The 144,179-nt window shown below is 35.8% G+C and overlaps 2 protein-coding genes across 8 annotated transcripts in view; one reads left to right on the top strand and one right to left on the bottom strand.

Annotated features, from left to right (window-relative positions):
- The first annotated feature begins 18,977 nt into the window (after positions 1–18,977).
- Positions 18,978–96,114, top strand: PHF3 (PHD finger protein 3). Of its 7 annotated transcripts, none has more exons than XM_038554429.1 (16): positions 18,978–19,303; positions 29,992–30,258; positions 61,749–61,910; positions 66,849–68,631; positions 74,124–74,433; positions 76,700–76,883; positions 79,507–79,654; positions 79,737–79,893; positions 81,551–81,667; positions 83,386–83,517; positions 84,519–84,654; positions 87,081–87,276; positions 87,784–87,931; positions 89,794–89,883; positions 91,995–92,190; positions 92,410–96,114. In XM_038554429.1, exons 2-16 carry the CDS (start codon positions 30,015–30,017, stop codon positions 94,536–94,538), a joined length of 6,132 nt encoding a protein of 2,043 aa, XP_038410357.1. In that variant the 5' UTR covers positions 18,978–19,303; positions 29,992–30,014; the 3' UTR covers positions 94,539–96,114. The 7 variants fall into 7 exon arrangements, with proteins under 7 accessions (XP_038410357.1, XP_038410362.1, XP_038410359.1 ...); XM_038554431.1 differs by lacking the exon at positions 18,978–19,303 and adding an exon at positions 19,600–19,618; XM_038554430.1 differs by lacking the exon at positions 18,978–19,303 and adding an exon at positions 20,140–20,289.
- Positions 96,115–99,599: 3,485 nt separating this feature from the next.
- Positions 99,600–144,179, bottom strand: part of EYS (eyes shut homolog) — a 1,532,152-nt gene continuing 1,487,572 nt past the window's right edge. Inside the window, exons 38-40 of the mRNA XM_038554428.1 lie at positions 130,271–130,443; positions 106,641–106,802; positions 99,600–101,548 (exon numbers count right to left, since the gene is read on the bottom strand). Coding sequence (XP_038410356.1) covers positions 100,362–101,548; positions 106,641–106,802; positions 130,271–130,443 — 1,522 coding nt within the window. The 3' untranslated portion in view covers positions 99,600–100,361. The remainder of the gene's footprint in view (positions 101,549–106,640; positions 106,803–130,270; positions 130,444–144,179) is intronic.

A 144,179-nucleotide genomic window follows, 5' to 3' on the forward strand; every position in this document is an offset into this window, starting at 1 on the left:
TTTCAAATAGAGAGCAAGAGGACAGTTTGGAGAAACACCAAAGAGTCAGAGTAGGGATGGGGGCACTTTGTTATGAGATATAACCCTTGTACTTTGCAGGAAGTTCTCTAAATTTCTTTAGAAAACAGCCTCGACTCAGCCCTACTGATAAATGTAAGGCTTTTAGTTGCTTTGCTCCTACACAGAGAGTAAAATCAGAAGGACAAACTGAACAGTTATTCTAGAAGTGGACTAATAACTATCCTGTTACAAATGCCAATTTCACAACTAGAGCCTCTCTAGGTTCTACCAGAAAGTTCAGATCCTATGACACTACAGCTTTTTCCTCCTTGTAAAGCGTTTCCATGTGTCATTTGTCAACAAACTACCATCCATTTTCCATCTTTCAGAAATTCATTGAAAACTCTATTTGAGTAATCAACCACTTTCCCATTTTATTTACTATTATGGGTTTATTCTCTTTTGTATTTCTTTACTGTCACTTAGATGATATTTGGGGAGAAAGTAGTATTAAATAAGTGTACTCATGCTATTAGCTTTATTTACTCATTTTACAAATATTTACTAAGTACATATCAGGTGTCAATATTAACATGAAATTGGTTTGTTGGGCTATAGATTTTTCTCATTCTCAGAAGGCTGTTTTGGGAGAGCAAATAATTTTTAATTTTTTTAAAACAAATATGCCAAGAGGGATGCCTGGGCAGCTCAGCGGTTGAGAGTCTGCCTTTGGCTCAGGATGTGATCCTGGGATCTGGGATCAAGTCCCACATCAGGCTCTTCGCAGGAAGCCTGCTTCTCCCTCTGCCTAAGGTCTCTGCCTCTCTCTGTGTTTCTTTCATGAATAAATAAATAAAATCTTTAAAAATATATATACCAAAGAATCATGCAATGCTGCTAGCATTGGATGCAATTCTGCGTCACAAGTCTGCACACTCCTTTGCAACTGGTCCTGTGATAGCAGAACCTTTCATTTTACATTTATTACTTACTATGACTCCCACATTTTCTTCAAAGGGCACTGACATAAAGGCCTACCCCCTAACCATAGCTCCACTGAAGGAAAACTAGATGGAGCTGATTAACTCTCTGCCTGAACCAGCAGCCAAACTCCCTCCCTCTGCCTTCCACTTTTCCTTTAGGTGCTTTTTACCTTTCTGGAACACTGCCCTTTCGTAACAGTCTGCCTTCTACATATTCTTAACAGTACAGAATAAATAGCAAGCTCTTAAAAAAATTATTAGGCCAAATTTGAAGGAAAAAACCCGAGAACCTAGGGAATTACTTTTAAAAAGGAAGCATTAATGGCATTTCCCCAAGATCAAGGGTGAGAGTAGAATTTGACACTGATATGGACCGCAAGGCAGATAAATCCATCCACATCTGGAACAAGGGTTGGGGGTCGGAGTATGCTTTAAAGGATCATCCCTGCACCAAACAGGGACTCTTCTTTCAAACTGAGAAAGCGCCTACGTAGAGTTATAGCCCACTCAAATTCCCTGGGACATCCGGGAAAACTCAAGACATGAATTTGGTTTTCTATGGTCCAGGACTTACAACACGCCCAGACAAAAGTGCTAACTTTTTTTGGAGAAAAGTAACTTCAAAGTGTTTTATTTTCAAATATCATGTCCAGGAAACTGACATAGCCAGGCACCTCAAAAAAAAACAAAAAACAAAAAACAAAAACAAAAAACAAAAAAAAAACACCTAGCTACTCTGAGCAGGGAACAGATCTTCAGAGACGTCAGGTGTTGGGATACCACATGGAGACTCTAAAAACACGATGCTGACCATTTAGAGGAATGCATACAGCATCGAGGATGTCTTCAGAGAAGAGAAAACCATATAAAGTGATACCTGCAGGTAGGAACACGTGGAAGATAGATCAGCCTTTTAGTCTTGAGAACCTGACAGGAGAGGTGCTAGACCCCTTAATGGGCTTGGGAAATAATAGACATTAACGCGAGTCACAGAATCTGAACATTCCCTATGGATCGATTCTTGTAGTCCGCTAGGGCTGCCAAAGCGAAATACCGCAGGCTGCAGAGTTTAAACACCGGCGATTTATTTCCCACAGTTCTGGAGGCTGCGTGCCTAAGCTCAAGGGGCCAACTGGGTTGGTTTCTCCAGGGGCCTTACCCCTTGGCTTGCAGTGCTCTGCCCCCGCTGTGCGTCTGCATGTGCCTTTTCCTTGTGCACTGGCATCCCTTGGGGCTCCTCCTCTCCTTCTTATAAAGGCTCACTCAGGCTGGATGACAGTCGCATCTTTATCACTTCGTTTAACCTTAAGTATCTCTTTAAGGACCTTAATCAAATACAGTCACACTGAAGGTTAAGGTTTCAACATATGAATTGTGTCAAGAGAAAATACTTGCTAGAAAACTTTAAGAGTGGGTTATATCCATTTTGAGCTCACAGATATGTATAAAAGCTTAAGTAATAACAAAAGAACAATAGAGATTGATAAATCTCTAATAGAGATTAGATTTTATCATCATCATAGTTATAATCTCATAGAACTTTGGTAGAACCATTTGACAGGCTGAATTCATAGCATCAAACAAAACAATCTTCAAGAATTGTATTTTATAAAAAAAAGAATTGTATTTTATACTTAACTATTTAATTTCATATATATATTTTTATATTTTTTGAAGATTTTATTTCTTTAATCACGAGAGACACAGAGAGGCAGAGACATAGGCAGAGGGAGAAGCAGGCTCCATGCAGAGAGCCTGATGTGGGACTCGATCCCAGAACTCTGGGATCATGCCCTGAGCTGAAGGCAAATGCTTAACCACTGCCACCCAGGAATTCCTAATTTCATTTATATTAAAAAGTCTTTGGGGATCCCTGGGTGGCACAGAAGTTTAGCGCCTGCCTTTGGCCCAGGGCGCGATCCTGGAGACCCGGGATCGAGTCCCACGTCAAGCTCCCAGTGCATGGAGCTTGCTTGCTTCTCCCTCTGCCTATGTCTCTGCCTCTTTCTCTCTCTCTCTCTGTGTATGACTATCATAAATAAATAAAAAAAATTTTTTTAAAAAGTCTTTGAAGAAAAATATCCCATTTGGGATTTTTTTACTTCTGTGAGGTGGAACTAAAAAGAATATTAATTTTGTCGACTCAGATTTTGGAGTTGCTCATTTACAAACTATCCAAGCAAGATGGAAATCTATTATCACATGTATAAAAAGCTGAAGGAATCAAAGATAGCCTTTTTTACTGTCCTTTGCAGATGATAGTACTAGCATAGCAGGACTGACTAACAACCACTGATTACCTGCAAAAGAAGTTCATTTGCTGCTGAGGAAATACAATGATGTGCCTGGAGAAGGTAAGCCTTTCTCACATGATACCTAGTGTGAAGATCCCCCTGACATTTAACTCTAAGAAGATGCTGGAATTGGTATGCTTGTAATGAATGCTGAGAAGGACATGGAAATTCAGTGGTGATTCTATTTTCCTTAAAGCCAAATCTACTTCCACTGCCACATTTTTAATCCAAAGTGTAAGCACAAAATGTTTGGGTAGAGGAAATAGTTGATGCAAAGATATTTTTTTAAATGTGTATATGTAAAAGCAAATTTTTAAAATTTACTTCTTATCATAAAACTTTTCAAATATACACAGGAAAGAACAGTATAATAAACCCTTTTGGCCTTTTCACCTAGCATCTACAATTAACAGTATTTTATCACTCTTCTGTTATCTAATCTCCATTAACTTTTTTTTATTTTTTTCAATTTCCCTGTATTTATTTATTTATTTTTTAAATAAATTTATTTTTTATTGGTGTTCAATTTGCCAACATACAGAATAACACTCATCACCCATTCACCCCCACCCCCCGCCCTCCTCCCCTTCCACCACCCCTAGTTCGTTTCCCAGAGTTAGCAGTCTTTACGTTCTGTCTCCCTTTCTGATATTTCCCACACATTTCTTCTCCCTTCCCTTATATTCCCTTTCACTATTATTTATATTCCCCAAATGAATGAGAACATGTAATGTTTGTCCTTCTCCGATTGACTTACTTCACTCAGCTCCATTAACTTTTAAATTTATTTATATTTTCTGGAGTCATTTAGGTAAAATTTCAGATATCATATGGTTTCACCCCATATGAATTTCCATGTGTCTCTAAAAGATAGAGGATTCTTTAAAAATACTGTTAACACACTTAATGAAGTTTTTTAAATTTCATAAACACCCAGTCTGTGTTCAACTTTCACCAATTACATTGAAAGTCTTCTTGTGGTTTAGTTATTTGTCCAGTTGTTTATTAGCTTGTTAAAATAGAATCTAAATAAGATTTACATATTGTATTTGTTTCACATGTCTTTAAGTTTCTTTTTTCATTTTCTTTTATTTTTTAAGTAGGTTCCATGCCCAATGTGGGGCTTGAACATAAGATCCTGAGATAAAGAGTTGGATGCTCTGTTTACTGAGCCGGCCAAGCATCCCTAAGTTCCTTTTAATTATATTTCTCCCTTCTCTTTGTTCTTCTTCTTATTATTATTATTATGTTAATTTGCTCAAGAAACTGGGTAACTTGACTTGTAGCATTTCCATGTTCTGAATTTGCCAGATTGTATCTTCATAGTCAAGGGAACAACAATCTTAAGATTGTGTATTTTAAAAATAAGTAAATAAATAATAAAAATAAATAGTAAATTAAAAAGACTGCTTCTAAAAATAATTAGGAACATCCCCGCCCCCCAGTTTTTATTTTTCATTTATTATTTATTTTTTTAAATATTTATTTATTTATTATTTATGATAGACATAGAGAGAGTGAGAGAGGCAGAGACACAGGAAGAGGGAGAAGCAGGCTCCATGCCAGGACCCTGATATGGGATTTGATCCCGGGTCTCCAGGATCGCGCCCTGGGCCAAAGGCAGGCGCTAAACCACTGAGCCACCCAGGGATCCCCCGCCCCCCAGTTTTTAAATTGAGAAATAACTGACATATGTCATCATGTAAGTTTAAGGAGTACAGCATGATGGTTTGATTTTAATCACTTTATGTGTTTGAAAGTGATTACTACAATAGATTGAACTAATATCCATCTCTCATATAGAAAAATTTAAAAAAGAAAAAGTAAATTTCTCCTTGACAAGAACTCCTAGGAACATCTTTTTGAGGAAGAACAGAATGTTTTATATCATAGGATTGTCTATATTTATATCAAAAGTATCAATCAAATCTTCGATCCAGAAATAAAAATAAATCTTTACTTTAGTCAATTATTCTGAGAAGAGAGAAAGCTTAATCCTCTTAATAGCAACATCACCATCAGCAGTACCTACAGACTTACTCAGAAAAGTAGCTTCTCTAAAGATCCCAGTTGAAAGTAAATTAAAAACTTCAATATGATACTTAGTCTCACAAACGCTCATAGAGTGATCATAAGGGCAACATAGTTGCTGTGTGTTGAACAATGGTTTTTCATGCGCTGTAAGATCAAACTGTCGGGGCACCTGGCTGGCTCAGTCAGTAGAGCAAGTGACTCTTGATCTCAGGGTTGTGAATACGAGCCCCGTGTTGGGTGTGGAGACTACTTAAAAATAAAATATTTTTAAAAATCAAACTTAAAACTGAACTGCTAATACTTTTTAATAATAAACTTAAAATAACAATGATTTTTTTTTAAGTTTTAGATTCATTATTGTTTTCTAGAGGTTTCTCCTTTTAATATACCATTTGGTTTGGCATCAGTTTTTGCTGCATATTCACTTTACCATTCAGCTCTTTGTCATTTGCCTAAAATGTTAACCTCTGTATGACTAAATACTTATTTCATTTCATTGTAATGTGAAAGAGATGCCCGCTTCCTCCTACCCCAGCTGGAATTGGGGTTTTCCAATCCATCTTTAGTGTAATTTGAATTCCTCTTATTCTAACTAGTACTCACATATTTGAACCAAACATCCGTCCTATTTTTTAAGATATTTATTTATTTATTTATTTATTTATTTATTTATTTATTTATGAGAGAGAGAGAGGCAGAGACACAGGCAGAGGGAGAAGCAGGCTCCATGCAGGGAGCCCGACGCAGGACTCGATCCTGAGTCCCCAGGATCACATCCTGGGCGGAACGTGGTGCTAAACCACTAAGCCACCCGGGCTGCCCGCTCCTACTACTTTTATTGGGGGAAAGGGAGAGACACAGACAAGAGTCTAGTGATCCCATAAGGAGTATCAATGGCTAGCATTTTTTTTTTTAAGGTTTATATATTCATTTGAGAGAGAGAGAGAGAGAGAGAGAAAGAGAGAGCGCAGGGGAAGGGCAGAAAGAAAGGGAGAGAGAAAGTCCCAAGCAGAGGCCACACCAAGTACAGAACCTGACTCTGGGCTTGATCTCAATATCCTGAGATCATGACCTGAGCCGAAACCAAAAGTGGGATGTCCAGCTGACTGTGCCACCCAGGTGCCCCTAAAATTTTTGGTTTAGATGTATTTGCCTTAATCTGAAGATTAGTGGGTTTCATATAAGCTCACAGGCTCCTGTTACCATCCCCCACCTTTCCTCATGTTCATTGTCTACTAAGTCACTACAACTAAGTTTGGTTAGGAGGAAGCACTGTATAAATAGTGGTGGCGGGGGTGAAGGTCACGTCTCTCAGAGCCATAAACTTAACACTTAAGGTGCCAACAAAGCAGCACATTCCCTGAAGGTAGGTGACAAAGCTGTCTATGTTCTACTCCAGGCCTGGAGAAATGACCCCCCCTCCCTTCTATACCACACTCAGTCTTCCGGATACCAAAGAAGTGGTGCTTTGTATTTTCACATTTTATGAGCTCCTTCATCGAAAACAACTCCTTTGGCTTCTACCCGCGGAAGCATTAGGACAAAATTATACTCTCCTTGGCTCATGAACCAATATGCTGTCCAGACCCCATTGTCTTTGATCCCTGGCCTGGCGGATGCAGAAGCAGGGTGATTGGGGCATTGATGGGATAAAGACAGAGGAAAAGATGACAATGAGATAATAAAAATCCTTCCCACAAATCCATTCTTGGCAGATTGAAGCCATCAAGCCATGGAATGTTTATCAAATTACTACCATGAGCCAAATATTGTGCTAAAGGCTAGAGATCAAGATGTGGGCTATATATGGTCTCTGTTCTTTTGAAGCCTACAATCCAGAAGAGAGAAGGATCATTATACAATTAATGTACACATGCTTAATAAAATAGTTACAAGTGGGCAAGGTTAAGAAAAAGTTGAGGGGTAACCAAGAGAATATAATGGAGAAACTGTGGTATAGGGAGTTAGAGAAGGTGTCCTGAAAGAAGCAATGTTTGAGCTAAGACCAAAAAAATTATACAGTTTCTTCATTCCATTTTAATAAAACATCCAGAATAGACAAATCTACAGAGACAGAAATTAGATTAGTCAAAGTGATTATTGGTGGCTTAGGGCTGGCAGGAGGATGGGAGTTGGATGATGATAGCTAAAAGATTTGAGATTACTTTTTGAAGTGATTTAAATCTCCTACAATTGATTGTGGTGATGGTGTGCAACTGTGAGTGTATTAAAATCATTTTGAACATTTTAAGTCAGAACATTTTAAGTCAGTGAATTGTATGGTATGTGAATTATGTCTCCCTAAAGCTGTTACCAAAAAAAAAAAAAAAAAAAAAAAAGAAAGAAAGAAAAGAAAAGAAAAGAAAAAATCAGATTATGTCATTCCTTGCTTAACACATTCCCCAGTGGCTTTCAATTTTGTTTGTAATAGATTCTAAATTCCTTTTTTTAGCCTACTAGGTTCTTGCCAATCTCTCAGCTTTCTAACTTGCACCATATGCTCCAGTCACACTAGCCTTTTCTGTTTCTAGAGCATCCCAAATTCATTACCATCATAGTCTTGAATTAGCTTTTTCATTCCCTGGAGTACTCTTCCTTTGTGACCTCCCTGGTTGTCTATTGTCACACAGTCTCATCACTACTTCCTCTTGTCTGATGAAATCTTTTCCCTGGTCCTCCCTTCAAAATTTCCAGTATGTGTTCTAAATTCCAACTTGGGATCAGGAAAGTTTCCTACCTACTTTTTTCTGAATGTTTAAAAAAGATTGTTTTTCTTAAGTATTCTCTGCACCCAACAAACTCACAATCTGAGATCAAAAGTTGCATGCTCTACCTACTGAGTCAGCATGTTTTTACCCTCACTTTTTAAGTTTCCTTCACATTTCTTTTTTTTTTTTTTTTCCTTTTAGTTTCCTACAGATTTTTATTGAATGGACTACCTGAGAGAACTTTTCTTATAAAGCCTGGACCCTTCTGGAGGATCCCTGGGTGGCTCAACGGTTTAGCACCTGCCATTGGCTCAGGGCGTGACCCTGGAGTCCTGGGATCAAGTCCTGTATGGGGCTCCCTGCAGGGAGCCTGCTTCTCCCTCTGCCTGTGTCTCTGCCTCTCTCTCTCTCTCTCTCTCTCTCTCTCTCTCTCTCTCTGTGTCCCTCATGAATAAATAAATAAATCTTTAAAAAAAGAAAAAGCCTGGACCCTTATAGCAAATGCTACATTTTCTTGAGGCTCTGTATCCATAAACATTAAGTTGTACATAATATTTTGTAGCTTATTTTCCTCAACAATAGTTTGAATTCAAACAAGAGTTATAAACAAGTTATTCAGTTTCAGTGACATAATTTGAAAAGGTTATAAATGGTCAGCCTAGCCTAGGAATGCCAGATTGGTCCCTTTTGAACAAAGTCATGACTACATTTAGTACCATAAAAAAAGAGGTCCCTCATACCTTGTTCCAAGGAGTCTTGCCTCATGGGTCTAGGCTCTGTTGTAACTTGCCAAGCTTCCTGTTGAAGTTGCTTCTCCACCTCTGGACTGTGTGACATAGACTCAGTGCATCTTGGGAAACTGCAAGCTTCACGAATGACTACTATCCCCTTCTTTATCTTCTGCGTGGTACGAAGAGAGTTGTAATCCTTCTATGCCTTTGGGCTAAGGACCTACCCTTTCGCCTTCCCACTGTGACTGGGCCTAGTGCAGGCAGCATAAAACTTATCTTAATCATATCTGATGAATCTGGTTGTCTATAGTCAGAGTACAAATAACAGCTCTAGCAAATAGGACATCAGACTTTAACTAGTTGACAGTTATATTTAACTGACTCTCAGCAGATACCCTTCATGTCCTTGACTTAATCGAAATCTGGTTATTCCTTGAGGACCTTATTTGCTCTGCAATCCTCTCAAGTAGAGGCTACATATTTTTCACACCCCTCTTACCTTGGGCTAGGCTTTCCATTTCTCCATGGCAGCTTCTTCTAGATCACTTATTTCTCTCCCTTCTGGGGGAAAAAACCCTGCTACCTCTCTATCGCCCTCTTCATTTGCCATCATCTATCTGTTAATGGTCTTTTCATCTTGCCTTTAGCTTCTAGCTCAGCCATCAGCACTCCTACCATTATGCAATTTTTACAATATCCAGTTTTCATGTAAAGGACTCATTTAATACACCGAACTCTCATATCCTTGACACTCACTTCACTTCACCTTAAGTATTCATTCCCAGAGTCATATCAGAAAACTTGTCATCACCTGAAATTATACTACTTCCAATTTCAGAAATCTTCAGTTTCATCACCAGCCTGGCCTTCCTTGCTTTACTATCCATAGTAGTGTAATTTTCTTCCTCATTCAGATGTCAACCTACTGAGCCTTGCTACCTTCTCATTATCTATTATCTTTTTCTCGTCTTTACTTCCTGTGTCCCTCTGCTTATAGTCCAAGATCTGACTCATTGTTCATTGTTACTACTCCCTAAAAATTATCTACAACTTATTGCTTCTCTCTTCTTCCACTACACTTGCCTGGCAAAATCTCAACTCTAATTGAATCCAATTATCCACATTCTCAATGCCTATTGCTGAGCAGTAGACTGTTGCTGAGGTAAATCATACAACTAAGCTAGCTGGCTTCATTTTAGATTCTTTTAAAAAAAAAAGATTTTATTTATTTATTCATGAGAGACACACAGAGAGAGAATGGCAGAGACAGGCCGAGGGAGAAGCAGGCTTTCTGCGGGAGCCCGATGCAAGGACTCAATCCCAGGACCCTGGAATCACCACCTATGCCAAAGGCAGATGCTCAACCACTGAGCCACCTAAATGCCCCCATTTTGGATTAAAAAAAAAATCTTATTGTTTATTTGACAAAGTGACCACAAACAAGGGGAGAAGGAGAGGGAGAGGGAGAAGCAGACTGCCTGTTGAGCTGGGAGCCTAATGTGGAGCTCCATCCCAGGATGCTGGGATCATGACCCAAGCTGATGGCAGACGTTTAATTGATTATAGCTTCATTTTATCATCCCAAACCTTAAACAGACGCCCAACACTACTAAAACATCTTTTCCATTTTCCTTGGTAAGCTTGCTTTTCTACTCCTAGAGACATCAACTTCATTGCTTCTCCTTTCTCCTCATATATTCCAATATGCCTCCTTTGCTTACTGTCAGTCATTAGGAAGAACTTCTTCATCCTCTCACAATAACAAAAACAACAGTTTTAACTGTAGCTTGACCCACTCGTCCCTCCTTTCAAATGGTGAGAGTATCCTTATGCCTACATAATGCTAACCTCCAAAGGTTTAGTGTTAGCATATAAACCAGCAAACTACTCACAAACACACAACTCTCCTTTAAGTAGACCTCTGTTGCCTCTTGCTGTTGCTCCATTTCTATGCTTCCCTTAACAATAAAACTTCAAGTCAGCTGCTATGCACGTTGTCTCTGTCTCAATATCTACTGTTTCTTCTTCTGTTTCTACAGAGGGAGCTTTAGCTGCAAATCAACAAGTTTTTTTTTTTTTTTTAACTTCAATCTTGATATTATTTCTTGGTTTCTTATGTGGCAAAGCCATCACTATGAATTGCACATCTTTTATTAGACACTATGAGTAAAAAACTGTTCTCAATTAACATAAAATAAATTACAGAAAGAAAATTCCGGCAAAGCAAAGCATACCCTTTGTAGAACATAATTATGAGAACAGCAGCAGAACCTACAGCGCCCAAGAGAGGGTTCAGCATGATTTGTGCTAATGCACATCAACTAAAGGTTTACTTTTCCATCTACCCAAAGTTAGCTCTCAATGTCTTAGTATGTGCAATAGCACTCAGAATATGCATACAAACATAAATATATCAGTGTCTATTAATGGCTGCTTTAAATATACATATCTTTAAAGAAAAATATTTCAGAATCAAGTGACATAAAGATCAGTGCTGTGTGGAGCAACATTAACCAAATAAGCTAGGCTATAAATGTGCTTACTGCTGGGGACACAGAAATGAAATGTCTTGGTCCTCTAAGAGCTCAAATTCTTTCCTTTTTTTTTTTCTTTCTAGATTTATTCATTTATTTGAGAGACAGAGACAGTGAATGCACAAGGGGGAGGGGAAGAAGGAAAGGAAAAGAATCTTAAGCAGATTCCCTGCAGAGCACAGAGCCTGACTCAGGGCTCCATCTCACGACCCTGAGACCATGACCTGGGCCAAAAGCAAGAGGTAGACACTTGGACACTTAACCGACTCGGCCACCCAGGTGCCCCTCAGAGCTCAGATTCAAATGGAAAAGACAGCAGCCTAATAAGTTCTACAACAGAAATGTGTACAGGGTGCAAAGTGAATAATGAAGTATTATGCTTTGGGAGGGAGACAATTAGAAAAGATTTTATGAAAGAGACATGTGAGTAAGAGTTTGCCAAACAGAATTTTCCAGTAGAGAAAGAAGCATGTACAAAGGAAGGGAAGAGTGAGATAGCACCACAGAATTATGAGGAGTTTGGTGGCTGGACCATGAGAAGCAAGTCAAAGATATTTGTGAGTTGATATCGGATCATGCCTGATCTTACAAATCATGCTAAGAAATTAAACATAGGATTATATTTTAGTCAGGGTGGAACTTTGAAAGGTCATAGCAGAGAAGTAACATTATTTTTTTTAAAAAATGTATTTATTTATGATTGAGAGAGAGAGAGAGAGAGAGAGGCAGAGACACAGGAGGAGGGAGAAGCAGGATATAAATATATCCTTTAAGTAGGCTCCGCACCCAGCTTGGAGCCCAACATGGGCTCTATGTGGCACATGACCCTGAGATCAAATCCTGAGTGGAGATCAAGAGCAGGATGCTCAACCACCTGAGCCACCCAGGCACTCCAAGTTTTATATTTCCTTTAAAAATGTTATTACAAAAATAAATGTTATTACAGAGTTGTATGATTAAGTGGGAAGAATCTTTACTGTATATTACTGATTTTTTTAAAAGCAAACAAAGCAATACAGATAGTAAATCCCATTTTGTATACAAATCTTTGCATAATCAACTTCTATTTCCTTTTTAAAAATTTTTATTTAAATTTAATTTGCCAACCTATAGTATAATACCCAATGCTCATCTAATCAAGTGCCCTCCTTAATGCCCATCACTGTTACTCCATCCCCCCACCTACCTCCCCTTCTTCAACTCTTCGTTTCCCAGAGTTAGGAGTCTCTCATGTTTTGTCTTTCTCTCTAATTTTTCTCCACTCAGTTTCCCCTCCTTTTCCATATGGTCCCTTTCACTATTTCTTATGTTTCACATATGAGTGAAACCAATTGACTTATTTCACTTAGCATAATACCCTCCAATCCTATCCACGGCAATGTAAATGATAGGTATTAATCCTTTATGATGGCTGAGTAATATTCCATTTGTAGATATACCACAACTTCTTTATGCATTCATCTGTCGAAAGACTCTTTTTATTTTTTTTTTTGTTAAAGATTTATTTTATTTATTCATGAGAGACACACAGAGAGAGGCAGAGACATAGGCAGAGGGAGAAACAAGCTCTCTGCAGGGATCCCAATGCGGGACTTGATTCCAGATCCCAGGATCACTCAAAGGACTCTTCTTTAAAAGATATTTTATTTATTTATTAGAGAGAGAGAAAGAGATAGCAAGCGAAAGAGTCCTAAGAATGTAAATTCTGTATCAAAAAGTGTGTACATTTAAGGGCTTTTGAGGGACGCCTGGGTGGCTCAGTTGGTTAAGTGGCTGACTTCAGCTCAGGTCATGATCTTGGTGTCCTGGGGTTGAGCCCCACAGGCTTCCTGCTCAGTGGGGAGTCTGCTTCTCTCTCTCTCTCTCTCAAATAAATAAATAAATAAATAAATAAATAAATAATCTTTAAAAAATAAAGGCTTTTGGTACACTTTCCCAAAATTTTCTCTAGAAAATTATCAATTTGTATTCCATCCTTAGTATATGACAGTTTATCCATTCCACATCAACACTGAATTGTGACTTTTTAAAATATTTTACCTATCTGCCTGATGATATTTAATATGAAGTTGATCATCTTCTGATACATTTGTTAAAGATTTATTTTCTTCTGGAGTCTTAAACATATCTGGAAATAATATTAGCATAAAATGTGAGATTGGGATCCAACTTTAACTTTTCCCCCAATTGTTGCCATGAAGCAAATAATCCTTTCCCTACAGACTTGAGATGGCATCTTTATTAGAGACAAAGATTTTATGGGGTGCCTGGGTGGCTCAGTCAGTTGAGTGTCTGCCTTCGGCTCAGGTGATGATCCCAGGGTCCTGGGATGGAGCCCTGCATCAGAATCCCTGTTCAGGGGCGAGCCTGCTTCTCTCTTTCTGCTGCTCCCCTTGCTTGTGCTCTCTCTGTCACATAAATAAATAAAATCTTTAAAATTTTTCATTTTATTTATGTTTATTTTTCTGCTTCCGGACTTTCTTTTCAACATCTTTACTGAGATGTAAATTCACATACCACACAACTAACCCATCTAAACTGTACAATTTAATGGTTTTTGGTATACTATATGATTAATTTTTGAAGAATGTGGTAAAACATATATAAAAGTTGCCATTTTAACCATGTTTCAATGTACAACTTAGTGGCATTAATTACATCCAGAATGTCCCATTATTTCTAAACTTTTTCATCATCCAAATGGAAACTCTGTAACCATTACAGCAAATCCTCATTCCCCCTGTTCCTAGCCTTCTTATTCTGTTAACTGACCATGTCTCTGTTCCCTAGAAGGTTTCATGCCATTTTTACTATAAGTTTATATATTCTTATGCTCAAATTGAATCCCCATATCCCACCCCTGCAGGTTACTTTTTTTTTTTTTTTTAACTTTGATGACTATATTAGCTCTGCCATTCTCTTAGATTAAAATTCTCTTGCCGGGGCATGTGGGTGGCTCAGTTGGTTGAGCCTTAGGCTCAGGTCCTGATCCCAAAATCCTGGGATTGGGTCCCACATTGGGCTCCTTGCTCAGCAGGGAGCCTGCTTCTCCCTCTCCTGCTCCCTCCGCTTTGCTCTCTCTCTCTCTCTCTCTGTCAAATAAATAAATAAAATCTTTAAAAAGGACTTGCCAAATTAAAAAACGAATGGCAAAACATTCATGGTTATTTTGAGGAGAACTGACATCTTCATTATATTGTTTTTCTCTACATAGAACATAGTAGTATGTCCTTATTTAGGTTTCTGTTTAAAAAAAATAACAGTTTCACTGAGATAAAATTTACATACCAGACAATTCATCCATTTGAAGTGTACAATTCAATTGTTCTTAGGAAATTGACAGATAGGTGTAACTATTATGACAGTAAATTTTAGGACATTGTTACCATTTTGAAAAGAAACTCTATACTTTTATTTATTTTTTTTTTAGATTTATTTATTTATTTATGAGAGAGAGAGAGAGGCAGAGACACAGGTAGAGGGAGAAGCAGGCCCCATGCAGGGAGCCCGATGTGGGACTCGATCCTGGGACTCCAGGATCGTGCCCTGGGCCAAAGGCAGGCGCCAAACCACTGAGCTACCCAGGGATCCCTGAAACTCTATACTTTTAGCCATCACTTCGCTATTACCCCTTCAACCACAGTCCTAAGCAACCACTAACCTGCTTTCTGGAAGAGGGCATTCCTGTCAGAAGTAACAGTATGAGCAGACTTTAGGTTGAGAGACAGCATGGATGTGTATAGGAAACAGTAAGAAGTTATATCCTGTTGTATCATAAATTTAAAAAACAGGTAATAGAAAAGAGGCTGAAGAGCTGGACAAGTGCCAATCCTAAAGTCACTGAGGAACATTATCACATTTATTTTATTTATTTATTTATTTTTAGAGAAAGAGAGAGAGAGATAGGAGGGAGGGACAGAGGGAGAGGGAGAGGGAGAGAGAGAATCTTAAGGAGGCCCCATGGTCAGAGCAGCAGGTAATAGTGAGAAAAGAGGCTGAAGAGATAGACAAGGGCCAATCTTAAAGTGTCTTAATGGTCATATTAAGAAGTTTGGATTTTATTCTTTTTATTTTGGAGAACCATGGAAGGATTTCAAGTAGGGAGGTGACATTGTCACCGAGGGACATTATCACACTTATTTATTTATTTATTTATTTATTTATTTATTTATTTATTTAAGAAGGAGAAAGAGATAGGAAGGAAGGGCAAAAAGAGATGGAGAGAGAGAATCTTAAGCAGACCCCATGGTCAGTGCAGAGCCCGGCAGGGGGGCTTGATCTCACAACCCTGAGATCATGACCTGAGCCAAAACTGAGAGTTGCATGTATCTGACTGAGCCAAGGTGTTCCTCATTATCACACTTTCTTTGTTAAAATATTTTCATTATTTTCACTCACAATATGTTAACCAGATAATGAATTATTTGTAGCTCCAGAACCACTCAGATTTTCTGGAACTTTCTTGCCCTTGTAGGCATCAGTATGTCAGAAATACCTTTTTCCCTCTCCACGCCAGGTAAAGCATGAATACATGTCCTCTGTGCCAAGCACTGTCAAAGCACTTAATGGCAGAATTGATCCTTCCCTGTACCTTATAGTTGCTGAAGTCTGCAAAGGTGTTTTATGCCTTGTGCAGACCTGGTGCGTGGAGAAATTTTATTTTATTGTTTGACCCAGCCTCTCTAGGCCCCCCTGATCTTTGGTACACCATGCAAATTATCTACCCTGGGTCGGGGCAGACACTTCCTTTTCACCTATTGTTTCCTGCTGAAAGCATGAGTAGCTAGCTGGGAGCTATCTTTCTGGAGAAAGTAGGCAAAAAAAAAAAAAAAAAAAAATGTGTAGGAAGGGAGCAAGTGTGACAGAAGGACCAATGTATTCTGGATGAAGCCCCTAAATTCCACAATGACCTTAGTAAAATGAATTCAGAATATTTTGGTTCCACTGCTTTGATCCCATGTTTAAGAATAAAAACATTTCAATCTATCTAAACTAACATGAAAGTGTGTCTGTGTACGCAGAAAGTGTTTTCCAGAAAAAAAAACCCATTAAATATACTTGATAGTTTTATCGATTTTCCGTTTGCTGAGGTTAACTCTTCCCATTTTTTTTCATCTTTAGTGAACTGATACGTAGGGACCGATGTTTCAGTGATGACAAGCATTTTTCATATCAGACTCAACTTGCATACCAGCACTGTGAGCTGCCTTCCTTGGCCTCACTCTCTACCAGGCTCAGTTTTCCTGGGTAATGTTTTGCAAGATCCAAACTTTGTCAATTTTCATTTTTCCATCATTTTTTAGTCAAACAAGTATTAGCTGTTGTTACTTGTCCTGTTTTCTACCAAATTTAATTTTCCTGAGTTAATTTGGAGTTTTCAATGTTATCAATGCAATCTGATTTTCCAATAGGTCCTTTAACTAAAACAGAGTCCTTCATGCTGTTAAAGCCATTCTGAGTTTGTTTATTTATTTATTTATTTATTTATTTATTTATTTATTTATTTATTTATGAAGGAGAAAGAGATAGGAGGGAGGGGGAAAAGGAGATGGAGAGAGAGAATCTTAAGCAGATCCCATGGTCAGTGCAGAGCCCGGCAGGGGGGCTTGATCTCACAACCCTGAGATCATGACCTGAGCCAAAATTGAGAGTTGCATGTATCTGACTGAGCCACCCAAGGTGTTCCTCATTATCACACTTTCTTTGTTCCTCTTCTAGTAACGTTTTTATAGACTGATGATTCCCTCTAGTAACCTTTTTATAGACTGGGCAAAAGACATCGTGTTTATATCTGGAAGCGAAAAGCAAAGATGATTAATAAACAAATGTGAGCCTTGGTGCTTGACTGGTTCAAAATAATAGTCAAAACATCATACTTTGTGGTAAGCTTGTTGGCTTTTTTAGGATTAAAATCTTTATTTTGTGAATGTGACAGGCTTATCATTCTTGTATTTTCTTTTGAACTCCATTGTGGGTTTTTTTTCATAAATTTACTAAAATTTCTTTAACAAGATAAATTTTCCCCAGTTCTTTCGAGGAAATTTTCCATCTCATGATTTTCCCTTTGAGTTCTAGTCTATTAAATCCCTTAGGATTGGATTTTGTTTATAATTTTATTCTTTCCTAACACCTTTTTCAAATTTCACATTGACGTCCAGAAGAGTAAAAATAAATTTAAGACTTATTTGTGCAATTCATCCCAGACATTCTAAGTGAAAAAAAAATTTGATCACTCATTTCTAGTTTCCTTTCTAAAAAAAAACAAAAACAAAAACAAAAAACCTCATAAAAAAACAAACAACAAAGATTGTAAAACCAAGTTTTTAGGGATTGATGAGTCAAGGCAGGGGATGGAATTCTAGGATTCTAGTAGAATTAGGACAATCTAAACCTTGTGGAAGATCATTTGGTATTGGAAGTGCTTGAAATACCAAAAGACTGGAGAGAGTAAAGAAAAGCTCTTCACCACATGCCTGTGAGTTATTATCCTACTCTGCACAAATCTCACAAGGTGGACTACAGTTGGCCTGAGGCTTAAATCAACAAGTAAAGGTTTCTGAGGAGCCCAGCAGGTGCTGGCTATCATTCCTTAGTGGGTACTGTTATGGTCCTTGCAAAAAGGAGGCACAATCCCAGTGCTTAAAGGGACTCATTTTGGTCATGGGGATGACCAGCAACAATTACCTCACAGTGTCTATAGTGGGCTGAGACAGAGGTCAGCCCAAGCTGTGGGAGCTGTGGAAGCACATAACCCAGACCAGTGGTCTTCAAACTTTTCGGTCTCAGGACCCTTACACGCTCTTAAAAATTACTAAGGGACTTCCGAGAGCTTTTGTTTCTATGGGTTATTTACCATCGCAGGAGTTCAACCTAAGAGTCACAAAACATTAACAAAGTAACAATTTATTACACGTTACCGTAAATAATCTATTATGAAAAATACATTCTCCAACAGAACTGAATGAGAAGATGTGGCATTGCTTCAGGTGTTTGCACATTTCTTCAACGTCCGCGGATAGCTAGACTCTCCCATCCGCTTTTGCATTTAACCAGCTGCTACATGTTTTGGTTGAAGAAGATGAAGGAAATTCGGCCTTCTACATATGTCACTGTCCAAGGACTGAAGCTCCTCTGAAAGGTGCCGGGAACCCTTCCTTCGGAGGATCCTCTTGATGCATTTTGAGAACTGCTGGCTTCGACCAGGAACGACCGTCGTCGGGGAAGGCCGCCGCCTGCGTCCCGAACAGCAGCTCTTTAGAGCCAAGGTGAGAATGGAGGCGGCGGATGGCGGATGGCGGCTCCGTGGTGCACGCCCAGCGGGGACTCCCGGGCAGGGGTCATCTGGTCTCCACTCTTGAAAGCGCACCCCGGTAAAGACGCGGATCGGTCGGACAGGCAAATCTGATCAGCCGTATCACATAAACTGCGAAGGCTGCGTGCTTCTCGCAATCGAGAAAAGCCGACCCGCGCCTGCCGCCTCCGCTGCCGGCCGCCGGGGAGCCGAGAGCTTCGGGCCCGCGGGTGTGCCGCGCCCTCGGCACCCTGGGAGGGGCGCGGAAGCGCGGCGGAGAGCCGCTGCCCGGGCCCCGCGGAGGCGCGGCCGGGAGGGCCCACAGCGCGCAGGCGCAGCGCGCAGGCCGCGGTCCCCGGAACGGTAAACAGTGGGGTCACGTGACGCGGCCCGGCTCCTGCCCCCGCGCCGCCGCCGCACGCCGATGGCTGCGGGGTCTCGCGCCGCCGCACGGTCCCCACGAGGCGAGCGACCCTCGGTCCCTGGGCGGCGGCGGCTGCTAAGACGCTACAGAGGGCGGCGCGGAAGCCAGGCTAGTGTCGTCAGCAGCAGCCGCTCGGCCCGGTGAGGAAAAGAGGCAGTGGCAGCGACGCCGACGTCCTGCGCGTACCCCCTCTCCCCGGCACCCACCGGGCCCCCTCCTCCTCCTCGCGGCGGCGGCGGCGGCGGCGGCGGCGGCCACCATCTTCCTCTTGCTGCCAGTGGTAGCGCTCGTCTGGCGGAGCTGGGTGAGTTGCGGCTCCGGCCGCGGCCAGGGAGACGGGCAATCCTCCCCTCCCCCATCCCCTTCCACACGCACGGCGCCTCCGCGGGCCTCCCCGCCCCGCCCCTCCCCTCCCGCGGCGGACACTCCGCGCCTTTCTCCCGCGCAGCCGGGAAGCCTCGCCGGCCTCTTGCGCAACGTCCTCGGCCTGCCCGGGCCGCGCCTCTGTCGCCCGGGACCGTTTGGACCGCGGGCTGGGAGGGAGCCGCGGCGGCGAGGGCGCCTGGCGGAGGTTCGGGACCGCGGCCTCTCCCCGCCTCCTGCTCCCGGGCCTCGGGTGGTGAGTGTGCCCCGCCGCCGCCGCCGCCGCCGCCGCCGCCGCCGCCGCGCGGGCGGGCGGGCGGGCGGGCGCGCAGGCCCGGAGGCACCGCGGGCGCTGCCAGGAAGGCCTGGCCTGCAAGGGCCCCGGCCCCGGCCTGTCGGACCTCTTCCCTCCAGGGCAGCCCGGCCTTGAGCCCTGGGCCCGAGGTCTGGGCAGCCGGGATTGGCCTTTGCCGGCGAGGCCGAGCCCAGTCCTAGCTTTTGGGAGCGGGGGGAGTTGGCGCTCTGTGCATCCTCCCGCTTACCGCGCGCTTTTGTGCTCGGGACCCAAACTGTCGACTCCTTTTCATTAGTTTGAAATGGGAAGCCTAGAATCTGGCCTTCGGATAATACGAGTAATTTAATGAACCACTTGTCGATACGTGCGTGTTAATGGTGCTAAATAACTGATCACCTGACACGGGGGGGGGGGCGGGGAGGAGGGAGAAAGGGAGAGAATGTTGGTACCGCGCACAGCCCTGTTTCCCTTCTTCCCCCCAGCAGTGTGTTGCCGGGTCCGATGACCTTTTCCCACCTTTGGATTTTTAAATGCCATTTCCTAGAGACTAGGATTCAAGGTAGTTTGAATGCATGATTATTGGTGCTATTCAGGAATCATTTCGCAGATTATGATCATGGATAATCATTAATGTAAGTGGCAACAACGCTTTGATATCTGCCTCTGTAAAGTCTTCATTAAGTGTAGAGATACTTAATTTAACCTGAGACTTGGTTACTGAGCCTTTCCCAAACAAATGCTTACTACCGTTTTTTTTTTTTTTTTTTAAGCTTAAAAAAATAAAAAAGAAAGATACAGTAAACTATTTAGGGAGTACCTAGTACATTGTTCTATTTAGTTACTATTTCGAGGTCGAACTTGTCTTCCTTTTTACAAACTGGTGGTTTGAGATCTTCCAAAACTACGCCTCCATTACTCATTCATTTCCTACCATTTTTTGATTCTTCAATGAAGTGTTTGGGATTGTGAAAATGTTTGTAGTTGTGTTTGTGGTTGGAAGGAGACATGAGTCGAAGAACCAAGAAATCTTTGCAGCGTTCTTCTGTTTTTGAATTTATGTATTCATTCCAGAACACAAGAGCTATGTAAAGATTATTATTTCGGATAGTTTTTATCTCCACTAGTACTCGACTTTTTCTTAATTATCTGTCCGATTCTTCTGTTTACTGGCCCCGTATTACAATAATGGATTTTTTTCTCCATCATCATTATCACTATTAATGTTTTAAAATACAAACTTCATTTCCTCACCATAGAAATATAATTTAAGAAGGGACATAGGAGCTATATTATTGCTCTGATTAAGCCACGCACGGTTCAGTCAATTCTTGAGCTGCAGAAAGACGTCTCAGCTGACGTGGGCCACTTTTTAAGTGTTCAGAATTACAACAATAGATTTTAAGCTTTATTTGGTAGCTGTACTCATGATTTTTCAGAAAGGATAACAGATGAGCTACTGGTGGGACCAGTTCCCCCTGTTTCTTTAATGGTTTATAGGTCCGTTTATTGAAGAGCATGAAAATGTAATTTATTATTACTACTTTTGCATCCTTTGGGAGGGTAGTGAACTTCCTTATCTATCACACTGCGTTAGTTTTGCATTCCATCCTATTGGGATAGACCTCGCAGAACTTCAGTTGATCCTTTGGTATGTATGCTCATCTGTTGCATATTCAAAGAAGTCAAATCTAAGAGAAAGTCGTCTGTGTAAATAAATAGAGGTGAAAATTAGTGTTGATTAAATGCAAATTTCAGGATAGAAAAGTGGAAAGGAAATTGTCTTTATGTCAAAATCCTTTAAAACCATACTATTAAAATTTGTATTGAGATTGGAATTCGTTAAGGTTGATAATCTTTGATTTATGTAATAGAATATTAATAAGACTATTATTGATAAAAGTTTGGGAGGCAGCAGTCAGCAATTTGGATTACTGTAAAATTATCCAGAGTTTAGTTTTTTTTTTTATGGAGTATGGATTATATTTGGAAAAAACTGGTGAATGTAAATTATCACACTGTTCTTGTTTTTTTTTGAGTACTAAAACATAATAATGGTTATCTTCCTCGGTAATATGGTGTTTCACTTTTTGATACATTTTGCTTTTAAATGTGCACTTTTTCCCATATTGTTTGTTTTTTTACACAGATTTCTCATGAAATCTGTTTTGCCTAATTTTTTTGTCTGAAGATAAGATCTTTTCTATTTTTTAATGAGATAATGAGATTTATTGATCAACATCTTAGGTTTGTGGATTACCCATAACTACTTCACCAGTGTCATGAAGTATCAGTGTTCTTGGAGGGTTGACTTCTAAATATTTTCATTCATTGATGTTTTAGGAAATCTTTCTGACAAGTGGCTGCTGGGTTTCTTTCTTGTGTGGAGTAGTACATCTTGTGCTCGGTTTCTCTCTTATTTCTTCTTGGAGCACCTCTGAGAATCCTGGAGTATCTTTTCAGAAGCATAAACATTTTTTAACTACAAAAATGACTTGGCAGATTGTTAGACACAGTATAGTTGCATGCTGAACAGCAGAAGATACTCCTTTTTTTTTTTTTTTTTTTTTAGTTGCTGCTCTTTGATTACTGGGAAAAGATACTGAGAGTATTGGTTTGGTTCAAAATATCTGAGACCTAGGTGCTGCTTGTACCCTCAAGAAGCCTAGGTTGAGAAACAATATTCAAAGACATGAGATGTTAAATCATTGTATTAGAGTTAAAAGAAGAAATTTCAAGACTTAAAAAAGGAATTGTGTGAGGAATTGCCATATGTATAGATGGGACACTTACTCCTATGCATTTTGTGCTTAGTTTAGATCATTTTTTAATGGTCAGGGGATTTTGGTTTCTATGATTATTTGTAACATGAAGAGAGGGAATGGATGAAGAGAAATAGTTTAATAAAAATTTCAAAATATTATCCAGAAATTGTAATCTGCACAATGTAACTTTATTAGATGAAGTTTTAAATGGCATAGTAGATTGTACAGAAAGGCTAAACTTTAATAATTTTGGTTCATTCATAATTTGTGTGAGTTGGCCACATGAAAACATTCTAAAATTGTAGACTGTGATAATAAATTGCAGAGTTTAGTTGATAACTTCTAAAATGATGTTTATACATAGAATAGCCACTGTAGTTTTATGTGTAGGGAGTTGCTAAGTGTGTATATTCTGACTTATTTTGGAGGAAGTGTGTGTCCCTTTGTTTTTAGTATTTGTAGGATTTCATTAGTGATACATTAAGAACAGAAACATAAGTAGGTGTTAATGTAAGTAGAGTGCATAAAATATAGTAGTTTAAACGTGTAGTCTCAGGAATCACACTGCCTGGGTTTCAGTTTGGGTATACTGGATATGTAATTCTGGGCAAATTACATAATGGTCTGGGTCTCAATTTGCTCATCTGCAAAATAGGTATAATAATTGCACCTGCCTCACAGGGTTGTTGGGAGGAACTAAAGAGAAAATGCATTACAATACACTGAGCGTATGGCCTGGCGGCACATAGTATATATACTATAGTACATGTTAGCTTGGTCTGTTACTACCTAGGCTATAGTTTTAGTGATGAACTGCTTCCACTCTTTCTATGGTTAATCCACACTGTTAATGCTTCCCATAATATGAATAGGGTATAGTTGTAAATATTGAAGTTTTAATTCAGTACAGTTGGCTAGTGTAATTCTGCTTTTGCCAGTTTCAGCTTGTACTTGATGGTTCTTTTTCTGGATTCTTAGGTTGGCTTTAGTTTTAGTATGGCAGATACTTTTTGGATTCTTTTATATTGATATAAGAATAATATACCTGGTAAATTCAGAAAAGTTATGAACCTTGCTGCTGCTTACAGATTTTAACCAATGAAACTAGAATAGAATTTGGTGTGTGTCTTTAGAGCAGTTGATTAGGTTGCATTGCTCTACAGAATTGTACTTTGTAGAATTGGATCATACTATCATGGTTTAACTGTTCAGTGATTTTCCTTTATCCTGGAGGCATAACCTATTTAATGTTGTTATATTATGGTGGTTAAGAACTGACCTTTATGTCAGAGCAGAATTGAGTCCCAGCTTTGTCACTTACTTATTCTGTAATATAGGGTGTAACTTTGCTAAACTTTATCCCCACTTTTACAATTTGAGAATAATAATAGTACCTTCCTAGTTGTGTGGGTGTGAAGATTAAATGACATACATTTAGATTTAGCATAGTGCGTGGCACATAATAAATATTTAATGCAGTTTACTTTATAAACAGATAATATGGGGTAATGGTAAGTGTATTGATTCTTGAATGAAATTTTCTGGGTTCAGATTTCAGCCCCACCACTTACTATAGCAAGTAATTTAATCTCTTTAATCCTAATTAATTTCTTCCTTCATTTGTGTTTTTCTTCCTTTGTTTAATGGATTATACTATAGCATGATTGTGAGGATTAAATTAATTAATAAATGTAGAGCAGAGTTTCTTAATGTTAGCAGTTTTCTAGCTGGGTAATTCTTTGTTGTGGGGCTTTCCTAGTGCATTGTAGTATATTTACTAGATGCCAGTAGCCTGCCCTCCCGTTTTGATGGCCAAGTGTCCTCTGGAGGGGGCATAATCACCTCTGATTGAGAATTACTGATGTGAAGCGTGTAGAACATTGCCTGGTGTGAAATTAGAAAACCTCATTTCACATTTTTCATCACTGTTAGTGGTGGTACTTTTATTTTTCTACTACTACTACTTATTAGAAATTTGTTCATGGTATCGTGCCTGATGAATTGATGCTTAATTTAAACTGTAATGTTGGGGCTAGAAAGCACCAAGTTTCCATTCCCAGGGGCCTGCATTTAGGTCTTGGCCTGGATTGCTTTTCCCCATTTTTGCATGGACCACTCTCTCTTTCCAGGTTTTGGCTTATATGTTGATTTATAATAAACAAGAGCTTAATTTACCGTTGTATGTAAAAACCCTCCTCCCCCCCATCACTATCACCTTGTTTAATTTTTTGTCATAGATTTTATAATATCCTGAATATATTTGTACCCCCCCCCCCATGCACATAAATCAGAGCATAGACTGCCTGAGAGAGCTTCATCGTGGAATAACTTCTTATGGCCTTTGATAGCTTTAATAATTTATTGTTAGGTTTAGATCTGTTTTTTTTTTAAGGTGATAATATGATAAAACATAGTTTTACTTTGAAGATGAGTCAAGATAGTTTTAATGTACTCTTGATGTAAAGGGGATTTTTGAAGAGGTGTAATTTGTGTGTGTGTGTGTGTGTGTGTGTGTGTGCTGTTGGTGCTTTCCAAATCTTTTTGCTTTCTATTCATACATGGAACAATACGTGCTGGTTTTTTCAGTGTAGACCAAATTTGGTTGCAGTATAATTTTTTGTGAATCAAGATAAAACAAGCATTTTAAAGCAGTAAATATCTTCAACTCAGCTTAAATTTTACTCAGAATGTTGGTAGTAATACTTATTTTTAAATTGCATTTTGAGTCTTTCTAAATGGTCTGTTAGGACCAAATTCTATCATTCATAATTAGCACATACTATTCCTTTTGCCTGGAGTATCCTCTGGATCTTGAAGATCCAGCTCATATATTACTTGCTTAGATTTTCTTGGCCTCATAAATTTCACCTTCCTCTCTGATACTGTCTGCAGTCCTTCAGTATGACACTTTCATATTTTGTTGTGATGTTTACATGTTGTTATATTTGTTTATATGTTTATACTCTTTTATATTGTGAGTTCCTTGAGTTTTGAAAATGGCATTTGTTTCACTGGTACCTATGATAACTAATTAAATGAAATATCCCATTCTCTGACTTAGCTGGATATATTTTATCATCTGTAAACGTGAGATGTGACTGTGAACTGAGAAATAATTTCTGGTTTTAGCATATATATTCCCAAAATATTTGTATTGATTTAATTGTATATATACATATCATTAGCCACTTAGCACACACCTTAGATAGGCTTATTATGTTATTTATTTATTGCCAATTTTATTTTATTATTTTTTTGTTAGGGAGGAGGGGTGGGAGGGGAGAGGGACTGAGAGAATATCAAGAAGTCTCCACGCTCAGCATGGCGTACAATTTGGGCTTGATCTCATAACCTTGAAGTCATGACCTGAGCTGAAATCAAGAGTTGGACACCTAACTGAGCCACTCGGGTGCTCCTTGAAGATTTTATTTTTAAATAATCTTGCTACACTCAGTTTTGGGCTTGAACTCAGAACCCTGAGATCAAGAGTCGGATGCTCCATGCAGCCAGGTGCCCCTGTTTTTTTTTTAATTTAAAGATTTTATTGATGAGAGACAGAGAAAGAGAGGCAGAGACACAGGCAGAGGGCAAAGCAGGCTCCATGCAGGGAGCTTAACGTGGGACTCCTTCCCCAGTCTCCAGGATCATGCCCTGGGCTGAAGGCGGCGCTAAACTTCTGAGCCACCTGGGCTGCCCCCCTGTTTTAATTATTACATTTATAATGCCAAATATAAGGAAGCATTTAAGTATAATTTCATTGTAAGAGATAGGAATTTGACTCAAGCAGTCTGCTTAATTAACATACTGAATCAACTCAGTTTTTCTCCTTAATTAGATCTGATTGTTTTTGTTTATCCACGTTATTAGATATCTCCCCACATTTTAGCTTTTAAAATATGGTTTTCAACAATATCATTTTTTAAAAGTTTATTTATTTACATAATCTCTACACTCAATGTTGGGCTTGAACTCATGACCTGAGATCAAGAGTCACCTGCTCTTCTGACTGAGCCAGCCAGCTGCCCCTTCTCTAAATGTAGATTAGTGTTTTAAAAAGGACTTATTTTAGAATAATTATAGATTTATAGAAGAATTGCTGATGTAGTATAGAGTTCCTATTATATGCTCTCATTCCAGTTTCTTGGTTGTTACATCTGACATAATGCTAGTGCCTTTGTCAGAACTAGAGATTAACATTAGTACATCGCTACTAACTTCCAGATTTTATTCTGTTTTTATTGGTTTTTCTACTGTCCTTTTTCTTTTCCATGATCCAATCAAGTTTACCACTTCGAGTTAGTAGATGAGTGTGTTCATGTTAAGTGAGTTAATATTTTTACAATCAGCTTATATTTGTTTTTCAGTTTAGCATGGGAAATGTTATTTTGGATACTGAACACTTGAAACTGATTTTTAAAAATAAATTACTTAATTCTTCCATTAAATGTTACTTTCAAGATAGTCTTGTGGGATGACTGTATACCATCATTTTTGAAATTCTTCCTTGGAATTACCCCCAGAGCCAGTTGCAACTGCTTAAGAAAAGTTAGTCTTACTAATTTATAACAATTTTACAAGAGAACTCATCTTGTGATGTGTCCTGTAGAAATCATTTCTTGGGACCCTAAAGTTTGGAATGCTTTATACCCTATTCTGTATTGGCATATTAAAAATATCTCAGTGGCAGTTATTTAGTAAACATTTGAATGAATTAAAGATATTATTAAAGAAATGTAACTTTGTTATGCCAAGTCCTCCTCCTCATTTGACTATGGAAGCTTTTTCCCTGATTTGCTTATTTAAGTTCAGATAAAACACACTTTGTATGTTATATACCAGTTTGGCCACAAAGCTGTACTGGAAAGTTTGGTTCACCTATGTTGTTTACAATATGCTTTACCTTTTTTTTTTTTTTTTTTTCTTTTCTTCTTTAAAGACTGAATATTGTGTACCATTGAGATAAAAAAATATGCCACAGGCTCTTAAGGTACCTTTTATAAAGGAGTTATTGGGATGATTCACCGATAGCAGTGTTACTGAAAAAAAGGTTGCTTAATTAGGTCACTATTTAGAATGGGGTGGTCTTTCCTATAGCTTTGTGATTTGGGGCTGTGTGATCGTAATTTCTGAATGTTCTGATTGTCTCTGTCACTTGAAAGCACGTAGTAACAGACTGACTCCAGATGAAGTTGTAGAATTTACTTTTGAGACTCTGGGAATGAGTGCATTTTTAGTAGAATCAGCATATTTTTTTGTAGAAGGAAAGTTAACTATTTGCCTTTAGAACTGGAGTTGTCCTTTTTTTCTTTTTGATTTATCTGAGGAAAAAAAGATTACTATTTGGGATGCAACTTTGAAAAGGAGGTAGTCTTGGCCTGTAGCTTTTGGATGCCAACAGATTCAGACAAACTAATTTATCTGTAGGTCCAGCCACTTGGTTTTGTTAAACATTTAGTAAAATTTTTATAAATTATTTTTAATCACCAGAAATTTATTACACTAAAATTTTTTGGTCCCTAAAAACATATGAGTAGAAGTATTGGTGATGTATGATAGTTGAGCCTTTCCTAGGTAATGAGAATCAGATAACATTAGGGAATTAAAACTTTTCCTGACTTTTCACCTGCATTGTAAGTTATAATTTTCTTTTAATGTTATAATTAGAAGAATGTGTGTAAAATAACCAGCAAATCAATCAAATAATTATTTCAGTTTTTAAAATATTTTAATATAAGTTGCAAAATTTGAGGAGAGATGCTAAAATCCTTCTGTTAAGAAGGGGATTGACTTTTGTGAGAATGAGGAAATTTTCTTTCCTTTTTTTAGGATTTTAAATTGAGTGGCATTAAACTTTGCACTTAAAATGAGCTGGTTGATGAATTTCAGTGGGTGTATATACTATACATTCAGGATTTAGGACATTTTCATCATCCCCTAAAGTATCTTCCTGTCCCTTTGCAATCTAGCCTTCTGTTATCCAAGGACCCAGGCAACTACTCATTTGTTAGAAAATTATGGAAAATTATTTTTTTTAAATATTTTATTCATGAGAGAGAGAGAGAGAGAGAGGCGCACAGAGACACAGGCAGAGGGAGAAGCAGGCTTGTGCAAGGAGCCAGACGTGGGACTGGATCACACCCTGGGCTGAAGGCAGGCAGGCAGGCACCAAACCGCCTAACCACCCAGGGATCCCTGGAAAATTATTTTTAAAGAAGATCCTTTAATGAGTCAGATCTAGTCAACTTCTAGCTCTGTAGCTCGGTGTGAAAAAGGAGGAGATACGGCGAGGGCTGTGGAGTTTTGGAACCTGGGATTGAGTCTTGGCTATTTTATGATTTGGAGGGAAAACATTTAAGTTGTTTAAATTAATTTTGTTTCATAAAGGAAATTATTTACATGTACTTTTTATATAGAGTCTATTATTATTGGAAATACATGGGTTAAATTTAGGTAAAATGGTTAGCAGCATATAATATATAACCAGTAAATTGTTGGATGTCTTTGGACTTACCCTTCCTTTATCATTTTTATTGGGGAAAGAATCAGAGACAGTTTGGGGAAATTTGGGTAGATTTGGAGCCAAGCAAAAAAATTGGAATTTTGGAACCCAAGATGTTTCTCTGTTAGTCAATTTTCTAGCCAACTGAATATTAGATATTTTTTTGTTGATGCCTCCCCTTCCCCCATCATCTAGAATACATTGGTTCATTTTTTTCTGAAACTAGTATTGCAAGTAATTAAACTTTTGATTGATTGAGGCTCTTGTAGAGCATTAGATGACCTTTCTGAGCACTATCTAGTATCAGTAGGAAACTAGCTTGACATCTGTATATACCTCACATGACTCACTAAAATAAATTTAAATCTCTGATGTATTGTTTTCTTATCATTTATCTCATTTTATAATACATTTTATAATAAAGGAAATAATTTCCTCCACTAAAATGCGTGTATGTGCACATCTCTCTGCCTGTGTATGTGTAGTTTTTTGAGTTTTGGTTTGTTGGGTTTAATTAAGTTTCTTTCCATTTTTTCCTCCTATCCCTACAAACAACCTTTTCTCTATATATTACCTTTCTTTAAATGATTTAAATGCTTTGTAAATAAAACAAGGCTATTTTACAGTTTTAATAGTTATGGAACAGTAATTTAAATGATTTAATTTTGATTCTTTTATATGGATTATTGTAAAAGCAGCATCATTCTTCATTTATGAAAAGATTATGGTTAAAAAACGGTTTTTGTGGTTTAAGCCATGTCATTCTTTCAACTGTATCAAATTAATGGATTATATACATAGGGTTTTTTTTCCCCCTCAAAATAATGAATTGAGTAAAACATTTAATAGGATTTCTGGTAAAATGATATTCTACATGTGTGATGAAGAAACATTTAGTAAAGATTCGTTCTACATGTCCAAATGTTTATTCTAAAAACAGTGAGGATTTTTTTTAAACAATTCAGAAATACCTGAGTGTGTTCTTAGACTCAAAATTATTAAAATAATTTGGTTTTAGGTGATTATCAATTGATAGCTTTATTTCTTATGGTATTTTTTTTGTCTTTCTATAGGGCTGAAAGACACAGAAGTCTTCATGGATATAGTTGATACATTTAATCATTTAATTCCTACTGAACACTTAGATGATGCCCTATTTCTAGGATCCAACCTGGAGAATGAAGTCTGTGAGGATTTTAGTACAAGTCAAAATGTCTTAGAGGACTCGCTGAAGAACATGCTCAGCGATAAGGATCCTATGCTAGGATCTGCAAGTAACCAGTTCTGTTTGCCTGTTTTGGATAGCAATGATCCCAATTTCCAGATGCCTTGTTCAACAGGTAATTCTTACTTTTTTTTTTTTTTTTTTTTTTTAGTCTGCAATTTAAAATAAAAAATTTTCAGCAGCATCTTTTTTTTTTCTTTTTCTTTTTTTTTTTTTTGGTGAGGGTAGTGAATTTAGGGTTCTTTAATATGAATTTAGAGCTTCTTTTCTAGAAATCAGAATTAGACTTTAAATTTTCTTCCAAAGAGTGTGGAATTAATTATCTTCAAGGATATTATGGATATAGATAGGATGATCATATAATTTATTATCCATAGGAGGATACTTTTTTAGAATTACAGGGGTGCTGTTAATAGTTAGTTACATCATGACAGAAAGTATAAATTGGGACTCTCCCTAGAAAAAGGGGTTTCCCTAAGAAATTGGGACATTCATTATGTCATCCTAGGCCTGCTGGAGTCAAGGGGAACTGCCGAATTGTCCTTTTTCAGTGCCCCTCCCAGCCCTTCAAATTTAATATATTGTGTGCTTCCATTTCAGATATTTTGGCATTTTGTACATGTATCTTAAAATCAGAGAAAGAACTCTAGATTTGTGCTGTCCAACTTAGTAACCACTAGTCACATAATAACTGTTAATCACTTGAGAGGAGTCCAGTCTTAACTGAAATGTGCTGTAAAGTGCACATTAGATTTTAAAGACTCAATATTGAAAAAGAATGTGAAATATATTTTATCAGTTTTTTAATGTTAATTATATTTGTGATATTTTAGATACTTTTGGTTAAAACATGAATAGAATTAATTTCACCTTATTTAAACCTTTTTTTTAAAAGTGACTACTTGAAAATATAAAATTACGTATGTGGCTTGCATTATATTTCTATTGGATAGCACTGCTCTGGGTTCTGTAGTGGAAGTAACTGAAAGATTGAGGATAGTAACTTTCTGGAAGGCTAGTCTAATTCTTAAGAAATTACTTCAGAGATGTTAATATATGGAAGAAGTAGGTTTTCTTTTATTAAGCAAAGCAAATATTACAACAAACTTTGGGGCAATTAGCTATTCTGTAAGCTAAAATTAAATAAAGGAAAATCAGCCTCAAGTGGAGAAGTTAGGCTTTCCTTCACTGTTCCCTAGAGTAATTCACAGGTTTATGTAATGTTGATCTGTCTTTCAATGCCTCTTGACTTCTGCACTAGTTTTTCAGTATAGTTTTTGTTTCCTTTTAATATTTTCTACCTAATATTTTAATAATATTTAAAGTTTGGATTAGGCTGGCCTGCTATTCATCCATAAATTTGTCAGATTATTCTGCTTGAAGACCTCAACACTGACTATTAGGAATCTTTTCATTTTAACAACTCTTTAATGCTGAGGTCTTTTGAATTGCTTGCTAATGGTTTATCTCGAATTATATACATTGTATTGTGTTATTTCATAGGTTTACATTGTTTTTGTTGTATTCTAAATGTTATAAAGCTTTTAAAATTTTGTTTTATGTATGCATTGTTCAAGTTTTTTTACTTTGGTTCCTATGTCAGTACAGTGTACCTAATTATCTTTATTGTCAAGTGCTTTTGACAGTTCTTGGTTGCATACATAGTTTCACAGTTCATTCCAAATTCAGGAAAAACATTTATTGAGTACTTATGTGTTTGTTACTGGAAATGTAGTTACTCTTAAGTATGTTATGATAGGTCTGAAATTGGCAAATGTGTCATCTTGTTAGACTTCTTCATTTATAAAAATTACAGCCTTTTTATGGGACCAGTATTCCTACTTTCTCTTCCCCTTATTAAAAAAAAATTGTTTTCTGTTGATATGAAAAGATTTTAATGATGTTCTTGAGTTTGAACATTTCTTTTGTTAATAGAAGACTTAGAACATCTTTATTGAAATATTTGATTTTTTTGAGGTATTACTAATTATTTGTGATTCTATTATGTTACAAACTAACTTTTTTGAGAAGTTAAGTAGAATTATTATCTAAATTTTTGAATTTTAAAATGCTACAATTTATCTTGGTTCTGAAGCAGAACTGTTTGTATTACTATGTATGTAGTATATGTGTTTTTAAGTTATGTAGAGTATTTGTGGAGGATAAACTAAATAATAAAGTTCTTCTGTCTAGGATTGTTTAGATTTATTTGTGCCACCAGGTAGGGCATTTATCTCGATTGCTTCAAAGTTCCTTTTGCCTTTTGGGATATTTGGTTGAGTAAAAGACCTGTGTATATCCTAATGATAGCAAAATGGAAATCATTTAAATTAAAAAAAAAATTTTTTTGACGTAATTTTAGATTTAAAAGAAAGTTGGAAAGAAGACATAAACTAGTGAAAACCTTATATGGACAACTTTTATAAGTTTTAGCTATTCACATATTACTTCGCTTTTAGTTATACAATAAAAAAGGATATCGTTTTTATCCAGATGTTTTGTATGTGGGTCCATAGTTTTACTAATTATCTAGACTTACCTTTAGCAAGGAAATGATTCTGGCAATATTCATGTCAGTAAAAGCTATAGATTATGGTTATTTTGTAACCTTGGTTTTGACAGTGTTAAAACTAGAAAACAATGTAAGTGTTGGTTTTGTTCTCTGCTATGCTAAACAGAGTTGATTTGCTGTAGTTGTTAAAGACCAGTTTTTTGTTGACATAGTTGAGTGGCTTGTGTATATTTCAGTTGTCTCCAGAAATCATAGAGTAGCTTTAAAAATTACAAAAATAGGAAAGAAACATGGAAGATTACTTTTAGGGCTCTGTTCAAGGGAAAGAAGTTAGGATGCTAATTGTTTCATTTTGGGAGCTAACCAGTAGATTTCTCATCCCCCCCCTTTTTAAAAAAAGATTTTATTTATTTATTCGTGAGACACACATACACACACACACACAGAGGCAGAGACATAGGCAGAGAGAGAAACAGGCTCCATGCAGGGAGCCTGATGTGGGACTTGATCCCAGGACTTTATGATCACGCCCAGGGCCGAAGGCAGATGCTTAACCACTGAGCTACCCAGGTGTCCCTCTTATCCCTTTTTTTTTAATGCATTTGACTCCAAATTATTTCTTTATGTATATAATTGCAGTGTTTACATAATGGTTTTTAGATTTGCCCAGTAAACATTTTTTTTTTTTTTAACTCCAGTAAGGAAAATCATTAAGTATTGGGGAAATGTTTGGTCTTGATGTTCAAGCCAGTTATTGTTTTTTTTTGTTTTGTTTTTAAGATTTTATGTATTTATTCATGAGAGACACAGAGAGGCAGAGACACACAGGCAGAGGGAGAAGCAGGCTCCCCTCAAGGAGTCCGATGTGGGACTCGATCCTGGATCCTGGGATCATGCCCTGAGCCGAAGGCAAACGCTCAACTTCTGAGCCTACCCAGGCGACCCAGTTATTGGTATTCTTTTAAAATCCTGTTAGCCTTAAAATAAAAATATTTGCCCAAATAATAGGTTCAAAATGCCAAATATATTATTTATATATACCACTTAAAGAATGTATATAAAATAATCAAAATGGTATTTGAAAACCTGGTAGTATAGAGTGTCATGAAGAAATATTTTCTCTCTCATTTTAAAACATGTTCCCAGGCAGCCCTGGTGGCTCAATGGTTTAGTGCCGCCTTTGGCCCAGAGCGTGATCCTGGAGACCCGGGATCGAGTCCCACGTCGGGCTCCCTGCATGGAGCCCGGTCCTCTCTCTGCCTGTGTCTCTGCGCTTCTCTCTCTCTCTCATGAATACATAAATAAAATCTTAAAAAAAAAACAAAACCATGTTCCCCTTTTACATAGATGCCTGTGATTCATAAATGTGAAGCAGATCTCGATTTGACCATTTCTTTACATGGTATATAGAAAAGAAAAGTTCAGTGACTGTAATTTGATTTATTTTCTTAAGACTAGGAAGATAGATACATTGTAGATATATGGGTATTCAGAGTAGCCCTTCATTCAAGTAGCACTCATAGCTACTGTACCCTGCAGTGATAATCAAGGTGTCCTTTCCAGGCTACATTATGGCTAACAAAATCTTCATTCACTAAATTAAAAAAAAAAAAAAAAAAAAAAAAAAGTCCCTCCTGTTGCATGGTTTTTAGAGATTAAACAACTTAAAAAGTCATTACATTTTTACAGGTATCTAGCATATTGACTAATAGTTGATTCATATTGTTCACTTAAATATTTTTTTTCAACTATAAAGGAAAATTTCTCTTAACATGCACATGTGATAGTTACTTTCCTATCATGAATGACATTGGTAATACATGACATCAAGCAGTTTTGTTTAATAAGAATTTTAGCTTGTATTGCTTTCCTCTCAGCAAAGTATTGTAATACTTAAGACTGGTTTTATAAGCCTTGTAGCTAGTATGATTTGGTTCCTTTTTTGGCACACGGGTTTTTAATAAATCATAGCTCTGTAGTTGGGGCTTCATTAGAGGCAGAATTCATTTAGGTAATATTAGAAAAATGTGTACTTGTTTTGAAAAAATAATGGGTGTTTTAGTGCATCACTTGAGATGTGTTTAAAAGGTCTGCAAGTTTTTATGGCTTCATGTTTCTCTTGGACATTTCTAATTAAACAGTACATTGAACTAAACACAGTGGACCTTTGGTCCAATAAAATCCTGTTTTCAGATTTTAATTATTGTTCTTGTCCATACTTTATTTGTGGGAGTGGCAAACTCTTTGTGTAAATTATTTAGATATGTGGGTCCAACTATACATATAAATCCATTCCATATTTTCACTGGGTCCTTTTTCACTGTTTCTGTTTATTATTCTGAGTGGTAGTGTTTTTTTGTTTTTGTTTTTTTCTTGTGCCATTGCAAGAAGTCAATGAACCTCTTGTGTGGTTGATCTTTTTGAGAATTACATTTGAACAAGAAAATACAAACTTAATACATGTAAGTAAAGTAGTTATACGAATAAGATGAAATATATTGGTGTATACTGTCAATTTTAGAGTAACTGATCAGTCCTGTCAGAACATGCATAGCCTTATAACTTGATTTCTTAAGATTGATTATTAATATTAAATATCATATTGAGTTCTTAGGGGTTTTGTCAAAAGTGGGTATGTTTAGAAGAAAGCAAACAGAAAAGAGTAGAAAGGTTTGTAGAGTTAGAGATGTAATTTAGTGGAGGAGAGAATGCTGGAAGGTGGAAAGAGTAGAGTATATTAACAGCCATAAATCCTTGAAAGTTTGTCACATTGGCTAGAGATTTGACCTTTTAATGAATAATGGGAAAGAGCTAGACCCATTTGATAGCAGTTAGAGCTACAGTTTGGCTAAAAGAAAGAACTTGGGGTTCTCCAAATATCAAGTAATAGTTTCCTGAGGATATCAATTTATCCTTTTTTTTATAGTTGACTTTTGCTCACCTTACTTTGCTTGATGTAATATAAAGTCATGTATGTATTAATTTTTCTTTGCATTGACTGAGCATTTAATTTTCTGTCCTCCTAATTTAAAATCTGAAATCATGTCTTCATCACTATATCCGTAATTAATGTCTTTCATTTTTTCATTTTTATCACTTAAAATTTATTTCATTATTATTCCTGTAGCCCGTTGCTTATTTCACTTAAAATACAAACCTTGGATCAAGAGTAGAACAGTTTTTATTCTTTGGGTTGCTGACTCAATCTTTTATTTAACTTGCACATCTATGCTGCTACAACAGGCTGCTTTTTTCAAGGCCTTGAACATTTGGTTCTGTGGAATCTACCTTTTTTCGGGATGTGTGCCTCACAGGGCCCTCTGTCATTGTATTGCTCTTGTCTAGGTATGCCATTCTCCAGGCCTGTGTTGAATATCTGTCATCCTTGAGCTTTATTGCGCTCCTTGAGTAGAGAGCTGTTGTTTTCCTGTATTTCATTTTCTTTATCTGTGCCCTCTTACTGACATTCTTAGTAACTTTCTTTCTAATAGCATCATATTTGAGTAATAATTTGCTTTTATATACAAAACAAAGTTGAACATCACCTTTTCTTAAAATTTTAAAAACCTTGCTTCTTAGCCTTCCTGCATCTGGTATTGTGGATGGGTTGTCTGATTTCTTGTATGAGAGTTTTGCTTTGTTAGGTGGCCATCCCTGACCCCTGCTTTGGGATCTTTTCTTTATCTTTTGGTGTTTAGTATTTCATTTTTGTTGGACACTTGGTGGGCCTTTTCCATTTTTGTGTGTGTGTGTGTGTGTGTGTGTGTTTAAGATTTTATTTATTTATTCATGAGAGACACAGAGAGAGACAGAAACCTAGGCAGAGGGAGAAGCAGGCTCTATGCAGGGAGCCCGATGTGGGACTCGATCCCCAAACTGGGATCATGCCCTGAGCCAAAGGCAGATGCTCAACCACTGAGCCACCCAGGCATCCGGGCCTTTTCAATTTGAAGAGTGTTTGAAGAATGATCCCTTCGGCTTTGTGAAATTTTCTTCTTCTTCTTTCTTCTTCTTCTTCTTTCTTCTTTCTCTTTCTTCTTCTTCTTCTTCCTCCTTCCTTCTTCTTCTTCTCTGCTAGTAGACCAATTTTGGCTTTTTTTAGAGCCAATTCTTTAAATCTCTTTCTTGCATCTTTACCATCTTCTGTTTTATGTCTTTTTAACGTTCACTGCCATATTTTTGTCTCTTTGAATATTTAATTTTGACAATTATATTATTGTTTCTAAGAACTCTTGTGTTTATTCATACCATTTAAAGAAATATTTCAAGAACATTTTTTTATTAAGTTCTATACCCAGTGTGAGGCTTGAACTCAACCCTAAGAGTCACATGCTGTACCTACTGAGCCAGCCAGGAGCCCCTATTCATACCATTTTAAAATAGTTTTCTTTTGTCATAGGGATATATTTTATAGTCTAAATTGTTTTTTGTATTTGTATATTTTGATCTTTCTCAGGTGTTGCAAGCTTTTTCCAAATGTCTAATTATTTTTGGTTGCTTGTTGATGTTTAAACTGGGAGAATTGGAAATTTATGTCAGGTTTGCTGTGGGATAAATGAATGTTTGCTAAATAGCCTACGGTTATTTGGGGGGAATCTTTGAATAACAGAGTGAAAAGCGCTTTATCATTAGGTGTTACCTGCTCTAGTCTCTCCAGCTTGTTCATTTAGTTAGTTTCAGTTTAGGGTTAAGAAAAGACTGTCTTGCTTGGAATTCAGTGCTTGGCTTCAGGCCTTGCTGGGTATATTAAAGTCAGTAGAAGGGATGAGGTTGTCTTCTCAGGATGTTCGTCCCTAAGTTAATTCTATATTTCTAGCCCAGTCATTACCAATGCCCTTTGCCAGGTGGAGTTGTTCCCTTTTGTCTCTAGGCCGTGACTTTTTCATTCTTTGTTTCACTAATCTTTTCTGTTTCATTTTCTTTTCATTTTTCAAAAATGTGTTAAATCTTTCATTTGCTTTTGGGCTTCCTCTTATACTTTGTTATTATAGGCTTTTGCCTTTTATTCCTTTATTCTTATTTTAGTGGGATTTAGTGAAAAAGGGGAGATAAAAGTTTGCCCTTGGAGCCAATGACTCTTAATTAAATCAGATAAAATGTCTAATGGCTAGTAATTCCTGCCTAAGAATTTTGGAGCCCTGTCCATTATTATCTTGCCTTTATCAGTGTAGAATTTTATCCTCCTCTTGATTTCTTCCATGGTCAGTTTGCAATTGTTCCCTTCCTTTTAAGATTTCTTAAACTGTTAGTAGTATTAATTGCTAGTTTTTTTGTTAGTAATAAAGCTGTTAACAAACTTCTCAGACTTTGCAGGTATATTAGTTTTCCAAAGAAAGAGAAATCAGTAGGGTTTGTGTTTATGTATGTTTGTGTATTACATAGGGAGAGAGAGATATTAAAATTAAGATTGTTTTATTATAAGAAATTAGTTTATGTGATTGTGGAGGCTAGCAAGCCTAAAATCTTCAGGATAGTTTGGTAGGCTGGAATCTGAGGGAAGAATTAATGTTGTATCTTGAGTCTGAAGACAGAATTCCCTCTTATTTGGGGGACCTCCATCTTTTTCGTAAGACCTTCAGTTGATTTAATGGGGGCCCATCCATGTTATGTAGGATAATCTGCTTTTTTTTTTTTAAATTTTTATTTATTCATGATAGTCACACAGAGAGAGAGAGAGAGAGAGAGAGGCAGAGACATAGGCAGAGGGAGAAGCAGGCTCCATGCACCGGGAGCCCGACGTGGGATTCGATCCCGGGTCTCCAGGATTGCGCCCTGGGCCAAAGGCAGGCGCCAAAACGCTGCGCCACCCAGGGATCCCGATAATCTGCTTTATTCAAAGTCTACTAGTGTAAATGTTAATCTCCCATCAAAAATATATTCACAGTAACATTTAGATAGGCATTTCTGTAAGTAACTGGGTTCTGTGGCATAATGAAGTTAACCATCAGAGCAAGGTACCAGACTGTCAGAACATGATAGATTATTCTTTGAACTATTAGTACTAGTTTATGTATGTTGTCACGAAACTAATCTCAGGATTTTTGAGAAAGTGGTTTCTTGGGGAGTTTGCAGGCAGAGGTAGGTTATAAAGCTCCTAGGTCTTTTCTCTTGTAAGTGATTATATATAAAGGAAGTTGATAGAATAGCTAGTATGTGTGAATGTTAATGTAACAAGTACTGTACAAAAGTACTTGGCCAGCATTGTCTCATTAACTCTTCACAAAAACCTTGAAAGCTGTAAATATTATTAATCTTACAGCTAAATAAACAGATTTTGAGTCTCATTAAGTAATTTTCCAAGTTCACTAGATAAGATTTCTCAGTCTTTCTGCCTCCAAGTACATGAGTGCTCTTGAGATCAAGGCTCTAAACTGTACCCCAAATTTCATTTGGCTTCATAATTCAAAAGTAGAATAAGGAGCTTTTTTTTTTTAAGCTTCATTTTTAAAAGAAAAAGGAGATTTTCTTTCAAAGAATATGGGATTTGTAAGAAAGATTTATGAATGCCTGATATAGCTCTTTCCTATTAAAGACCAGATGTTTTAGAGAGAGATAGTCCTTAACCAGTGATTTTAGTCAATTGTAAATCCTAGAAAGTTGCTCTAAGGATGTGATTTTACTCTGTGTCAACAGATAGAAGTGTACTACAAGCTACATCAAACCTTTAACAGGTAGAGTATTGTTTTAGGATAGTATTCAGTTAGTATTCAGTAGACATAAGAAAAAAATCTAAACGCTCCTCATTTTACAGTTGAAGAAATTGAGACTTAAAAGTAAATATTTACTTAAAGAAATTTTGTTAAAAGTGGGTTGTTTTTGGCTTTAGTCACTTATTGTGTATTTCGTATCAGGTAGTGTGTCAGACAGTAGAAATATATATATATATATAACGTTAAGTAAAACAAAACTCAGTTTCTCTTTTAATGGAATTTAAGGTTTAGTATAGAAGTATTTTTTCTGATGTTTTGAGGATACTTAATAAGTCTAGTTATTAATTTAACATGCACTTACTGGGAGAGGTAGTCTACCATGGGTCTTGTGTGTTCCTGAATGTTCCTGCTGAGTGTGCCAAGAATGCAAGGTCTTAACCACTCTGAAACTGGGCCATTTTTTAGAGTTGTGTTTGAAGCAAGCAACCTTGAAGAATAAGATAACATTTATTCCTTCCACCCCACTCCCCCCTTATCCCAGACAAATTGCAGGCTTGCTTACTGCTTACTATGAAAACAAATTCCCCACAATGTTCTTCTCCTGTATCTCAGCCCACTGTGTAGGCTCACCTGTTGCCCCTGTGGACTTGGGGGGGTGGGGGAGGGGGCAAAGAGAACTGACAGCATCTTGGTCTTGCTGCTTGCTCTGCTATGATGACAGAATTCTTTGTCTCTGACCTAGTAGTCTTTTGTCAACACCATGTATCAATAATAGGCTAGTTTTTTAGTTTTGCAAGTAGGGTAAAATCCCAGACCCTTCATGTTCTCAGAATGTTGAACTCTGTTCAGAAATGATAATATGAGGGCTTACCAAGCACTTTAATTATTAAAGATGGAAAACTAATTTACTTACATGAAGGCAGGGATAGCTCTATCTCTATATACGTTGTGGTGTTCATACAGGTATTAGAATAGTACCTAGCCTAGCACAGAGCAGGTGTTCAGTAAATTTTAATGGAGGGGGGGTGGGAGAAGGGACATACAAGGAAAGGAAGAAAGTGGGGCTAGGTACTGGGACCAGAAGTTAGGGTAGCAAATAGAATGTTTGCTGCAGGTGTGGCACAGCTTTGGCTCTCAGGTTTCTAGCAGTCACTGTGGAATAGGAAAACCTTTCAAGGTGAAAAATTAGTCTTAAAGTAAAAACAAATCCAATATCCAGGAAAAGGAAAATTTCTGACACTAAAACTAGAAAGAAATTTTATCCAAAGTTTTTTTTTTTTTTTTTTTTTTAAGGTTTTATTTATTTATTCATGAGAGACACAAAGAAAAAGGCAGAGTTCTAGGGAGAGGGAGAAGCAGGCTACCTCTGGGGAGCCTGATGTAGGACTCGATCCCAGGACCCCAGGATCATGACCTGAGCCAAAGGCAGATGCTCAACTACTGAGCCACTCAGGTGTCCCATTATCCAAAGTTTTGTCCTAATGTGTGATACAACTTAAAAATTCCTTAGCAACATACATTCAGTGAACATGGGGGTTTATTCTTATAATATCCCTCAATATGTAACCTCAGTATGAGTTGTATCACAAGGACTAGAATAATGGTCTGACATAATCCTATGTTAGATGTTACACTACTTTCAAACAGCGTATTCCTTGGATATCATTTCTTACACTAGATTTTTAAATGTATTCATGTGAAGGTGAGTTGTATAATACTGTCTGAGAACTGATGGGAATGCAATTACCTTTTTTTTTTTTTTTTGCCAGCCTAAATGCATAGACATAAACTTTATAAATAAACAGGGCTGTGTATGGGATTGTGTAAATTTAAGAGCTCTGATGGGAGTATTTGTTTGAATAAGAGGCTTCTCTCCCTCCCTAGCAGAGGAGGTCAGAGCCATTATTTTCCTCAGAAAATGATTTTTGGATACTCTGTGAGGTGTAAATGAACAGGAGAGGCCTCATAATTTCAGACATAAATGAAGATCATATAGCACAATTTTTGTTTTATAGCCCTTGTTTTAAGTAGCAACTTGAGTAAAAATAATAGATTCTACCCTCTTTCATTGCAATCGATTAGATTATTCTTGGTGTTCTCTTCTAGTCATGGGAGGATTGTATAATCTCTTGTGGCTATTTTCACTATTATTACTGCCTCGATTCCTATGGAACTCTTTAGGCTTGTTCTTTCTACTTCTACCCTAGCACAGAAGTAGGGTACTTTTCTCTCCTCTGTATGTATTACCTTAGTCGGATAATGTTTTGAAAAGATTTCTTAACTGGAGCTGCTAGTGTTACTATTGTCCTCTGCCATCTCTTCTCTAAAATGCTGCCTTTCTTTAATTTTGATATTTTTTCACAGTGCATTTTGAATGGTAATTAGTTACGAAACGTATAAAGAGGTAAATTGTTACGGGATGATTAACTAGAAGTTTATTTACTAAAGCAGAGAGCTATCCAAAATTGTTCTAAGCTAATTGATCTAATTCCCTTTTTCCTGGTAAAGGTATTTCCTGAAATCAGACCCTCAGATTAGGGTGAAAGCATTAGTTGACTTGCACAACTTTAGTAGGTACCAATCCAGGAATACAGTGTGAATAATGCCCCCTTAAGTTGAGTGGACAGCTGACTGGGATAGTTTACATTTATATTTAAATGTTTTTACTTAAAATTACGCCTGATAATTATTTAATTACATTGTGGTTATGTTAATAATTTTTGATTAAATAGGAGGAATGTGTCATATTATCAAATCTCATTGGAAGACTACTAGCTTGAAAAACTAAAACTAGACTTCAGAAACAAAAAACAAAAATCTAGACTTCTGTCTGAGATGATTGGACTACCATCACCTAGTGGTGGTGTACTCTCATAGCAAGAGAAGAGAAAAATACCTCCTGTACTTTGAGTCACAAAGGCAAGGTATTTTTTTTTTCTTCCTGGAGCTAAGTATAGTCTTAATTTTAAAATATTTATCACAGGAAATAACTTTTGTTATTTAAAAAAATGTAAAATTTATAAGATTTGGATGGCACAGTATTTTGAAGAGAATAATGTCAGATATTAATGATATCCTAATTATGTTAAAGTGTAGTTAAAATGAAGAACTTAAAAAGGAGTCTGTTCTGATGTACAAATTTGAATTTACCTTCCTCATTTAATAGGGTTTGGAATGGTCAGATTTTCATATTAACTTTCACATGCTTTTTAAATGTATACTCTGTTGAATTAAAATAATAAAGTGAGCCTGATCTCTGAGGCCTGGTTTTGTGGAGAAGTATGAAAGAGAAGTGTTGTTTGCACCCCTATCCTGGTGCATTTTGAAAATACGTGATATGCTTGTTTTTGACTCTTATATTTTATTATCTGAATTCTCTTACCTTTCTGCCTCTTCCCAGCTGACTTCCTTTTAGCCTTTATCTGTGAGTTTTTCTCTAGAATTAACTGCTTACTCTATTATCAAAATTTATTTTTACACCTTGTCTGTGATTTCAGCTCATAATTTAAGCAAAGTAAGCTTATCACATTAGTATCTGCCTGATTTAGGTGTGATTGGTTACAGTTCCAGGACTGTTTATATTATTAAAAATAATGGTTTTTTTTTTTTGCATATAAGACCTTGTTATTTTTAATATGTTAAAATATAATTTTTTCTGTTAATCTTTAAAGCACTTTTCTTAGTTTCCAAGGGATAACATTACAACATACCACAGACTTACTAGTTTAAACAACAGAAATTACTTTTCTCACAGTTATGGAAAGTAGGAGTCCAAGATAAAGATGCCACCAAGGTTTTTTTCCTTCTAAAACCAAAAGAGAAAAAAAAAAAAAAAAAACCCAAAAAGAGGATGTTTTCTAATGTAAATGATTTTATAGTTATTGGATTTTTGTGCATTCTAATGTAGTGGGCAAAAAAGTTTAACTGTGTGGATGATGAATAGTATTCTTTGGGCAGAAATGCTAATATTCTGTGATTTTGCAGTTTAAAAGACTAGAGTCTTAAATTGATAGTTTAAAGTGGTAGCAGTTGGATTAAATATACTTATTTCTCATAATCATAGAATATTTGATATATGCTAGATGTGTGAACATTCATATTTAGCTTATTAATAACATGAGATGGTTTATGAGAAGCTCTTAAATCTTTAAGGTAATGAATTCTACTTTGTAATTTAACAGTAATTTTGGTATAAAGAAAATTAAGGATCCTTGAGCAAAGGTTTCTTGGCTTTGGTTTTGATCTTTTGTTCCTTTGTCTAATTAATCCTATAATTTTAAATCTTACTGATTTTTCCATCTGTAAGAAAAATGAATAATGAGCTCTCATTTTGCTGTCTCTTGATTTTGCTATCTCTTGAGGATGTTGACCAAAAGGAATTCTGATACAAGAGTGAGAGCTGCATCTGCAGTTCTTAACGAGATCTCAATGTTGAGACAGTTTGGCTGACTTTTAGTGACCCTGGAGAGAGATTACCTTGTTTTAAGGCCCTATCCTGGCTTACCTTCCCTGTCCTAGTGATTAGTGTACCTGCCAGCCAGAGGAGTTGAGTTTCATAATTCTTTGGTAGTGGCAGATTTCAGTTTTTAGAGAATTAGGAAAGCCTAATTACCTAGATTCCCCAAATCATAGACCTAGGCATCCTAGGCCTACTTACTGATCATAGAAATATTTTCCATATTCTAGGCTCTGTTCCTTCCCTAGTCTGTTGCTGTGATAGATTTGGTTCTCATGAGTTGTGATTTACTGGGTTATCTTGATAAAAATTTTTGGCTTTTTGGCCTAGGATTAAGTTCATTTTGGGAGTGACAGAAAATTGGTGTGAGGTGGTATCTCACTGTGGTTTTGATTTGTATTTCCCTGATGGCAAGTGATGCGGAGCATTTTCTCATGTGCTTCTTGGCCATGTGTAGGTCTTTGGTGAAATTCTGCTCATGTCTTTTGCCCATTTCATGATTGGATTGTTTGTTTCTTGGGTGTTGAGTTTAATAAGTTCTTTATAGATCTTGGATACTAGCCTTTATCTGATATGTCATTTGCAATCTTCTCCCATTCTGTAGGTTGTCTTTTAGTTTTGTTGACTGTTTCTTTTGCAGTGTAGAAGTGTTTTATTGTGATTTCAAGTCCCAATGATTCATTTTTGCTTTTGTTTTCTTGCCTTCATAGATGTATCTAACAAGAGATTGCTGTGGCCAAATTCAGAAAGGGTGTTGCCTATGTTCTCCTCCAGGATTTTGATTGATTCTTGTCTCACATTTAGATCTTTCATCCATTTTGAGTTTATCTTTGTATATGGTGTAAGAGAAAGGCCTAGTTTCATTCTTCTGCAGATGGCTGTCCAATTTTCCAAGCAAGGTTTTTTTTTTTTTTTTTAATAACAAAAAACTGTTGATGACATTCTGTAACTGTAAAATGTTGAAGGCAAACAAGTGGTTTAAGAGTGCTGACTCCATCACTTATGGAATTCTCACTCTTCTCTCAGGATATCTCTAGATAAATTGTGACTGACATGACAAGGATGCTAGTGTCAGCTTGATTAAATATTGGTGAAGTTTAATTTCTTTTTAGTTTTTAGGTAAGTTAATATACGTAATAGCACTTCATTCCCAGAGAGAGATTGATTGTTTATATGTCTTTAGATCTGTATGCCTCCTTAAGAGACCATTTGTTTAGTATATACTTGAAGTCTGATGAAGGTTGTTATAAGGATATCTGTTGAAATGGTATTTTATTTAGAGGCAGTATCTTTTTAATGAATACTGACCATTTTTTCATATTTTTAAAGAGTTTTTGATAAATACCTGACAAACTTTGACTTCTAGCTTCATAAAATGTAAATATTTGTAACTCATTCTGGGTACTTATATCATCCTTGACTTCATCTTAGTTTCTTACCCATATTTTTCTTTTGTTTAGTTTTTTTTTTTACTTTTTTCTTTTTAAATATTAGCGTATTTGTATGTCTTTAGGTTGTCATAATTGGTGCACAGATTCAAAAAACACATTGTGTTATACTTTTTTTTGATGCTCATATCGTCCTTTTTGTTTCATATGCTTAAATTGCCCCAGATGTAATCAGTGTATTAGTGTGTATTGATATCCAGTTGTATACATTTTTGTAGATAGAATTTATATACATTGGCTTTGTTACAGAGGTGGAGTGCTTTTTTTTTTTTTTTTTAAGATTTTATTTATTTACTCAGAGAGAGAGAGAGAGAGAGAGGCAGAGACATAGGCAGAGGGAGAAGCAGGCTCCTGATCAGAAGGAGCCTAACACGGGACTTGATTCCCAGGACCCCCGATCAAGACCTGAGCCAAAGAGGGAAAAAACTCAACCATTGAGGCACACCCAGGCATCCCAGAAGTGGAGTAGCTCCTTATTTCTTTTTTTCATTCTGGGATTGAATATTTAAATTTTGGCCTTAGAAGCATATTTTCTTATTTCACGGGTGTAATTACAGTCAATTTCTTGATAAAAGATTTCCTCATAAGCAGATGTCACAAAAGTACATCTAATATGTAAAAAGAGGTCATTTTGGTTAGCTGATCTGTTGATAGGTTTTGGTAGAAAAATTTTCCTAGTTTTAAAGTTTAACATTGATAGAAATGCTTTATTTTTTTTATTTTTTTACTATTTACTTATTTATTGATTGATTGATTGATAGAAATGCTTTAAATCAAATTTGATACACTTTAGTCACAGGAGAATTGTCAGATAAATGACCTTGACTACTGGACAAGCAATATTGGCCTATTTATTTAAGATTTTATTTATTTATTCATGAGAGACACAGAGAGAGAGGCAGAGACACAGGCAGAGGGAGAAGCAGGCTCCATGCAGGGAGCCTGATGCGGGACTCGATCGCGGGCCTCCAGGATCACGCCCTGAGTCAATGGCTCAACCTCTGAGCCACCCAGGTGTCCCAGTATTGGCTTTTTAAAATAGGTATTTTTAAAAGATTTTATTCATTTATTTGAGAGAGAGAACATGAGCAGAGAGAGGGGCTGAGGGAGAAGCAGACACCCTGTTGAGCAGGGAGCCCAACTTGGGGCTCAATGTGGGCCTCTATCTCAGGGCCCCAGGACCTTGGGATCATTACTTGAGCCGAAGGCAGATGCTTAACCAGCTAAGCCACTCAGGTGCCCCCGATATTAGCTTTAAAAAAAGAAACACTGATGATTTAGGAAAGTAATTATCCATATAAGATAGTCCCCAAGAAAGAGGTAGTTTTGAAATGCTTTTTTTATTTTAACTATTTTGGGTGGGTCATTTTCTAATATGTGTTGCAGAACTCTTTTTTTAAACATCAGTACGGTGAACATGAATTTAGTGACTGTTGACTGAATTATCTTAGGAAATAAACTATTACATCATTATTAGTGATATACTTAGATACTGTTTTAGTAGATAGGGCTTTTGGTCTCTACAGTAATTGGACCTGAGGCAATATACTTGGAAAAAAATTATTTTAATGATTTATTTTTCCTTTTAAAAATAATAATGTCTTTGGAATGATTAGCATGTCTTTCCCAAGCTTTGAGTGTATTTTGTTAAATCTCAGGAAAATGAGATTATTAAAAATACATGAAATAAAAGTAAGGGGGTGCATGCTTGTAAACAAAGATACGTGTGTGTATCACAGAAAAAATAAACTTTATTAAAGTAGTTTTTCACTGAGGCCTCTATTTACTTTTCCTTAGGAAGGGCTTTAGATTTAGACTCTTTGCTGAAATGAACTTGGTAAGGAATCACCCAGTCCAAAATTGATCATAAAGGCCTAGAGAGACTCACTGAAATAAGCAAGTATGTACTGACTTCTAAACCTACGTTATGAAATGGAATGAGATATGCTTTATTATATATACAGTTGCTTTAAGGCTAAATACTTAAAGTATTAATTCATGTTTTGCTCATTAAATTGAGACCTTTACCTAGGAATATTTATCAGTATTTTTAAAATTCTTTTGTTGTGTTTTTCAAGTTGTAATAATTCTCATATGTGTTCTAAATTTATTGCAGAGTTGACAATGTTTTTGAGTTACAGCTTTTAAATTTGTGTTATTGAAGCATAATTGGCATATAAAATTGTATGATATTTAGACTGAATATCATGGTGATTTGGTATACATATACTTTGTGAAAGGATTCCCCCATGTAGTTAATTAATACATCATCATCTGACATATTTGTGTTCATATTCATATTTTTTTGATGAGAACATTTCACTTAGCAAGTTTCAGTTTTGCAGTAAAGTGGTGTCAATTATAGACATCATGTTTTACATTAGATCCTCAGATCATACTCCTTTTATAGCTGAAAATTTGTATCTTTTTACCAACCTCAACCTCTATTTCCCCCGCAATTGGCATCTATTATTTTTAGTCTGTCTCTATAAGTTTGATTCCACTTTTTTTTTTTTTGATTCCACATATAAGTCATACCATGTAGTATTTGTCTTTCTCTGTCTTTTCCTGACTTATTTCAGTTGGCATAGTATTCAGGGTCCATCCATGTAATCCCAAATGACAGGATCTCCTTTTCTCATGGCTGGATAATATTCCATTGTGTATGTATGTGTGCGTGTGTATGCGTATGTGTATATCTACCTAGATACACACCACATCTTTATCCACTCATCCATTGATGGACACTTTAGTTTCTTTATTATGGATATTGCAAATAATGCTGCAAATATAGGAGTGCAGATATCTTTTTTTTATTTTTATTTTTATTTATTTATGATAGTCACCCAGAGAGAGAGAGAGAGAGGCAGAGACATAGGCAGAGGGAGAAGCAGGCTCCATGCAGCGAGCCTGACGTGGGATTCGACCCCGGGTCTCCAGGATCGCGCCCTGGGCCAAAGGCAGGCGCCAAACCGCTGCGCCACCCAGGGATCCCCAGATATCTTTTTGATACCCTGTTTTCGTTTGGTTTGGTTAATGTACCTAGAAGTGGGATTGCTGGATCATATGGTAGTTCTATTTTTAGTATTTTGAGGAACTTCTGTAATGTTTTCCATAGTGCCTATACCAGTTGACATTCTTACCAACTGTGAACAAGGGTTCCCTTTTCTCCACATCCTTATTAACATTTGTTATTTTTTGTCTTTTTGAAGATAGCCATTCTAACAGGTGTGAAGTATTATTTCATCTTGTTTTTGATTTGCATTTATTTCCCTGATGATTAGGGATTTTGAATGCCTTTTCATATACCTGTCCATTTATTTGTGTGTCTTTTTTTGAAAAATGTCTATTCATTTCCTCTGCACATGATTTTATTGGATTGTTTTTGGCTATTGAGTATATATATATATATATATATATATATATATATATTTAAAGATTTTATTTATTCATGAGAGACAGAGAGAGAAGCAGAGGGAGAAGCAGAGGGAGAAGCAGGCTCCCTGTGGGAAGCCTGATGCAGGACTCAATCCCAGGACCCCAGGATCATGACCTGAGCCAAAGACAGATATTCCACTGCACAGCCACCCACGGACCCCAGGATCATGACCTGAGCCAAAGACAGATATTCCACTGCACAGCCACCCACGTGCTCTCCGCTCCTATTCGCTCCTATTCGTATGCTTTGGATATATGCTTTGGATATCAACGCCTTTTCAGATACATGATATGCAGATCTTTTCTTCATTCTGTAGGTTGCTGTTTCATTTTGTTGATGGTTTTCTTTGTTGTGCAGAAGCTTTTTAGTTTGATGTAGTTCCCCTTGTTTATTTTTGCTTTTGTTGCCCTTGCATTTGGTGTTAAATCCAAAAAAGTATTGCCAAGGCTAATAAAAGGAGCCTGCCCTTGCAGGAGTTTTATGTTTTCGTGTCTTACATTCCAGTCTTTAATTCATTTTGAGTTGATTTTTTGTATGGTGTGAGATAAAGGTCCATTTTTGTTCTTTTGCATGTAGCTATGCAATTTTTGTAACACTATGGAAGAGAATGTTCTTTCTCCTTTGCATATTCTTGTCTCTGTTGTCATAGATTAATTGATGTAAATGCATGGGTTTATTTCTGAGCTCTCTATTCTGTTCTATTGATCTGTGTGTATTTTATTGTTTTGATTGCTGTAGCTTTTGTAGTGTAGTTTGAAATCGGGGAGTGTGGTGCTTCTAGCTTTGTTCTTCATTTTCAAGATGGCTTTGGCTATTTGAGGTCTTTTGTGGTTCCATAGAAATTTTAGGGTTGTTTGTTATATTTCTGTGGAAAAATGCCATTGTAATTTTGATAGGGATTGCATTGAATCTGTTAATTGCTTTGAGTAATTTGTGGAAATTTTAACATTAATTTTTTTTTTTTTTTTTTTTTTTAATAGGCTCCATTCTTAGCTTGGAGCCCAGCAGGGCTTGAACTCATGACTCTGAGATCAGGAGTTCAGTGTTTAACATTAATTCTTCTAATCTATGATGCAACATCTCTCCATTTATTTGTGTCAACTTCATTTCTTTCATCAGTGTCTTGTAGTTTTCAGTGTACAGATCTTTTACATACTTTGTTAAACTTATTGCTAAGTATTGGTTTTTTTTTTAAGCAATTGTAAATGGAAGGTTATATCTTTAATCTCTGTGTGATAGTATACTTGGCCAAACTTTTAGAGACTTTATCATTTATCAGTTCTACAGAGAATTTAGTTCCTATGCATGTGTCCTGATAAAAAACCCTCCTATTGTGTATCTTTTTGAGTGAGTAGATTTTTGATGTTGTTATTTGGTTGTTCCATGGTAAGATACATCTGATCTTTGTTTTCTAAACTGTTAGCATTCTTTTTTCTGAGTCCTGTAACAGGTTGAAGTGCAAGGTGTCAATCAACACTACTGTTATGGAATAGAGGTGTTTTATTCTGTTTCTTTGCTTGCTAAGGATAATTTCCTGATTAGAGACTAGTTTAAGGTAGAAATTCTAATATCTTGAAATGGAAACTTGGGAACAGTGACATTTTTACGTACTTTCATGCAGTTCATTCAAACTGTGCGCAAAGCTGAGGACTGTGTATTCTAGGTGTGTTCTAGGAACTAGGGATGTATCATAATGACAAATTCCTGCTCTCATGAAGTTTACATTTTATTTACTATTATGTAAAATTAAAAATCTTCTCTTGCGCTGTTACAGATTAGAATATTAAGTCTTACTGAAAAATATGTAATCCTCTAAGAACTTTTTCTCTTGGCTTCATTTGTTTTTGGTTTTCTCTTATATTTGAGTAAAAGTGAACCAAACATCTGGTTATAGAACAAAGTGCATAATTGAGATCTGATTCATTGAAATGGGAAACTGAATAAATAATGGTAAGATCTGTATAACAAGATGGTTAAGTTGCATTTTTTCAAAACAACTTTTGTTTTATGGTGTCATTCTTTTTTTTTTTTTTTTTATGGTGTCATTTTTAATAACATTCTAGGCATCTGCTATCCCACCAAAAAAGAAAAAAACCTAAGAAATAAAGATAAAATTAGATAACCAGAAGCAGTCCTTAAGCAACTAAGTACTCCCCAGTATTCCCTAAACACTCAAGCTCATGTTAACAGTGTTTACCTGGTCACTGTAAGGTTTCCACAGTTAGCCAGTGGGTAGCCAAGTGCTTCTTCTCTGTGCCTGTTTTTAGAACCATGGTACAGAGCTAATTCATGTGAAAATTTGTTAATGTGCATTTTGATCTTCCTTAATTTCATAATAAGTGTTTCCTGGTAGTTTAAAAAAAAAACTTTGGTATGATTTTAGTCCTTATGTCCTATATTTAGATATTTATGAAATTAAATTTTCATGTTTTGAGATTAGGTTTTTATTTTTTTGTTTTCCATAGGCATGATTTGTAATGTTAACACAATGAGACATTTACTCTACTTTTTGTTTTATCTCTGGTAGAATTGAAGTCTGTACACATACACACACACAGACACACACTGTCAGATCTTTACAATTGAATTTCATCGTTCTCATAAATCATGGTTTGGAAGTTCATTTTATATACATTTTTATATGTATTTGTCATATATTTGCATTACTGTATTCTTTTGCTCTTTGCTTACAGCAAAACTCCTGGAAGGAATTTTCTGTGCTCTCTATATCCAGTATCGTTCCTCCAAATTCTGATTTTGCCCTATCTAACTCCACTGGATTATAGTTACTATCACTCTGCCAGATATCAAGGCCATTTTTCTTTTATCAGTGGCATTTAATTCATTTGATCTCTGACCTTGAAATGATTTATTCACTTGATTGGTTTGTAACTCTCTTCCTTATTCTTTCATCTTCCTGCCTTCTTTCTTTCAGTTTCTTTTAATATTCTTCTTCATTTTCCTGACTCCTAAACATCGGAATATCTCAGTTCAGATTTTAGATATCTTTTCTTTTTCTATAACTGTTGTGCTGATTTTATCCAGTTTTATTACTTAAAACCTTTTTATGGGGTGCCTGGCTTGCTCAGCTTAGTAGAGCATGTGACTCCTGATCTCGGGGTTAAGTTTGGGCCTTATGTTGGATGTAGAGATTACGTAAAAATAAGATCTTAAAAAATACTCCTTATGATTAAGTGTGTGTGTGTGTGTGTATATGTGTGTGTGTGTGCATATATATATGTATATATATATATATACTTATATATGTATCTTTAGTCTCAACTTCTTAATTTCTAAACTTGTATGTCTATTGGGTATCTTAATTAATGTCTAAAACTAAACTCAGTGCCTACTTTCCTACCTCCTAGTTCCCCTTGTACCACTTCTTCCTACAGTCTTTCCCATCTGTATAAATGGCAAGTCCTTCTTTTGAGTGGCTTAGCAAAAAAAGTTTGAAGTCATTATTTACTTAATCCTTTTCTTTCACATTTTCATATTCAGTTAGTCAGCAAATCTTGTTGGCTTTATTTTCAGGATATCCAGAATCTGACTAATTGTACTTCTCATTTTTTTCACTACCACTGTGGTCTTAGCCATTACCATCTCTCACCTGGATTATCCCATTAGTCTCTAAGTGACTTCTCAGCTTCTGCCCTTGGAGATTTCTTGTTCTGAAAAGAGCACCAAAAGTAATCCTTTACCAAGTTAGGTTATACCACCCTTGTGTTCACAGTGCTTTTGGTAACTTTTCTATTTCACGCAGAGAAAAAAAGTTAAAGTCTTTGTAGTTTAGACCCTTCTTAGTTTCTCTTTACACCTCTGCAGTTTTACCTGCTATTCTTCCCCTCACTTTCCCTAATCTAGCCACACAGACCTGCCTCCCATTCTGTTCTGACATCCTAGGCTGTTTCTTCTTCAGTCTTAGTGTTTCTAGAAAGCTGTTGCCACAACTGGTGTAGGTTTTTGCTGTGAAGTCATCTCAGCAGTGTCCTCCCCAGTCCCTTCTAGACTATACAGTGCCTTTTTGGGAATTAGAAAAAGACACCGTTTCTTCTGTGCACTGCTTGGAGAGCAGCAGAGGGGGGCCTAGATTTCAGTCTTTGCTTTAACCTTTGGGTCAGAAGCTGTTGTGCAATAACCAGTACAAGTGTCCCTAACTTTCCCTGGGTATTCTTTTTTCTTTCTTTTAAAAAAAGATTTTATTTATTAATCATGAGAGACCCCCACAGGGAGAGGCGGAGACACAGGCAGAGGGAGAAGCAGGTTCCATGCAGGGAGCCCAGTGCCAAACTTGATCCTGGGACTCTGGGACCACGCCCAGAGCCAAAGGCAGATGCTCAACCGTTGAGCCACCCAGGCATCCCAGGCATCCCGTCTGACCTTGGGTATTCTATTTAAAAATCAAACCCATTCTTTGTTCCCCTCTCCACATACTCTTCTTCTTTTTCTTAAGTGTTAAGACTTAGATAATATGGTAAATGCTTGTTTCACTCTTATTAAAATGTAGCTGAAGCTTTATGGAAACCGTTTCTAAAAATTTTGCATTTTATGGAAAACATCAAACAAAGCAGTGAGAATAGTGTAATCAACCTCCATGTACCTGTAACTTAGCTTAAACAGTTAATAGTTGGTTTTATTTCATTTATACCCTACTCCTTACCTACCCCCCTGCCCCAAGATTATTTGAAGCACAGCCCAGAAGTCCTATAATTTCATTTGTAAGTATTTCAGCATGTATCTTTAAAATACAAGGATTGGGGTGCTTGGGTGACTCAGTTGGTTAGCATCTGCCTTCTGCTCAGGTTATGGTCCTGAGATCCTGGGATCGAGCCCCACATTGCATTCCCTCTGCCCTTTACACCCCACTCATGTTTTCTCTACTGCTTACTCTCTCAAATAAATAAAAAATAAATCTTAAAAAAATTCTTTATTTTAGAAAAATAGCCACAATATTATTACCCAGCCTAAAAGTTCTTAATATTGGGCAGCCCAGGTGGCTCAGCGGTTTAGCGCCACCTTCAGCCCAGGGTGCGATCCTGGAGACCCGGGATCGAGTCCCACGTCCAGCTTCCTGCATGGAGCCTGTTTCTCCCTCTGCCTGTGTTTCTGCCTCTCTCTCTCTCTCTCTCTCTCTCTCTCTGTCTCTCATGAGTAAATAAGCAAAATGTTTTTTTAAAAAGTTTTTAATATTTTTAAATTGAACTTTCATTTTTACCCAGTTCCCTAAACATTTTCTTTAAGTTTGAACTGGAATTGAAATAAGATTAATACATCCAATTGGTTAGTATGCAAGTATGTATCAGTCTATATAGGTTCCTTCCCCCCCATCCCCTTTCTCAATATTCATTTGTTGAAGAAACCAGGTCATTTCATCTTAACTATTCTGTATCATTGGTACCTAGAATAATCTAGGCCAACATGTGACATATAATAGGTACTCAGTAAATATTTTTTTTTCTCAGTAAATATTTTTAAAGGAATTGACTGAAAGGTAAGTAATTTATAGTATTCTAGGATGGAATTAAAATGTTAAATTTTTAGGGAATGATTACCATCTCACTTTTACATTAGCTTGATAGAATGATCTTGGCAATAAGAGAAATTATTTAGACAGTTGAGAAGGGGTCAGATGCAGGGCACTTAGGGCTACAGAAAGTTAGTTGAAAAAATCTTCCAAGATACATTAATAATTGCTACCATTTAAGATCTTATTATTTACATACCATGCACTGTCTTAGAAGCTATGTAGTTAATTCAGTTTTTACAGCAATCTTTCAATGAAGAGTTCATGTCTTCATTTTCCCAGTGAGGTAATTGAAGTTTAGTGGGAGAAATGGAGAAGTGGGTCCTGGGCATTAATGTTTTTCCTAATAAATTTTTAGAAACTAGAGACAACTCTTTAAAACCGTGTGCATTTATAACTTTGGTAAAAAAAAAAAAAAAATAAGTGGCACCAATGATACTATTTCCCTGTACATAGAAAGCCTTTGTTTAATGTGTATCTTTCTAGCTTCTTTTTCTAGAACTATTTTATATGAGATGGATTGGAAAATGTGAATAAGAAAAAGGAAAAATCTCTAAAATAACCATTATTAGCATTTTGGTGTATGTTTGGGGTGCGTGTGTGTGTAAGAGAATATACAACTTGGAAAACAATTACATTATACCACTTGCAGTTCTTTCCTTCATACAATGCCTGTTTAGCATACTGAAGACTGAAGATTTGCAGTGGAAAATACTGTTCTAATTTGCTTTAACCCAGTGTCTCTCTTTTATACTTGCTTGATAGAAAATCACCTTTCCAAGACATACTAATAAGTTTTACCCAAAGTATGAAGTTGAGTTTGGCAAAAGTTGAAATATTTGTGCATGTTTAAATATAAGACTTTAGAATGTGTTAAATTATACATTCTAAATTTGATGATTTAGAAAGGATGGATAATTTGATAGTACTAGAGTAACTGAAGACAGCATTCTGAAGAAAAATGAGCTTAGATTGACATCAAATAATACTAAAATAAGGTAAACAAGGGAAAATACTTGCATCAGGTAGGTAACATAGATATTATATAAAGAATTCATAAACATTGGAGAGAAAAGCATCTTTAAACCTGAGTGGGAGAATAGGCAGAGCTAAAGAAATACAAAAAGGCAGTACACATATGTGAAGTGTTCAAGGTTCTTTAGTAACTCTTTCTTTTAAAAATCTGAAACTGCATGCCAGTGAGTTGTTATTAATATGAAGCTCTTTGTACTGTAAATTCTTTATAATCTTTACGGAAAACTATATGATGAGATATATAAAATAGTAAAATATGTATATTTTCATTTTTTGACTCAGTAAACCTATGTTTTTAAAGGTCATTGGTTTTTTTTTTTTTTTTTAGATTTTATTTATTCATGAGAGACACAGGGAAGCAGAGACACAGGCAGAGGGAGAAGAAGGCTCCATGCAGGGAGCCCGATGTGGGACTTGATCTCAGGACCCCTGGATCATACTGAGCCAAAGGCAGACACTCAACCACTGAGTCACTCAGGCGTCCCTATTTTAAAGTTTATTGTAGAGAAGGAATTGAAGAGGAAAAAAAGTTGTATGTGCATAGTAGCAATATTTGTATTTCTCAAGTTAGGAATGTCTAATATCAAAATGATAAATTTACCCCAAATGGTTCATTTTATGTAAACATACAACCTGATATATATCATGCCACAGCTTCTTTTAGGAATGAATAGGTGTATCATCCGTGAAGGAAGTAACTCTCACTGAAAGGAATCTAAATAGTGGCTGGGTGGTATTCTGCAGTATTAGAGGAGAAAGCTGTGGGGCCTCTGTTAGGAGGACATACCCATATAATTTCTTTTTCTACTTCATCAGTCCTGTAAATAGATCCCTAAAGCTTCTTGCTGCAACGGTGCAGCATCATGGTTTTAGGTTTTTCTCAAGTCTGATACTTAATGCCAACTTTTGTAATACAGTAAATGTTGAGGAACTAAAAGTAGTTGAGATTGGCCTTTGTACTGCCAGCATTAATTAAGGCATGTCAAAAATGAAGAATTTCTTAACTGTATTTGTGGTTCTCTCTTTTATATGGTATTAAAGTGATTTAAACTAATTCTAGTTGTTGAGAAATTCAGTAAGTTTAACTCCAAATCATTTGGTTTTATTTTATCTGATTTACCTCCTCTTCCCAAAAAGATAGTTTGGAAATAGTCCGGAATAAAGTAATAGTGTCAGGAGGACTTCACATAGACTTGACTGGCGCCAGAACTCAGCAGATTTAATAAGGGCCATTTGTGGATAAGGATGGGAGGAATTTTAATGTGATCTGAACGCAAACTCAAGGATTTCTGAGTATAACGGTATATTTTATGCCAAAATTTCAAAATGAGAGTGGCATCTAATTCTGGAAATCTGGCAGGGAGGAAAAAACATTGTTTTTTTTTCTGTATGGCATGACCATACACTGTCTCCTAAAGAATGTGGGCCATTGCATTGTTTTGATAACCCACAGTTCCCATTTTAGTGAATTTAAAAGGTGGATATCAAATACTTGTGGCAGGAGGGAGGAGATGTGGGAGGTCCCTGAGAATAGGCAGTGTTGGTAAAACAGCCCAGATTCTCCTTTACTTCTATTCATTTTCTTAGCAGAAGCAGTTGGATTAAACTGTTTAAAACACAAATACCTAATTGGGAGGGTTTTGCCACAGAGTTCATTCTGCAATGTGAATTACTTTAGTCAGATGATTGGATTAGAAGAAAGAAATTTCAGATACTTTTAAAAATTTGATTCGTTCTAGGGAGAATTGAAGAAAAGCAGTGAGGAAGAAGGAATACATAAGTTTTGATAGTGGATATCTAAGGGGGGGAGACTGAAACAAGTTAATAGAGGGCTTCCTAACTTCCAAGCGTTTTATATATATTAATTTAATTATCACAGTAGCCCTCTGACCCACTAGTATTTTCTCTATTTTATTGAAGAATTTGAGGCACAGAGAAGTTAAGTAGGTTCTTTACTTGTTGGGGGCCTTGTTCAGATGAGAGCCCTGGAAATATTAGAGACCATGTAGAACTTGATTTAATGTAAAGATGGGCTTTTCAAGGTGAAGGAAATGTGTTGCCAAGTAGAGCAGAAGTATAAAAAAGGCTATATTAGAAATTTCAACTCTGAAAAATATCCCAAATGAAATCTTAGGTATTCTAATCATAGGTTTTTGATTTAGGGGGTTTTTGTATGATGGGACTGCAAGGCATTACTTACCCTTTAAGTTATTTTCTAGCACATACAAACATGCAGTATCTTTGTTGATTTTTCCCTTCCTCCCCTTTATTTTCTCTATCTCCCACCCCACTCCTCCTGCCCCACTCCTCTTTTTTTTTTTTTTTTCCAAATTCTCTCTCCCTTCCCATTCCCTCATCTCTGTTTCTCGAAAGGTGATTCTCCTTGCCTCACCTCCTTCCATTTCCCTTTCTCATTTGTCATTTACATAGAAAAACCATCTTTTGTCCCTTTAACTTCCTTGTTTGTCCACCTTTGTCTTTTACCATTAAACTTCTTAAAAATAAAAGACTGCAGTTGTCATTCTTTACTTTTTTTTTTTTTTTTTTTTTTTTACCTCTTGTCATTTCATCCTCTGCTTAGGTGTGTCAAATTAGTGGATTTCCTCCTTCCATTGTTTTTCTCTGTAACAATAACCTTCCTGATCTGTACTTCATTGAAATTCTCCTTAGCCTTTTTTTGTGTGTGATGTTGTATTACCTTGATGCTTCTTTTGCCTGCTCTTTTTCTTTGTATCATCAGTATATCCAAAAAGTGAAGTCAGTGCCTCACTTCCATATTTATTCTTTCCAACTTCTTTCTTTTGGTGAGAACCTTTTTTCTTTCACTCATTGACATTTAAAATTTCCTGCCCCCCCCCTTCCCTAATTCTTTTGCTCAGCAAATATTTCTGGAGTGTTTCCTGTATTACCAGGTTATTATTCTAGGTTCTGAAGTTTCAGCAACGAATAAGAGAGTGACTTGTAAGCTTACATCCTAGTGGAGAAGATAGTTAATAAACAAATATTTAGGTAGTGTGAAACATGTTTTAAAGGATAAAGTACACTAATGGTCAGTAGGCAGTGATGGGAGCGTATGCTGTTTTGGCTAAGATTGTTATGAAAAGTTTCTTTGAGAAGACGATATTTGGGTAAAACTTGACGAGAGTGAGTCACATGGATATCTGGAAGAAAAGCACCCTAGGCAGAGGGAATAGCAAGTACAAAGACTCTGAGATGATCTTAGGTTTTCCTGTGTCAGCAAAAGCCAGCGTGACTGGAGTAGAGTGAGTCATAGAGAAGTTGACTGGGGAAAATCTTAAGATCCTGTGGTCTCTGGCTAGGATTTTGGATATAAATCTAAGTGCCGTGGTAAGAGTTTGGAGGGTCTTGAACAGAAGAATGATAACAAGATATGACTTCATGTTTTAGAAGGATCACAGTGTGACTGTGGGAAGTAAGCTGTGTGTGTGTGTGAGAGAGATGAGTGTATGGGGAGTGTTTGTCAGTAGAAGAACCTGAGACACTGTTATCGTATAGTTTTGATAAGAGATAATGGTAATTTGAGTAGAATGTTAGCTGTGGAGGTGGTAAATGGTTAGATGAGTGATAGATTTTATTTATTTATTATTTTTTAAAAAAATTATTTATTTTAAAGTGTGTGTGTGTGTGAGAGAGAGAGAGAGAGAGAGAGAGAAAGAGAGAGTGCACCTGAGGTGGGGGGCGGGCAGGAGAGGGGGGAAGAGAGAATTCTCAAGCAGACTCCCAGCTGAGTGCAGAGCCCAATGCAGGGCTGCATCCCAGGACCCCGAGATCGTAACTTGAGCCGAAATCAAGAGCTGGCCTGCTTAACCCACTGAGCCACCCAAGCATCCTGAGTGATTATGTTTTATAGATAGAACTAGCAGAATATGCTGATCATTTGGATGGTGGTATATGAGGAGAAAGGAGCTAAGTTCTAGAGTTATGGGTTTGAACATCAGGGTAAATGGAGGTTCCAGTACCAGGAATATCTTAAGAGGGGCAGTTTTATTGAAGAGGGATGGGTAGAAGCAGTGTTTATTTTTAGTATGCTAACCTTGAGATACCCATTAGAGCTAGTGGAGATGTCAAATTATATACTCTTCCAGAAGTCAAATGTGAGCTTGGAGCTGGAGAAAATAACTTTGAGTCATCCAAGTGTAGATGGTACTGGATGAGATCACTTAACAGGTTTTGTGTGTAGATAAAGAAGAGAGATGGGGAAGGACTGAACCCTTAAGTCCTCCAGTGTGTAGATCTCTTCCTCAAGAAAAGGAAGCACTATCAAAGGATATTGAGAAGTAGCTAGTGAGATATAGGAAGTTGTTGATGTTCAAAAGCTAAATGAGAAAGGGATTCAGGAAGGGGAGATGGGTCAGCTACACGGGGAGGCTACTAGGAAATGGAGTAGGATAAAACCTAATAATTGACCTTTGGATTTGGCTTTCTAACTCCCTTTGAGTTTTGCTTTGCAATATAGCCCTGAATTTCAGAACATACTTTTTCACTCCCTGTCAACAAACATTATTAATCAGGCTTCAATTGCTCTTCTCCTGGACTATTTTCCTCTTTTGAGTTTTTCCTTTTTCTCTCCTGATTATAATACAAAATACACACTGATTGTAGAAAAGTTGGAAAACACAGAGACAGTAAAACGATATAAAAAACTTAAATTCTTTGTCTACCTTACCACTAGAGATAATCACTAATAACACTCCAGAGCTTTTTTTCCCCTATCCATTTCTATTTATGTATGTTTGTAATGCATATATTGTATATATGCTTTTATATAAAATTGATATGAAAAGTAGTCTTAAATCTATTTATGTATGTTTGTAATGCATATATTGTATATATGCTTTTATATAAAATTGATATGAAAAGTAGTCTTAAATTTTCCATTTTTGAATGAATATTAAAAATTTTTTGAGAATGTGTGTGAATGTGTCACAGCATAAGTATTTCATCATGATGAGCCTTCTGACTGAACTTCCCGGTCATTTCTCCTCTAATTCTATCTTAAGTGAGTCCTGATGCATTTTCCTGAAGTGTATTCTTCTCTAAGCTTTCAGGGTGTAGAATAGTGATTGAAGCATAGACTATTTTTGAGAGTAATACATGCATATAGCAGGAAATACGGAAAACAGGAAAAAAGTATATTATCTTTTATACAATAACATAATTTTCATCTATTTTCTGCTAATCTTTTTTTCTGTTTGTCTAAATGTACATACACATGCATTTGTTTTTTACTAACAAAGATCACAGTGTTTTGTAGCCAGCTTTTTTTTCCCATAATTTATTCTATTTATAATTTATTGGTCAAAGTATATAAGCAGTTTCATTATTCTTGTTTGTTGTCAAAGTGCTCTTCAAAAAGATTGTACCATTTGAAAGTATATTTATAAAGAATTTTGTTCTCTTTAAATTTTAGGATAGACCACTATCTTGTTGAGCTCTTTTAATTGAAGTTCTTCTTGGATACAAAGATGAGGACTAGATAACTTCTTGAGGTTCCTTCTAACCCCTAGGATGAAGATAATAACTAACATTTGTATAGTGCTCTAAAGTTTACAAAGTGAGTTCTCATACATCATCTCACTTGATCCTCACAACAGCCCTGTGAGGTAGGTAGGACAGGTATTGTTATTCTCATTTTAGAGATAAAGAAACTAGTAGAGAGGTTAAGTGACTTGGTCAAGTTTTATTTAAGTGTTTTAGCTGGGATTTGAATCCAGGCCTTCTGATCTAAATAATCACATTCTTTTTACAAGATTTCATATAGCTGCATATTTAGAATTATATATGTCAGCTAGTTAAATAAAATTGTTATATATAGAGATAAACCCAATGACAATGTGAATACAGTGTTTATATTTTCTTTAGTGTCCCCCGATCCTTTCCCATATTTTCTCCCTCCCCATTTAATGAAATGCTCTCTCATTTGAGTAGAAGGTAATTTAATTATATAGCTATGCACCTACCATTTTACTTCTTAGCATTTGGGAGAGGGGAAGTTAGATGATGTTTTTCATTTCTCTCTGTGTATATTTTTTTGCTACCACTTAAAGGTGTACTTATATTACTTTCTGCACATGTAGTATAAAATCTTTAAGTAATAGAATTATACTTAGGACTAGAATCTTTTGGGTCTAGCATCAAATTAGAATCACAGGCTTTTCAGGGCATTAAACTTTTATACTACTCTAACCAAAATTGGGATAATTGAGTATTTCAAGTGTAGTTGTTTATGATGTTCACAGAGGTACAGTGCATAAAAAGTGAGAGTGACAGTGGAGGTCAAATCAAGAACAATCCTAGCTACTCTGACTAGTTACCTCATAAAAGTAATAAAAAGTTTGTAAAGCTGAATTGGGAGCTTGATAGTGGCAATATCACATAATAGAAACAGACCTAGATTTTCAAGACTGTGTAGTGTAGTATTGCATTAAAATGTCTCACAATGTTTTCTGTAACTGCCTTTAAATACTTAAGGTATTCAATATTTTTAAAATTAATTTTCTTGTTTTTGTTTTTTCTCTAGTTGTTGGTCTTGACGATATTATGGACGAAGGAGTCGGTAAAGAAAGTGGCAATGATACCATTGATGAAGAAGAACTGATTTTACCTAACAGGAATTTGAGGGACAAAGTAGAAGAAAATTCAGTGAGGTCACCAAGAAAATCACCTCGTTTAATGGCACAAGGTAATCCTTCTAGGAAGGTTGAGCTAGAAAATCAAAGGTATAGGAACAGATGTGATAGTTTGTAAACTTGCTAAGCAGAGATATTTTCATGATGTTTACTAGTCTGAGCATTTTGATAATCATTTTTGAGATTATATCAATTTGTTGGTTTAATTTTTAAAATTTTTTATTAAAATTATATATTTACAAAATTTAAAGGGTTGACTAATTCTTTAACTTTCTGATGCTTATTTTCCTTCCCCAGAGGAAATCATTATTAACCTACCAGCTGGTTTTACTAATTTTTTGGTATTTACTTTCATGTCTGTAAGTAATAATGTATATTGCTACTTTTTGATTATTCTAATGTGTAGGTATTTATCAACTTGCCACTCTGGATGATGAATTCAGTGTTTGATCTCTTGTCCACATCACACAAAAGTACATTTTCTCATCCTTCTAATACATAGTTTTGTTAGATTAGTAGTTATTATTTATGTTTTCGGACTCTGTATGCTGTTAGAAATCAATTTAATAAACTAAAGTTACTTTTTCCTATACAACCTTTTGTCTTTCTGATTTAATAAATGTTTCTGTTGTTCCTTTGCTTATAGTTTTGTACATTTGTACACAGTTTTCTGTGTACATATCAGTAATAACACCCCAACTACTTTGCTGGTTGTCTAAATCTTTCAAAAAATACTTATGCATATCAGATATTCTGTCATTTTCATTTTATAGAATAAGTCACCTGGAGCTTTCTCATCTGCTCCCATGTGTGCTGGTTTGTTACCCCTGCAAAAAGCCTGATGCATAGCTATTATCCAGGGATCTCCTATAGTATTCTGATGATGATTCTGTTTGGCATTGTAGTTCTTATTTCCTCTTTTTTTGGCTTAGTTCCTTCATTTTGGTGACACTTCTTCTGCCATGAAAAAGGAACATGGAGGCATGTTATTTTAAAACTGTGTGTCTGCAAATGTATTTAATCTGGTCTCACATTGGAATTATAGTTCATAGAATTCAAGGTTGGAGATAATTTTCCCTCAGAAATTTGAAAGTGTTCCTCTACTTTCTTCTGATTTCAGTGTTGTTGAGAAGTTTATGCTGATTCCTTTTATTTCTTTTTTGGTATGTTATTTACTTTTTTGAAGTTTGTGGAGTCTTCCTCTTCAGCTCTGTGTTTTGATTTTTTTTTTTAAAGATTTTATTTATTTATTTGAGAGAAAGCGCAGGCGCAAGTAGAGGGAGGGAGAAAGGGAGAAGCATGCTTCCCACAGATCAAGGAGCCTGATGGCACCCCGATCCCTTGCCTGAGTTGAAGGCAGAAGCTTAACCGAGTCATGCAGGCACCTCTGATATTTTTGATAATGTGTCTTGGTATTAGTGTATTTTAAGTATTGAGCTCTGGGTCCTCCATGGATCCTTTAGCACAAAAAGTATTATTATTCAATTCTGGGGAAATTTTTTGTATTATTTCATTGGTAGTTATTTTCTCAGCTCTTTCTTTCTGGAGCTCATTATTCAAGTGTTAGGAGGGACTGGCCCTTCCATTTTCTTTATTTTGCCAACTTTTTACCTCTGTCTTTTTCCTCTACTTGGTAAAGTTTTTTCATGTTTATCCTCCAGCTTTTCCATCAAATTTTATATTTCTAATTTCTGAATTTTTTTGTTTTGGGAATTGTCCTTTTTGTAGTCTTGTGGTCTTGTTTCATAGACACAATATCCTCTGCTGTCTTTTTTTAATCTCCTTTCATCATTATAGTTTCTTTTTTCTCCATGTTGTCTCCCCCTTGCCCATCTTTCACGTTAGAGACTTTTTTAAACTGTGATCCTTGATTGTTTACTCATGTTCAAGAGTATGGAACTAAAACTGTCTAAAAGGTTAACACTTAAAAGACTAGGGGTGGGTTGGATTTTGTCTACTGTGAGCTTCACTGTTTTATTATCTGGTTACATGGGGTTTTTTTTTTTTTTTTTTTGTTCTTCTTGGGATGGTTTTTTTTTTTTTTTTTAAGGAATCTTTGATGTCAGAATTAGGGTTATTCCCTTAGGCTCATTAGATTGGTAGCATGTTATGGGGACCTTTTAGGGAAGTTGACAGGGTATCTCAGGTTTTGATATATATAAATTCACCTAATGTCACAAATTTCAGCGTACTTTACTGCCACTTTTATCTGTGCCTGATGTTCCTTAGTCTAGAAACCCTGTTTTGTTCTCTTACAGAAGCAAGCTTTCAGTCTTGGATTAGGACCAGGAAAGGGCAGTTGTCTGGCAGATGGAGTGGGAGAGAAGGAGCTAGGGGTCTAACTGCTTCTTAAACAGCTTTCATCTCATCTTCATTTTAACTGCCTGCCTCCATCCACACTTTCGAATCACCTGGGGTCACCAATTCCTAACCCTTTAGAGGTATCAATGATATTGGTTCTTGCTGACACTGTCTTCTTAGAGTTTGTCTTTTTTTTTGGGTCTCCTATATCAGTTACTTCTTGAGCATCTCTTGTTTGGCATCCAAAACTATCACTGTTTTCTCCTCTTCCTTTCATGTTAGAGTTATGCCTTTTGTATAGCTTTAGTGTGGGTTTTCAGAAGTGGATTTTAAAGTTAGATGCATGTATTTATCATCTTTTCCTCAATTTTTATACACACACACCTGTGTATTTGAAGATTTTATTTATTTTAGAGTGAGCGAGGGGAGAAGCAGAGAGGGCAGAAGAGGGAAGGGGAAGGAAACTGAGGCAGACTCTGAGCTGAGCGTGAAGCCTTTTGCATGGGGGCTTGATCTCATGACCCTGAGATCACAACCTGAGCTGAAATCAAGAGTCAGATGCTTAACCGACTTAGCCACCCAGGCTCTCTACCCTCAATTTATATTTTTAATCAGTTTTTAAAATCTGTTATTTGGTAATACTTGTGACTTTGAGTAATGAAAAGAGTAGGATGAATAGTATGGACAAATGATTAATGTTGGCCTATTCAACCAGAATTCAAACTAAGGCAGTTTATATTTAGAGGAGAAAAACAACTTGATCTTTGGCTCAATAAATCAGTTACTATTGGAAAACGTTTTTTTCATTTTAATTACCTTTATAGTTGCATCTGCTATTCGTCATTTTTAGCAGCAACCTAGATAATGGGTGTTACAAGTTCATTTATTTTATTTCAAGGCAGACAAATAAAGTAGAGCTGTAAATTATTACAGGCGACAGCTTCAAAGCTTAAAATATATAAAAAATATATAAAAATATCCAGATGTTAACAAACCATTAAGTTTCTAGTTATTTAGAAATGTTACATATCTGAGCATGTGATAAACAGTTAATAATCCACACTAATTTAAAAAAATTGTTGAGTACGTACCTAATGATGAACTGCTGTGCTGAGTTCTAGGGAAATTAGAAAGGGTCTCTAAAACTAGGATGACTGAATAATTTTTTGTTTAAACTAGTACACTTTTGAGAGAAAAAGACTGTGCTATTGATAATCACATTGGGACCTTGGGTGTCACCTAGAACTGTTAAAGACAAATGAAGACATGTGATACCTTCTTTAAGAATTTAGTGGTATATGACAAATAAGTGAGTGTTTTAGGTATTGGTGCATATTTTTTTTTTTTTTAATAAATTTGATAGTGTTCAGTTTTCATGCAGGGTTTATTTGGAGGCATTGGATGTGCATAGAGTTGGAAATAGCTGATTCTGTATTTTAGTTTGTGGGTTGTTTTTCTAGTTAATGAATCTACTTCAGCTCTCTTTCTTTCTAGTTTCTTTTGACTCCATATGTTCTCCTGGAGGGTGTATCCAGATAGGGAAAAGAGGAAAAACTCACATGGGGATTCTTTGTTAGGAATATTGTTAAAGGTGGGAAGCTTTATTAAATTATTCTCATACTTTCCCCACTTTCTTTCATGATAATATTTTCTTAACTTAAATTTCTTTGTTTGTAATTTCTCTTTCATTTCTTAGGAATAGCTTGTATGCTAAAATGGTGATACAAGTGAAGCATTCATATAAAGGAGTTAAGAGTTCTTGTGAGACTGTTTTGAAATACACAGATCCTGTTTATGATAGGTGGTCTAGTTCATATTTTACTGGAACTTGAACTTGTTCGGTATTAATTTATTTAAAGGTATTTAATGGGGCAGTCCCGGTGGCTCAGTGGTTTAGCGCTGCCTTGGGCCTGGGGCGTGATCCTGAGGACACGGGATCGAGTCTCACATCGGGCTCCCTGCATGGAGCCTGCTTCTCCCTCTGCCTGTGTCTCTGCCTCTCTCTCTCTCTCTCTCTCTCTATCTCTATCTCTCTCGGTATAAATAAACTATTTTGGGATCCCTGGGTGGTGCAGCGGTTTGGCGCCTGCCTTTGGCCCAGGGCGTGATCCTGGAGACCCGGGATCGAGTCCCATGTCGGGCTCCCAGTGCATGGAGCCTGCTTCTCCCTCTGCCTGTGTCTCTGCCTCTCTCTCTCTGTCTGTGTGGGACTATCATAAATAAATAAAAATTAAAAAAAATATATATATATTTTTAAAAGGTATTTAATGTTAGAAAAAAGATATTTAGTGTTTAAAACTGTATGATAGTTTTATGATGAGCATTAATGTAAAGGAAGCTCATTTTACTTATTTTACTCCTAGCTTAGTTACTATAGAAACTTGTTATAAACATTCTTGCTTTCTAGTAAAGTGTATCAGTCTGAATTTTGTAGTTTTTTCTCCTGCCCCAGAATTTATAGAACTTTGATAAATACAAAATTTAACAGGTATGTGTGTGTGTGTGTGTGTGTATGTGTGTATGTATGTATAATATGTGATGATCATCATGTGTAACTATTCAGTACATTTTCATTGAAATATGCAAATTTATAGCTCAGAATAAAGAAGTGATATTCTAAATTGTATTGAAATAAAAACACATGGCAAAATAGCTAAGTTATTTTTATTTATTTTTTTCCCTTGTGATAGAACAAGTAAGAAGTTTGCGACAAAGCACTATTGCCAAGCGTTCAAATGCAGCACCTTTAAATAGCACAAAAAAGGCATCTGGGAAGACTGTATCTGCCCCTAAAGCAGGGGTGAAACATCCAGAAAGGTGTCAGATTAAAGAAGTTTCTGTGTCACCGAAACCTGAGTACCATAAGGAGAGCAGAAGGAGCAGCCGACATATTGGACAAATTGAAGTGGTACCAGAAGTATCCGTGTCTTCAAGTCATTCTTCAGTGTCACCTTGTCTTGAAATGAAGGATGAAGCTGGATTAGATTCTAAGCAGGAGTGTAATAATCAGGGAGAAGCAAATGTGCCATCTCATGAATTAAATTGTTCGCTCATTTCAGAGACTTGTGTTAGTATTGAAGAAAAGAAAAATGAAGCTCTGATGGAATGTAAAGTCAAGACTGTTACTAGCCCACTGTTTAAGTTTTCAGATAAAGAAGAACAGAATGATTCTATTTCTGATAAAATAGATGTCACTGTTGTTGAAGAAGTGAGGGAAAAGGGAAAAGTTGAACAAGAATCAAATGAGACAATAAAATTATCCCATGAAGATGACCAAATTATTGAGGAACCTGCATCTTCTGCTTCTCTTTCTGATGCTGTGGCTTGTACAAATCCAGATAAGACTGAAAAGAACCTTGTAGGTTTGTCTTGTTCTGTGGATGAAGTAAATGAATGTAATTTGGAATTGAAGAATACCATGGAAGTTTCTGATAAAGCTAAGAACTCCTTTCAAAGAAATGAAATAGAACCATTGGGTTATTGTAAAGACACAGAGTCTAATGATAAGCAGTTGGAAAACACAGAATTTAATAACTCAAACTTAGAGATGGTTGATACTAATGCTTTTGAACCAGAGAGTAATATTTTAGAAAATGCTATTTGCGATGCACCTGACCAGAATTCAGAACAGTTGAATATTGTTGAAAGTATTAAAATGGGGCCTCATGAAATAGCAAACCTTCAGGATGACAGAAACAGCCAGTCAAGTAGTGTTTCTTGCTTAGAGTCAAAAACTGTAAAATCCAAACAAACAAAACCTATAATTCATTCTAAGCAAAACATGACCACAGATACTCTGAAAAAAATTGTTGCAGCAAAGCATGAATTAATACATAACAAAACTAAAATTAATGTCAAGAGTGTGAAGCGAAATGTTGATGAACCAGAATCTCAGCAAAATTTTCATAGGCCGGTCAAAGTGAGAAAAAAACAAATTGAGAAAGATTCAAAAATTCAGAGTTGCAATTCTGGTGTTAAATCTGTGAAAAATCAAGCTCATTCTATATTGAAAAAAACATCACAAGATCAAAATTTAGTGCAGGTTTCCAAACCCTTAACTCATTCTTTGAGTGATAAGCCTCATGGTCACCCTGGTTGCTCTAAAGAACCCCCTCATCCTACACAAACTGGACATTTATTACATTCCATCCAGAAGCAATGCCATAAGCCCCAACAGCTGGCTGCAGCAATGAAAACCAATAGTCATGTGAAGGAAGAGCTTGAACATACAGGTGGTGTAGAGCATTTTAAGGAGGAAGATAAACTGAAGCTTAAAAAACCTGAGAAGAACCTACAACCCCGCCAAAGAAGAAGCAGCAAAAGTTTTTCTTTGGATGAGCCACCATTGTTCATTCCAGACAACATAGCTACTATAAAAAGAGAAGGCTCAGATCATAGTTCTTCACTTGAAAGCAAATATATGTGGACTCCCAGCAAGCAGTGTGGGTTTTGCAAAAAACCACATGGCAACAGGTGTGTGTGTGTGTGTGTGTGTGTGTGTGTCTGTGACTGAGAGAGAGAGAGAGAGAGAGAGAGGTACATTAAAGAGAAATTGCTTTTTAGGGTGTGGTTATGTGAGAATTTTTTATAGAAAGAAATTACTTAACATACAAAGACTTACAGAAGCAAAAAAACCCCTCATCAATCCTGGATAAATGATAGAAAGTTGAAGCCACTGAATTTATAAATATATCATCCCAGAACATTTAAAAAAGCATAGCTCGACCAATGGCTGGTATATGGAAATATTTTGTTATTGTAACCAGTTAGAGAGTGTGGTTTAGTTATTGCATCTGAAAGAAGAAAAAGAGCTTGCTGCTAATCAGAAAATTGTTATACTGCTTTGGGTCTGTAAGTTATATATTATTTTATTTGGCATTAGCAGAACTAGTAATAAAGTGTAAAGGTCATAATGGAAATTCTATTTTTCTTTTGAAGATTTTTTTTTCTTTTTTGTAAATGAAGCTTATTTACCATGACTTAAATACCACCACTTCATAACTATCAGACTTGACCTTAGAATGAAGTTTGGTAGCTAAAACAACTGTTAAATTATTCAGGTGAATTGTCTATGTAATGCAGAATAGAGAGAAAACCTGTATTTCTTTTTTGAACGTTTTAGGGATTTGAAGGATTTCTTGTGAATTCTAATCTTGTGATTTTAAGATTCAGTGTTGTATAGCTTTTTGACACTGCCCGACCCTCCCCCATGTATTTTTTATTTGCTAGCTTTTTAAGAAAAGGAAAACAGGAGATGAAGTGGAGTTTGCAGCTACAAGATTATCCTGTTCAAGTGTTGAGATTGCTGTTGGAACTTCTATCAACATTGACATAAAAGAACATTATAACTTGCACATTGTAATATTATCCTTACTCATGAAAGTAAATATTAGGATGACTTTTCCCAGCACTATCAGATTACATAAAAATGAAACTTTTTAGGTAGGGACAATTTAGTAAAGTATGTTGTGTGATTATTTTGGTGTGGGAGGTGGTGGTTGGGGAGAGTGGTTGGGAGTTCCTGGGGGGATTCTGTAAAAAATAAGTTTTATGTCAACTGTTATGTCAAAGACATAACAGAGCTTTATGTCTTCATTTATGATTCAGCCCATGTCCTATTTTTAGTCAGTGGTTACTCCTTATAACAACATATTCCAGTTTTTGTGTTTTATTTGAATATAGTGCTACATTTCTCCTCACATATGTGTTTTTTAAGATTTTTTTTAAGCACCTTATTCAGATATGCTAAAATGGGCGTGTTTAATTTTCAGTATTAAGGGCTGAGTGGTGCTTTTAAGTATTCTTTTAAGTCAGCAGTTTTCTCTCTGCCAGAATATTCTAAAAATCATTACACTGACATATGGAATAGGAGCCTTAACTTGAATTGAGTTTCTAAAATGAAATTTGGACCTAGAGTTGGAAGTCATGTTAAGTATGTTACCGTATAGCTTTGTTGCAGATAAGCTCTTCTGATGGCCTGATCCTCAGGAGTTTGCCCAGGCTTTTTAACAATGGCTCCAAACTTAAGAGCAATCAACAGTTACTTTCCTAAAATGAAGATTGAGTGTTAAGCCATATTGTGGTTCCCCCACTCCCAGGCCACCTTTTGTATCTGCTCTATAAAACCTAGAGTTTATTTTGCCTCAGTGTGGAAAATGATTTAGAATATTAGATACGTAGGGATTTTGAGTTTACCCTATGTGGTTAATATGAATACTATTATAATGACATTGGAAACAATCAATTTGGGAAGCAACATTTCACATTACTTCAATTTTGTGAATAAAGAAGCCTAAGTGATTGTTTTTTCTTTACATATTAACTAGCCTTCACTACTTTTTTGATATATCATGCTTATATACATTGAATTTACTCAAAAAATATACCTGGCATACAGCATGTAAATTTCCTATTTTAATCCATGTGTAAGACTATGAATTTATTAGGAATGGCATATCTGTAAATAATTTTCATCCATTTCATGCACTAGCCATTTGAAAAGCTAGTGTGAATATGACATTTTTCTAACGCTTGTGATAGTTTTGCTTCTGTAGGGACTATTTTAAGAACTTCGGCATTTTACACATACTACAACTGAAGTTAGCGTCCTTGTCTGTGATTCCAGTTGGAAATTATATTTTTAAATATAGATTTGTTGATGGAATCACCAAATGTAATAAATATTTAACCATAGGGAACTTCTATATATATCCTAAAACAGTAGGTATGGACTCTTAATTTACACATCAAGCTGTCGTTTTTGCTTCCATTTATTTTCCTCATTCAGCCTTATAACATAGTATATTTATTATTTAAAAAAACAGGACTACTTAGTACTCATTTTAAAAAAAAAAAGGTCTTTGGATTTATGTTTACATAAGCTAATTGGCATTTTAGAAAGGAAGAAGTGTGTCTTTTTATATTACCTATTGCAGTTTCTGGTATTTCTCCAGGTGTTTATATTTTTAGTTTGTAGTGCAGTTTCTTGCCCAGCTGTAGATATTTAGTGCATTGGATGAAATTTAAAAACAAATCCTCCATAGCAGGGTGGATTCATGGATTTTTATCTGCAGATTAGATTGTTAGTGACAAAAACAGTGAACGTTTATGTGGAATAGAATCCCGTGAATGTATATACATTCACAGTAATAGATTGTCACACACATAACAGAACTGAAGACCCATCTTGTAACAGGTGCATTATTATTGTAACACAAATCTGCTAGGAACAGGAGTTCTCAGATGTTACTTGCCTTTGTGATTTACTTTGAAGGAACTTGAAAATTTCTTTTTGGTTTATGCCAAAAAGATTAGAATTTTAGTTTTTGTCTTAGAGTCTTAGTTTTTTTATTTTTAAATTTTGTGTATGAACACTTAGCAGTAGAAGAACATGACATATTTCTGAACTCTCCCAATTAACTGATTCATGCTTGCCTGGTTTACTTAACTGATCCATTGGTAAACTCCATACAACGTTAGTTTTTTTTGTTTTTTTTTTTAAGTGAAATATTTAACATCCAGCTTATAGTCTTTTCCTTAAGTGATTTTGCCTATTAGTAATCAGAAATTCAAGGCCAGAGTGGGAAATGGGGTAATTCTGTTAGCTATGTGATTCATACTACCCACCACACACATTTTAAAACCATGAGGAGTAATACAAAAAGTGAAGAAAATATTCTTTGTGATAGGCCTTTTTTTATAGTTCGTAAAATTTGTAGTACTTCTAATTTTTAGACCTAGAAATGAACCATATTTACATTTTTGCAAATCAGTTTTACTTTCAAGTTGAATTTTATTTTTCCCTAGGACATGTGGAAATTATTTTTATCAGTGATTTTTCAGAATTTTATTTAACTGCATTATCTTTTTATAAAATCCTAAACTATTAAGATACCTCTGGAGATGGCACAGAGATTTGCTTTTCAGAGCTTCAAGTTTCAGGAAACATTTCCAAAGTAGACTTGAAATAAAGCATGATGAAATACAGTTACCTAGTGAGTTTTGTCATAAAACAACTTTCCTGATTAAGAATTTGTAATTTTTAATACGCGTTTTATAATTTGATATTTAGATTTGAATATGGGTTAAACACATAGCCATGGCCACGATGTATGGGTTTTTAGGTAGTGTCTTACTGAAACTAGTCTAGACTTGCTTTGAAGGAATCAAAATGTAGCTCTGATAGTGGAAATAAAGGGAAACAACTGCTAGCTTTCCTTCAGTATTTCAAAGAAATACATGTACCCACCCGCTCTCAAGAAATAGTTTTTATAACTTTGCAACCTGAAAGAGAAAAACTGTGCACTTGCATTTTTCCAAACTCTGTTGGCTAGAAGATATGTATCATTGGAACATGGACCCATCTAAAATCTCCCCAAGCCTAGATAGACCATTTTTATCTTGCAAATACCATATGGTTTGAGTTTTCCTTCTGGCTTACAAATCCAAAACAATTGTGTTTTTGGTTTTTTTTTTTACATGAGAAAGGAGGTTTTCTTGTTTTGTGTCTTTCGTGCTCCCCCCCCCCCCCCCCCCATCATTTTGGGTAAGTGATTACTTACTGGATAAAGCTAGCACAGGCATTCGTAGTTAGGGTAAAGAATGGTGAATCAAACACAAAGTCAAGTTTCCTTAATGCACAGCAGTAGTTTGATACACAATAGAAGGGTACGTGAGGAAGAGAGAAATGTGCTGTTGAGGAATGAGTATTTGCTGTGACTTTTTTCAAGACCTGGAAGATTTGAAAGTGATTTTTTTAAAAAATAGTTTCAACCTTAAAACCTCTTAATTATTTAGAGAGTTGGCCATTATCACGCATTGTGTTACCGTAAAGCATTTTCCCATTAGGACACAGGTTTTTAAAATGAGTTTTGGCATTGTTGGGTGCCACTGTTAGCAAAATAAGCAGAAAGTCTTTAATTCATTAAAGAATATTCCTGTCCTTTTTATTCTTAATCTTTCAAACATACCATGAATTACCAACCTGAAGATGAAAATTACATGTTTAAGTGAGCTCTCTAGTTTACCTAACAATGGGTTAAGAGCTTTTAAAAAGTAACTTATCTCTGAAGATAAGAGTAACTTATCTCTTTGTACATCTGATTTATCATTTTATTCAAAAGTAATTCCAGATAGTTCTAAGTTAGGAAAACCAGCTTTTTAGACTCCTAAATTTCGTGCCCGTGATTTTTTTTTTTTTCTCCATTGGTTAATGAAGTTATTTAGATAAAATGCAGTAAAGGGAAACCTTTATAAGGGGATAGGAAATTAAAGAAATTTCAGCCTTAATATTAATACCTTCATGTTAAGATATAATGATTTTTGCTCAGAAAAACAAGTTTATTATCTAAACCATGATCAGTAGTAAGGAAATCTGCACTCGGAAGTATGTTAAGAAAAATTCTCCAGCTTAATCACTGTGACACCATGAACCAGAATATTTTGAGCTCAAAGAGTAAATAGTGACATAGTTAAGATGGTTAATAAACAATCTGAGAGTCTCCATTATGTTAGTTGTTGAGTTGGGTTTTAATTCCAATCTTTGGCATTCAAAATTATTCATTGGATAAGTGGTTCTTCAGTTTATATAGGATTTCAGATCTGTGGGATAAATGTAATTCAACTTTCATGCATTATCTGTGATCAGATTATCATAGCTCTTAACCACCCTTTTCAGTGGAGAAATGTTACTTTATACTTTGTTATTCTACATAGTATGCTCACAAAGATCAGTTACCCTTTTTTTCATTTTATGTTTTTTTTGTATTTTCTCATACTACAGGGAATATATTTGACTTCTTAAAAGTTCCTTCTTCATAGAATATTCTTTGAAAACTTGCTCCATGTTGAACCAATAGAATGGGTAAAGATGGAAAACAAATAGAAGATGATTAAAAATTTAGGCTCATTTTTGACATTTTTAAAAAATGTATTGAATCAAAGTTTCCCCCCCCCCCTTTTCCCAGGTTTATGGTTGGCTGTGGGAGATGTGATGACTGGTTTCATGGTGATTGTGTTGGTTTAAGTCTTTGTCAAGCACAACAAATGGGAGAAGAAGACAAAGAATACGTGTGTGTGAAATGTTGTGCTGAGGAAGATAAAAAGACTGAAATAGTAGATTCAGATATTTTGGAAAACCAGGCTAAAGTTGAAGTCCAGAGTGAAGATAGAACAATGGAATATGAAAAGCTTGGATTATCAAAGCACATACCGACAAACGACAAAACCAAATATATAGAAGACACAGTGAAGCACAAGGTCAAAATTTTAAAACGGGTAAGCTCGTTAATGCATTCTTTTTACTTAATTCTGTATAGTCTGGCAACTTGAAATTTCTCTTTGGGTTTCATTGTTTTAAGTGTACATTTTCAAATTTGTTTTACCAAAAATGGATGGATTTTATTTAAAATACTTTGGCAATCTTGGTGAAAAAAACAAGTAGTGAAATCTTCACAAAATGTAGATCTTATTTCTTACAAAGTTTTGTGTAGTTTCTAGTCTCTAGGTTGATATTTGGATTTTTTTTTGATAGCATGTGTGTGATCTTGTGATATTAAAGTGGTACTAAGCTGTACATTGTGTTTGCTGATACACTTTTTAAAACTTTTCAGTCCATAAATATGTACTAATTCATAAGCCACATTCTACATTATTATTTTCAGGTAGAAGAATTACTTTGTCTATTTCAGGAAAAATAGACCTAATTCTTTTGACTTTGTGCCAGTGTTTGCTTAGAACCTTCACTTCATAATTTCTTTCCTAAAAAGGTTGTCAGTTTTCCCTTATCTTATATTTTTAACTAATTTCTAAATGTATTTTTCTAAACAGAAATTTCAAGATAGTCAATTGCAGAAGATTCAGTGCTTTATCTGATTAAACTTTCAAATTTTCATTGTCTACGTTTTTGTTACATTTTTCTATTTTATGATTTTCACTGTCAACATTTTTGTTACGTGATTTTTCTATTTTGATTTGTTATTATAGTACTAGGGAAGAGACAACAGTGGCAACAAAATATATGTGGTTAATCAATATAATAACCCAAAAGACATTGAACATGAATTGGAAAGTTAGAAGGAACTTTGGAAACCTTGTAATCCAGCCATTGAGATTAAAGAATCATAAGCATGTTTTCTCCAAAATCATCTTCATTATTTACAAACTCAGTTCTTTGAGATACTCTATATAGGACAAATCTGGATTAAGTTTCAGTTGGCTAGTCTTGTAGCATCCAGCATTTTCTGACTGCTCAGACTTTTTGAGAATCAGATTATGTTTTTCTGACATTTGCTATTCCTTTTCCTGTTGATTTAATTAGCACCAAAGTAATTGATGATTTAGAATTGAGAGATCCACTGAGAACAGTTCATAGCACATCTTTGGAAGACTTTTAATTATTAACTATTAATCATCATTTCTTGGATGTAATATCTTGGCCAGTCAGGAATATAGCTCATTGTTTTGTTGTTTAGCTAAGTTGTCTCCATCTTGTCTAAAAAGACATAAAACATTAGATGTTTGAGAAACCACTCTATTCATTCTCTATGTCAGAAAAGAAATTAAGTTAGTCTGATTTTGTAAATATATGTGCCACCCAAATGAAATGATTGCTGCTTCCTTTTCTTTTTGATGATGAACTGTTGAATCTTATTTGGATTTTTCTCATTTTAGTTTATGGAATCTGCTTTCCTAAAATACTACTTCTTATTGTTAGGTTTTATGTTGAACCATTTATTGAGTTCTTATTGTGTGCCAAGCATGGTACCAGACTTGGGTATATTGCGCTGATTGAAATATGTTGTTGCTCTCAAGTCTAGTTGGAGAGATAGAAAATAAATTTAAAAAAATTAGAGGATTCCAAGTCTAGAGAAAATCAGGTTTTTTGTATGTACTGTGTCTTTCAACCTATAAAAACCTATGATTATATATCATAGTGTTTTTCTATCTTTCAAACACTACCATGATGTGATTCATTACTTTAAAAAGTCTTAGAATTCTAGTTCACTAGAGTTCGTTGTGGTGGGTTATAGTTAGGATGAGAGTAGCAGGTATTCTGATGGTTTGTTGTACTTTATGGGAGTTAAAATTGCCAATTGATACAATGAGACTAATTGAGACACTTACAGGTGGGTGTGATTTCATACGTTTTAGGAAATAGTGAAAAACATGATACCTATTTCTCCACAATCTCTCCCTCTGTTTTCCATATCCACATAAACTAAAAGAACTCTTGTACATAGTTTTCTAATATCATTACTGGGAAAATGTTATCCACGTTTTTTAGTTTCCCTTTATAGGCTATTATGTGTTCTGCAGAATAGGTGCTTAATGTGGATTTTGAGTGGGAGAATGAGTCTCCTTTTTGCTATTGAGAGTTATTTTTGTACATCTTTTAAAAAAAAACTTAAATAATTATTGGGCTAAACAATATGATATTTGCTATCTTGTAATACTAATTAGGTTTAATTCTTTTCATCCACGTACTCTTAAGCCTTGCTTTAGTAGTTTTCATTCTAATAAGTTAAATACTGTTTTCTTCCAGGAACCTGGTGAAGGCAAAAACTCAGCAGACTGTAGAGACAGTGAAATAAAAAAATGGCAGCTAGCTCCTCTTCGAAAGATGGGACAACCAGTTTTACCTCGGAGATCCTCAGAAGAAAAAAGTGAAAAAATACCAAAAGAGACTACAACTGTTATTTGCACAGGAGAAAAAGGCTCCAAGCCAGGTAGTAAGACCAATAAAGATTAATTATGTACTAATAAAGTTGGATTCCATATACCATCAATTATCATATTTAGGGAAATTTAGCTATTTTAATGTTTTAAAGACAATAAAAATAGCTTAGATGATTGACCTTTCTTGAAATTAAAAACCATTGCTCTAAATTCTAGGAAGTACTAATGAACTTAGTAAGAACCCTCCCTCATGGCACTTACACACTAATAGGAGAAGAAGACAATAAGTAGAAATACAAGAAATACAGCATATAGGCACTGTGAGAAAAAGTAGATGGGGTGAAGAGTAACAGTTGCAGAGAGTAGAGGGAGTTTGTTTTAGATAGAATGGAGAAGGTAACTTGTGAATAGGATTTGAAGGGATGGGAACTTTTTTTTGGAGGACTGGGCAGGGTGCAGTCCAAAGGTTTTGAGGTAGAAATAAACTTGGTATTTGAGGAGCACGAGAGCTATCGTGGAGTGGTTGGATGGTAATAGGAGAGAGAGAACGATGGCCAAGATGAGTTCATAGAAAATTACGTAAAAAGTTTGAGGCCATGGCAAAGAGTTTATATTTTATTCTGAATGTAATGGGAAAGCTTCAGAGTATTTTGTACAAGGGAATGATGAGTTACTCTGGTTTTCCTATGAAGATTAGACTATAGGAGAATAGGAGAGAACAAGGTTAGTTAGGAGTCTGTAGTAGTATCCGAGGAAAGAAATGATGGTAGCTTGGAACAGAGGTACAATAGAGGAATGAGAAGTAGTCAGATTCTAATATGTTATATAGTAGAATTGGCAGAACTTGGTGGTGGATTAGTTATAGGTAGCTGAAAAAGAGAATCTACCAGAGGATTAGATAAATGTTAATGCTATTTATTGAGAAAAACAGATTTGGGGAGGAAAATTTGAAAAATTATGTTTAGGTGTTTTTAGCCTGTTAGATATCCAGGTGAAGGTGTTTAAGTAAATCTTTGGCTGATGAGTCTGGAGTTTAGAGAAGACTTCAGGAGGTGGTATATAAATAAGGGATATATCAGTGCATAGTTATTTAAAATCATAGACTTAGATATAAACAGCTACAAAAAGAGCTTGATAACAAAGAGGCAGAAGCATAGCTCTTAGGGGACATATCGGCATTTAGAAGTTAAGACAAGAAGATCCAGCAAAGGAGACTAAGAGGTGGTCTGTGGGAGACCATGATGAAGTTTCAAGGAGGAGGGGATGATCACTTGTGTCCAGTGTTTGGACATCTAATAACACGGACACAGATCATATGTGATTTAGTGAAGTGGAAATCATTAGTGACCTTGAATAGGATGGTTTTGGTGGAGCACTGGGGATAGAAGCCACTTTACTGGAAGACTGGGAAGGGAGGAACCAGAGATACTGATTACTGTTTTAAGTAATTTTGCTGTTAAAGGGAACAGAAATGGTGTGGTAGCTAGAAAGATCTGTGAGGTCAAGGATTTTTTTTAAGGGAGATATATTCGTAAGACTACAGGAATGATCCAGTAGAGAGAGAATTTGATGATGTAGGAGAAGGAGGTGATAACTGAGGGGTTCAAAGTCCATGAAGAAACAGAAGGGGATGGGAAAAAGACACCAGTGTAATAGTAGGGAAAGATGACTGTGTATGGTAGAAGGGAGGATAAATGCAGGTAGGTTAGATTTGGTGATGGGAAGATGTGAATAGCAGTCATTTTAGTGAAATATGAAGTGAAGAAAATCAAACGAGGTTGAAGTTGTGGAAGGAGGTATTGTTGATTTGAGAAGAAAGGAGAAAAAGTGTAAAATAGATATTTTGGGATGTGTGAGAGGAAACTTACTAGGAAAACAATAGGATTAGAACAGATTGTTGTCTACTTAAGATTTGTGGTTTTAAAATTAAAGTGATCTGTTAGCATCAGTTTTTTTCTCCAGTTGCCCTTGGCTGTTTGTAGGCTATTTGGGTGAAGGATAAAGTTGGCCTTTACTGGTGCTTGTGGTTTTGCAAATGCAGATGTTTAAAGAAGAGCGGATAAAGGTGTTTAGGATGCAAGGATGTAGTAAATAATGTTGGACTGTCTCATCAAAGTTGGTTATGTGGGAAAATAAGAACATCAGTGGTAAAAATGATAGATTTAAGAATTGTTGAAGAGGGGCACCTGGCTGACTCAGTCAGAAGAGCATGCGATTCTTAATCCTCGGGGTTGTGAGTCAGAGCCCCATGTGGGGTATAGAGATTACTTAATTAAAACTTTAAAAAATGTGAAAAAATAAAATGGGAAAAGGGTATGTTTCATAGCTTTAGGGCCACTTTTTAGTCACTTAATTTGTAATTAAAATTCATTTAAGTTAGAATTTTTTAATTGATATAATTAGTATATGACATTATGTTTCAAGTGTGTGACAATGATTGGATATTTGTATATTTTGCAAAATGATCACAAGAAGTCTAGTTAACATCTGTCACCATACATAGATTAGAATTTTAATGCCTGAAATATTTCAGTGTGGAGTATGGGTTCTGATCTTATTTCTGAATAGTAATTTTTAATCAGTCAATTTTGTTTGTAAACTTACATAATGCATTAAAAAGGAAGATGACTTTTTAAAAGCAACTTAATGAGTTTTGATAATTGTTTAATTTAGGGGCTCATGAGAAGCAAGAGATAAAAAAGAAGAAAAGTGAAAAGGGAATACCTAATGTGCATGTTCCTACTACTTCTACTTCTAAGCCTTCTGCAGATCAGATCAGACAAAGTGTCAGACATTCTCTCAAAGACATTCTTATGAGAAGGTAACATGCATTATAATTATACAAAATTGAATAATATATGCTTCACATATTTGAAGAATAATTGAATTATTCTAACTTTAAGACTTACAGAATCAAATTTGAAGGTACCAGAGGAAAAAGCAGCAAAAGTTGCCACAAAAATTGAAAAAGAGCTTTTCTCTTTTTTTCGGGACACCGATGCTAAATATAAGAACAAATACAGAAGTTTGATGTTCAATTTGAAAGATCCTAAAAACAATGTAAGTGTTTTTGTTCATGTTTTTCTTCATGTCTATAGCTACTTATGCTTCAGCTTTCCTAAATACATTGCTTTTTAAGATTATAATAGATCTATAATTTATTTCTTTATATGAGACTGTCATTTTAATAGTCTTTTGCTGCTGAACTGAGTTATGAATTCTGCATAGTGGTGACTAGTGTTATAAAATGAGTCTTTTAAAATGTAAAATACGACGTCTGTCTTAACCTGATTTATGTGAATTTTTCCCCATTGTCTCTTATTTAATCCAATTTATTAAAAATACATTCATATGTATTCTTTAAAAACACTGTTAAGCCAGCATTCATAACAAATACTATATTGGTACTTCTGATCTAAATTTAAAAGCAGAGTAACACTCCTTAAGAAAATAAATACATTTAGTAAAAAAAAGAATACAACTTAAAACATTTTGCTTATTTATTTAAGATTTTATTTATTTATGAGAGACAGAGGCAGAGAGGTAGGCAGAGGGAGAAGCACACTCCCTGTGGGGATCTGATATGGAATTCGACTAGATTCCAGGACCCCGGGATCACAACCTGAGCCAGAGGCAGATGCTCAACCACTGAGCCATCCAAGTGCCCCGCCATGTTGCTAATTTAAATATGACTTTAATTCTAAGTATCTTTTACTTGAACTGTTAATCATTTCCTGGCATTTCTTGTTTGGGACTAGAGGAAATCTAAAAGCTAACTCCTTATATATTTGCTTAATTTTTATAATAGTTTTACATAATAAGTTGGTCAATTTGTATAATAATATTTTCAGTATATAGTGTGTGATATGAGGTATTTCCTTGAGGTATACTAACAGCCACTTAAGAAAAATCTACATTGTACAATCTGTTATCATGGTCCAGCGGATCAGATACTTCAGTTATATAGTCAGGAAGCTCTTCTTCAGTAAGTAAACATTTATTTCCTTTAGGTTTCATTCTTGCAGTGAATTCTTTGCTTTGGAGTCCCTTCTAAGCTTGTTAGAACTTAAACATATGAAATCTTAAAAATATGAAAGACCCCACATTCAGCAAAGTTTACATTTAAATTTTTTTTTTTTTTTTTTTTTACACTGTAGTATGCAGTACCTAGCTATACTACAGGTTGGCTATTATGACTGAATGTGTGTTCCTGGGAATACTCTAAGAATCTATTGTGGGGGTGGTGGGGCGGGGAACAGTCTCCATACAATTTTTGGGTAGACGTTTTAAGGATTCTGCTGGACACGTTTCTCCACTATGTGTTGATTTCATATGAAAGGGGTATTTTGGGGCAGCCCGGGTGGCTCAGCGGTTTAGTGCCGCCTTCAGCCCAGGGCCTGATCCTGGAGACCTGGGATCGAGTCCCAAGTCAGGCTCCCTGCATGGAGCCTGCTTCTCCCTCTGCCTGTGTCTCTCCCCACCCTGTCTCTCATGGATTTTTTTAAAAAAAAAAGTATATTTTGCTGACTTAGATGATAAGTTCTTAGAATACAGGGCTGTCAATAAATTTCTGTTGTAGATAATATATAAATCATTAAACATTTATAAATCAGGTTTCAAAATTGCATCTTTATTTATTCCAAGTTTTTATACAGCAGTTCCTCTTTATTTTGAAAATGTTTTTCTTCTCTTTCATTCTTGTTTTAAATATTTCCAGATATTATTTAAGAAAGTACTGAAAGGAGAAGTAACCCCTGATCATCTTATAAGAATGAGTCCAGAAGAACTGGCTTCTAAAGAGTTAGCTGCATGGAGGCGGAGAGAAAATAGACATGTAAGATTATCTATGAATATGTGTTTGGATTATCAGAACCTATATTTTTCAGCCATAGGGGAAAAATTATATATATACACACAGAAGTAATTTAATACAGAGTGCACAATAATACAAACTTCCTGTTCTGTGTGTCTTCTAAATTACTATCCCCCATTAATGAAGTTCTTAAATTCAATCTTTTGTTTTTCCTTATCTCTGCTGCTTTTTTCTCATTTTTTTCCAATTATCAGATTATATAATTAACTTTATTTTGTTATACTTTGTAAATCAGAAAGATGGGAAAATAGGTCCATCTTAATCAGATCTGTACTTTTCAAAAATGCAATTTGAAGGTATTATGAATATTGGTAATTTTTAGCACTAGATTCAGAACGAAAATTTTATAGGTGAATAATCCCTTACAATTCAAAGTTTCAAATGCCAAAAGTTCAGAAAAACAAGATTTTTTCCCCTTAAACACGTTCATTGATAAAACTTGATCTGAATTGTCATGTATAAATGTTCATTATACAGAAATGTTGTGTGCTTAAGTAGCTCATGAGGTCCCAGCTCTACTGAAGTGTTATGTAACCTAAATAGTATGTGCACCATAGTCCATTTTTAAAACTAAAAAATTCTGGAAGTCACCAATGCCAAGAGTTTTCTTTTGGATGTTGTGAACTTTGAAATACCTTTAAAAATTAAGAGAATATGTGACTTTAAGTTATTGTGATAGTGGGATGACCACATTACTCTTTTTATTACAGTATCCTCAGAATATTAGCTTTTTTTATTCTAGAAAATACTGGTTACTTATAGTTCATGTGAATTCTTCATGGTTTACCTGGTTCTTTTTCCATAATACTTGTACCTCAGGCATTAAAATCCTCCACGTTGGTCTTTTGCCAAATTTAGTTTGAAGCACAAGGCCTTGATATGATGTATTTATTAATATATTTCTTTGACTTTCACCCTTTGTAAATTTTCCTTTTATTTTGAAAACAGTCTCACCTTAACTTCTTTCCCTCCGTATTCCAAATATGTGTACGCCTCTCTTCTGCTTTAACCCTGTGGCTGCAAGTACCATCTGCTTTGGAGACCAGCTTGTTCTTTCTTTAGGTCATGTATTTGATTTCTTTCTTTAAAGATGATTTGTACTTAACAAAGGCAAGACTAATGACCAGACCCATGTTTATCTTTCTTAACCCATTCCATTCTTGACTACTTTTTATTAGTTCTTGCTACACTTGCTTAATACTTTGTTGCCAAGTTTTTTCAACTAATTATCACTGCTTAGTTAGGAGACAACTAAGGGACTACCTGAGAATTTTTGGTGTTTAAGTAAACTTCCATTATTTTGGGAGGTGTTAAGAACATCAAATTAGGAATCTGAGGAAGATATTTCTCATTTCCCTGGTGGCAGCTGGTAAAATAGTAAATCAGAAAGCAACTAAATACAATGTTTTAAGAAACCCTTTGCAAATTACATGGCACTTCAGTTGCTTCTGGTTAATTTACATGTGAACTTCTCAAGGCTTATGACCCCCCCGCACTAAAACAGTCTCTAGCATTTGTAAGTACTCATTATATATTTATTGTTTGAAAGATCACCTAAAAATTAAAAATCATCTGTGATGTTGCTTTCATTTTTAGATAAGCTCTTATTATTTAAAGCTGTACATTTGGAAATACGTATATTTTAATTGTGAAATGTTTCTTTAAAATATTTCCTTTAGACCATAGAAATGATTGAGAAAGAGCAGAGAGAAGTGGAAAGACGACCAATCACAAAAATAACTCATAAAGGTGAAATTGAAATTGAGAGTGATGCTCCAATGAAAGAACAGGAAGCAGCCATGGAGATTCAGGTAAAAATAATAAAATTGTCATGTTTTGTAGTGCTCAAAACATGAAGATTCAGAAAAGATTTATTTGCCTAAAGTGTACTTAAAGGTGAAAGAAGAATTTTAAGAAATACATATATTTTAAAGTAGCTCATATTATTGGTTTCACAGTTTTTTGAGAGTGTTTACAATATTGTTTCTTGTATGTAGTTATACAGACTATCTGCATCACAAGCACCTGTTAAGCACTTGTTAAAATGTAGATTCCCGGGGTCTCTGTGACTTGGTGAATTCTTTAGTAGGCCTGTCAATCTCTAAGTGCTTCTTAGGCAGACTGATATGAGAGCTTGGCATAGCTTTTCTTGCTTTCAAATATCAGTGAGGAAATTTATGAAATCTTCTTAGAGGCCTTTTATTTTATTTTTTTTTTAATTTTTATTTATTTATGATAGTCACACAGAGAGAGAGAGTGAGAGAGAGAGGCAGAGACACAGGCAGAGGGAGGAGCAGGCTCCATGCACCGGGAGCCCGACGTGGGATTCGATCCTGGGTCTCCAGGATCGCGCCCCGGGCCAAAGGCAGGCGCCAAACTGCTGCGCCACCCAGGGATCCCTTAGAGGCCTTAAAGAATGAGTAATGTTTTGAATTTTTGTTCTACTTTAGGTCATAATTAACATTTAGCATTTATTTTTTAAAGAAATAGTGAAGGAAGCACCTAGGTGGTACAATCTGTTGAGTGCCTGACTCTTGGTTTTGCTCAGGTCATGATCTCAGGGTCGTGAGATCGAGCTCCATCTCAGCCTCCTTGTTTGGAGTGGAGTCTGCTTGAGATTCTCTTTCCCTCCCTTCCCTCTGCTGCCGCCTGCCCCACTTGCTCTAAATAAATAAATAAAATCTTAAAAGAAGTAAAAACCTATGAATGGAACAGTTTTCATTTTAGAGAAATATCAATATGAAATATAAGTTGATTTTTAATAATTGGGGCTGAATTTTGCTAAAACTTTTTACTTTTTTTTTTTTTAAAGGAACCTACAAGTAACAAGTCATTGGAAAAGACGGAAGGAACTGAAAAACAAAAAGAAGAGATTGATTCTATGTCCAAAGATACCACTAGTCAACACAGACAACATCTTTTTGATCTGAACTGTAAAATTTGCATAGGTAATTGGAACTTTTTCTTTCTGAAATGCTGCTTTCATTTTGAAAGATGCTTGTGTTTGTAATTTAGATAGGCTATGTTTTTTCAGTATAGGGGAGGTACCTGTTCACTCCCTTTGAGAAGTAGCACATTTTTTGACTAACTGGTCTACAGAGTTGAGGTATAGTTTGTTACTGTGGTATAGTTTATTGTCTACAATTAATTGTATTATGTATAATCTAAACTTAACAACCCTGGGGACAAAAGACCAGAATTTAAGCATTAGAATAGGCGCCAGAAATGTTGGGCAGTTCTGATGGTACCGTCATTTATTAAATGAAGGAGTAAAGTAGCATTTGTATTTTTTAATTATATATAACAAATGAAACAAATCCTAAAATACCTTTTCTCTAGTACTCTTCTATTTGGTCATTCATTCAGTAAATATTGAATTCTTGCTGAGCAGTTTCTGGTGCAGGGAACATAGTGGTGAAAAAATCAGATGTTATCCAAGCTTTAAGAAAAACTATAGTCTAGCAGGAAAGACAAACAGGTGATGATTTGAGTTACAGAAGTACAGTATTTAGCTAGCAGGAAGACCTAGCGTAGACTGGGGTATTGGGGGACGTGGCTGAGGAATTGACATTTGAGACATGAAGGTTGAAAAATAAGCCTACAAGGAGAGAAAGACCATTTTGAATAGTGGGAATGGCATGAACTTGAATTGAATTTGAGAAGAGGAGAGAGGGATATGATTTGTTTGAAGACCTATTTATAGAGCACATTTTGTAATATCTTTTTGCCTTTCAGACTTGAGATTGTGACTTTGTAGTAGTGAAATCAATTTAGTAAGTAGTTATTAACATTTCAAAAACAAAATAGAAAATACCACAATGACTGCACTTATAAAGATGAGTATCTATAACAAAAAATATGTATACACACATACATACATATATGTACATGTATATATATATGTGTGTGTGTGTATATATATATATACACACACACACATGCACACACACCCCCACAGAGGGGTGTGTGTGTGTTTAAATATGGATCATGGGATAAAATATTTACAGATCATGATCAGAAATGCTGAAAATATACTTTTGTAGCTGCGTTGAAGATTTTTGGTCTTTAAGATCAGTGACAGTGACTATAAAAGGTTTTTTAGCAAGGGAATGACATGATCAGATTGTAATTTTATGAAGATATCTCTGACTTTGAGAAGAAATAACAGTGGGAGAAGCAAGGAGAGGAAGGAGGGAAACTCCATAGGAAGCCTTTACACTAATCCAAGTGGGAGATGACAGTTTTAATTAGAGTGATTAGAGTGGTCATTGGAAATAAGTGGAGGCTTTAGATACTCACATTAGGTAATATTAATAGATGTTGGAGATTGATTAAATTTAGGGCATAAAAAAATGGGGATGTAATTAAGGAAGAATTTAAATTATATTCAGTTTGTTTAAAAATAGAGGATCAGGAAATTTGTAAACCTTGGAGACATGGCTCTTAAGTTTTATTTTATTTTACTATAATATGCTAAGGAATGATACATACCTTGTACAGTAAAATGAAAATTCTTAGGTTAATCTATTTGCTGTCCACCATCTTTGGATTAGAGGCTAGATGAAATTTATTTTACAAATTAAGTAATTTTCCTATAATGAAAATAATCCTATCTTTTCAAAGTTGTGTTTACATATTTTACAATCTGTACAGTGATAAAGACTTAAAGGGCAGAATGTTTTTAGACTTTGTTATTCTTAAAGAAAGCCATCCATGGTATGATAATATTTTTAAGTACACAGATTTAGTTCTGTCTTAATAAAAAATATTCTTAATCATTTCTGTTAATTTTAATCATTTCCATGGTAATATTTCAGTAAATTTATGGTAGCACACAAAAACGTTTGTTAAACACTACTACACTTAACCTATTTTCAGAAAGTCTGAGTAATTTTTTTCCTTGTTGATGCTATAGCCTGAAATCAATGTCATTTTTTAAACTTTAATATTTTTCATATTTAGTAACTAGGCACTGCACTATGCATTTATGTCATGAGCTGCTGCTGTATGTAACACAAAGTAGGATGCAGAGTTGTTTTACTCAGTTCTGAAGACTTGGAATTTGGTGTAGTTGAGTTAAAAGAAAATTGCTAGGGAATTAAGAAGCCTAGTTTGGGTTCTAGTTATAATGTTTCCATTCCAGCTTATCTAAGTTAGTTAACATCCTCTTTTCCTAATTTTTCATATCAGAGAGATGTAATATAACACAATATGAGAGATAATGATAGTTAAAAATTACCCAGGAGATCTAAGGTTATGCAACAAGATTAGTTTCAGATTCAGAAAAACTGAGTAACTTTAGAAGCAAAAATAGATGAAGTTACAGAAATTTCAGATTACAAAAATGGTTTATTTTGGTGTCATCTGGTGTTAGGTCGAATGGCACCACCTGTAGATGATCTTTCTCCAAAAAAAGTTAAAGTTGTTGTTGGAGTATCTCGTAAACATTCAGATAATGAAGCAGAAAGTATAGCAGATGCATTGTCTTCAACCTCAAATATTTTGGCTTCTGAATTCTTTGAAGAGGAGAAACAAGAGTCTCCGAAGTCAACATTCTCTCCTGCTCCACGGTAATTTTCTCTTAGCTACAGTTTCTATAATAATCATTCTAGATCTTTGCCAAACTATGCTTGGAGGTCTTCAAAAACACAAAAGTAACATACTTCTCAGGAACCTTCCTTTTGAGAAAGTAACTGTACCTTCTTAAACACTAAACTAATTGAAATAAAAGAATAAGACTCAAAGTTAATTTAGAGATTTGAGTCTGTAGGTGGGGACTTGACTTTAAAATTCTGTTTAATTATGTTGGTCCAGAGAGGCAAGAGATAGGTCATTTAAGAAAAATTGCTTGTACTTCTCTGGACGTCATCTAAACCACTCATGAAGGATGATTTTGTAAAACATGATCACATAAATACGAATGTAGTTTTATAAAGTGAAAATATAAACTGATCAATAGTCTTTCCATATTTTGGCTTTCTTTATATCCTAAAATAGAAGTAATTGATGACTTAGTAGAAAATAGATTTATTCGTGAGCATATCTTTAAGCTAAAAATTTTTAATGTTATATTTTAGTCCAGAGATGCCTGGAACTGTTGAAGTTGAGTCTACCTTCCTGGCTCGATTGAACTTCATCTGGAAAGGTTTTATCAACATGCCTTCTGTGGCAAAATTTGTTACCAAAGCCTATCCAGTGTCTGGTTCCCCTGATTATTTGACAGAGGTACTATGAACTTTTTTACCCTTTTCTGCTTGGATTGACATATGTGTTTCTCAAAACAGTAGGAGAGAAAACAATATTATAAATAATAAAAATATTTTATTTTCATTCATAAGAAAACTAGACAGTGATCCTAAAACCATTCAATTAATGAAACTATGAGTTCACAAATGGAGGGTTTGTTTTTTTTTTTAAGATTTTATTTATTTATTCATGAGAGACAGAGAAGTCAGAGACACAGGTGAAGGGAGAAGCGCAGGCTCCTCCACACAGGGAGCCCGATTTAGGACTCGATCCCTAAACTCTGGGATCATGCCCTGAGCCGAAGGCAGACACCCAACCACTGAGCCACCCAGGTGTCCCACAAATGGAGTTTTTGAACTATAGGTAACTGTGTTCTGAAAGTTTTAAACCCACATGTCCTATACTCCAAGATGTGCTTTACTATGTCAGAAAATTAAAAATTAATGAGAGTCTGCATGGAGAGCCTAAGTCTTTCTTTAAATATAGATTTGATAAAAGATTGTCCTACTTAGTATGCTCTTCAGTGTTAGCCTGTCAGGAAGATTTTTTCCTTGTTAACAAGTCTTGTTATGCAGTATTTACGGAAAATAAGCAGCTGTAGTATTATATTATGGTATATGAGAAAGTATGCCATTTTTGAACTATTTTGAAGAAAGTTATATTTTTCTGTTGATGCAGAAAGAAAATAAATCCATACACTTGTACTGTATTTTTGTTGAGGTTACATTTTCTATTATGTTCATATCTTACATTATCCTTTTCCATTCATTTTCAGTATGCTGACTATGAAGGCAAAAATTAAAACAAAATTCTTTCAGTATTTGAAAAAGCCAAAGTTATAATTATGTTTTAATAACTTAATTATTTCACATATAGTTTTCTTGGCAAATAATTTTAGAAACATTGATTTTATATGAGGAGAATTAAATGGACTGGACCCCATGATGTTGTTCTTTTTAAACAAATGTGTTTAGAAATGTAGTCTGACCAGTCTGTGGTGATGAGAACTCTTCTTTTAAATGGGAAAGAAGTCCTAAACAGTTTGGACTTGATTTTAAACAAAGCTATTCTCCTTTCTGGGCCAGTTTCTGTGTGGTTGCTTTCTAGAATTCTATCTCTACTTTCTACTTTAGTTTAGGACTAAAATCCCAAATATATGTTTAAAGCAATTAATAATTTAAATAAACTTAATTGAACTTAATATCAATTAATTATACTTTTTATGACTCAGCTTCATAGAAAAAAGAAATATACTGGTTAGTTTTAAATATTTTTAATTACATAGTTAACTGATTTTATGTATAGTCATCTGTTTTCAGAAAGATTCTACCATTTGAAAATATGAACTTGCATTATTACAGTGTTATTCCTTACTGTGCAAAAATATGCTCTATAATTAAATTCGATTACTTCTGAAATCCGGCTATTAATGATTAAGTAATATCCTTACCCACTACCACCAAGCAAAGGTGGGGGTGGGAAAGAAGGAGGTTGGAGAAGAAAAGCAATATTCTGAAATCTCTTATATTCTGGATTGTCAATGTGTCATATGCTTGCCACTGCTGCTTCTCTTTACCTGTCTTTCGTGCTGAGAACTGATATGACCTCAGATTCTATCTCAGTTGTATCTTGGGTACCCACGTTAGTTATTTGCAGTTGACATTTGAGGTGTAAAGCTTGATGGCTGCCCCTGTACTTTCTTGTTTTATGATACAAATCTTTTTATTCACTTGTTTTTTTATTACCATTTGAAATTAGTCTTAGAGCTAAATTTGAATGAATTATGAATATTATAATAAAGATATTCTGTCTCTGTTGCTCATCTTCATTTTTTACTGTAGGATCTACCGGATAGTATTCAAGTAGGTGGCAGGATATCGCCTCAGACAGTTTGGGATTATGTTGAAAAAATTAAAGCATCAGGAACCAAGGTAAGGAAAATTTCTTTAGTTATATTAGCATGAGAGAGTATTTGAGAAGTAAATCATTGGGTTCTTTATGCAGGGTACCCTGGGGGATGGAGCCAATACAAATTATAAATCTACATAGTATGCCTGACAAAACTGAACTAAAGCCATTTGCTAAAAGCTCAGAACAGCTCAGTATTCCTTTTGTAGGTTTTTCTTTCTTTCTGGTATGCTTTCGTAATGATTTCTGTCAGTGTTTTGGAAGAAATGTTTTAGGTTTATGTATTGAGATTCCTCCTGGATTTTTGCCTTGCTTTGATTATAGACATTTGTTCACTTAGGGCATAGGCTAAGCTGCTGCACAGAGAGACCCTAAAAGTATAGTGGCGCAAAGAATATAGAGGTTTGTTTTTTTTTTTTTAATATGTCAGTGGTTCAGAGTAGTTCTGGGGGCTCTTGTTCTACAAGATCATTCAGGGACCAGGCTTCTTCTGTCTTGTTATTTGACTGTTTCCAAGAGTGTTGCCCTTTTCAGTCAAACATGGTCAAAGCTGACTTATCAACCTCAAGAGGGAAAAATGAAGAATGCCTGTTTGTTTTAAAAGCAAGACCTGGAAATTGCTGTTAACATTTCACTTCCTCTAACTTACATTGGCAAGAACTTTTTAGTAACGTAGCCTTATGTACCTGCTAAGAAGGCTGGGAAATGTAATCTCACGAAATGTTGTCTCTCTTGGTTGGTGATGTGCCTGGCTAAAAAGCTTCTTTTTGTAATAAGAGGAAAGGACGAGAATAGATAGTTGGTAATAATTAGTAGCCTCTATCACAATATTATTTTTTTCTTTTCTCTCTCTATATTTTCTATCATTTCTTTAACTTGTAGAACATGACTATGTAGGAAAACTTAATCATTAGAGGAAATTATTTTTTCCCTCCAAGGATGATAGTACCTAGCATATTACAGACATTAAAAAAATCTTGAATAAAGGAACATTAATTTTTTATCTTAAGACTAGACCTGTTTAGTAAGATTAGAAATAATCCAAAATGGATGATCTCAAGCTAAAAAGAATATATATTTTTCAATAATAGATTTTAGAATTTAAATTGATAGAATACAAATAAACTTTGAACCACTCTAAGAAAATTACAAACACTTACTTGCCTTCACTTTCTCATGATAGTAAAAGTCATGGGAAAGCATTGGGAATGTATTACCCTTGGACAGTTTGGGAATCACTCTTATCTATCCATATATTTCTGCCTGACACTTTATAGTATGCCTCCTTCCTGAACTGACTGAAACACTATAATGTTACCTCTAAAAGGGGACAGTTTAGATGACATACCTTTTATAAGAGCTAGAACCATAGTTTAGATCATTTGCACATTTTTCTTTAGGATCTAACATCAATTTAGACTTTATCGCAGGTCTGGCACTCTTCATTTTGACTGTACCTTCATGAAAAGGCATCCAGTTTTTTACATTACCAAATTAATACTACACTGGGACACCCTTTTCTGTTGGAAACAAAACCTAGAACCCAGAGGCACACAAATAAGTTCCCAAGTAAGCCAAATGATTCTACAAAATTTATGGCCTCTGTGTTTTTTAATTCTCCCACACAGCCTCTTTTATTTCTGTATCCAGTCCTTGTAAATTGGATTTGCAGTGGATTTAAGTATTCTTGTGTATATGTACATGGCAGTATTCTTGTGTACATGTACATGGTACGTGGTGGTGGTAGGTGATATTTTCAGTATGCTGAAAACACAGGCAGCCTTTTGTGGAGGCTATAACATCAGAAATGAGATTGTGTAGATACCAAAAAACTTAGGTTTAAATATGTTCTCTGTCACTGACAATTGTGTCACCTTGAGCATACTAATTATCTTGGGACTCAGTGTCTCATGGGACACCTTCAGATAAAATGAATCTATCAGTGGATCAGCAAAGATCTTCTGTTAAGAGTTGCTGCCATTTATTATTTTTATCTACATTCAAGTTATAAATCATGTTATTTGGCAATCATCATTATAAAATTAACTAGATTATTACTAATTGAGAAATGATATTTAAAACCAAGCTATTCTTTAGGTTATTTTAAACAATCCTGTATTATTTTCTTGAATAGGAAATTTGTGTCGTTCGCTTCACACCCGTAACTGAAGAAGATCAAATTTCTTATACTTTGCTATTTGCATACTTCAGTAGCAGAAAGCGCTATGGAGTAGCTGCTAACAACATGAAGCAGGTTAAAGATATGTACCTTATTCCTTTGGGTGCTGCAGATAAAATTCCACACCCTCTTGTGCCTTTTGATGGACCTGGTAGGTACACATTTTAATAATAAGAATGAATAAAATAAAGTGGGAGGTGAGACTAGAGTTACAGAAGGGATTCTTTCTTTCCCAGGATCCAGCCCTCTAGAGCTAACTTGAAAGGGGCAGGTGCCCACTTAATAGGCTGTAATAAGTTAGATGCAGAAATGTACCCTTTATTGTAATGTTTGAAAATGACTATTAATTGATGTTTTTTATTTTATACAGGGCTTGAACTACATAGACCTAATCTGTTGTTGGGCTTAATTATCCGTCAAAAACTGAAGCGGCAACATAGTGCTAGTGCTAGTACTAGTCACACAGTCGAGACTTCTGAAAGTGTACCAATGACTTTGCCACCTGATAAAAAAAGTAAAATAGACGTTTCCACAGAAGAAACACCAGAGGAAGAAAATGACTTTTTTAATTCTTTTACAACTGTATTACACAAGCAGAGAAATAAGCCTCAGCAGACTCTTCAGGAAGACCTTCCGACAGTGATTGAACCTTTAGTGGAAGTCACCAAACAGGAGCCACCAAAACCTTTAAGATTCCTTCCTGGGGTATTGATTGGCTGGGAAAATCAACCTTCTACTCTGGAATTAGCAAATAAACCTCTTCCTGTGGATGATATACTTCAGAGCCTTTTGGGCACTACTGGTCAGGTATATGAACAGGCTCAATCAGTGATAGAACAAAACACTCTCAAAGAAATTCCATTTATAAATGAGCAAGCTGACCCCAAAGCAGAGAAAATAGATAAAGTGGAAATAACTGATGGTGAAACCAAGGAGGTAAAGCTTAAAGTAGATGATCTTTCAGAATCTGCAGGTAATTCAGTAGTAGGAGGAGAAGAAACATCAGTAATGGGGTCTTCTTCCATTTCTCCTGGACCTTTGACAAGTCTTAGCCTCAGAGGTAAGCCACCAGATGTTTCTACAGAAGCATTCTTAACAAATTTATCAATTCAGTCAAAACAGGAGGAGACTGTGGAGAATAAAGAGAGAACATTAAAAAGACAGTTGCTACAAGATCAAGAGAATAATTTGCAAGATAATCGGACTTCAAGTACTAGTTCTCCATGCAGGTCTAATGTAGGAAAAGGAAACGTAGACAGTAATGTCAGTTGCAGTGAAAACCTTGTTGCTAATACAACAAGGTCCCCACAGTTTATCAACCTGAAACGGGATCCTAGACAAGCAGCAGGACGAAGTCAGCAGATAACTGCTTCAGAAAGCAAAGATGGAGATAATTGTCGGAATGGAGAAAAACACACCCTGTCTGGTCTGTCACACAACAAGGAGCACTTAACAGAACAAATCAGTGTAGAGGAAAAGTTGGCTTCTGTAGAGAAAAACTCCTGTGTTCAGCAGGGGAACAGTTCAGCAGTTGCACAGAACTCACCATCAGTAGAAAACATACACGCATCTCAAACAGAACAAGCAAAACCTTTACAGGAGGATATTTTAATGCAAAATATCGAAACTGTGCACCCATTTCGCAGAGGGTCGACAGCAACATCATCTCATTTTGAAGTTGGAAACACATGTCAGTCGGAGTTTCCTTCTAAAAGCATCAACTTTACTTCCAGAAGCACCAGCCCCAGAACAAGTGCAAACTTTTCACCCATGAGGCCACAGCAGCCTAACCTTCAGCATCTCAAGTCTAGCCCTCCCGGATTTCCATTTCCAGGGCCTCCTAATTTTCCCCCACAAAATATGTTTGGATTTCCACCACATTTGCCACCCCCTTTACTTCCCCCTCCAGGCTTTGGCTTTGCTCAAAATCCCATGGTTCCCTGGCCTCCTGTTGTTCATCTGACAGGCCAGCCACAACGTATGATGGGTCCCCTTTCACAAACATCAAGATATATAGGCCCACAAAATTTTTACCAGGTTAAAGACATTCGAAGACCAGAAAGGCGCCATAGTGACCCTTGGGGTAGGCCAGACCAACAGCAACTGGATAGGCCATTTAATAGGGGGAAAGGGGATCGACAGAGATTTTATAGTGATTCACACCATTTGAAAAGAGAGCGACATGAAAAGGAATGGGAGCAAGAATCTGAAAGGCATAGACGCAGAGACAGAACCCAGGACAAGGACAGAGACAGAAAAAGCAGAGAGGAAGGGCACAAAGATAAAGAGAGGGCACGGTTATCACATGGTGATCGAGGAGCAGATGGAAAAGCAAGCCGGGATAGTAGGAATGCAGACAAGAAACCAGATAAACCTAAAAGTGAAGACCATGAAAAGGACAAAGAACGAGAGAAAAGTAAACATAGAGAAGGAGAAAAGGACAGAGATAGGTACCACAAAGATAGGGATCACATTGACAGAGCTAAAAGCAAAAGGTAAAATTTGCAGGCTGCTTCAAGATTACATTTAAATAACTGAAATGTATCTTAAAAACTTGACAATTGCCTGCTAGGATTGTGCCATCTTTTAAATTTTTAATATTGGTGGTTTGCAGAACAATAAAATCTGTGTGTTGGTGCAGACTGCTCTCTGTCCCCAGTGCCCATTGTCCCTTTCACACCGACTGTCCCTAGTTATAGGAATTTAATATTTTTAAAAGTTTTACATTGCTGTATATTCAAAGATTTGTTTTATTAATATGCAATAAAGGCTTAGAAATTTTAGTTTTATTCCTTACTTGGTAAATACGGTTAACTATGGAATATATTTACTGCCTCTAGTGAATGTCCTTTATATAATGACTAATTTGAGAGTAATGTGTGCTCTGTAAGTTTGTTTTAAATTGCACTGTTTTTAAAGAAACTGTAGAGGAGCAACAGAAAGCCAAGCAACTTCATAATCAGATTATATTAATCATTTAGTTCAGCAGTTTTGACCAAGAATCAGATGCCCAAGGAGTACATTTATTGCTTTAATCTGCATTCATTGAAGGCATTTATTACCATATACTACAACGTTGTGGTAGGCCATTTTTTTCCTTTTCATTTTTGGCTCTTTGGAAACTTGAATACTTAAGCTTGTACATGATCTTGTGTTTTGCTATCCTTTTTACTGTAAAATGTAAATATTTTAAGGGATATTTTGATTCTAAATATGATAAAAGAATTTCTCACCTATTTTGTGTGTGTGATTTGAAATTCAGTAGTAAAAGTATTTCTTCTTTAAAGCTTTAATTATCATCAGATACTAGACTCTTTCTCCATCCAGAACATACAGACAATAGCTCTCTGTGCAGGCAATAGATGAGGGAAAAAACAATTCTATATCATGGATTACAGGCTATTGAAATAAATCATGCAGTTCTAAAGAGGTTAGAATTGAGAACTACCAATGAACAAATGTGTAGCTATAACGCATTATATAGGTATGTTTCTGAAAACTTGTATACCATCAAAATTTGGTACACTAATTGTTAAACAGAACTTATTTAAGAGACACGTGTTGTGAATCTCTGTAAAATGTGTAATTAACTGATTGTTGGTGGAGGTGGGGAGAGGAATATAGTTTTGTATGCCAGTTTTGCTTGAAATAGCACATGGAGGCTATTGTTAATCCAAATTTAAATTTATTTAAACCCTAAATTACCTACTGTATTGATTGTTATAATTAAAAAAAAAATAGCTACCAAAAGATACTAACACTTGAGACCCAAAAAGAGAGGGGGAAAAAACAGTATTTGAACTCATTTATATTAATGAAGACAAATATAAATGACTTCACAAAATTAAAAAGATAGTTTGTTTTCTTAAGTCTAAAGATTACAGTTAAAAATAGCTTTTGAAATTGATTCAGCTTTGCTGTTCTCACTGGAGAGAAAAGGAGTTTGAATTCAAAACCAAACATTTTGTCTCATTTGCAGCCCTTTTTTGTCATCCTTATCCTCTGAAATCAATCATCCTAAAAGTTCTGAAACAGAGGACTTGTATTTAAATAAAGTTTGTTTAATTTTGGTCTACTTTTCTTTTGGAAATTAACTTGTTAGAAAACTAGTATGTTTGCAAACAAAACCCAAGGTCACTAATCTTTTGCACCATTTTGATGAAATTGTTTTCAGGGTTTTACTGAAAACAACAAAAACCCACTTCAAAAAGTTAGCATATTTATTTCAAGTATGTAGTAAGTCTGCTTTCTCTGATTTATCTGGTTGTGGGGTAGAGCAGACACTGGGTTTTTTGAATTTTATTTTTTATTTTTATAACTAAAGAAGAATGGTCTAACCAGTGGAAGAAAGCCTTTAAGTTAGTTTTTGATACTTTTTAGTCTGTAGTTTCTTGTGTATATTGTGATGATTAAAGTTCTTTCTTCATACCTCATTGGAACATGATCCATTCCATAGAGGCCCATATTAGTAGTGGCCATCTCCTGAGATTATAGGGCTAAGCGTTAGAACCAAGTCTCTCAACCTCCTGGTTGACTGAAATATTGTAGAGAGTAGGGGAAGTATAGGTGTATGGAGTAATGTTTTAACTTGTGAGGAAAGAGGGGAAAAAGAAAAGTTTTCAGTGAGAAGTAGATCCAAAGCTATTCTCAGTCTTTAAGTCTCACCTACAGCTAGCCTTACATAAAGATGAGTTAAATGAAGTACATCTTTGTTTCTCCTGTCTAAAGGAAAACTTGCTCTGTATAAATGGTTTGATGCTTTTTACAATTTAGAACCATCTTAAGACAGTTTATACATTACGTTACTAAGTTAAATGTACCGCAGTGTCTCCGTATTTTAAAAATGCACCTCTTGTAATCCTCTGTGAACCCTCTGTATGTCAGATCCTGTGTGGGGTGCTTTATATAACCCGTGGTCAGCCTAAAAGGTGAAGACTCACCTTAAAGGAAACTTGTACTTAGAAAACTTTTAAAACTTGCTTAAGGTTAGACTGCTATTGTCAGAAATGAATTCTAGCTCAGTTCTGTTTTTCTCCAAAGTCCATATGCATGTCAGTTGTATGAGAATTGAGAACAGGAGAGAGAGACAAAAGCCTGGTTACTATATAGGCCTTTCATAGCCTCTCCTCTGTTTCACCAACCTGTCTTGAAATCCTTTATTGGACAATGCAGCTCCTCAGAATGAGCAGGAAGACACAAAAACCTGTAGTCTCCCTTGCATAGATTTGCAAAGTTTACATTCATTTCAAATCCTAATTCTCAAGCCCTCTTTTATCTTCTATTGCTGCTGTGACAAATCATTCAAAACAGTGGCTTAAAACCACACAAATTCATTGTACATTTCTGTAGATCAGAAGTCTAAAGCAGATCTCAGCAAGTTGAGATCAAGGTGTCAGAGGAGTGTATTCCTTTTCTGGAAGTGTCTTGAAAACATGAGTCTAATAGAGGCAGAACAGTCATTGGGAGAGACTCCCAACATACGTACTTAAGGAAAGTATGACTACGAATACCCCCAAATACTTATTTTTCTGTGAAAAACTTTTTCTGTGAAATAACTCCGTGTGTATGGATATATCTACCCAAGCTGTATTTTTAAAATATTCCCCATTTAAAAGAGGATACTTTCCCCACAAGGTTAATGATTTTTTTGCAGCAGCTTCTTTAAAAGGAATCTTTTCATTAAGTCATTTTGACTTAGAGGAAATTGCTGGGTAGCAGTTCTTATTTATTTTGTGCCTATTCTACTTTGTGCTAGATTCTTAGAATTCATCGGTGAGCAGTACCATTAGCCTCCAATCTCTTGGAGCTTGCAGTATAGTGTAGAAGGCAGGTGGTTATGTCTTAATGTAAAATTGCAGCTGATAAACAGCTTTAAGGCATTCTCAAACTTTGGTTTCAGGATCACTTTACTCTGGAAAATTACTGAGAACCCTAAATATGGGTTCTATCATTTAGCATTTTAGAAATTAAATGTTATAATTTTAAAAACATTTAACAATAGTCCTATCATGTTAATATAACATTTGTATGAAAAATAACACTAAATGCCATTGATTTCATTTTTTGCTCCTCTCCAAAGTCTGACTTAAAGACAGCTGGATTCTCTTAATCTTCTGCATTCAGTGTTCTGCAGTATGTCATTTTGTTTGAAATACATGAAGAAAATTTGACTTCACATGGAATAATTTTGAGAGAAGTAGTATTCTTTGGATCCCCAGAAGATTTATAGGCTTTCAGAGATCCTTGTTTTACACTTTGAGAAGCGCTGCTTTAAAGATAGGCACTCTACATTTATTGAGAGAGAACATGTGGCTGGCTACTGTGATGGGCTATGTGTGTGTGGTTCACTGAAGCTTTGGTAACCTTAGAAGGTTTTCTTAACTTTATACATAAAATGTGTATCTTTAAAGTTAGATATAATTATCATCCATCAAAATTATTTAAGAGCACTTATTTTGATCTTAGTATTACCAAAACTAAAAGGTATGGACCAAAATAAATTTAGGTCAGTTTTTCAGCGAGTATTGGACAATGTTTTCTTGCATGGTTTCTGTTAAAAAAAAAAAACTTTGAGTCTATATACAGACATATGGAAGTTTTATATTTTGCTTTTTTAAAGATTTTATTCATGAGATACACACAGAGACAGTGGGAGAAGCAGACTCCCCACAGGGAGCCTGATGTGGGTCTCATTCCAGGACCCCGGGATCTTGATCTGACCCCACACTCAACCACTGAGCCACCCAGGTGCCCCTTGCTTTGTTAATATACCTGGGGGCAATTTGTGTTCGCTGAATGGTGCCAAAGCTCTACTTTAGTTCTGGGGCCCTCCAAGAGCATCTGTAGCATTCCTTTCCTTTTTTTTTTTTTTTTTTTTTTTTTAAGATTTTATTTATGTATTCATGAGACACACAGAAAGAGAGGCAGAGGGAGAAGCAGGCTCCATGCAGGGAGCCCGACATGGGACTCAATCCCAGGTCTCCAGGATCACGCCCTTGGCCAGAGGCAGTGCTAAACCGCTGAGCCATCGAGGCTGCCCCATCTGTGTAGCTTTCTGATTGCAATGATGTGGCAAAAACAAGCCTATCTCCCCAATCTAAAATCCCTCAAATGATAAATTGCTTACCTGGTTTCTTTGTATAGACTGGAACCTGCACAGGCAGATTTTGCTTAAAGCATTGAGAAGTTAACCATGCACCAATCCTTTTATTTATAAATTCTCATCTCCATTTAATGATTATATATTTTTCCTTTCAAATTTCACCAGTTGCTTATTAACAAGATGATTTTTTTTTCTCCGCATAGTCCTACCTATTAGTGCATTGGGTTAGTGGTGGTGTCATTTGCTTTGTTGGTGGCCAAGTGGTTATAAATTGTAACAAACGCTAAAAATGCTAAATCACAGCAGCAATAACTACTTCCCAGTCTGCAGCAGTGGAGTGGGGTGGAGAGAGAAAATTCTATTCACAGTTATATCAATAACTTGAGGTTGGGTAAAATGGATTTTCATAAGTTAATGCTTTTAATGATACAGATAGTATAATAACTTCAATAGCATTATTCAGAACCTGTTTTATGCCCAATTTTGAGACCTATAGACTTGAAAAGTGTAAATGAACTTTAATTTTTACATTTGATCAGTTATATAAATACATGCTTTAAAAAGTCAAGTCTATAAGAGTCATAAACAAAATGATAGTTTGCACTACTCTTCTCTCCAGAGATAACTATTTTCAATTCTTTTAGCCATTTCTTAGGATATTTGCCTTCATATTTGTGACCTATACTTAAAAAAAATTACAAAACTGTATTTATTAATGTCTTACTGTAGAAGATAAGTGTTTAACTGTCACCAGCCAACTGTCCTTTCCTCCACTTTCTGTCTTCCCACATTCATGCAATAACTTTTGGTTTCCATATTTAAATTTCACATTATTGTAATCACATATTTACAGCTGAGCCATGTAATAGAAAATGGTTATATATTTTTTCTTATATAATTTTTATTTTTCCTATGGTTAATTTGCTATATTTCATTTTATTTTTCTTTGTGTCAATTATTCCACCTAAATTTTATTTAACAATTCACAGATGAGTAAACATTAAATGAGCTAATGGAGTGAAAACTTTGGAATCAACGTATTTACAGATACATTAGATGTAGGAAAAACAACAAAAGTCATATTTTTAGCTACATTTTATAAACTTACAGAAAAGATGTGTTAGCATTTAGACTACAATGTGCCAAAGAAATAGCTATCAAAACAACTACATTTACACATATATTTTGTATATTGAAGTCATCAATACTAGTTGGTATAATTAATTTTGTTCATCTCCATTAAAAACATTGTATCCCTCGGATTTAATTAGCTCAATTTTTTTTGAATCCTGAAAAAATACATCTTTAATTCTGCCAACAAAATCTTTCTTAAAAATCTCATGAGTCACTTTATTTAACTTTTGGCCATATTCAAAGCCCCCTAGATAACTAATGCCATCATAGTTCAGAGCAACAAATTTTTTGTGAGGGTCAATATCCTCAGAGAGAATTAGATTGTCATCTAGGTAGGCCTTAATAAGAGTCTGATTTTGAATTACTCTTACATGGTGCCATTTATTACAATGGAATGTGCCGTTGCTATAGGTCATATGCACAGAAATGCTTTCTCCTAAGTTGACTGCTATTTTCAAGGACTGATTATGGAGACCAATTGCCAGAAAATCATTTTCTTCATTTTGAGCTTTTCCTATCCATACAATTAAGCCTTCTGTTTCAGTAGTACTGAAATTTAAGGATACGGTAGTGAACTGAAGGTTTCTCCTTCTGTAATCTGGATCGATGTATTTTATATAAGAATTACCCATAAATTTTGCAGTTGAAAATGAAGTTTTGTTTTCACAATACTTTCCTACCCAACCCAAAGCACACAAGCAACTGTAAGAAAATTGATCAGGTATACACAGAGATTGATGAAGACAAAGGTTATTCAAACAATACACAGACTGGTCACATGTGTTTCCAGTCCAGTGTGGCAAACATCTGCAAGAAAAAGTTGTGCCATTTACTATACATTCACCACCATTTCTGCACACATTATACCCACAGGGTGTCCCGTCACAGTCACCTACATTTGAGCCTCCTTTTGCTCCTAATTCAGTTAACTGTAATTCTTGATTATTTATGATAACTTCTCGGACACAACCCTGAAAACCTGAAGGTTCATTTGCTATTGACATAGGATTTACAAGATTTAAGGATGACACTCCTCCAATGTAGAAGTCAGTATTTGTGTCCAGGGAGCTCATTTTAGCATTGGCTTTTTCTGTTACATTTATCCCATCCAGATCTAAGTAGCCTTCTGCACCAACTCTTCCTGCTTTAATCACATGCCAGGTACTTCCATTCGTAGTTACTTTTTGGAGAGTCTCTAGAATGATAGTTCTGTCACCAAGATTGTAGCGAAGTTGAACAAAACCATTTACTAGGGAGATACATAAAAAATCCCCTGTTGAGAAAGAAAACCAGTTAATTAGTAACAGTAAATTGTCGCTCCATTAAAAAAACTTGCCCTTTTTGGCCATTTGAATAAGTTTTGGTTTGGGGGAAAAAAGGCAACAGTCCGGATCAAAATAAAGTTAAGAGAATTTTGTTGCCATTTACAGATCAAAATATAGATGTATATATTCATACATAAATCCTGTATTATTCAGGAATTGGCCACAAGTGATTTTTCCTAGTTGTAAATATTTCACAATGTAAATGTAAATATTCCACAATGAATGTCTTGTGGTACTAAGTTAAAGTGAGGTTTTCCTTTAATGATTTTATAAGGTTAAGGATGAATGGTTAAAAAAAAAGTAACATAGATGTTTTACTCCAAGCTGCTGATTTCTGTTTTTAACAGCAGTTGAGGAAGTAAGCAAGAGAATTAAAAGCTCTCCAAAGTTTCAGTCCTGTCATTGGCATCAAGTTCTGACTACAACTACACAAATCCCTAGTTGAGATCTCTCCTTGGGTGTTTAAAAGGCACGTCCAACATCAAAGTAAAGTTCATATTCTCAGGCTGTGAACTTGCTTCCATACACTTGGCGTCTTCTGATCTTTCCAAACTAAGGGAATCCGTTTCTCCTCCGCTTCTTCAAACAAAAAATCTAGGTGTGATCCCTGGTTCCATAATTATTTTTTTTTGTTTGTTTGTTTCACAGTAACCAGTCTCAAAGACTGGTCTACTGAAACAGATTTAACATTTTGGTTCACTGTAAACCTTCTGATTCTGTCTGCCTCTGCCACCTTCATTAGCTCTACTGTCATCTTTAGCTTGATCTTTTGTTGGAGTCTCCTCACTCTTCCTTTCTAATTGAGTTTAGAATCTATACTGAGGCTAAAATGATCTTTTCAAATGAAGAGATCTGGTCATTATACTACCCTTTAATAGCATCCACGCATGTTGAAATAAGAGCCTAAAATCCTTAACGTCTCTGCAGTTTCCCAGCCCCTTTCTCTAGCTTTATCTGGAGTGTGTTCTTCTCCTCTTCCTCCACTCACTATTCCAGCAACAGTGCCCTTTTCTTGCCTCAGCACCTTTGTGCATGTTGTTTTCTTTTTCCAGAACACTTCATTCCACCTCATCTAGGTAACTCCTAGTATCCTTCAGATCTGAAATTAAATGCCACTTCCTCAGAAACGTGTTCTTGATTCCTCAGAGTTGGTCATTTTTTTTCTATTAGTACTTTAATTGTACCATGTTTCTCTTCTTCACAATATTTCTCTCATTTTATAATTATATAGCCATCTGTGAACAAATCTGAACAAATATGATCCAGCATGTATATGAAGTTGCAGTGAGGCATTCAGAGGAAAAGTAAATCCAACTCTGTATGCCAGGGAGAGAATGCAGCCCTTCAACGTAAGACTATTTCAAGAAGTTACCAAGTTGTTTACGTAACAAATCATGGAGATATCTTCCTCAAGACAGCATTTTCCCTTCTCCCTCACATTTAATAGCTAATAAAAAATTTCTTATCCAAGGAAATTTCTTGGCACATGCTACTCTTCCTTTTCTCCTTGGACAGTGCCACACTACAACACCTTCCTCCCAAAAATAGTGTCCTTTTCTTCTACTGATCCTTGTGGTCCACTTCAGACTGTTATTCTAGGATGATTGGGAGACCTAGGAGTTCTATAATCCACCTATGATTTCCACTTGAAAACTAAGCCCACACAAAGTATGGTTCTCTTAATCATTTTTCTCATAGAGAATTTCTAATGAATATAATGTCATTACATCTGTGATTATTTGATTAATAGCTGCCTTGTCCACTAGCTTGAAAACTTCATGAGAACAGGGTGTGTGTGTGATTTGGCCCAACAGTTTATCTCCGGCACCTAGCACAGCTCCTGGCACATAGTAAGATGCTAAATAAACAATGGTGGAATTAAGAAATCACCTTTGTATAGTTGTGGGGTGAAATGACTCAGAGTATTTCTCAAATACTAGCTTGAAGCTAAAAAGCAAGAAATAAAACATCTTTTTCCTGTAATGATACGCAAGTTTTAAAAAATTCCCAATACGAGGAAGAAATTCACTCCATTTACATATTTTCTAACACGAATAGTATTTTAAGTATAAGATGGAGAGGCGTTTGCAAACTTTTAGATTATATAAAAGAAAATTAAATGTGGACTGGATTATCTAAATTTTTTGTACCATAATAAGCCAGAACAATGAAACATAATTGATACTAGGTTTTTAAAATGTATACCACTCTGAATATACTTTGTGACCTGTAATGGACACAAATTCACAGGATTATGGAAGAAGTTTCTCTTGCTACTTGTGTCATAGAGTGTCCTTTAGTAAACTGGTACAGTGAAGAGCTACACTGGAATAAAAATTATCTAAAAAATGATTAGGAAAGCTAAAGCTGTGATCTATAGTATCACTGGTCAAGTTGCCAACTAAGAGCAAAGAGAGCAGCTCTTGCCAGGGAAGGCTTATTTTAACACAGCGTTGCTGGTATGTTCTTGTCTTGTGAAGAACTGACCCCCCCCCCCCCCCAAAAAAGGTGTTTTTCTTTTCCCCTTCTGTGTCCCTGGAACCTAAAATTGCTCTTGTATCTGTATTAGCAGATTTTGTCAAGCAAACCTTTTATTTTAGTTGACTAGAATATGGGTCATGGCTGTAGTCATGGGATATGAATACAGATTGGCATTAGGGTAAGTTTATGTTAGAAGTTGAGTACTAGTGGACAGTCCTAAGAAACTTGAGCTCATAAATGGAATAAAGCTCATAAATGAATTCACCTTGGCTATTTAGTGCCCTTTTAACCATGTCTAGGGCCCTTCCTTCCTCATCTGTGCTGCCATTGCCATGCATCAAAGCAATGTTTTAGGACCTAACATTTGTGAAGGGACTATAGAAGTACAGTAGGGAAATTTTATATACTTTTAGCTCCCTACATTTATCTTCTATTGTTTGTTTGAATATGCTTTAACATTACATTGTGGATGTCTAGGCTTTTTAAAAACATATTTGTGAGGATTATAACTATCAAGAGGAATTCAGGCTGTGATGAATTTGTGCATTGATAACTTTTACGTAGCAGAACACTCACTTTAAGGTATGAAATACTTAAACACTAAACAGCAATGGATAAATAGGACCTGAGGGCTTATTTCTTTAAAAATCTCTTTCCAAACATCAAATATCTAAAATCAATGAGGATAATTTTGAAATTATCATTTTGTTTTAAATTTTATATTATTTGAAATTATTAAAATTATTAACCTCCAAAAAGAGATACTTTGTTCATTGAAAATTTGTTTTTTTACATATGATAATCTAGTTGGTTGCTGATATCTAAATTTGTTTTTTACATTGTGTATTAAGTGGGCATTTTTACCAAAAGCTCCACTTAGCAGAGAATTAGCTAGAAGGCTTAATTAATGTTTACAGCAGACATAACTCTTAGAGATGGCACAAAGTATGAGAATATCACTTGTATTTTATGCAACCATAAATAAATGAAACATACTTTGCCACTTCATTATACTAATTGAACACTAATAAGTAAGTCTATGCTTTTCATCTGATAAATACCTTTAGGTTAATCTAAGAGAATGTAAAGTTGATTTTTAACATTTTAAAGTTTTCATGATTTCCTTATATAAGTGTCAAATGCAGCATCAACCATGACTTGAAACTAATCCATTATCTCGTTCTAAAGTGTTTAAGGCAGAAAAAAGAAAACTCTTGACTGACATAAATTGAAATACAGTGCCATTTAATAACAGGTTTAAGAAAATATGCCCTTGGCTGCCTCTATGTGTTAATGTGTATGAATTTTTTACATATGTAAACATAAATACATATCTAGTGTACTAGTTAGAAAACTACAGTACAACATTCTTTGCCAGCACAGTTCCAAATCTATCTTGATTTTATACCCTTATCACACAAAGGTTAATTCTGAGTTTTTTAATGAGCAGCATAACTACAGCTGATTGTCTTTTAATGTCTCTTGATTTGTAAGTAGAAATTTTCCATTTGTGTACAATTTTTTTCATTTGGCATTTTCACAGGGAGATTTAATCATGAATTTAAAATGAAATATCAAATCTCAGGAAAAAGATCTCTCCTAACGTATATTTTGCAGTACAATCATGTTAATTTTTTTCTTTGAATTTATCTTTTCTCCTTGAAATTATTTTGAAGGTATTTCACCAGTGCACTGAGATGGAAACACTTGAGTCTAATTCTCTGATAGTTTAATCATTTAGCAGCATATTAAGACACATTCATAAGAGCTACCTTAAATAGTTTATGAAAATCAGGGTACCATTTGTGTTGACTACAGAAAATAGAATAAACTGGTTTAATTATTTCCCAATACTAAAATTTCATTTTCTGAGAAACAAGATGAAAGAAAAGCCAAACACAAAATTTATAAATATTTTGCAATAGGAATGTAACTGTAAATGCAAATGTCTTTGTCAAAATTCTGGAAAATATACATGAAAATGGAAATCAACAGTAAAGTAATAAAAACTCAACGTTTTTAAAACTGCAGCATACTACACAGATATTTTTATTCCATATTGTTTTGCGATAATTGTGCTACTTTTATAGTTAAAAAATATTTTTAAAACTTATTTTGGAATGTGAATCCTAGGTTTAGTATTTAGATAACAAAATAACTTAAAAGTTTTGGAGCTATAAATGTGGACAGATTTACGGAAATATATCAATCATGCCTTCCTTTATGTTTTATATACATATTTTGTTCCTTTTGACATAGGACTATTATGCTCAGCTTCAACATCTTTTCTGATGGGATTGTTATACAGTTGAAATGTACTATATTTGGATTTTGCTAATTTTAATTCTAACACAACTCTTGCTATTTTATTAAAATTTATACTTAGAGAGTCAGTTCATTAACATACACTTTGATAACAGAACATACAAGTATCAAACATTTACATATTTTATAGGCTAGGTGACTTAAAAAAATAAAAATACTTCATTATACATTACTTAACAGACTATTGGGAATTCATTAGGATGTTCCCCCCCACAAACATGCTACCAACTTTACCTGATTGTGCTTTTAAGTGTTGTGCAACATAAAATAAGATGCCATCTTCGGAAAGTGGCTGAAACTGCAATTGAATATGTGTGTTTTTTCGAATACGGAAGGAAGCAAAAGACATCCAGGATAATTCATGGCTTCTGAAAGATGGATCACTTATAGATAAAGCTAACAAAACAAAAACATGAGTTAAAAAAAACTAGTATTGCTCATAAGTACCAGTAAAGTTAAATAATTTTATCATTTACGGATTTACCTTATCTTCCAAGAGTTGCTCCTCGCTAAATACATTGAACTATGGTATTCATTATAAGACATTTAAACAGTATGGAAGAAAGTAAAGTAAAACAATGAAATTCCATTGTTCGGTCTCCTCTAACCATTGTTAGCACTTTATTGAACATGTAGCCAGACTTTACTTTCTGATGTGTGTGTATATACTTTCTGATGTGTATGTTACTTGATGTGTGTGTATATCTAGTACTTGGTTTATTTCACATAAAAGAAACCATATTATATACAAACTATGCATAATACATTTACTTTCGGGACATGTGGATGGCTCAGTCAGTTAAATGTCTGACTCTTGGTTTTGGCTCAAGTCATAATCACAGGGTCATGAGATCAAGCCCTTTTCATCAAGCTCCATGCTCAGTGAGGAGACAGATTCTTTTTCTCCCTCTCCTTCTGCCCTTCCCCCTGCTTGAACTTGTGTTTTAATTCTCTCTCAAATAAATAAATCTTTTAAAAAGTAAGGTACTTACTTTTTTCACTCAACAATCTATCTTAATGAGACTCTGATGTTAGCATATTTTGCCTATTGCTTCTTCTAAACACTTACACAGTATTTTAAAAAATAAATTATCTTTAGGGGGCCTAGGTTGCTCAGTGGTTGAGCGTCTGCCTTTGGCTCAGGTCCTGATCCTGGGCTCCCTGCTGGGAGCCTGCTTCTCCCTCTGCCTCTGTCTCTGCCCCTCTCTCTCTGGGTCTCTCATGAATAAATAAATAAAATCTTAAAAAAAATCCTTAGAGAAGTTTTAGATTTACAGGAAAACTGAGCAGAAAGTATAGTTGTTTCCATATACTTCCCTACCCCTAACTCACTCTCTCTCTCTCTCTCTCTCTCTCTCTCTCTCTCTCTATATATATATATATATATATATATATATATATATATATATAACCTTTTCACTATCAACATTCTGCTATGGAGTTGTACAGTGTACAATTGATGAACCTATATTGACATATCATTATCCAAAGTCCATGGCTTACATTAAGGGTAATTTTCATTGTACATTCTATGGATTGTGACAAATGTATAATGACACGTATCTACCATTGCAGTATCATACAGAATAGTTTTACTCTCCTAAAAGTCCTCTGTGCCTCACCCATTTGTCCTTCCTTTTTCCTCCCCAAACCTTGGTAATCACCAATATTTTTACTGTCTTCATAGTTTTGCCTTTTCCAGTATGTCATATAGTTGGAATCATATAGCATGTAGCTCTTTTAGTTTGGCTTTTCTTCAGTTAGTAAAATGCATTTTAAGGTTCCTCCATGTATTCATGTCTCATTTCTTCATAGCTCATTTCTTTTAGTGTTGATTAATAGACCATTGGATGGATGTACCACGGCTAATTTATTCATTTATCTACTGAAAGATATCCTGGTTGCTTCCTAGTTTTGGCAATTAAGAAGCAAGATGTCCTAAACATCTTTCCAATTGTCCAATTCTCTTCCAAAGTGGCTATACCATTTCGCATTCCCATCAGCAATGAAAAAGAGCTCCTGCTGCTCTACACCCTGGTCAGCATTTGGAGTTGTCAGTGTTTTGGATTTTAGCCTAAAATGGTGTGTAGTGGTATGATATGTTAGATGTTGATATGTCCTAAAGAGAAATATCTAGGTGTGTGCATGTAGAGTCAAGGAAAATGATATATTTGAATTAAGACCCCACAGAAGTGAATAAATGACCATTCACAAAGGTGAATGCAAGGCCCATGAGGTGGGAAGTTTCTTTCCATGAACAAGGTCCAGGAAGAAGGGCAATGTGACTGGAGGGGCAAAAAAAAAAAAAAGTGGAAAGAGAGGTCAGAGAGGTTATGAGGCCAGATCACGTTGTCAAGAATTGTGATGTATCTGAGATTTTACCTACCGGTAAGGTAATAAGAGACTGCCACATTTCATAGATAATTACAGAAAACATGAAATACCTGGGTCAGAGACAAAGGACAGTTTATGACTCATAGCAAGTAACAAGAGTTACCATAAATTGTCAGTTCCAGGAACCCCTATTCTCTTACAAAAATGTGAGAGGACCAAGTGATTACTGTGTGTTGCTTAGAGAGGAAATCTTGAGTTTAGAGGTCTAAGTCTTTTTTAATGGACAGGGAGCATGCCTGCTCTTGCTCTGAAGGAAGACATTATTTCTGTCTTCTAAAGCAGGAAACAAACTGGCTCTTTGCTTCAAAGTTAGTTATCAGTGGTGAGATGGGTCTACATTGTGTATTCTTCATGTGCACAGAATCATTTTATGCAAAGATTTGTGGTATTTCTGTATTTTTGCAAAGATTAAGTGATTTGAGGCTGGCCATGCAGAAACATCAGATGGATCTGAGTGAAAGGTCATCCTACAGAATACTGTCAAGGATATGGAAAACAGGTAAAATAGAGAAACTGTTCCAGACTGAAGGAATCTGAAGAGACAGGACAACCAAATGCAACATACATCCCTGGAGGGCATTCTGGTTCTAAATGAATAAACACATGTTGGGGCAGTTGAAGACATTTGAATCTGGTCTGTGAGTTGGATGGTAGTGTTGTACCAACATTAATTTCCTGATCTGGAGGTTTGTGTGCTGATTATTTAAGAGAATAGCCTTTCGCCTTTCGTTTGGGGGAAATAACCGCAAGGATGTTTAAGAATGATGGGGCATCACATCTTTAGATTGCTCTTAAGTGGTTCAGAAAAAGACTAATAATGACAAAAGTGTGTGTGTGTGACAGTGAAGAAAATGAAATGATATAGTTGGGGAGAGTATGGGAGAAGGAGATATAGGAATGCTTTTTATTATAGCAACTTTTCTATAAATTTAGAATTATTTAAAAGTAATTATTAAAAATTATTTTCCTTACTGTTTTTATTATACACCTCTTTTTATAAGCACTTTCAACACTTAAACTACCTTTGTGTTTTTTGAACAAAATGATTTTTTAAACATCTCAAAAATAAGATCAGATACAGTAACTAAAAAACCAAACCAAACCAAAACTCTCAAAGGTGAAGATTAAACTGATCATCATAAGATCTAGTGCTACCTATTACTGATAGGGGTGATTAGCTTGTTTTTCCTCTGAATTATAGCTTTGCAAGAATCTGTAAATGTTTATATAATATCATTCTCTTGGTATTTATTGAGGCTTGTCTTATGGCCTAGAACATAGATAATATTTGTAAATGTTTCATATGTTTTTGACAAGAATGTGTATCAGGAAGTGCTGTGTTCTTTATGTTCCTATAGCTAAGAGCTATAGGAATCTTCATGAATTTGGGAAAAGTCTAGATTTTTCAGTGACACTACAAAGTTTTTCCAACAGCGAGTCATCTTACCAGGTTAATTAAGAAGGAAACACCAACACCCCTCTTCTTGGATAAATAATCTACTGGGTTCTGGCCAACAGCTTCAGGGATGGTCAGTGTAAGGAGCAGTTACAGAAGGGATAGTTTTTTGAGAGGAATAATAGCTAATGATTCAAGTGATTTTCCAAATTATACACACTTCAATCATGGCCATCACTTTTATGACCCTGTTAATTATAAATAGGATTCTCTGTGAAATTAGTAATATTAATATTTACCACTGTTTAACAACTGTGTCATTGATTGGCACCAGGCTAGCGCAAGCTGGTAAAAAAGAAAGTAGAATGGGCTATTTAGTGAAGTAAGAATCCTTGGATTGCAATGATGCACCATCTAATTTAGGGAATCCATAGATTTCTAAAACGAGCCATATTTTAAAGAAACTACCAAGCTATTTTCTAGACTGGCTGTACAAGTTTACATCTAATTTCTCTACATTCTCACCAGCATTTGATATTATCTCTATTTTTTAAGTTTTAGTTTTCCAGTAGGTGTATAGTGGTATCTCATTGTCCATAAACTCTTTTTAGATTAGTGGGTATATGAAATTTTTTGTTTTCTGCCTTGAGGCCTTAGTAGAAGCAGACAATCAGAAAAGTCAAATCTCATTGCAGAGTGATTCAAATAACCTCTAACTCAATACTTTGCTAATAAACACATTTATGCTCACAGATTCTCTGTGAATAATCTTTAAATAATTTTAAAATATTGACTCCCAGAGGAAGAAAAGAATGTACAAAATTAAAACAATATTAAGCCAATCTAGAATTACCAGTTTAATCAAATTATTGCATATTCTTTTAAAAATGAATTATTTTTATCCTCTTGTTTGGAAGTAATTTTTAATTTATAAAAAATTGAAAAAATAAAATTACTCTAAAGAGTATTGTACCCATATTTGTCTTGCTAGTCTTAAACCCCTTTACTGAGCTCTATCTAGCTATCTATATATTTTTTTTCTGAATCACTTGAGGATAAGTTCCATACATCATGGTTCTTTGCACCTAACAACTTACAGATATTCTCTTTATATAAAACCACAGTACAGTTATTACTAAATGTAATGTTAATACTATACTTTTGTCTGACATTCATATTCCAGTATTTTTAGTTGACTAAACATCCTTTACAATATTTTCCCCTGGAGTGTGAAATTACATCTAAACTGAGATGTTGCACTGAGTTTTCATTTTTATTTTTTAAAAGATTTTATTTATTTTTTTGAGAAAAAGAGAGAGCATGAGCATGGGGAGGGGCAGAGGAAAAGGGACAAGCAGACTCCCTGCTGAGCAGGAAGCCCAACTTGGGGCTCAATCCCAGGACCCTGAGATCATGACCTCAGCCAAAGTCAGACACCTAACTGACTGAGCCACCCAAGCACCCTATCATGTCTCTTTAAAGGTCTTTTAACCTAGAACATTCCACAGCCTTTCATTGTCTTTATGACCTTGACATTTTTTGAGATTTAAATTCAAGTTAGCTAACATAGAGTGCAGTATTGGTTTCAAGTGTAGAATTTAGTGATTCATCACTTACATAAAATGTCCAGTGCTTATCCCGAGTGCCCTCCTTAATGCCCATCACCCATTTAGCCCATCCCCAATGCCCTCCCCTCCAGCAACACTCACTTTTTTCTCTATAGTTAAGAGTCTCTTATGGTTTGCCTCCCTCTCTGTTTTTATCTTATTTTATTTTTTCCTTCCCTTCCTATACGTTCATCTGTTTTGTTTCTTAAATTTCACATATGAGTAAAATCAAATATGTAACTTTCTCTGACTGACTTATTTTGCTTAGCATAATACCCTCTAGTTTCTACCCACATTGTTGCAAATGGCAGGATTTTGTTCTCTTTGATGTCTGAGTTCATTTTTGCTTTGTTTCCCTTGCCTCTGGAGATGTGTCTGATAAGAAATTGCTATGGCCAAGGTCAAAGAAGTTACTGCCTATTTTCTCCTTAGGATTTTGATGCTTTCCTGTCTTACATTTTGGTCTTTCATCCATTTTGAATTTATTTTTGTATATAGTGTAAGAAGGTGGCCCCGTTTTGTTCTGCATATTGCTGTCCAGTTTTCTCAACACTGTTTGTTGAAGAGGCTTTTTTTCCATTGAATATCTTTCCTGCTTTGTCAAAGATTAGTTGACCATATAGTTGTGGGTCCATTTCTGGGTTCTCTGTTCTGTCGCTTTGATCTATTTGTCTGTTTTTGTGCCAGCACCATACTGTTTTGATGATTATAGCCTTGTAATACAGCTTGAAGTCCAGAATTGTGATGCCTCCAGCTTTGGTTTTCTTTTTCAACACGACTTTGGCTCTTCAGCATCTTTTCTGGTTCCATACAAATTTTAGGATTGTTTGTTCTAGTTCTGTGAAAAATGCTGGTGTTATTTTGATCAGGATTGCATTGAATGTATAGATTGCTTTCGGTAGTATAAACGTTTTTATTTGCACTTCCAATCCATGAGCATTTATTTCTTTGTGTGATCTTCAATTTCTTTCATAAGTGTTCTATAGTTTTCAACATGCAGATCTTTTACCTCTTTGGTTAGGTTTATTCCTAGGTATCTTACAGTTCTTGGTGTAATTGTAAATGGGATCGATTCATTGATTTCTCTTTCTGTGGCTTCATTAATGATGTATAGAAATGCAACAGATTTTCTATACGTTAATTTTATATCCTGAGACTTAGCTGAATTCCTGTGTCAGTTCTAGCAATTTTTTTGGTGAGGTCTTTTGGGTTTTCTGCATAGAGTATTATGTCATCTGCAAAGAGTTTGTTTGACTTTTTCCTTGCCAATTTGGATACCTTTTATTCTTTTTGTTGTCTGATTGCTGAGGCTAGGACTTCCAGTACTAAGTTGAACAATGGTGGTGAGAGTGGACATCCCTGTTACGTTCTTGACTTTAGGGGAAAAGCTCACAGTTTTTCCCATTGGGGATGATGAGCTGTGGGTCTTTCATTTATAGTCTCTATGATGTTGATGTATGCTTTTTCTATCCCTACTTTCTTGAGGGTCTTTTTGCAAATAAGGATGCTGTATTTTGTCAAATGCTTCTTAAGCAACAGTTGGGAGATCATATGGTTTTTTATCCTTTCTTTTATTAGTGTGGTGTATCATGTAGATTGCAAGTATTGAACCACTCCTGCAGCCCAGGAATAAATCTCACTTAATCATGGTGAATAATCCTCTTAATGTAATGTTGGATTCAATTAGCTAGTATCTTGTGGAGAATTTTTGCATTCATATTCATCAGGGATATTGGTTTGTAATTCTTTTTAGTGGGGTCTTTGTCTGGTTTTGGAATCAAGGTAATGTTGGCCTTGTAGAAGAATTTGGAAGTTTTCATTTCTGTTTTTCTGGAACAGCTTCAGAAATATAGGTATTAGTTCTTCTTTAAATGTATGATAGAATTCCATGGGAAGCCATTGGGGACTGGACTCTCGTTTGACAGCAGTTTTTTTATTATTGTTTGATTCAATTTCTTTGCTGGTTATAGGTCTGTTCAAATTTTCTACATCTTCTTATAAGGTGTTAGATGTGATCTCTCTTCTTTCATTTGTGATTTTATTTATTTGGATCCTTTCTCTTTTCTTTTCGATAAGTCTGGCTAAGGGTTTATCAATTTTGTTAATTCTGTCAAAGAACCAGCTGTTAGTTTCATTGATCTGTTCTATTTTTTTTTATTTGTATATAATTTATTTCTGCTTTAATCTTAATTAGTTTCCCTTCTTGGGCTGGTCTTAGGCTTTTTTTGCTGTTCTTTTTCCAGCTCCTTTAGGTGTAAGGTTAAGTCATGTATTTGAGACTTTTCTTGCTTCTTAAGAAGGCCTGTATTGCTATATACTTCCCTCTTTTGACCACCTTTGCTGCATCTAAAAGGTTCTGAACTGTCATGTTTCCATTTTCATTTTTTTCCATGTATTTTTAAATTTCTTCTTTAATTTTCTGGTTAACCCATTCATTCTTTAGTAGGATGTTCTTTAACTTTCATGTGTTTGTGGTCTTTCCAAATTTTTTCTTGTGATTGGCTTCAAGTTTCATAGCGTTGTGGTCTGAAAACATGCATGGTATGATCTCAGTTTTTTTGTACTGGTTGAGGTGATTTGTAACTCAGTATGTGATCAGTTCTGGAGAATGTTTCATGTTCACTCAAAAAAGAATGTATATTTTGCTGCTTTAGGATAAAATACTCAATATATGTGTTAAGTACATTTGATCCAATGTGTTATTCAAAGCCATTGTTGCCTTGTTGATATCCTGCTTAGATTATCTGTCCATGCTGTGAGTGGTGTGTTAAAGTTCCCTACTATTATGGTATTATTATCAATGAGTTTTTTAAAAGTTTGTTATTAATGGATTTTTATATTTGGCTACTCCCAAGTTGAGGGAGTAAATATTTACAATTGTTAGATCCTCTTGGATAGATCCTTTATTATGATATGGTGCCCGTTTTAAAAATCTCTTATTACAGTCTTTGGTTTAAAATCTAGTCTGATATAAGTATGGCTACTCAAGTTTTATTTTGATGTCCATTAGCATGATAGATGGTTTTCCACCCCTTCACTTTCAATCTGGAGGTGTCTATGGGTCTAAAATGAGTCTCTTGTAAACAGGGTCTTGTTTTTTAATCCATTCTTATACCCTGTGTCTTTTGATTGGAGCATTTAGTCCAGAGTAATTATTGATAGATATGAATTTAGTGCCACTGTATTACCTATAAAATTGTTGTTCCTGTAGATTGTCTCTGTTCCTTTCGTAGTCTTTGTTGCTTTTGGTCTCTCGCTCTCAAAGGGTCCCCTTTAATTTTTCTTGCAGAGCTGGTTTAGTGTTCATAAACTTAGTTTTTGTTTGTTTTGGAAACTCTTTATCTCTCCTTCCATTCTGAATGACAGCCTTGCTGGATAAAGTATTCTTAGTTGCATATTATTTCCATTTAGCACATTGAGTATATCATGCCACTTTCTTCTGACCAGTCAAGTTTCTGTGGACAGCTCTGCTGCCAACCTTATGTGTCTACCCTTGTTAGGTTAAGGACCTTTTGTCCCTAGCTGCTTTCAGAATTCTCTTTTTATCTTTGTATTTTGCAAATTTCACTATGATATGTCTTGGTGCTGATCTGTTTTTGTTTATTTTGAGGGGAGTTCTCTGTGCTTCTTGTACTTAAATGCCTGTTTCCTTCACCAGATTAGAGAGGTTCTCAGCTATATTTTATTCAAATACATCTTCTGTCCCGTTACCTGCTCTTCTTCTGGGATTCCTATGGTAAACAGATATTATTGTACTTTGTGTAATCGCTGAGTTCCCTAAGTCTATATTCATGATCTAATAGTTTTCTTTCCTTCTTTTTAGCTTTATTATTTCCCATAATTTTATTTTCTATATTACCTATTCATTCCTCTGCTTCTTCCATCCTTGTCGTAATTCCATCCAGTCGGTTTTGCATCTCAGCTATAGCACTTGTTATTTCAGCCTGAGTCGTTTTTAGGTCTTTTATCTCTGTAGCCAGGGTTTCTCTTGTGTCTTCTATGCTTTTTTGCACCCCAGCTAGTATTCTTATAACTGCCCTAAATTCTTGTTCAGATATATTGTTTATATCTATTTAAGCAAATACCTGGCTGTGATTTTTTCTTAATCTTTCTTTTGGGGAGAATTCCTCCATCTTGTCATTATGTCTAGGCTTCTGTCTTTTGAGTGTTATGAAAGCTTGTTATGTTTCCTGTTCTTGAGAGTAATACTATATTAAGTAGGAGTCATAACACTATCCAGGGCCTGGTGCTTCAGGAAGTGTTCCTGGTGTATGCCTGTGCACCATGCTGTTGTGTTTTGGCTACTCTTTCCCACAAGTCAGTCCTCTGCAGAGTTCCTTCTGGCTCGCAGTGATAAGTGTTTGTACCTTTAACTAGGTATGCTTAAGATAAAGCTGATTTTAACCCCCCCCAAAAGACAACGCCCCCATAACCAAAAAACCTGATCCAAGAAGAAAGGAAAAGCAATAAGCAAGCAAGCAAACTATCAGCCTGATTCCAAAGGAAAAAAAAAAACAAACAAAAAACAAAAAAAAACCACACAGAAAAAAATTTAAAAAAAGGAAAGCCTGGTCCTAGTTTCGCCAGAACTGAAGCTGACACTTTGGAGCACTATATTATCAGTAGACTTGGTACAGATCAGGGCCTCTGTTGGTCTTCTGAGGGAGAGGTTGCTGCACTGCTTCACAGTCACACCTACACTAGTAAAGATGACCCAGCTGGGAGTCAGGAGGGTGGAGTTTGGTGTGACTCCAGCCTCCACTGGAGGTGCTTTGTTTCTCTCTGAAGTCCAACCATGCTGGTGTGCTGGGATAGGGGCGGGGAGGGAGTAGTGGGTGGAGGATGGCATCACCCCACCTCTTGTCCCTGGGAAGGGGAACCTGTGGCCACCACTATTCAAGAGGCCTTCATGGAAAAGTGGACAAATCTCCCCTCCTGTGTTCTAGGCTTTTTTTCAGATCCCTGCCCTCAACCTGTCGATGACTGGGCCTTTAGCATACCCGGCAATATAGTTCTCCAGTGTTTTCTCTGGCCAGTGGCTGAGATTCAAAACTGTAGATCTTAAAGGACCCAGCAAGGTATGGGCCTGTTCTTCAACCCCAGAGGACAGCCTCATTGTTCTGTCCCAGAAAAGTAGTCATCACCTGTGTAGGTTCCAAGAGTCTATAGTGAAAAGCTGTAACCAGTTATAAGCTCTCTTATGTGCACCTCTTTCCTCTGCTGTTGAATGGCCACTCAATAGTGCCATGGAGAGGCAATATACCCTCTTCCAAATGTGCTCCATTTAGGGGAATGTTCTCTCCCAGTGTGATCCAGGGAATCCCGACACCATGGAGTCTTGCACAAACCTTACACACTGCTGTCCCACTCTCTCCCTCTCTTCCTGATTCCTCTCCATGAAAAGTGCTTCTTCCCCTGCATGGCACTGTAGCTTTCCTCTCCCCCAATTCACATCTCCAAACCTGCATCTTCAGTGTTCTCTGTCCAATTGTGCAGATTGTTTTCTTAATCCTCAGATTATTTTTCCTAGTTGTTCAGAATGATTTGATGTTGATCTAGCTATGTTTGAGGGACAAGGAAAGCCCAGGGTCTCTCTACTATTCCACCATTTTTACTTCTCCCTATGACCTTGACATTTTTTAATATTTTCCTCCTCTTATTTTTTTTAAAAGACTTATTTATTTATTTATTTAAGAGAGAGAGTGAGAGAAAGACAGAGAAAGAGAAAGAGCACTCGCATGGGGAGAGGGGCAAAGGGAGAGGGAGAGAATCTCCCCCTGAGCAGGGAGCCTGACATGGGGCTCGATCCCATGACCCTGAGATCATGACCTGAGCTGAAACCAAGAGTCAGATACTCAACTGACTGGTCATGCAGGTACTCCCCTCTGTTTTTTTGAAATGAATCATTTTGGGTTTGACTGATTACTTAATAATTAGATTCAGGTTATGCATTCTTGGCTGAAATAATTCATAGATGATGATGGATTTTTCTCAGGGTATATCACATATGGAGGCACATGATATCTATCTGTCCCTCACTGGTGAAGTTAACTTTGATCACCTTGGTCAAGGTGTTGACTGATTTTTTTCTACCATATAATATTCCATTGTATAATTGTGGCTTTATTTTTTCTTGCAATTCATATGTAGTGTGGGGAGATAGTGTAAGACCATGTATATCTGCTATTCATCAAAACTACCCCCTAGATTTAATATCCCCTGATGATTCTAGCCTGAGTGCGTTTTTACTTGGATGCAAAATGATAGTTTTCCAGCCCTACCAGTCTCTCCACAATTATGGCCTGGATACTGTAGCTTCTCAACTGGCCTCTAGAATTCTCAAAGAGGCATGATGGTCCATTTGTTGTTGTTTACTTGGTGTCTGTTGGGAGAAGGAGAATTTGTAACTTCCTATTCTGCCATCTTATTAACCTACATCTCTGCTTTTAATGCATAAATTTCCTTTAAAACCTAAAGCTCTGCAAAACTCCCCTCATTTATTAAAAATTTTATCACCTCTCTATCTTGGATGTAGCAACTTCATTTTTAAAATTTTGCTTTATTTTTTAAATTTTTATTTATTTGAGAGAAAGAGAGAGAGAGAGCAAGCGCACAAGCAGGGAGAGGGGCAGAAGCAGAAGGAGAGGGAGAAGCAGACTCCCCACTGAGCAGGGAGCCTGACATGGGCCTAAATCTTAGGACCTTCAGATCATGACCTGAGCCAAAGGCAGAATCTTAACTGACTAAGCCTTATAGGTGCCACCTCCTTTTTAAAAACATACCTCTAATCACTTTAAATTGAGTAAGTCCCATTGAAGGTTATTTTACTACAAAATGTTTCTGTTCTTAGTGGTGACCTGAAGATTTCTAAGATACGTTAATTCCCAGAACACTTTATCATGATGCTCTCAGAGCATAGTTTACCTAGTAAATAGATAGTTCTCAATCTCCATATCCTATAAGCCTATGAAGTTAAACAGATGTTTCTCACTGATTTACATCTGCTGTGTTCTCAGCAAATAGATTCAGGGCTCTCCATGTTATACTTTCAATTTCATTATGTTTAATGCAAAATATTTTGATTTTAGCCACAGTTTTTCTACTGTACCATAGCTATGTTCTATTCAGTTAGTAAAGACAACAAAATAAAAATAATTTAAGACTTTTTATAGTATTTATTAATCTATTATTTACCTCTTAGGTCTATGGGTAAGTGCATATGACTTCAGTGTAGCTTCTTAACTTGTTATAATCTAATGGATAGAGGTAACTTTTTTTCCATCCTTAACTATGTGAAATCTTAAGTATTTACCTGTCCATATCAACTTAAGCAGCTGGACAAATTTTAGGTTAATTATACACCTTGTTATTATAGCAAAAATGGAAGCTAAACATCCTTTCTCTTTGCTGGATCATTACTAGAGTCTTATGGGAGTGGTATGAATGAGCAATTGAACCTGTTGGCTAATTGCTAACATAAGGAATGGTTAAGTATCAATTACTAAAAAAGTAAAATCATTCCTTTAGGCAGACTTTCTTTAGCACCCATATGGATAATGCTGAATAACACTATTTAATTGTTTAACTCATTTAGTTATTTGAATGGCGATTTGGTTCTAAATGATCTTTGGAGGCCCATTAAGATGGAGTGTTGCTTAGAAATTAAGTATAAAAATTTCTATAAAAATCACAAGATTGTTTTATGATACTTAGCGACATCTGGTGATTCTTGCTATTAAAATCTTTTAGGACAAGGTGTTCTACTCCCTGGTTTTTGGAGAATTTGGGGGTTTGAATTGATGCCTAGCTAAACTTTAATTTTCACATGAAAACACCAGCTTTGTCACTTAAATCTGAAAAATAAAGCATGTAAATGAAATAAAGCATGTAATAACATATAATTCAATTAATAACCAGTATACCTAGACTCTTTACAGAGATCTTAATTTTTAATTTTTTGCTTTGCCTTGACTATCAAAAACTTTGCTGATATAATTTATATTTAAAAGCAATGGTTTAGGGGCACCTGAGTGGCTCAGTCAGTTAAGTCTCTGCCTTTGACTCAGGTCATGATCTCCGGGTCTTGGGATTGAGCCCCGCATCAGGCTTCCTGCTCAATAGGGAGTCTGCTTCTCTCTCTCCCTTTGCCCCTCCCACTGTTTGTTCTCTGTCTCTCTCTCAAGTAATTAGATAAAATGTTTAAAAAAAAGCGATGGTTTAAAGAAAATGTTAAATAATATTTTTAAGGATTAGTATTATCCCAGAAACATGCCACATCATTAGAATTCTTTATTCATGTAGCTTTGGCATAATTATCTATATGGAACTATAACTTTATATTATACCCTTAGCCTTTATTGTGTGTCAGTATGATAAATGCCCATATACATAATGTCTCTTCATTTTCTTTCTTTTTTTTTTTTTTTAAGATTTTATCTATTTATTCTTGAGAGACACAGAGAGAGAGAGAAAGAGAGAGAGAGAGACGCAGAGACATAGGCAGAGGGAGAAGCAGGCTCTATGCGGGGAGCCTGATGTGGGACTCAATCCCGAGTCTCCAGGATCATACCCTGGGCCAAAGGCAGCTGCTAAACCGCTGAGCCACCAGGGATCCCCTGTCTCTTCATTTTCTAGAAAATTGTCATCAAATATATATATTGCTGTTTAATTTTTTTAAAAAATTGGAGCTTGCTCAATATGTTTTATATTAGGACACAATTCTTTGTCCTTAATGTGATGACTTACCGGTATGCTTTCTTTTATTAGGCAATAATTGAGTAGCAACCTTTGTGTTTTATGTTTTGAATTCCAGGAAATCTAAAGTTAGTTTTACATTCAGCTGCATACCATGTTTTAGACTTTAGTTTTGTCTTGTGTTGCTCGGTGTTTTCTTTTTGTCCCTCTGCATGTCAATTATCCCCTCTCTTCCCTCTTTTCTCTTTCTTTTCTTTCCTTGAGAGGACAGATTTTATATTTCTACCACTATCTTGACTACTTTTCAAATATATATATACATATATATATGTATATATATATATTTTTTTATTGTGAGCTCTTTCTTATGCTACTTGGAGTGTCATAAATAATAAAACAAGCCATTGAATCAGGTAACTTGTGTAGGAAGATTTATGGATGTTTCAGGAGTCCCAAAGGCTTATTTGAAGGTCTGGGAGACTATATTGATTATATGCATATGCCATCCACATTATAAACCTTGGATAATCACCATGTACTTCACAAATGTAATTGAGCATCATTGATGTGAAAGGCACACCCTCCAGCTTAAGCATCCCCTGATGACTTTTCAATCCATTGTGCCTTACACTTGTCTCTTCCTTTCTTTCTCAGAGGTATTTTAATAATTTAGACTTTATCTGGCATTCCCTTTTCAGATGAAGAGGTTTACTCACATTTGCAAGTGCATTCTTCGATTCTTCCGTATGCTTTCCCAGTGGCTCTCATTCTTAGGAAAACTACCTTACCATCCTATTTGAGTCTATCCAAATCTTACCTATTTTTTGATACCTACTTTAATTCCATTGCTTTCTAATGCCTATTCAATCCTTAGTAGCAGGATATAATGCACATATTGCATCATTGTTTAGCAATTAAAACAGTCAATCCTCTGGGATATTTCTTCCTCTTTTCCCTGAACTGTGATTTCAATTATATATATTTTGATTTGATTGTCACAGACTTTTGCCTGGTGGCTTATTAAGTTGTTGACTCTTTGAAAGGAGAGTCTGACAGTGCTTTGATCTCTTCGCGTGGCCTGAGTATCTTCTAATAAATATATTTTTAAACATTTAATAATCAGCCATACTCCTACAGAGAACGAATTTTTTTAAAAAATACTTTGTTCAGTCATTTTGAAAAGTTTATGTCAACTATGTTGATCATAATGGTGAAATATTTTTAAACATCTTTTATATAATAAAATGACTGTTTTTTTCACACTAGGAGGTTTAAAATATTTTGACTTAAGAATCTATTTAAAACTAACCCATATTTTAAAAATGAAAATGTTCAAAATGTCTATGCGGACTTGGCTTGTATTTAACACAACTGTAATCTAATACATTTTTCTTCCTCTGTAGGAGGGGCTAATTACTAATGGAGTTTTTCTTGGGTGCCAGGTACTGTCCTGGACATTTTTTTTTTTGTCCTGGACTTTTTACTTCAATGAGTTCCCATCATAAACTTTATGAAGCTGTATTAGGAGACTCTTAGCCAATTCCGCCTCTCAGACCATAGGGCTTTCTTGACCATTTGTCATATGATATTCCTTGGTCACTAGAATAACATGGTACAGGAGAGTTTGCTTTTTAAATTTTTTTAACATAAATTATACAGATTTTATCAAAAGAAGAAAATGAAATAATATTTCTTTATATCTTTCATGATCATGAAACTTGTAATTTGTCACTTTTCAGTATTATTATTGGAAACAGGAGGGAGCCTACCTATTAGCTCCCCAAATTGGAAGGTAAAGTTTATGGTTGGATCTTATCACTGTTAATCATTTCAGATTAAAAGGTAGGCAAACCTGCCTCAGGGTGGGGTGGGGAGGCAACGAAGTCCTGTCCATAGAAAGTGACTAAACAAACTTTTAAAATTAATTAATTAATTAGTTAATTAATCAATTTATTGTTTTGCTGCCTTCTTAAGGTGGGGGACAGGGTTTATGTTTCAACATGTGAAACATTTCAAGGGAGGAAACAGTAGTAGTAGTACAGTAGTAGTAAAGCTGCAAATGTAATGTGAGTGCTTTTTGTTCATTACTTAATGTTATCTTGAATAGAAAATAAGAAGGACTTTGTTGAAAAAAAACCTCTTATAGATGTCTGTCTCAAGAGTTTTTAACCTTTCACTCACTACCTTATAAAAATGAATAATCATTAATTTAGGACTTGACAAAGAGTATGGACTCTCCCCAAACTTTGGCCAAAAATTTCCCCCAGAGATTTTGACATATTCTCTTTTCACACTTGAGAAACACAATGTTCAGGAAAATTAAGTTACTTGTCTAAAGTCCAAGGTTGGGAAAAAGTAGTTGTGTTTGTTTCTTTCTACTAAGATTCACCTGCAACTTCTATTCTTTTAGACACCTGGAAAGCTTAATGTTCATATAAACCTTAGAATTGTTTCATATAATTCACTTCCTCGCTGAGTTTCATTTATGATTTAGCAGGTTGTATTAAAGAACACAGAAAGAAGACTAAAGAACTAAAATGTGTGTTCCTAGGAATTATAGCTAGTTCCTATTTAGTTTTTACAAGTATTACAAAATTCTACAGATAGAGGATCTAGTAAACATGTAACCACATTCTATTAACTGTCAAGATGGGATTGAAAATAGGGGAAATAAAGAATAAAATCCGTTTTTTTCTATGAAGAAAGCTTGTGAATTACCTACTCTACTCCCAGATGGCTAAATACATCTGGAAAGGAGCATCTGAACATAGACAAACAGTAACGATTCCTGAAATTGTCATCTATAAGTACTGTGGCCTATTTTCTCTACTATCAGAAAAACCAAAGACTTGGCTGGAAAGCACCCCATGTGTCAGGAAAGCTTGAAGAACTGAGCTTCTCCATTAGCTTGAATTAATTTCAATGAAACCTAGGGCTTAGTGGGCCATAAAGTATCCTTGGCATCAAGATGGTCTAAGTAGCTTGAACGTTTGCCTTTTCATTCAAAATGCCAGCATGTGAGTGGGTTTCTGTACCTAAGGGAATGAGAAATGGGTGGACAAAAATTGCACTAGGAATGGAAAGAATGTAAGAAAAATGAAAACATTTTCAGTATTTTCCAGGCTAAAAGTTAAAAACACACATATTACAGAATCTCATTTGGCTAAATGTCAACAATATGCAATAGCTAAAATTTAGTGGTATAAAAGTATTCCAAGAAAAAAAGCAATTTACCAATAATATGGGGAAAATAAATGGAGAGGAGAGATTTTATGATTCAGTAAAGGTTATATGTGTAGTTGTAAACCATAGATTCTAACAGGAAATACAGCTACAAGCTACAACAGAAAAAAAAAAAAGAGCAAATGAACAAGCTTTGAGTGAATAAGGAAAGTAACAGGGCATATTGCCTATCTTGCAAAATAATTGTAAACCAGAATTCTGCTAGAAATAGAATATTTTAATGACTAAACTGGATTGCAAAATATTTACCCTAAACTGTTATTTCTTTTTAGGTTAAGATCAATAGTTCTGTGTACTGTCAAACCCAGATGCCATTGCTTGCTGACCATTCTTCTTTATCTTCAGTTTAATCTTTAAAGCTGGTTTAGGTTCCCTCAGTGTTTAAAAAACACACATCTGAGCTGGGTTGTCAGCCAGGCAATGTGAACATTGTGGATTCTTGCACTTCTGAACCAGGCTCAGATATTTTGAATCATTTTTGGTGGCTATGATCCTAAAAGCCATTGAATTCAAGTGGCCTGTTAATATTTTACTTACCACAGCACCATACCTCAGTGGAATTCCTAAGGAGTTTGGGGTGAGGCCATAGTGAAAAGAAAAGTTATGCCAATCAGGAATTCTCCTTCTCTTGTCCTTAGATGGATTTTTCTTTCTGTCAGTTATAGGTAAATGTTTTAAGGGATTTGAAAGATCACTTTTTCCCTTCAGTCAGACATCTTAAGAGTAAGGGATAGACAAAGTCAAATTTCACTACTTAAATTGTAACCTTGGGATAAAAATTTCCCCCACCACTCTTCTCAGATACACACTTATATTTTAAAATGCTTAAGACTACTTAAAATGCTGGGACAAGGGCATCTTATTAACCAGTTTTACATGTCACAAGCTGCACAGGATTCCATTTATTTCATGTGACTGGTAGTTTTTATGTATTGATTATGAAGTATAAACAATACAGTATCATGGGACACTCACTGGATTGGCAGTGTGAAGGCTTATATTTTCAGTACCATTAATCCAGAGTTTTGATTTTTACCTCTTTCAAAGTAGAAGAGTTGGGATTAAGTGATATTTAAGGTTCTTTTCAATCCTAGCTTTTGATGACTCATTTAAATACCAACTTTACTTTTGAAGTTATTTGAATTTTAATGATCATACTGCCCTTTTATTAGGTTTTCTTAGATAACTGGAGTATGATAGTTGTTGATAAATATGTTACCTCTATATCGTTAGTTCCTATACTACATTTAGTTCTGGAATGGCTATTATAAGGGACTGCTAACATCTAGAAATAGAGTATTTTTGAACTCATTGATGATCTACTGTATTAATATTAATTAATTATTAAGCAACTACTAATATTGGATTGAGAGTCCAGAGACTTGATTCTGAGATTTTTGATACATTATTTAATTTCTCTGAGCATTAGTCTCCTCATTTAAAACTGATACGGTTGGACTAGAAGATGATTGGTAATGTTCTATGACTTTACATTCCTGGAACTCCCTATACCAAGATGTATATTTAGTTCATAATAGAGCTGAATTATTTTATTAAGAATGTTGGTCTCAATTTTGGATCTTGAGAACAAGAGGAAAAATAATACTCTATATTTTATAGTACTTTATACTTAATAAATAACTTTTTTATATGTTACCTCCTATGAATTTTGTAAGGTAGACAAAATAATACTTATTATATCAGTGAGGGTCCTGGCAGTGAACAGATGATATGCTCAAATAGAGTAGTCTGAAAATAAGGGAATGGAAAGACCATTTACAAAGATGTGGGCAGGGTTTAGGGAAATTATAGGATACAGGGTGTTGCCCTGGGGTTAGTCTCAATAGGGGACTGTTTCTACTCCTAGGCCTAAAATTGGAGTAGGTAAGAATCTCCTGACAGACACTGTGTCCTTGGATAAAGGAAATTTTGATGACCTAGTGGCAAGGAAGTTTATTTCTAAGGAAATAAATAACTCTGTCTCGCTCTTCTGTCCTCTGATGGCCTGTTGGTGACTTCCTTTGGCTAAATTCAACTGGAGGCAGACTACATGGGAGCCCATTGATGTAATCCTTTGGGAAGGCCTTGGGAATACAGAGCAGAGGGAGAGAGGTGAGAGTAGTACCAGGAATGGGGGGAAGATGGAAAATAGGTGGCACACTTATGATTGCCACTTTATAGATAATGAAATCGAGGCTCAGAGAGTTAAAAGATACAACAGAAACAAAATCACTAGTTACTGGAAACATCAGGATGCAAGTTTTCTGCTTCTTAGACTCCTGCTCATAGTCTTCACAGGCTTATTATTTTGTTAGCATGAAATTAAAATTCTTTACCATGTTTTCCAAGACTCTATGTGATCTGACTTCTGCTTGCCTTTCCAAATTCATCTTATAATACTATCTCCCATTCTGGGAATACTGGCTGCCTTTCTCTCACTCAAATATGTAATATTATTTTCCTGTTGTTGTTTTTTTAATTTTTTAAAAAAGATTTTATTTATTTGAGAGAGCAAGAGAGCGAGAGCGAGAGAGAGAGAGAGAGAGAGAGCACAAATGAGGAGAGGGGGAGAAGGGGAAGCAGATTCCCTGCTGAGCAGAGAGCCTATGGGTCAATCCCAGGACATAGAATAATGACCTGAACGGACTGAGCCACCCAGGTGTCCCTATTTTCCTGTTTCTAGGTTTAGCCACTGCCTAGAGTATTTATCCCACATGCCTTCACACATGGCTAATTCTCACCAGATGTTAGCTCAAATGTCCCTACTTACAGAGTCCTTTCTTGACGATCCCAACTAAAATGTACTCGTCCAATGACTTTTTATCTCCTCTTCCTCTTTATTTCCTTTCTGGCATTAACTCAATCTGTATTTTTCCTCACTGATTGGTGGATATGGTGTTTGCTTGCCTCCCCCTATTAGAATGTAAATTCTATGAGGCAGGGCAGCTGTCTATCTTCTTAAGGGAGTATTCCCCGCACTTGGTCTGGAACTAGTAAACAATCTTACTAAATTAGTGAATAATCCATACTATAAGCAGTTCTCCAAGGGAAGGAGAAAAGAACAAAGGTTACTAATGCTTGACTGTATCTTGAGGCAAGTGACTACCCTTTTACCATTCCTCCCCTCTCCAGTGTCATTGGATTTGCCAATCAATTGCATCTTGTTCTTGTCACTCAGAGATTACAAGCATGAGTTTTGATTCTTGGGGTGGGGGGGGGGCTTATTTACAATAAAGATGGTCATAAAACTAGGTAGGTGTGAAAGCTGTAAGTCAGAGGCTCCATGTATAGTCAAATTAATTTTCCTTCTAAGACTTAAGGTTTCTTGGAATGGGAAAATAGAAAAGAAGAAGGAAAAGAGGACATCTTAGGCATTTGTAAGTTTAAGGATGCTGGTACTGAATTCATTGATAATTTTTATAGCAGTTTATAAGTACAATAAAGGTGAATTGAATCCCAATTCTAGGTGCCCATACTGAGTAGAAATTATGGGATACTGGTTATGATGCAACTGGGAAAAGAGCTGTCTGGTATTTAGAAAAATGCAGCCATTGGCAAGACACAGTAGTGCACTGCTGCCTGGTTTCAGAGGCCTGGTTGCTATCTGCTCTTTATTTTGTTTTGTTTTGTTTTGTTTTGTTTTTTAAATTAACTTTTAGTACCATAGCTACTATTTTGGAAAATTGCCAAGTCAATGGGTCAATGGAGATGAAAAAAACAGACTTAAAATTAGACTTAAAGTTTCTCTTTGTCAGGATGACTTGGTGGCTCAGTGGATGAACATCTGCCTTCGGCTCAGTGTGTGATCCTGGTGTCCCCCTCTTTGGCTCAGGGCATGTTCCTGTGTCCCAGGATCAAGTCCCGCATCAGGCTCCCCACAGGGAGCCTGCTTCTCCCTCTGCCTGTGTCTCTGCGTCTCTCTCTCCCTCTGTGTCTCTCATGAATAAATAAATAAAATCTTTTTTAAAAATTTTCTCTGTCATTTGGATTAAACTCTCTTCATTATTTCCACCAAAAATACAGTTTATAGTTCTTAAAATACAGTTTATAGTTCTTAAAATCAACTTTAATATAAAAATTACTATAGAAGATGACTTTCAATTGAGAATTTAGAATCTATGGTCCCACCCCCCACATAATATTTTTTCCTGTCAAAAAAACTGCATTTATGATATAATTTTTTATGACTTATTTTTTTTAAATGAGTCAAACTCATTTTATAGCATAGCAGGGTATATCAGTAGTCAACTCTGTTCAGAATTCTATGAGGATGATACAATTTTTCTGACAGCTTTTATCATACTTTGTAGACTCTCTATGAAATAACTTTATTGCTATCACTATTTCTGTCTTTATCTATCATCTCAATCTGCCATTTCTCTATATAACCTATTTATATACACACACAACCCAAACAAACCCTGGGTTAACCCCCCCAGGTTTTCATCATTTGAGCTTTTAAGCTTCAAAAATCTATCTTGCCCTATTGTTAGTTACTAGCCCTTATGTTAACTTCTTCTATTATTTCTTTCAGTTTCTAATGGCTATCTTTCTGGGAGTAATAGAGGTACACTATCTTGATAAAATTTTGAGTACTTTGCTGTTCACTACAGTCAAGAACTATTGCTTGAAAACTATTACAATCCGTTTTTATTATTTTAGAACCAGTAAGTTGAAATGTATATAGCAGATACATCTATCTATCTATCTATCTATCTATCTATCTATCTATCTATCTAACTATCTTTTTTTTCTTTTTGCTCTGCACTATATGATGGGTGTTAGAGATTTAACAGTAAACAAAAATAGGCATGGCCACTGCCCTCACTTCTATGACAGAGAATCAAGGAAGGCTTCTCTAGAAAAGTAAGGTCTGAAATTGAAACCTGAAGGATAAATAAGTGTTAGCTGACTGTAGAGGGGCAGATGAGAACATTTTAGGCAGAGGAAAGAGTATGAGAAAAACTGCTATTTCAGGATGGAGTGTGGCATATTCCAGGAACTAAGAACTGCCATTTTTAAAAGATCAAGATCTGTCTCTAATGTCATTATGAAAAAGACTGATTTCCATAATAAGCCAGACACAAAACTCCATCTCATTATTTCAGTTACACCTTGTGACATGATTAAAAGTTTCTGTCACTAAATCACTAGTATTTTAAACCTCCAATGTCTTCCATTTGTCAACACTTTTGACTTTTGGAGGAGAGCTAAACACACATACAATCTCAAAGAATATAGGATAAGAAATATTTGCATTAGTGTATATGATAAAGTGATCTGAGAGAGATTAAATTTGTTCTTTCCACACATAGGAATATGATATTATGATAACCCCACAAATTATGTGTCTATACAACACAATTGGTGGCTGGCTCCTGTACTCCTTCTATACCAACCTTTGTTCCTAAATAGGGGAAGTAGAGGCTAAGGTTTTATCTTCCAGGTAGAGGGTGCGGTGGGAGAGAGTAATAGTAGATTATCTAATCTCAGGTAAAACTCCATGACCCCCTATTTTCCGGCTTAATCTCTTGAGATTCCTTAACCATGAGTTTCTTGGATTCTCTGCCACACTGTTCTGAAGTCCCAGACAGTCCCAAGACCCACAATCACCCCTAGTGATACTTAAACTGAAAAGGACAGCAGCCAGCAGGTGGTAGCAAACTGAAGTAGGAGTGGGACCCACTTGGATTGTGCATCTGGATACTGACTGGCTGGGCAGGTTCAGTCAGGCCATTCCATTAGCCTTATAGTACCATGACTGGGCCTGTTACACAACTAAATTTTTAGAACTCTGAGCATGATGTCATGGGGATCTTTTATTTGAATTTTGTTGTGATATTTAGAACTACACCAAATATGACAAAATGAAATATGCAGTATTGATTTTTGGAAGATGCAGAACTTCAGATATTCAACAACATATACTTTCCTAATTTTCACCATAGACTGATGATCCCCATCATTTATGATGTCCCCTTTTAGACTTTGAGTTTGTGGTCACTTGTTCACCTCAGGGGTTCTCTTGTCCTAGTGTTCCTAGAGCTTTATCAGAAGATTATGCTGTGATTGAGGAGATTTGAAGATGGCAGAGTTTTATTAACCCTCTCATCAATCTTGCCTATAAGGGCAGGGATAGGGGAAGGTGGTCAGGGAAGTTATAGGAGGAGATGAAAGCATGAAATGTAGCATAGAGTTTTCGCTTGCAGTTCGAGGATAATAGGCAGTGGAGAAACACATTCCTTCTCCTGCCAGTGTTAGCTGAGTGGTAGTCCATGAAGATGAGTTTGTGCTATTAGGCTACAAGCGGCACAGCAGAGAAATGACTTTGGTTCATCTCTATTTATGATGGATAGAATGAGACTGCCCTATCCCGCCTACTCCCTTTCACCCTACAGTGTGCGTGTAATGTGGAGGAAATCCAGATCTTATGCAAGTTGAGGATTATTACATATTCTTAATTTCACTTTTCCGAAAGGACATGGACTTAGTTAATTTATGAACAATCAAGAGTTGGAATTTTGCCTTACCTTGTTCACAGTAGATTCCAGTGGTTCCCAGAGGGCAGTAACAGGTGTATCCATGAAGCAACGGAACACAAGTTGCTCCTCTGCTACAGTGGTGTGGAGGGTCATGTTCAGGGTCACAGGTGGAAACTGCCTCTGTGCAGAATTCTCCTTTCCACCCAGTGGGACAGTCGCAGCTGTAGGTTGAGAAAGAAGGTCACATGATTTGAGCATTTGAATAGAGATGGATATACACTTGCTGATGTTACATTGGGAGTTTTGACTGAGGTCCCAAGATAGAAGAGATTTTGTATATCAAAGCAAATTGTGATTCAAGCTACCAAGAGCCAAACTGTTGAGGGAAAGGCCTAATGACTGATTATAGGATTACTGGGCTTCACATAAAAATTAAAAAAAAAGGTTCAGCACATGGAAATTGTAGGAGGTTTTAGAGAATCATTGCTTCGTACAGAACAGCATTGTAAGTCCTTCTCCCTGCCTGACCTCACCACCCAGGGAGAGGCTGTGAACAGTCACTGCCTCTTAATCTTGATCCTAGCAGAAAAGAAGTTCAGTTCAATTTATGTTCCCCCACATTGGTGAACATGTAAGTCTAGCTCCTGGGGCTGCAAAAGGAAATGTGAACCCCTCCAGAGGCAAGACAGATGGCAGTGACACCCAGGGATGGGCTGGGCACTCTGAGTTAGGATCAGCATGGGGACATGTAAAAGGGATCTTGCCCAGAGGGTATCTTCGTAGCTGAAGAGACCTCAGCAGTGACAGGCAGACAGTATACAGCAGGGCCAGAATCTGAGAGGTAAAGGAGACTTCCTATTTTGAAGACAGACTGTGTCTGGATTTAGAGAGTGATATGGAGGGAGCTCAACAGGAGAGTGGTGGACCCACTAAATGTAAAGATGCCAAATAAAATGTAAGGCTTCTGATTAAATTTAAAAGTCAGATAGACAATGAATACTTTTTCAGTATGTCCCATGAAGTGTTTGAATTTCAGATAAGCAACATTTGAGATATACTAAAAAGTATTTATTGTCTATTTGGAATTCAAATTTATCTGAGTGTCTTGTATTTCCCCCCTAAATCTGACAACCCTATATACCAAGGGCACATGAAAGAAAGGCTTGCTTTTTATCTCTTCCAGGCCCAGAGAGCACTAAACCATCAGACAATGGTGCAAGTCAAGGAAGTCCATTCCAGGATGCGGTGCGTGGCGCTGAGTCAGCAACCACCAGACTGGGAAAAGACAGCAGTAGCAGATCACACCTCTCTCAGAGACCTTTCATTCATGTGGTAAACCCTGGCTGAGTTTAGGCCAACAGTCATGAAAAGTGAAGTGTTGTTAGTATTTTGAAGTGGACCCTTTGAATTAATGAATTGAGAGTGTATTTGCAAATTAAAGTGTCTATTAGTTTCAGCTGGAGCAGAAATTTCAATGGACCTCCCATGTTTTAATCCAATTCTAAGAAGAGGATGACTCCTAAACAAGTTTAAAAAGGCAGCGAGCAACAAAGTAAATTTACGTTATGACTATATCTATGAGACCAGGGTCAAACTGACTTGTTCTCAGATCATTACAATGGGTTTTTGCTTAATGACAAACTATAGACACAGATGACATTAACAGCACCGCTGGGGTTGTTGAATGCATTATACCTATAGTATAATTCCTAAAGTGAGCAAGTCAAGATAAGACAGGTAGAAAACAGAAATATTTTCAGTTTTATTTTTTATTTAGGCTGGAGGAATCCTTACAGATTCTGAGGATTAAAGGCAGGTCATGCAGTCCGCACTGGGTGGGTCAACCAGTACATGACAATATCTGTCAATAGCAACATATATGGCACATTATATGTCATGGGGAGGGGGAAGTAGGGACAATGAACACTCTTTCTGCAAACATCATTACCAATAGGTAAGAGCTTCATAAAATTGAGGTTAAATCAAAAGAAGAAGATCAAAATCACTTGACCATGGTAAGACTGACTTTTTTTTAGCACTTGGCATGGATCTTTCAGCTACTTCCTCTAAGTAAATTTTAACATTAAAAATGCTGGGAAAATTGGATATTTACATGTAAGAGAATGAAACAAGACCGCTATTTTAACCACTTAAAAAAAATAACTTGAGACGGATTAAAGAATTAAATGTAAGGCCCAAAACTGTAAAACTCCCAGAAGAAAACAGTTTTTAGTTTTCCTTTTCTTAAAACATTATATAAATGTAATGATATTACTGTCTTTCATTCCAGATTACATCTTTGGGATTCACCCATATTGACACATGTAGCTGCTGCATTAACTGTCCATACCATATAACCGGATGAACAGAAGTTCCTATTTTTTGTGTAGTTGAAATTTCAATGTTTTCTTTTATGGTTTGCATTTTTAATAATTTATCTAAGAAAGCTTTCCCTATTTCGAGGTTAGCAAGTTATTATTTTATGTTGTCTCTTCAGACTATTATAGTTTTTTTCCTTTTACATTTATATCTTAATACATCTGAAATTATTTTTTTGTTTCATGTAGGGTTAGAGATCCAGTTACAGATTTCCATATGGATGACCAATAGTTTTAGCTTTTCTTCATTGACTAGTTCATTCTTTCCCACTCATGAGCCCTGTCCATGTGTGCACTGTCCTGGTCCTCTCTATCCTGTTTTTCTAAACTGGCACCAATATCACACTGTCTTTTTTTTTTTTTTTCAATATCACACTGTCTTAATTTCATCTGCTTTTATAATAGGTCTTGATGACTAGAACGGCAATTTTCTGCTACCTTGTTTTTCTGTTTGAGAGTGTCTTGGCTATTCTTAGCCTTTTATTCTGTACACCTTTCCCTTCAAATTAATCCCAAGTTCAAGATAGCCAAATTTCCTTGCTTTCCCTTTGTCTAATAACAAGGCTTATTTTTCTTTTTTTCTTCCATTGATGGTGTTGCTCATAGGAGTCTCAGGCCTGGGGGGAGTCTGCTAATAGATCCCCTACCTTAGGCAGTCCTTAGCTTTTAAAACAGGTCCACTGTAGCCTGTGCAGCCCTCAAAGGGTAAGGTCATACATGCTTCACGTTTTAGCAGGAACTCAGGGCAAAAGCCAACTTTGGTGCTCACTTTCTAGAGTCTTGCTTTTATTAATTTGAGATCTATAGATGTGTTGCTGTCCCTTTGGGTAATAGTGTTCTGAATATATACACTTTATATTTTATTCGGATTTCAACATTTTCATTTGGGAAGATCATTCAAGATGTATAATACCTCATAGTTCCACTAACAGAACTCTTTATTCCATATTCATTAAATTCTCTTTCACACCTCACATTCAGTGGTTGAATGTTATTTCACTGACTTGATAAGATACACTTTATCCTTATAGTCACTTGTGAGATATTATGTTTTTAATTTTTCACTGTCTACAAACTACAGTGATAAAACTCTTCTAGTTGAATCTTTGTGCACATATTGGTCATTTCCTTGGGGTAAATTTAAATATCATCATGACTTCTAGGCTTTGGACACATATTCCAACCTGCTCCCCATAATAATTGTACCAATTTACATTCCCTTCATCAATGAATGAGAATGCTCCTGAAATAATAGATGTATATAGGCTCAAAAATAGGCAATATTTTATAGGCTTCTTGTTTTTTATTGACCCAATTATTATTTCTTAAAATAAAAATGACCGTGTTTGCCTATTCATATTTATTAAGAACATATTCATTTCAAACTCCTATATTTTCCTATATTATTTGGCAGTCTAATCACATTTATGCTTTACCAAAATTCATTTTATCAACTAAATTTTTTTTATTATTTACTATGTGCATAGCACTATCATAGGTCATAACAGATGGGCAGAAGGCATGTAAGGAATAAACTCTGGCCTCGGCAGAGGTGAGGGTATGCTAGAGGAAAGCACCACTGGGCTGCATAGGCTGAGGAGCCAAGTAAGTAGCACAGACAAGTGCTGCCAGGATCCAGAAACCAGCATGGGGAAAACTCAGGGAACAAAATTCATATTACCGCCACATGCTCACCAATGTACTGTTACACTCTGGTGCTGGGAGGAATTCAAAGCAAAAATTCTTGTCTATTTGGAACTTACAGGAAGAGGCATAGGCACATGCATATAATGGTCAAAAACAAGCAAACAATAGTTTCTGAGGATGCTGGCATTTCATTAAATAGGGTATTTAGCTGAGTCCTGATGAAAGATTTATATGATTATTGTATCAAAGTTTGTGCAGAGAAAAAAAAAAGTTTGAAAAGTTGCATAAGGTTATGTCCAAAATGGAGAAAAACAAAATACTGATTTAAACTGCTAAAATTTACATATCGATTTTAGTTATTGTTTGAAGAGTTCAAAAAGCATGAAATATGTAAAGAACTATAATACAAAAATAGATTGTCTTCTGGCTCACAGTCCTCTCCTGCGGCGCTCCCAGAGGTGGGCCTGCACTCGGTGGCCTGAGCTTGGATGACTCACGTGGGGGCGCTGCTGTCCCCCAGCAGGGACCGTCCCTACCGACAATCCACTGTGTGCAACCTTCTTAATGTACCTACGGTCCTTCAGATGGAAAAAACTGCTTTGGTTGGATCATCTCGACACGTTTCAAGTGGCATTCTGTACAATGAAGTTTAGAATTTAGGAATTTAGGGTATGTGTAGAGCCTTCCTAGGTTAGCACGAGATGCCTTTGCAACTACTTTCTGACATAGGGAAGGCATGATACGAACTGTATGACATTTTGGCTATTTTCCTGTAAATGTTATTTTTTTAAAAATAAATTTCCTTTTCTCCTCCTGTTCAAATTGACAGATTTTCTATTTAATAAATTTTAAAATAAAAAAACAGAAGCCAAAAATAGACTGACTTACCAATTTCATAAAAGAAATAAAGGTGTAAGAATTTTTATGACTATATTACTTTTTATGATAATTGCGCCATCTAGTGGTTTATTTTTATCACCATGGGAAAAAAAGCTAAGACCAAAATTAATCTCATTGCCTTATAGACAGACATGACAAAGGTAAAATATTTATTTTTATATTAAATATAGCTTAAATCACACTAAACACAATATAATACAGATGTTATAAACTTGTTTGAAAAAAATAATTCTTAAATAAAATAAATTCTCATATTGTTCCTCTCAGAATTTTCAGGTCGGAAGCAGTTAGCTCTGCATTTGAAGATTTAAAAAATTACATTCAAATACCATATATTATTTTCTTACATTATATTTTAAGAGATATTTTCACCCTAATGATTTTGTGCAAGATCAAAATTTTCTTTTTGTTCTCTTCCCGGCTTCTTTAGCAACCTGTGAAAGGTAGATAATAAAAAGTCTCAGATCTGTTTATTCATTGTTCTCTAGTTTGGATGACAATATTTTTCTAAGCCTTGAAATTAATTCATTAACATTTCATCCTTTAACCATGTATTTACTACTTCCCTTGAGGAAATGTGGGTTTTGGAAAGGTGTGTGTATGTGAGGTGAGGTGTCCATAGAGTGGAAAAAGCAGAAAAAAACTCAAAGAAGAGGTAGATATTCATTCATTTAAATAATGTTTGTTACTATTATTTTTTACAAGCTAAGTGTCTGTCGCTGTGCTCATGGACTTGCTCTTTCTGAGAGGATCAGATTAGTAAGCAGACAATTTAAATACAATGTGACAAGTGCAAAGATGAATACTATGTGAGCCCATGGGAAGGACAGTTAAACAATTTTAGTGAATTCAGGGAAGGCTTCTGAAGTGAGATTTGCCTACATGAAATGAGTGCATCAAGAGGGAAAGGCAGTAGAAAATTAGGCTAGAAAAGGAGGTTTGAGCTCAAGGGCTTTGAATAACAGGCTGAGATAGTTCAACTTTTTTTTTTTTAATTTTTAAGTAATCTCTACACCCCTATGAGGGTTGAACTCACAACCCCGAGATCAAGAGCCTGCATACTCTACTGATAGAGCCAGCCAGGCACCCCATGAAAGTTCAATTTTAAGTTGACTCCTGACATGACTGATGAGGCATATTTTAAAAATATTAATTTGTAAGTGTAAGAGGACCCCATGGTGTAACAATAAACTCTACAGTTAATAGAAGTTTAACTTTAGTGGGATCTTACTATCTTTTTTTAAAGACTTTATTCACCCAGAGAGAGAGTGAGAGAAAGAGCACACGTGAGTGGGGGGGGGGGGGGGAGGGAGGAGAGAGAGAGAGAGAGAGAGGGAGAGAGAGAGAGAGAGAGACTCCCAAGCAGACTCCCCATTGAGCATGGAGCCCAATGTGCGGCTCGGTTCCATGATCTTGAGATCATGACCTGAGCCAAAATCGAGTCAGATACCTGACCAACTGAGCCACCCAGGCACCCCAGATCTTACTGTATTTTTATCATTAGAACAGGGGCTGGCAAACTTTGGCAGTATATAATTTGCTTTGTAGCCATACAGGCTCTGTTGCAACAGTTCAACTCTGCCCACTGTTGAGAGCAGCCACAGACAAGCCACAAGTGCATGGACATGGCTGCATCCCAATTAAACTTCATCTACAAAACCAGGTAATGGATCAGATTTGGCCCATTGGCTACAGTTTGCTGATCCCTGCACTATATCATTAATGGCATGGGGGTAGAGATCAGGTCTGTTTTGCTCTCTTTTGCAGTCCCAGGCCCTACAACAGTTCCTGGCATATAGCAATTTTTCATTGAACATCTGGGGAATAAATAGGTAAGTAAATGAATGAGTCATAGCTGGGGGACAAGGAAGTGGATGGATGCAAAGAGCCCTGGGCAGGGAAATGGCTCTGAGGATGGAGAGGTAGAAGCAGATGTGACAAACATTTGGTAAATGCTGGTTTGAAAGATGAAAGGTTATAGTAATGGCAAACATTTACTGAGGCTTACCATATCCCAGGCATTCTTCTTAGCACTTTAAATGTATTAATTCATTTAATCCTCCCTACGATCCTATTAGGAGGATACTATTATCTCCTCATGTTGCAGAGGAGGAACCTGAGGAACAGAGGAGTTAAGCAAATTGTGTGGCAATTTGTGGGTGAGGGAACCCATGCATGTAACTGCTGTTCTATGTCTCTCAATCTATGGAAATCTTTGGGGTTTCAAAATTAAATGACTGAAAGAGTATAGTGCCATTATTGGGAATAGGGACATCTGGAGAATATAGTTTAATGGAAACATATAAAAATCTTCTTTTAGCTACAGAGTTGGAGGTGACAGCAGTGATAAAAGGGCTTTTTTCCTTTAAGTATCTAGTGATACGGCTCTTCAACTTGATGAGAAGTGAGGATGTAAGTAAGACGGATTTGTAAATTAAGCAGATCAGCAGACAAACGGCAGAAGCACCTACTGAATAAGCTAAGAATATTCAAAAGATACTGAGGAATCATTGATATTATATATAGAACTGTTTTCTTAAGTCCATTCCAAAAATGTTAGCTATCCTCAATTGTTAATACATAAAGAATAGTTTGTGAGTTCTTCTGCCTCTAAACATGGAGAGATGATAACACAGAAGAAAGTGTTAGGCACTTTATAAATATGAGTAGCAGCTGGTCACGATGGCAATCGAGAATTGAGTATTGGAGTATTTTACTAATATAGCTAATTATTTTACATCTGTGCATTTAGAATGAAACTGTTTTAAATTTCTAAATTGCAGATAAACTGAGTTTTATTGCCAGTTTTATAGCTCAGAGACATCTATGGATTAATTTTTTTCTTGTTACAATAGATATTCAACATGAAGAATTTAATTTTCTTGTAATTAGGCAATCCTATGACTTCTAAGGTTTAAGATGAACGTTGACATATAAAAGTTAACTGAAAGTGAGATGATGGAAGATTTAATATTCTATGTCTGAATATCACTTAAACATCATTCAGTTGCTTAGTAAATATTCACCAAAGGAGAAGTATGGTATACTGCTCTACTCTGTTACCAAGGTGAATACAAAGCAGAAAACATGGTTTTTCCTCCCAAGGGCTTTATGATAATTTATTTACATAAATTATTCATATGAAATATATATATGTAAAATATATTATTCAAAGTTTTTCAGAGCCTCACTTTAGTCCAGGCACCATTTTAAGTATTTTTTTTTTTTTTTTTTAGGTAGTGACTCATTTAATACCCATATTAACCCTCTGAGGTAAATGCAATTATTAGTTTTCAGTGTGTAGTTAAAAAACAGAGACTTAGAGAAATATAACCCCTGCCTAACCTTCTTTTTCAGTTTATCACAGATTCTATTGCTTTGCATAAGAGAAATTCTTTTACATATGTTGAGGCTAATGAGGGCAAGTTATTAGAATCATCACTGTGAGATGAGAGCAGAAAAGAGGGGATGCCTGGCTGGCTCAGTTGGTAGAATGTGTGACTCTGGGTCTCAGAGTTGTGAGTTTGAGCCCTATGTTGGGTGTAGAGATTACTTAAAAATAAAATCTTAAAAAAGAAAAAGTTTTTGGAGAAAATTTACCTTGAGCTGGATCTGTAAGAAAATTATGGTTACAGATTTGTGGGTTTTCTGTGCATAAGTAAAATCACAGATACAGTACTTAAAATGAAATCTATGTAATGTGATAATAAAGCTAATATGAATAATGGAATTAATGCATGTTATTTAGCAACAGATGGTCACATAGCTTAAAGGACTCCACTTCTGCATATACAACTTATTTCTCTGTTATTTGAAGGAAAAGAGAAACATACATGAATCTCCTCCTTAGATAGACCATCTGTTGTACTGAATGACTTCATGTCAGTTTGCTTTCCTTTATGATTTATTTCCATTTCAGTAATAAACTGGGAGAATAAGGTAAGTGTGATATGATGGATATCATTTTACCTGCCAAAATTTACTCAAATGTACAATTTGAGTACATGTACGTGCTCAAATACATGCTCAAAATTTGAGCCTTTGAAAAATATGCACACAACAGTAAAACAAATGAACCTCACTCTACAGTAGAACGTGATGGCATGTCAAGACAGAACATGCTTACAAGGAAGGGTTGCTATAATCACTCCACCTACTAAGTTTCCCCATGGCCTTCCCTTCTTTGCTGGTGAGATCATTCACCAAACTCTGATGACACCACACAGAGTGTAGAAGGATGAGAAGAAGCTACTCTTTACATACTAAAAAAAGTATTGGCAGTTGTCTGTGGGCCTCAGCCCTAATGGTTCTGTCCTCCAAGTGTAAAGGCCTAACCGTTGTTTCATGTTAACAGTTGGATTCAGTTCCTCTTAGTGAGGGAATTGTCTTTGGGGAATTATTTACATGAGCTTCTTGGAGTAGATGGTGGACCCTAGCTGTAGTAATGTGAGCATGAGCTTGGACTACAAAAAGAAAATAGCTAAATCGCTCTGCCTAGGGCTAGACGGGAAATTTGGTTTGTTCTAACCTAGAGAGTCAGTTGGAGCAAAATAAAGCAATGACAAGAAGATACAGATTAAGTGGAGTGGAGTGGCCATGTATTTTTTCTGCAGGGATGGGATGGCCAAAACACAAGTTGAAAGTTGTTTAGGTGGCTATAATATAAACAGTTTCCCTCTATAGCTCCCCCCTGTACCTATATAAACTGTCTGATCTATCTCAAAGTGTGAACGCTTTTGTTAATTTGGTGGAAATCAAATAAGTTGCCACTTTTAGACGTACATTGTATGGAGCAGAGTCTGTATGGGTGGGAAGGAGACCTGCAACCAGAGAAGGTTTTGAGAATATACCCAATCCTCCTGGAATCTGCATTAACCTTGGAAAGATCTTTGGACTTCCACAGTGTAGGGACCTCTCAAGAGTCTAGGAGAAAGCAACTGACATCTGATTACAAAGCAGGAGAAAAAAGACATTCCCCTTAAACCACAGTAATAGGGAGGCCTGCTAAAATCTACATTGAATTCTTACTTCGACCGTTATTTTCTCTCGATTTAAATAATAAAGGTATGAACTTCTTTTGGAATTTACATCCTTCAAATACATTTTTCCAAAGGTGGCATCAAATAATGGATTTGCATAGTTTTGGCAACTAAGAACTGAGGGTGAGGAAAGACTGGAATAAAATATCCCCACATTTTTTTTTAATCCCCACATTTTAAAAGTAGCTATCTATAACTGGTAAAAGCATGCTATACTTTATTTTATACTTTATGAATTTTCAAATTAGACAAAAATGTATATTATATGTACTATTGTTTTAAAATTCAAATACAAAAGTAGAAAAAATAGTGTAAATCTATCTCCCTAAACAGTTTCAAACGATCAATTTTTAGCTCTTAAGTTTCATTTGCTTCTTTGTCTACTCTTTTTATTGTTTGGCCAAAATGTTTTGAAGCCATTCCCATTTTTACAGTACACATATACTATAAATATTTCAGTATATATCACCAGCAGATAAGAAACAAAAAAAACCACAATGTAAAATCTGTATTGTACCCAACAAAAATGACATTGATATCTCATGATCATCTAATTTTTGTGCTCAGTTAATTATCATTGTCTCAAAAAGTTTCTTTGTTTTTTTTTTTTTTTGACAGTTCATCAGGATCCAAACAAGTTGCACAAATGCATCTACAGAGTATGTGTCTTAAGGCTTGTTACCTAGATAAAAATTCTCCCATTGCATTTCTTTCCATCTGTATGCTTTGTGTGTTGTTTGTACAGTAGAATTTGCCATATACTAGATTTGGTTGTTTATATACTTATAATACCATTTAGCTTGTTCTCATCTATGGCCCTTATTTTTCAGAGTCTCGTAGATATAGAGGCTTGATTAGATTCATGTTCAGGTTTTTTAATGCATTAGAGGTGGTACTGTGTAGGTAATGACATCTTACCAGGAGGCATATAATGTTTGCTCCACATTTAATTATGACTAGCCAGTTGGTTCAAGTGGTGTTAGCTTGATCCAGCCATTATATAGTTTTCTATCAACCTTTCAGTAAATGATTCAAGTAGCCATTATTTTCTGTGTTATAAAATGGTGATATTTCTAATTTCCATTATTTATCCTGCACTTAAATTAGCTCAGTTCGAATAAGAACTACTTCTCATCACTTATCTGGCTAGTTAATATTATTTAGTATTAGTTACCTATTGCTGCATAATAAATTACTCCAGACCTTAATGGTTCAAGGCAATAATAACCATTTTTTATTATTATGGACTCATAATAGGTTATTCTGCTCTCAGGCTTGCCACCTGTAAATTTGTTCTCTATACAACTGCCAGAGGAACTATATAAAATAGAGCCTGACCATTATTAAAACTGTTCAGTGGGTAGAATCATTTTATCCTTTAATTTCACAATTTAAGGAAGGAATAAGTGCTAACAACTTTTCACCTAGCTTTGAAGTCACAAGCTGTCATTTATAGAACATCTTATTATTTATCCAGGTCAGCATCTATTCAGTGTGGGAAGGGACTACAGAAGGATGTATCTCTTAGGAGGGCCACTGGGAGGCTGGCTACTATACTCTTTATAGAAAAGGAAGGTTGAACCTACCCATCTTTCCCTTTAGTTGGATTTCAGAATAATGAGTGGTACACTAGCAATCTCCATAGGTGACAAGTTTTCTTTGGTGGAATGTGTGTATAGAGTATCATTATAACTACATGTATTTTATATATTGGTATGTTTAAACCCATTACAGATATTATTCTCTGGGATTCTGAAATTGTTCCATCTTTAGCCAGTGGGAGTCTCTTAAAGTTGGCTTCTGTCCTCTTTCAAAATCACCCTAGTGGTCTTTGACAACTCTCCTGCTTTCAGGCACAAAAAGACATCCAGGATCATATCATACATTTCCTACCCCAGAGTTGAATGTCCAATTATACCAGAAGTTCTGGTTTATTTTTTAATTTTTTTTAGAAGTCATGTTTATTTTTTGTGGAAAATGCTGCTTGGAGATAAAGATTTTGGTATTAGAGTTTTCATTCCTACCCAATCACTGTTGTTTCTGGATTTCTTTAGTGGACATAGCTAGGAAATAATTAAGTCATGAATTCATATGTTATTTCTAGTTCAAATTAAAAATGAGAAGGTTTTTACTTTTTTGATTTTATGTCTATATTGCTTTTCTCTTATGCTGAAAATCTTGGTTCCTAATGAGAAATATTAAGATAATTACTCATTTGGTTTATATCCATCCATTCATTCATCCATCCATCCATCAAGCTATCTTGCTACCTAGCTGTTTTATTTTTATCTCTAGTTTCAGAATAATATCAATGCTACCATTTACATCAAGACCATAAGATGCAATATAAAATATCTTTATGGTTCTTTTTGTCTTTGGATATAACTCACTGTACAGTCAATTAGTAATTATTTGAATTAAATGTCTCCTAGGTTATGCCACCAATTTGTTTTTTTTAATATTTTAAAAATTTATTTATTCATGAGAGACACACAGAGAGAGGCAGAGACACAGGCAGAAGAAGAAGCAGGCTCCATGCAGGGAGCCCAACGTGGGACTTGATCCTGGGACTCCAGGATCATGACCTGAGCTGAAGGCGGTGCTAAACCGCTGAGCCACCCAGGCTGCCCTATGCCACCAATTTGAAATACAGTTAGATTCATTTATTTCCTTATTTTCTTTTCAATGCTTAAGAATTACTCCTTTCTCTTTTTTTTTCATCTTCCAGGTGAAACACTGACCTAGTTCCAAATAAAAACAATGAAGCAGACTATATTTTTAAAAGTCCAGCTTTCATGCCTGTTACTTCTCCTTGTTCTCTTTCTCATTCTCAGGTAACCATTTATAATTTTTTTCTGTAATCTTCCTCTGTTTTTTCTCCTTAGAAAAACATGAGCACATGTGTATGTGTATATATAATACACATATTTATATGAGTGTATTTATATCTATTTATCTATATTATTCCCTTTCCTTGCATGCTTTGCTTCTTTACCATACTATTTTCACTTACTGTATCCTAAGGATCAGTAACATATAACGATTTTTATAGCCATGTCCTCTGTTGTGTAAATGTTCTTTAGCTTTACCAGTCAGATACCTAGTGATGAACAGCTTGTGTTTAAACAAATAGTTTGCTCTGGTAACGACAGTGTCTACTTCTCTACAGCCCTGCCACTAAATTAGGCAATTTTTGAACTTTCTCTTAATCTCAAAGGTAAGAAAAAATATTAGCTTTAACTTGGAATCCCTAGAAAACAGAGATTAAAAGCAATTCCAGGGAAATGAAGGGGTCCTCTGCCTCGTAAGCAAGAGTAAGAAAAGAACAAAGGGAGAGGAAGGAAAAAAACCAAATGGGAGGTGGTGAGTTACCTAGCTGGCTACACCGGCTGGTTGCTTGGAGAGGGAGTGTTTCTTGAGGAGCTGGAGAGTGATATACAATTCTTGGGGATACTGAGTGGGAGAAAGTCCAGCAGGAGCAGACAGGGTGACAGCAGGCCATGTGACACCTTGAATAGCAGAAGCAAGAACTCATGTTTTGCTGCACTGGCAATGAAAGATGAAGGGACATTTTGAGCAGGAAAGAGAAGCAGAGTTTTTAGCAAGATTCAGGGGGAGGGGGTTTAGAGAGTAGGGTGCTAGTTGGCGAATGATAGCACCGTCAGGCATAGGAGCCCTAGTAGACTGCACTAAACTCTGCTGGGTGAGATCAGAGGACAAAATGGGCAAGGAACTCTTCATTTGGAGAATTTGGGGACCCCAGAGAGTCTACAATTGGGGACCTTCTAACATTTTTCTCACGTTTTTCTGTCATAAGTATTTATTTTTCAGAGGAAAGGAATTTTAGGTTTCACCTAATTCTCAGACATCTGTGAGCCAAAAAATAATCAGGAAACCCAGGGTTGGTGAGATTCTGTGCTCACTGATAGATTCATTTATGAACTTACTATAAATCTTGGGTGCATTTCACCTCTTGGATCCACATTCTCTCTG

This window comes from Canis lupus, chromosome 12 (assembly GCF_011100685.1).
Source record: "Canis lupus familiaris isolate Mischka breed German Shepherd chromosome 12, alternate assembly UU_Cfam_GSD_1.0, whole genome shotgun sequence".
In the NCBI taxonomy this organism is placed as follows: domain Eukaryota; kingdom Metazoa; phylum Chordata; class Mammalia; order Carnivora; family Canidae; genus Canis; species Canis lupus.

What these genes read in the sequence shown, in the direction of transcription:
- PHF3 (XM_038554429.1), top strand. Translation starts at nt 30,015, where the DNA reads ATGGATATAGTTGATACATTTAATCATTTAATTCCTACTGAACACTTA. An exon ending in GAACTGTAAAATTTGCATAG is followed by an intron (nt 84,655 to 87,080) that starts GTAATTGGAACT and finishes ATCTGGTGTTAG; the next exon opens with GTCGAATGGCACCACCTGTA. An exon ending in CCCCTGATTATTTGACAGAG is followed by an intron (nt 87,932 to 89,793) that starts GTACTATGAACT and finishes TTTTTACTGTAG; the next exon opens with GATCTACCGGATAGTATTCA.